The sequence below is a fragment of the Zea mays genome, chromosome 9, assembly GCF_902167145.1.
Source record: "Zea mays cultivar B73 chromosome 9, Zm-B73-REFERENCE-NAM-5.0, whole genome shotgun sequence".
Classification (NCBI taxonomy): Eukaryota; Viridiplantae; Streptophyta; class Magnoliopsida; order Poales; family Poaceae; genus Zea; species Zea mays.
Genome location: NC_050104.1, coordinates 71,244,991 through 71,389,169, shown reverse-complemented (window position 1 = coordinate 71,389,169; position 144,179 = coordinate 71,244,991). Strand labels below are relative to the sequence as shown.

The following is a 144,179-nucleotide window of genomic DNA, read 5'->3' as shown; positions in this document are numbered from 1 at the left end:
TTTGGTATTTTCATCACAACATCATTCAACACTTAGCAAGGTCGAATTGTGCAGACACAGCAGCTCTGTCCAGATTTGGACAGATTCAGATTTGCAACTTCAAAAATTTACAACTAAAGATTCCGACATCCAAACAAATTGATCCTAGACTTTCTGGAAAGGTAATGAAATTGTCTACACATCATTTATAAACATCTCAAGGTAATTCAATATTTAACTAAGGATAAAATACACTAGAAGGCTTTGCTGTCCAGAATTGGACAGATTCAGTCTTCAGACTTTAAACATCCATAACTTAATCTTCAGATCACCAAAAAGAGTGATCCAAGACTTTTTGGAAAGCTCAGCAAAAGCACTACATAATTTTTATAATCACCAAGAAGTGATTCAATGTTTAACTGAATCAAACAATTCAGTTTTCGAAATCTGTTCTGTCAGAGGATAGAACACAGCAATCAGTTTGTAAATTTCATAACTCTTAAACCGTCAGGCCTTTAGTTATGAAATTTTAACACAAGCAAGATTAGAAAAGCATCTACAACTTTCTTATAACGACCATGAACAGATTGTAACATTAAATTGAACAAACAATACAGTTTCTGAAATCTGTACAGAATTTGGACAGATTCAGTTACTGAATTTGTGAACAGCATAACTTCTAAACTGTCAGACCTATGGCTGTCAAATTTTAACACCAGCAAGATAATAAGGTTATCTACCACTTTTCTATAGCACATATCTACAGAAAACACAATTTAGTTCATCAAACATACAGCACAACTAAAGCAGCGCGTGCAGTCCAAAACAACAATGAATAAATTTCAGCTCCTATATAATTCAAGAATCGCCATGTTTTTAGAGACTTGAATTATTCTAACACTTTACCATTTGTTAGAGTTAAATTAATCAAATAAGGACTAACAAGTAGACTCACTAATTTCCATCCAAGTTATTTCGCGCGCTAGAACTAACATACACATTTAATCAACGCATTCACCACAATCATCAATTTCGGCATACATGTATATCAAAGCGCTTTTCACCCACTAGTTTGCATTTTAGTTTAGACACCACATGAGCACTACAGATTTTACCCGCGATCATAACCATGCGCAATTGGGCTACAACATCCCAAACGGGTGCGAGAACACTAGTTTCTAGTTTTAACCCCAAGATTATTCCATTAATCATTTTAACTACTTAATAGGCATCGACCGACTTAACCTTCATCTCGACGGTCCGAGCACCACAATTCACGAACGTCTACCTAGACATCTAGCATCACACAGAGAGCCTACTACTTCACCTTGCAATTCATACAGAACCACAAGGTGACAATAATAACACACATGTAATCGACCTTTCTCTACGACCTTCAGTTAGGTCACGAACACACGACATGATGACTACGAAGGCATGTCACCATTTCATCCCACTCATTCCTCGTCTATATGCGCACTAATTCGTTTCTTGCGACCATGCACTCAAAATCAATCCACACTACACAAAATACACGTATCTCTTATTTATGCGCCGACTTAACACCTTTCGGGATAAAGCGTCACTATAAACACCTTACACCTAATTTCCTTAGGAACCTATTAGTTCACTCGAAGGCATCTATTCAAGTCATAAACACAATCATACACTATATGTGAAGCACAATTTAAGGAACTCCTAACGCGTATAGACTCGACTTATAATTATAGAGGAAGTGATGACTACTTACGGTATGTCATCACCTCTCTACTTAAGCCGAGACAATTTCTACTTACAACGACCAAACATTCGTGTCGAGCACACCTTATCTTACCTTGTCTCGCATACAACCATGTTGTGGCGTGCACCCGAGACACTACCGATTAACTTAACGCACTTATCACTACAATGCACTTTGAGATAAACGTTCGACATCGCAGTGCTACGACAGACCCCACACTACCAATCTACTTGTCACTTCCAAACACACCACATGCCCACGACATCCTCATGACCAATTTTTGCACAATTATTTAGGACAACATTGATCGACTAGACCAGTGCAACACTAACCGATCATTCGCACATCTCATCTTAAAAAACACTAATCACATGTCACATAATTTATATCTTCGATCCACTCTATCCTACACCACGATGAATTCATAAACTATTTTTATCTTAGACTAACTCATTAGCCGACTATGGAAATCACTAAACATGTTTTATGCTTTAATTAATTTACTACAACTAACACACTACTTTACGACAAAGTGCTTTAGCAAACAATTTATACATCCGTGACCAATCTCTACGACGCACAAAAGGACTATCGCAGTCACACATATTCAACACCAATATACACCATATCTATATACATGCCATCAACCGAATCACATCAATAGTAAATTATAAATCCATCAACCTGTCATCTCGGATTCGAGTCGCGCATGCGTCCATGGTTTAGGTGCTTAACCGAATCATGCATCGCGCGAGACGCCGCGACAACATCTAGCTGCGATTAACATCACTCAATGGTTCAAACATTTTTATCAAGCACTTGAGATCCAAAAACAATGGGATACTAGCGAGGGGCTCACCAAAGATTTTTGACGACGGCTCGCAAGCGCTGCGCAGATCGACGGCGAGTGGCCCGACCCGACGGGCGCAGCGCAGCGGAAGGCGTCGCTGCTGCTACAATACGTCGAGCACGCCAAGAGCGCGACATAGAGGTGGTGTCGAGGCTGCTGCTGTGGACCGACGCTGGCTGCGCAGCGCAGATCGGGTCGACGCTGGCTGCAATCCATGGAAGAAGCGGCGCTGGGGAGGGAATGGGCAGAGAGCGTCGGCCAATGGGACTTCAACAGTGGAGCGCTCGACCAGGGAAGGAAGAAGGGCAGAGGGCACGCAGGGAGGTGGAGGCGCCATGGGAGGGGGCGAGCAGAGCTGCGGCTCGGACAGGGGAGGGAGCGTACGCTGGGGCCGTCGGGACCTGGGCGTCCCTGCTGGAATGGAGCTCGGCCATGGAAGCTTCTGCCCTGCGCAAGGTAAGCTAGGGAGGAGGGCGCCATGGATGGGAGAGCGCAGAGTTGTTGCTCGGCAGGAGGAGGAAGAGGGCGCAGGAAGGGTGCTGGGCGGCCATGGAGCTGAAGGTGTCTGCGCCGACCAGCCGCCATGGAGGAGCAGAGGATGTTGGCCTGGGCGTTCACTGGCCATGGGTACGGAAGAGCAGGGGAAGGTGGTCGCTGTGCAGGGCGCCGGATGGGGGAGAGAAGAGCTCCTGCTGCTGCGGCAAGGGACACAGGGAGGAAGAAGGCCGGCGTTGAGCTCCTGGCTGGCGTGCTGCGTCGAGGGGGTGAGTGGAGGGAGACGCAGGGAGTGTGTGTCGGCTGAAAGAGAAGAGGAAAATAGTTGTGGCGGCTAGGGGTAGGGAGTGGTAATTTCTTCCAACTTGCAAGGGGTGGCCTCATATTTATAGACATGTGAGGGCTAGGGTTTTTAGTGGGCCAAATGGGCTGGGTTGGGCTGGCCCAAACACTAAACCGGGCCGCGATAATTTATTTTTCGGAGTAAAAATGTTCCTGCGGATTTCGTCTCAACGGAGAACAGAGCGAAATAGAGTTCGGATGAACAGACGATTGAGCGATTAATTCGGTCGAGAGTTGGATTTGATTTCGCTCGGAAATAATTCCTCGCGCATGATTCGAAAATAAATCGTCCTAAGATTTGATCGGTTTTGGATTTTTAGTCGGAGAAATCGGATCGTGACATTTTAAAATCGCTGTCGATGTTGATTTTGAAATCGAATTGGATTCAGAGATATTAATACGAATCGGATAGAAATTAATTAGAGGACGACATACTGAGTATTTCGTTTGCAAGTACGGATCCGAATAAAATAGTCGGACATAGATCGAACATCGAGAAAATTGGATTCAGACACAGCTCGACTAGCAACTGTCGAGCGCTTGATTAAACGAGCTTTAGACAAGATTTATAAATCGAGAATGATTCCTGAGTTTGCATTCGTCGAGAATAAAAGTTTTTAACAGGCTCCAAATTGGCTTTCTTTGAGATTGAATAATTCCGAATTCGGCGAAATGTGAATGAATAATCTGGATAATCAGAGACATACGCGAGTGAGAAAGAGAAATTTTTTATTGAGCATCCGAGATTAGGATTAATCTCCTGTCATAACACGAAACTAACACCTCGGGTGTCACAAACAGCAACGTGAATTCACGGTGGAATCCGAAGCTCGCATAGTCAATAGTACTGTGCTAGAATCAAAGCACATTTATTGAGCGATATCCTACCTCTGAAATACTTTTATGTTCTATGCCATTTTGTTTTTCAATAAGGAACAAGCAATGTAAATTTAGTTTTAAATTCTTGTAATGATTTTGTTTCTATTGAGATGGAATATATCTTCTTCACAGACTTACGAAGCTCAGAAATCGCCGAAGCTCAAAAGTCGTTCTTAAGAATGCTCAACTAAAAATTGCCGAAGCTACCAAAAAGTTGTTCATAAGGGAGCGCAGCGTAAGTTTTGTCGAAGCTACAACAAAGTCGTTCCTAAGGGAGCACAGTGTAAGTTTTCTGCTCAAAAGTCGTTCCAAAAGGAATGCAGAGCCAAATACCGCCGAAATATAAGACGAAGAAGTTCAAAAGACGTTCATAAGGGGATGCAGAACTTATACCGCCGAAATAGAAGGCGAAGAAGTTCAAAAGACGTTCCTAAGGGGATGCAGAACTTACACCGAAAAATAAACGGTGAAGCCGAAAAATAAACGGCAAAGAGATTCCAATCGTTCCTAAGGGGACGCAGAGATTGTGTGTTTCAGTGTGGGCGTGTGAGTGTGGGTCTTCGGCATTAGCATCATTTTTGCATCATATCATCACATCATCCCACATAGCATCACATCATACATAATATCGCACCAATGACACCAATTGAATACGAAGTCGATCTTCTGAGAATGCTTTGAAAAAATGTAAATGTGCTAAGGCACAAAGTAAGCTGAGAAATACAATTTCATCAGCTCTGTTGTAAAAGAAGGGATCCCTTGTTTACGAAGCATGGATATCTTTACGAAGCATGGATATTTTCTTTACGAAGCATGGATCTTTTTCTTTACGAAGCATGAAAAGAAGGGAAGGTGTTTTTTCGCCGAAGGCTCAAAAACGTTATGTATATAAAAGTTTCATGCATCGCAAAGAAGTGAATTACAAATAATTTACAAATTAGATTCAAAGATATACACATCAAATATTACAGTCTTGTTACAACAAAGCTACATTGACCATCTAAAAATGTTTTTACAATAAGTACTAGTCTTCTTTCAGGATCTTCTCCGCAACTTCATTTAACAATTTGTTGACGACTTCATCAACAATAGATTCAGCCATATTAATGATCTCCAGTGCTTCCTTCGTTTCTGGATCGGGCAGGGGATCGAACGGTTCCGATGACGGAGAAATTCAGCTACAGAGGAAAAATCAATCAGTCCGAAGCCATAAAAACAAATTCCGAAGCTGAACATCAAAAGATAGTACCTTTACGTTTTTCGCTCTCTGCAGCTTCTTCAGCTCGTCTTGCTTCTGCTCGAGCGTCATGGATGTCCTTTTCACTTTTCTTCATAATTTCATGAGACATCTCTCGGCCACCATTCACCCAGACATCATTATAGAATTTTCCGCCCATCAAGGTTGCTTCAGCTGAAGGATCCTTCGTGACATCTGCGGAGAAGGCAGCTTCGGCCTGGGCCATGGTCTTGATGTGTTCGCATCCCGCATTCTCTAAGATAGCTGAAATCCCCCGCACATCGAAAATGCACAGACATCCCTGCGATCACTTAAGAATTCTTCGAAGCTCTCGGCCTCCCCACTTATCCATTCAATAACACCTTCGGGGTCGCCTCGTATGATGTTTTCTTCGGTAGGATAGGCGCCCACGTTGGTGAAGCTAGCTTTTATTTTCTCCACGCAACCCAATGATTTTTCAAAGCATCTTTCCTTGGATGCGCGAAGTTCTTCAACAGTTTTCTCTAAATGGTTTTTCCAATATTCCTTAATCTCTTGGTTAGCTTCCGCGAGTGCGCATTTTCTTTGGCTTCTGCCAACTATTTCCGAAGGATTTCAGTTTCATTCTTTTGGATTTCGGCCTGAGCATTGAAACTAGCTTCATCTTCTTTCACTTTGTTTACCAATGAAATCAAGATTTTGTCTTTTTCAAGACCTTCGTTTCTTAATTCAATTACCTCTGAACGAAGGTTGTTCAGAGCCATCGTATATCCTTCATCTTCAGTGTTTTTCTGAGCCCTAAGCGCATTGCTAAGAATTAAGCCCTGCAAAAGGAGGACATAATTAAGTATAGCAAATAAAATATTTCATTTTCAAATACAAAATTAGATTTTATACCTTTATGCTATTATAAGCTAGGCTGTCAGCAAGTTCGTTCTTCGAAAGAATCGAAAGACCGTCTTCCAGCTTCGGGAATCCAATGCTTCTACCTATCTCCCGGAAAACGGATATTTCTTTATTATCCAGGGGACAGTACAAAAAATCTTCTTCGCCACTGCCATTGAACACTAACGCCCCCTTCGGATATTTCAATTTTTGGGCATAGTGTTGCGCTTCTAATATCTCTTCTTGGGATAGTACCTTTCCCGAAGCATGACGAATAATGTAATCAATACTTTTGTCCGACGTGTCGGGACCAGGAGCTTCAGTTTTTCTAGTTGCAATCTGCTCTGTTGATTTTTATTTAGGGTCAGCACGCTCCATCTCGGTGGGCACTGAATGCCCAGCTTCGGTTTCAGCTTGAATTGTTGCAGCTTCGACTTCTGCCTGCTTCGTTTCACCTTCGGGTTGCGCCTTGGAAGCTTTGGCAATTTTTCTTGAAGGAGCAGGACTCAAGGTTTTTGCTGTTTCTAACACAACATCTAGCACATTTGCCATCCTTCTCCTCTTAGCAGTTGCGGCAAACCCTTTTGTGCCTTCGGCACTGTTACCTCTGTCGAAGGGCTCAAAATCTCTGGCATTTTTGTTATTTCTTCAATTTTTGACCCTTCAGCCTTATCCTTATCAGCCGTCATCTCAACTAGCTCAGCTAAAGGTAACTTTGGCATTATAGCCGACTCTTCAGTCCTCTGTGCAGGAGGAACAATTTCTTTTGTTTTGGCAGCCGAAGAGGCCCCTTCGCCAAATTCAGGTATCACGGCCGGTTCAATGTAACGTGGCCGGTGAGTTAGAACCTTCAACTTCTTGCCCTTCGGCTCAGCTGTGATGGCCGAAGCGGCAACCTTTCCAGAAACAGCAATCTTTCTTTTTACCCCTTGTCCTCACAGCGGGTAACAATAGTCAGGGTATACAAAACCAATAGCATCAAATACCATGTTCAATCTTTTCTTATTCCGACCCCTGAAGGCTGCGGACAAGGCATTGTCCTCGGTTTTGGAATACGCTCCAAGCAGTTCATCACTTGTAGGTTCGATACACTTCAAGCAGTCGTCATTTGGTTCATCAAACTTATCCCCAAACCTGAATGTATACTTCAGCTGGACCAAACCACCTTCGCTAGAGTTAGTGATGGTCTCCTTCGGCATTTCCCATCTTTCTACAACCGGCCATACTCTGAATGCTATATGTTCTTGAATTAAATCTATTGTGCTAATGAAGGAGCAAACAGTACTAAAGGCCTTCTGACATGCTTCGGCGGCGTCATCAATTTCGACCTTCGGCCTTCGGAGGCCAAAGCGGGACCAGATGGGGCGCATAATGATTTCTTTAATGTCTTCCCTCGCCTTTAGATCATTCTTCACATAAAACCACTCTTCCATCTAGGCCCCGGGCCATCTTTTCCGAAATGTCAGCACCGGGTGGCTTGTGTTGGGACGGGCGATAAATCCATAACAACCGAAGTTGTTGTGGTACTGTTCTTTACCCATGGCCTTCGTCTCATATAGAAGTTCGTGCATACTGGAGAAGCACTTCGCGCTTGGCTCTAGCCCTTGACTCCTTACTGCCAGACAAAAATCCCCATCCTTATTATGGCTTCAGGGGTGATCTGATGAAGGAAGATTTGGTAGGTCTTCAGCACTTCAACTATAAACTTACTCAAAGGGAACCGAAGCCCAGCCTTGAAGAAGCTTCGGTAAATCACAACTTTGTTCTCCTCAGGGGCAGGGACGTTGTTGTCTCCGCTAGCCCTCACAATAGACATATCCTAAAAGTACCTTCCTCTCATGTTCTCAAGATGACTCTATTTGATGGTCGATTTTCCAAAGATTGAATGACTTGGCCGCCAAGGCCGATCCTCAAAATCCTCATCCCCACTTTCCACATCATAGCTATTGCTGTCACCAATATCTTTAGATAAGCCTTCCAGTATCTCTTTAGTAATTTTCTCTGTGTTTGTTTTTGCCATCAACTCAACAAATCCAGCAATATAAGGATCCATAGCCTTCTTCTCCTCAAACAGCTTTGCCTCTTCAGTCAGCTTCGTCTCCGCAGCAACCTTCTTTTCCGGAGACATTTTTTCTCTAGACATGGTGAAATTGTGTCTTTTGAACCGAAGCTCAGAGAGCTTGAAAATCTAGCAATCGCTAGTGAGCAAGAGCTATAAAATTGAGAAAATAATGCAAATGACACAAACAGCGTATGAAATGCAGCTGGTGTGAGTTCCTATTTATACGCCTAGTGCGCTGCAAAATGGAGGGCCCCATCTATCATTGTTTATTGCTATTCTAGCAAAGGGAAGGTATTTTTTTGGACTTCGGCTTAAGGCCTTCATCCATGTCGAAGTCTGAATTCGTTAGCTTAACAAATTAGTACTGCGAGGGGCTACTGTTGGGGGCCTGCGTCTTCCGAAGGTCCTCAAAAACATGATTTAACAATGATTTCCAAGTGTAACACGTGAACAGGTACCTTTGAACTTGGGTCAAAACCATATACGATGTGAAAGGCGTGACCGAGACGAAGACTAATACTGCTCCGAAGCTACGTGCAAGGGAGCTTCGGCGCAACGGCGGAAAAAGGAACTGACTTAAAGAGGAAAAGGCTATCTAGTCCCCATTGGGTTGTCCATAATTCAATAGAAAATATGAAGGGCATGAATGTAAATTTACACAGGCTGCGCCCTGTGCCTATAAATAGATGAACAGTACCCCCGTACTATTCACGTTGACTTGTATTCATTTGTGCGTCACGCTTGGACTTTTACCTTCTGTCAAGCCGAAGGTACAAATGTAATTCAATATTGTTTCTGTTTATCCATGTTAATATAAAGAAGATATATTAATAATGTTATATGATTATTCATATTGTCTCTTATATTTCATATGCTTCTTCTTTCATTAACACATGCTGTGATGATGAAGGTATGCCCTTCATAATCTTTGTCTGAAGATCATTATATCCTAAGGGAATTAATGCTTCAAAGGACGAAGAACCTTTAACCATTTACATTTGTGTTGCCTTGTTCTTAATTCATAGCATTTGAGAACAAGTCCCCAACATTGCACTTCAGCAATTTGTTCTTCCATTAATTGTTTCCCCGAAGCATGGAGAACAATGTATCCAAGATCGCCAAGAGACATCTCTTCGAGTATTGGCAATGCTATTTTCTCTGGTAGGCTTTCACATTCTTGTTCTATTGGTCTAGATTCCGAAGGTCCAGCCTTAACAAAATCAGGAGCGGCAGTTTCGTCAATAGCCTTTTTCAATTCATCAACCTTGCCTTCGAAAACCTTTGTGGGAGGAGCGTCACCATTTTTGAGGTCTTAGAACAACATCTAAAATGTTGGCCATCCTTCTCCCTTTCTTAGGAGTTACTACTGGAACGGATGCTATCTTCGACAGCTCTTGCACCATCGATGAATTTTGTATTTTGTTTGTTGTTCCATCCCAGAGCTCTATGTTTTTGTTTTTGCAAGAGAATAGTGGGCACTTCGGCCACTGCAGCAGATGCCCCGGTCAACTATGCAAAAAATTCCAAACGTAACATTAGATAAAAAATGCCTCAATTCAAATCAAGGAAAAAGAGAAGTATTACCTCCAAAGCTAGGAGGGTCTCTTCAGCTGCTTCGATAGCTTCTGTCTTTGAGGTTTGTGCAGCAGGCAGTATTGCAGCCCTTTCTAAGTAGTACGACTTTGGCAAGTGAGTTAGAACTTTTGTCTTCTTTTGCTTTTAGCGAGGTGGAGGAAGTCGTCGCTGCAGATTTTCTTTTGATTCCTCTTTTACATGTAGGAAAACAGTAGCCAAGATAGACAAATCCAATAACATTAAACACTCTATTCAATCTCCTTTTCCCTGGGCACCGAAGGCAGTATTCATGGCTTTGTCCTCAGCCTTGGTGTATATCCCCAACAATTCATCTCTAGTCGCTTCAATGGCCTCTGCCAGTCATCGTTCGACTCACTGTTGGGGGTCTTCTCCACCGAAGGTCCTCAAGACAAAAACACCTTCAGCAAGATAATACAAAAGCTCGCTGAAGCTATCATCAACCTCGATTCAGTTTCTCTAGACGAAGGCCTGGTGTATAAGCAGCGTTGCGGAATGCCGAAGCTCAATAGCTTCGGCTCGGACCAAGAAAAGAAATAAAAGACTAAATAGACCATATTAGCTTTAGTTGCTTGTAAATAAACGTTCAAGGGTATGGATGTAATTTCACCCGGGCTGCGTCCCGTGCCTATAAATAGATGAACAGTAACCCCATGTTGTTCATGCTGGATTGTAATCACACTCCCATATCTTCACCTTCGAGCAAGCCGAAGGTATCACTATAATGTTAATATTGTTAATATTCATACATGTTTTATAAAATGTAAATACGTATGAACCAACGAGATACAATTGATGTTCACATTCTATTACATTCTTACCTATATGATAAATGATATAGGTATGTCCTTCTCGACCTTCGTTTGATGAGTATTATATCCATGGGTAGATAATACTTCGAAGACGAAGGTCTGTTATAATTAACAATTGTGTTGCCTTGTTCTTGACTCACAACATTTGAGAACAAGCGACCAACACTCACCAAACTCATCCCTATAGCAATACGTATATTTCAAATATACAAGTCCCCTTCGCTTGTGCTGGTATCAGTTTCCTTTGGCATTTACCACTTGTTACCAAGAAGCCATACCTTGAAGGCTATATGCTCTTGAACCAAATCCCTGAAGCTAATGTTGCTGCATATAGTGTTGAAGGCTACTAGGCAGGCTTGAGCTATTTCACTATCCACAATTGTAGGTCTTCTGATGCCGAAGCATGATTGAATGGGTCGCTGAATCACATCTTTCACATATTCCCTCTCAACTACGTCATTCTTAACATAAAACCACTGCTTCATCTAGGATCCTAGCCATTTTTCGGAATGTTGGAACAGGGTGTCTCGCATCAGAGCGATATACGAAGGAGTAACAACCAAAATTGTTATGACATTGCTCCTTCCCAACTGCCTTCGTCTAGTAGGATAACTCGTGTATATTGTAGAAGCAGTCAGCATCTAGGTCCAGCCCTTGGCTCCTCATCGCCCAAATGAAAACTCCAACTTTAATCAAAGCTTCGAGGGTAAGCTGATGAAGGTATATTTCGAATCTTTTCAGCACTTCGACTAGCATTTTATGCATGGGAAAGCGAAGCCCAGCCTTCATGAAACTTTGGAATACCACCACTTTGTCTGCCTTAGGAAGAGGAACAGTGCTCTCTCCTCCAGCTCTCACTATGAATATATCATGAAATTATTTGCCCTTCATTGCCTCAATCTGCCCTTTCTTAACAATGGATTTTTCGAAGACAACATGGCTTGGTCTCCATGGCCGATCTTCGACATCTTCTGTACCACTATTAAAATCAAAGTCATCGCTGCCCTCAGAATCTTCAGATAATCCAGCCAGAATTTTGATGGTTATCTTTTCCGTGTTAGTCCTCTCCATATCTTCATAAAACCCAGCCAGTGCGGGGTCTTTGCTTCTCTTATCTTTAGCCATTTCAACTTTGATTGAAACAAATGGCCGAAGCTCGAAAACAGTTGCGCTTATAGTGGCAGCAAACTAGGAACAAGCGAGCAAAAAGTTGATAGCACAAAAAATATTTTATCATAACCCTCATATATATATGCAAAGCACCACTGCGAAGTGGTCCCAACATCTCAGAAGATTTTTCTATTCTAGTGAAGGGAAGGTGTTTTTTCGGACCTTCAGCTTAAGGCCTTCATTTGTTTCATAGTCTGAGTTTGTTACAAAGATACAAACTAGTACTGTGAGGGGCTACTGTTGGGGGTCTTTATCCTCTGAAGGTCCTCAAAAACATGGCTGACTATTTGTTAGCATGTTGTCAAGCATTACAGGTGTGATATGCTGGCCTAAAGCTTAATAGAATTAATAGAGTATCCATACCAACAAGGTGCATCTTCTTTTTCAGAAATCTATCTCGAAAGAACCTCCAAGTAAAGCGTGCTTGGCTTGGAGCAATTTGGAATGGGTGACAGACTGGGAAGTTTTCTCGAGTGCGCATGAGTGAGGATAAAGTGCGCACAAAAGACATGTGTTGGTCTGTGGGGACAATATATGATCCTAGAGAGCAGCCAGGAGTAAGTATCGTCGGTCCAGGATTGGACGGGGTGTTACAAGTGGTATCAGAGCTGACCCTCGCAGTTTCATGGGCGTGTGTGGGTTAGGGGGTTCGGGTATATGGCGCATGGCGCATGTGGGCCCGAAGTGGTCACAGGGCATGGTATATGGCGACACTAGACACATAGACGTGGCTAAGAGGGGAGGTTCCTAGATTGGGGTTGACCGACAAGGATGTCGGTCTTGTAAGAGGGTGGATTGTGATATCCTGGCCCTTGGGATGGTGATATCCTGGCCCAAGGCTTAATAGAATTAACAGAGTATCCATACCAACAAGGTACATCTTCTTTTTTGAAAGCCTATCTCGACAGAACCTCCAAATTAAGTGTGCTTGGCTTGGAGCAATTTGGGATGGGTGACCGATTGGGAAGTTTTCTCGAGTGCGCATGAGTGAGGACAAAGTGCGCACAAAAGACCAGTGTTGGTCTATGTGGACAATATATGATCCTAGAGAGCTGCCAGGAGTAAGTATCGCCGGTCCGAGATTAGACGGGGTGTTACAACAGGAGCCTCGGAACCAGAATAGCTTCGATATGGAACAATGGAAGAGCAACAATGGTAGCTTCATCATAACAACACAAGGAGATGATGCAAGGAGAAGGTGTCATCCTACTGAGAGCAAAAGATGGTATCGTCCTTGTATTATTGGTAAACCCTGTGTGTAATCTCTGAGGGCATATATGTAATATCGTACGAAGTTGTATGACTCCCTATAAATAGATGAACATTATTCTACATAAAGAACCTTTTGGAGGGACGGATAATTGCTGCCTGTAATCTCCTCTTTGCCTCACCTTCGCTCTAAACCATTTTCTAGAGCCGAAGGTATGTTTATAAACTAATATATGAAGGAGGTAAAATATCCTATGGATATATAAGAAGAATCATCATGCTTAAACTCAATACCTTTCATATATGTTTATTTATTCAATTATAATAGTAAATCATAATTCCCTAATGAAATCATAACCTTCATCTTCAAAGAGGTTATCCCGAAGGGATCATCACTTAAAGACAAAGGCTTACCATCCCCTTTTAATACTATGTGTACAACAATCGAGAAAAAGTGACCAACAATAGGTTCCAAATTTGGCATTTCTCGAGATTGAATACTCCGAATTTGGTGAAACTTTCATGACCAAACTTGATAACCGGAGATAGACATGATCAAGAAATAGGAATTTCGACTGATGATCCATGCTTAAGATGAATCTCATGGCATAACACGAAATGAACACCTAAGGTGTCACACCTCTTAAATGTGAGCACGACTAATATACTAGTTTTGTATAACCCTCTGTAGAGGTTGCACACTTTACCCGTGAGCCATGATCCCTTTTGCCTCAAGTTGATAAAACCTTGAACACTTCTAAGGTGAGTCGGCAAGGTTTCACTACATAGCCTTTACAAAGATATAGGTATAGCTGCACATTAGGTTTCACTAGTTCCTAAGCACAATTTTTCACTCCAAGGGGGAGACTAACAGAACCAAACGAGTAAACCTCATCACCTAGCCTTAGTAGAGCGAGGACTGGGCCCTAGAGCCCATTGATAGCACGTTCACGAAGCAAACTACACATCAGGTTCCTCTAATTAATCAGTTAAAGGCATCTCATACCACCCTAATGGCTGCACTATTGTCCCAGTTTATCTATCAATGAATCAGTCCTAATCGAGAAGCACTCGAGATACCACCCAAGCCTTTTTATGGTGAAGCACTTGGTCTACCGCCCATGTCCCCAAAATCCATCAACCCATAACCATACATGTAATCATCGTATCTCAGTATGTATCTCATCATGGATTTTGGTTGGCAAATTCAAATATGAATGCACAAACAAGAAAACCCAACATGAGGTTCATATATTTTTATTTAACTATCATTATTATTATTATTATTTCTAATCTTTTATGTGAATGCTTTTAAACATACCATTCATAAGATTAATAGGAAAGGGTTTATGTTAGCACAATAATTTCTATTATGTGACTTTTATTGAAAGATAATTTACCCTGTACTTTCTAGAGAATGTCTCTCAAATATATTATTCAAATAAGTGATTTATTTCATATGGAGATATTTTCATTGTTCATTTGGTCTCTTTAATTTCTTTATTATAACACCTATGGATTTTATTTATCGTGTTGGAAGAACTTTTCCTAAATTACCCAAATTATGATTCTAGGGTGCTACAAATTCTACCCTCTTAAAAATAATCTCGTCCTCGAGATTAAAGAAAAGGATGTAGTTAATAGTGTTTCGTTTTAGTTGAAAATTTCCAAGTTTAACATCTAACATAATTCAAATCTTGTCTCAAAATTTATGCACAATCAAGAATATCAACATGATGCATAACTTGTTATGAAAACATTGGTTCAGATAGACCTTATTACTATCCCCAAATAATAAAGAACTAGCTACTACCTAAGGCCTTATTTAGGTCTTACAAATACTACACCCTAAAAGAAAATATTCTAATCTTGTTGCTCATTTCATTCTTCGCTGGGTCCTTCACCTTCAACCGGCACCTCTTCCAGGTTTTTGGGTTCTTTAGGTTCAGATTCTGCTTCTACATGGTTGACTTGTCCCCGACTGACGGATAAGTCCTAGCTCTTACCTCCTGAGACCTGACTTTGCTTCATCTGAGCTAGAGTGGTGTAGCAGCCCTATTAGGACAGTAGTTGACATAATGTCCAGTCTGCCCACACTTAAATTATGACTTGTTGGTGGATGCAATCAGAGCAGCAGGTCCTGTTGGGGTGCTTGCTTGAGGAGTAGCTTGGGTTTGTTGAGTCTGTTGCCCGGGACTACTGTTGGTCACTTGATTTCTATTGTTGTGAATCAAAAACATGGCAACACATTTGATAAACGTTAAAGACCTTCGTCCTTCGAAGCATTATTCCCCTACGGGTATAATGAATCTCGGACGAAGGTCATGAAGAACAAGTCTTCATCATTAACAAATATATAAAAACATAATTACAAATGTAATATCATGCCATTTATTCATTTCGTATTGAATATATGAATAATATCAAGACACAAATTACATTAATACCTTCAGCTCAATCCAACGTAAACAGTATGGGGGTACTGTTCACCTATTTATAGGTAATCGTACAACTTCGTACGATATTACATTCATACCCTCAAAGATTACATAAAAGATTTACAAATGTTACAGGGCCAAATTTGTCATTTGTACTGAGCAACTTGAACAACACCTTCTCCGTACGTCGCTCTTTCGTGTCAATGTAACGAAGCTTGCTTCGTCGCACTTCCATCGATCTATGCCGAAGCTGTTTTGGTAATAAAGCACCTGTAATAGTTAGTAACATACTGAAAACAACTCGTTAGCATGTTTTTGAGGACCTTAGGAAGATGAAGGCCCCCAATAGTAGCCCCTCGCAGTATTAGTGTTGGGGACTTGTTCTCAAATGCTATGAGTTAAGAACAAGGCAACACAAAATCTTAATGATTAGAGACCTGTTGGGGCAAAGGCGAAGACGCTACCCTTCGCTCCAGCCTTCGTCTATCTCGCTGCGCCAACGGAAGCAGAATAACTGGCAAGGTCCACCCTTCGCCTTCTACACTACAAGACGAAGGCCTACAACAACGTCGCCCCGTCCCGCGTCCTCACTCGACCTAGAGGCCCACGTGGGATTCAGCCCATTGTAACAGGCCCCGCACGGAGAAGTGTGTTACGGGCCCAATTTGTAATAGCTTTTCTTTAATGACAGTCTGTAACCCTCCTTTATGGTAATATTCCGGGGATAGTCCAGGTGCCTGAGGGTACATGCGTCCTTACATTGAGACGTTGGGCAGTCAGGCACCTATAAGTACCCTCGTACAGTGCCCTTGAGAGGCCAGATTAATAGAGCTATTGTCAAACCTTGTCTACGTTGCTTTCACTCCCCCGTTGGATTAGCTTTCCCAGGAGAGCAAGTTCCAACATTTGGCGCCCACCGTTCGTGCTACGAAAAAACCACCCACGATGGCACCCAAGAGAGCTAGCTCGAAGGCAGCCCCATCCGTTGACGAAGCAGCGAAGGCAGCGCTGCTGGCCGAGAAAAAGGGCAAGGCCCTTGCAGACACCACCCACCAAGAAGCCTGCGAAGAAGATGCACTCAGCAAGCGGCAGCGTAATGATCAACCAACTCCCAAAGGCACCCTCCGCACCTGCAGCTCCGGAGGACAACCGCAAGCACCCCCAGGCTTCGCTCCACTAGAGGGCGAGGACGCCACAGAGGATGGCAAAGTCATCAACGTTTCAGCAGTGGAACAGCTACAGCTGCGGGCCTTGCGCATCAAGAACCGTAACCTCCAGAAGCAGAAAGAGATCCTCGAAGCCAAGCGCCAACATGTCTCCGCGCAGGCCAAGGTGCGACAGATGATACGAGACGAGGAGCAGAGGGCTCAGGAACTCGAGCAAGAAATTGCGCTCATGCAGCGCGAAGGCCAACATGATCTGCAGCACGGTCCGCCTCTCCAACACCGCGCGCCAATCAGAGACCTATTCATTCCTCAGCGCGGACCTGTCATCCCACACGCCGCAACATTCCAAGGCGTCAACTACCTTGACGAGCGAAGTCCCCTAGCGCCGCAACTGCAAGTGTCACCATGGCCCGCCAACTTCAGGGCAGGGGCCTACCCCAAGTACAACGGCAGCACCGACCCAGCCCAGTACATTATGAGCTATCAAGTCGTTGTCGCATCATCCGGAGGGGACGACGCCACGTTGGCCAAGTCCTTCATCATTGCCCTCGAGGGTCCGGCCCTAACCTGGTACACCAGGTTGCCTCCGTTGTCCATCGACTCCTGGAGAAGTCTTCGGGACAAATTTCTGCTCAACTTCCAGGGGTACCGCCCAGATACCAACGCCTTGGCCGAATTATCACTCTGCAAGCAGTTGGAGAAAGAAACCCTGTGGGAGTACTACCGCAAGTTCCTGACCCTCAAGTCTCAACTGCCTTCGGTCGACGACCAAATTGCCATCCACTACGCCATAAGTAGCCTTCGGGCTGGCGTCCTTTACAGTCACTACATCAGGGACCCACCCAAGAACCTCCAGGAGCTCTACCAGCTATTTGAAAAATATGCCAGATCCGAGGAGCTCCACCAATGCAAGGTCGAGTCCTAGAGGAAACCCAAGGACCCTCCGCAGTCCAACCGAACATGGACAAGATCTTCGCAGTCAGACTCCGGTCGGGACAGCCGGAGTCAGTAGCAGGTGCATAACATTGCCAACCAGCACCCCGCTGGTGAGGCCCCTTGCCGTCAAGATTATCCCCCCAGGGCCGAGGAAATGGCACGCGTGGTCAGGGTCGAGGACGGGCACAACAGTCGCGCAAATTTTACTGCCAGTTTCACGGCGAAGACTGCGCGCACCCAACGAGGGACTGCCCGGAAACGAAGGCCACCAGGGACAGGATGTCCCGAGCACAACCCACCGACAACCCAAGAATTGTCGCCATACATATCAACACCGCCTCCCACAACCATACAACCATGGCCCCGCTCAGCATCCACCTAACCACACATATCAACACAACCAGGAGGTACAAATCGTACCACATCCGCTCTAGCCTCCGCACCCGCATCAGCCAAACATCCACCACCCAAATCACCCCCAAGCACCAAAGCAAGAAGACTTTGTTGATCAGCCGTATCGCGGAGTCATTCACATGATCACTGGGGGGTCCAGCGTCGACTTCGACACGAAGCGACAGAAGAGGGACCACTACCGAAGTATCAACCACGTTGCCGTCACTGGCCCAATCGTGCAAACGAAGTGGTCCCACGTGCCGCTGACCTTCGACGCCAGAGATGTCGACATGCGCAGCGCACCCCACATGGACGCCATGGTAATCAACTGTAGCGTGGCAGGCTGGGACCTGCACAAAGTCTTAGTTGACAACGGTAGCCAGGCGGACATCATTTTCCTCCACGCCTTCGACTGCATGGGCATCTGCCACAGCCTACTCAAGCCCTCGGACAACCCCTTATATGGCTTCGGCGGCAAGGGCACCTTTCATGTGGGCAAGATAGAGCTACCCCTGTCCTTCGGTGTAGCACCCAATGCACGAAGTGAGCAGGTCACTTTTGACATCGTCGACATGGTATACCCGTACAATGCCATAATGGGTCGGGGCTCCATCAACAAGTTCGAAGCAGCCATTCACAGACTTTACCTCTGCATGAAAATCTCGGGTCCGCAAGGCGTGATCACAGTCTATGGCAACCAGCAGACCGCGCGCAACATTGAAAGAGACTTCATTCCAGGGCAAAGGAACATACACTGCCTCACGACGCAGCGCGAAGTCTTCGAGGCTGCCCGCCCAACCCCCAATGAACATGTAAAGGCACAGCTGTAGAGCAACGATGGAACGAAGACGGTTCCCCTTGACCAGGCAACGACCAAGCAAACGGTCATCATAAGCCAAGACCTTACTTCGCATGACGAGGAGAGACTCATCTCTTGTCTTTCTAAAAATAAGGACGTCTTCGCCTGGTCCGCCCTCGACCTGGTCGGAGTCAGTCGCACCATCATCGAACACAGCCTAGGCATCGACCCTTCGGTGCGGCCGAAGAAGCAGAGACTGCGCAAAATGTCCGATGAAAAAACCGAAGCTGCCAAAGCCGAGGTACACCGCCTGCTTGAGGCCAATTTCATCAAACCAGTTGCCTACCCTACGTGGCTCGCAAACATAGTCATGGTGCAAAATAAGAGTGGCAAGTGGCGGATGTGCATTGATTTCACCAGTCTCAACAAGGCCTGCCCCAAGGATAATTTCCCGCTGCCTCGGATCGACAAGATCATCGATAGTGCGGCCGGATGCGAAGTCATGTCACTCCTTGACTGCTTCTCTAGCTATCACCAAATATATATGAAAGAGGAAGACAAGGCCAGTACTAGTTTGATCACACCCTTCGGCACATATTGCTTCGTCGGAATGCCAGAGGGACTAAAGAACGTTGGGTCCACCTTCTCTTGCCTCACCAAGACAGTGCTCGAGAGCCAAGTTGGCCTGAACATATTCACGTATGTGGACGACATTGTCGTCGCCAGCAAAAACAAAGAGGATCATCTGGCCAACCTCGCAGAAACATTCGCAAACATGCAGGACGCACGACTTCGCCTAAACCCCGAGAAATGTGTCTTCGGCGTTCGCCAGGGAAAGATACTGGGCTACCTAGTGTCGCACCGCGGGATCGAAGCCAACCCGACAAGATCCAGGCTATCATCAACATGACGCCTCCGCAGTCAGCAAGAGACGTCCAACGTCTGACAGGAAGATTGGCCGCCCTCAACAGATTCATTTCTAAGTCCGCAGAGCGAAGCCTACCTTTCCTCAAAACGCTACGTGGCGCAAAAGCCTTCGCATGGGGACCAGAGCAAGCGGTGGCCTTCGCATCACTAAAGCAGCACCTATCAGAGTTGGCAATCCTTACCAGACCCAACCCCTCGCTACCCTTATTGCTCTACGTCGTAGCTTCGCCACACGCAGTTAGCGCAGCGTTGGTCCAAGAGCAGGCCAGAGAGGGCACAACTCGGCAGTGTCTAGTTTATTACGTCTCCGAAGTCCTCACGACTTCCAAATGCAACATGACGGAGTTGGAAAAATTGCATACGCAGTCGTTATGGCATCGCGCAAATTGCGCCACTATTTCGAAGCATTCAAGGTACGGGTCACCTCGGACAGGGGACTCAGCGAATTATTTAGAAATCCGGACGTGTCTGTCCGGATCGCCAAATGGGCAGCCAAGCTCTCCGGCTACCATATTACCTTCGAGCCCAGGACAGCCATAAAGTCACAAGTCCTGGCAGACTTCATCGTTGACTGGACAGGGCCAATAACACAACCGGACAGGCCTGCAGAGAAGGTGTGGACCATCAATTGCGACGGCGCATGGTGCCATGCGGGGGCAGGTGCACCTGCAGTGATCACATCACCCACAGGGGTTAAACACAGATACGCGGCACGCCTCAGCTTTGCTTTGGAGTGCGACAAATGCACCAACAATGTAGCAGAGTACGAAGCTATCATCCTCAGCCTTCGCAAGCTACGGGCGCTCGGTGTCACTACATGCATAATCAAAACAGACTCCAAAGTAGTCGCCGGCTAGGTCGAAAAAGATTATGCAGCAAAGGACCCCACACTCATGCAGTATCTCACGACTGTCCGCAGTCTGGAGAGACAATTTAAGGGCTTTACCTTGCAGCATGTGGACCGAGCCAAGAACGAGGAGGCCAATGCATTGGCCAAAGCAGCAGCCAGAGGTGAGGCCTTGCCCTCCGACGTGTTGTACCATGTCATCGGCACGCCAGCCATCCGCAGCCCAGAGGGCCTACAAATAACCAACGACACCGAAGGCCACCGCATAGTCAACCTCATCATGACCGAAGACTGGCGAGCGCCAATCACCCTGTTCCTGCAGGGATATTACCATCCAAGCGACATCAACGAGGCCAAGCGCCTCAAACACCAAAGCCGAGACTTCGCACTCATTGAGGGCCAGCTTTACAAGAAGGGGGTCAGCCAACCCATGCTTAAATGCGTCACCGAGACCGAAGGCGTCCAAATCCTGCGTGAAGTCCACAGCGGAACTTGCGGCTCTCACGCGGGGCCTAGGGCCCTCGCTGCCAAGGTGATCCGTCAAGGCTTCTACTAGCCCGCTATGATCTGCGCCGCGAATCGAGTCACGAGGTCGTGCAAAGCCTGCCAGAAGTTTTCCCCTCGATCGGGCAACCTTTCGCAATTCACAAAGCTGATCGCCCACACGTGGCCCCTTCAGCGCTAGGGCCTGGACATTGTCGGGCCACTACCCACGGCTCAAGGGAACCTCAAGTTCACCTTCGTCGTCGTCGAGTATTTTACCAAGTGGATCGAGGCAAGGGCAGTATCCACAATAACATCGAAGACTGCCCAGAAATTCTTCTGGCAAAACATTGTCTGTCAATTTGGAGTCCCGTCCGAGCTCACAGTTGACAACGGCAAACAATTTGACAGCCAGGACTTCAAAGACTTCTGCTTCTCCATTGGCACCAAGCTTGCCTTCGCCTCAGTATATCACCCACAATCTAACGGTGTCGTGGAGCGCGCCAACGACAAAATTTTCACGGCCATCAAGAAAATGCTTCTCGACGACAAGAAGGGCAAATGGGCTGACCTGCTACCTGAAGCAGTCTGGGCGCTGAACACGACCGAGTGCCGGGCGACTGGGTTCACTCCCTTCCGCCTGCTATATGGATCAGAGGCCATGACCCCGCAGGAAATAAACCATGGGTCACCGCGGACAAGCACTTCAGCTGTCCCCGACGTAGACTAACCAACTTCCAAGGACCTCATCGATGGAGACCGTGTCTTCGCCCTGCAGGCCCTCAACAAGTACCAAGCTCAAACAAAAGCATGGCGCGACCACATAGTCGTCCCAAGAGAATTCAATGAAAGGGACCTCGTACTCGGCCGGACAACTCGGACAGAGTCACGGGGCAAGCTGGAGCCAAAGTGGGAGGGTCCCTTCATCGTCAAGACGAAGGCGTCCCCCAGCGCGTACAGGCTAACAACGTCATTCGGCGAAGACTTAGAGCATTCCTGGAATATTGATAATCTCCGTAAATTTTTTGTTTGAATCCTCAGGGCTAACACGCCCTTGTAATTCACCAAACCGTATTATTCCGGCCCGCACTCTTTTCCTCCGGGGGGTGAGGTTTTTAATGAGGCGGAGCCATGTAATATACATGCAAAAATCCCCTGCAAAAATTAAGACAATGTCGAAAAAGACCGCATCGACAGTCTTCGGCATTCGACCACATCGAAGTCACCGCGAGGGGCAGCGCTGGCCACCCTTGCGTGCGACACTCCGTGCAAAAGTTGCCTAAGGGTGCAGCCGGATTAGCACAATAAGTGCGCAAAATCGAAGTCTTTTCCAAAAGACTCTCCGTGCAAAAGTTGCCTAAGGGTGCAGCCGGACTAGCACAATAAGTGCACGAAACCATTCTCCGTGCAAAAAGTCGCCTAAGGGTGCAGCCGGACTAGCACAATAAGTGCGCAACATCGAAGTCTTTTCCAAAAAGACTCTCCGTGCAAAAGTCGCCTAAGGGTGCAGCCGGACTAGCACAATAAGTGCACGAAACCATTCTCCATGCAAAAAGTCGCCTGAGGGTGCAACCGGACTAGCAGAATAAGTGCGCAACATCGAAGTCTTTTCCAAAAAGACTCTCCGTGCAAAAGTCGCCTAAGGGTGCAGCCGGACTAGCACAATAAGTGCGCAACATCGAAGTCTTTTCCAAAAAGACTCTCCGCGCAAAAGTCGCCTAAGGGTGCAGCCGGAATAATAGGTAAGCAAAATCGAAGTCTTTCCCAAAAGACTCCGTACAGAAGTCACATACGGGAGCGGCCTGATCAACGAAAGCACGCAGCTTCATCACACAAAATTATGATTACGTACACACAGCGAGGGCATCACATATTACATCGGCTCAACCTTCGAGATGATACCCATCTCCCTATAGTTGACCAACATTATCCTCAGTTCGTCACCCTCAAACAAATTTCACAGCTCCCCCTCACCCACACTCACCCCAATCGGCGAGGACAACAATTCTCGCTTATCAGTCCCATCCACGTGAAGACGACCCCTCTCCACCTCGCTTTGATAACGCCTACCACTTCGCAACAATTCACTCACTCTCCGCTTCGCCACCGCCCTCCGCCGCCTATACCCAGTACTCGCGCCCGGGAGTTCCTCGGAACCCTCTGCGCGTGGCGAAGGCTCCGCTACAGCCACATCCAACGCCGCAAAATAATCCAAGTCCTCAACTAAAGACTCCTCCGTCCACGCAATCGAACTCCCAGAATCATCAGACTCAAACACTAAGACACAGAGCCAAACGAATCATCATCAGCAGCCACGGTCCAAGCCGCCACAAAAATATCATTGTCAATAGCGGTTGCGTGCGCAGGCCCAGACCCAAGAACCTGCGCAGCAACCGAGGTTCAGTATCACACAGACAAAATTTACACACTCTTCAATACCTACTCAGCCACCTGCGAAGGCCCGACCACGTCTGTGGGGTCTTCGGCTGCCGGCTCGGCCACCACCTTTGGGGCGGCTTCGCCCGTCGGCGCAGGGGCCAGTGCGGGGTCTTCGCCGACCGCAGCGAAAGCAGGGATCATCGAGGTGCCTTGACCGGGATCCAACGGCGGCACCGGATCCACCGCCACGGCCTCCGGCAGCGCGCCGTCCAGACCAACAAGGTCCTCAATGTCTTCGGCATGAGCCATCGACAGCAACAGCACACTTATTTAGCGAAACCACACATACCCACACTTACAACCACACAAAAAACAGCCTTTACCTGCTCTATCGCCCGGTCGGACCGATCCCAGACAGCCTCTCGGCCGTGCGGACCCCACATCCTATCAAAAAGTGCCCCTGCCGACTGCTTCACCATAGGGTCTTCGACCTTGAAGATTTCACGTTCAATGTTCTCGTCCGCTTGGTCGAAGACCTCGTAATGCCTGCACCCCTCGCGGGACAAAGCATTCATGGGCCCCTCGCAGGTGACGAGGGAGGCGAAGGACATGAAGCCCGTCACAATGGTCGGGAGCACCAGCAGCTCCTCCTGCAACCATTCAAGGAAGCGAAGGCCCGCTTCTTGGCCAGGCACCTCGAAGTCAGCAGTCCGTGCACCCAGCTCGCGGTACACGTCCACAAACTGCGCGTGCGTCCACTCGACCTCCGCGCATGTCGAGGACTCGGCCTTGTGCACGCGGCCGCGCAGGGCGTTGAACCTCGCCTCTAGCTCCTCGGCGCGTTGGCGGGCGAGACTGCCCTTCGCCCGCGCCACTTTAGCTTCGGCCTGCGCAGCCTGCGCATCAGCGATGGCCTTGTTCGCCACCCTCCTCTCCTCTGCCAGCTGGCGCCGGAGATCCGTCTTCTCGGCCTCCATGGCGGCCACCTTCTCCGTCAGCCTGCGGTTCTTGCGTTCCGCAGCCGACTTCTCCTGCACAGCATTCGTATGACGGAGACGCTCGAACTCGGCAGCAACGTCCGCAGTCAGGGCACCCGACGCGATGAGATCGGCGAAGTCGGCCGCCTGACAAATAAACCCATGAGACCCGAATCCTCACAAAAACAACAAACATCGAAGTCCAACACAACTTACTTGCTTCAGCTGCTGTGACAGCTGCTGCGACGCTTCCCTCAGTGGCTGGGACATGGAGCCCACCACGTCCTTAGCGGCAGCGGCCGACAGAATCTCGCCGCTTGCACAGAAAATGGACCAGGGTCCCGCGCGGCACCCTTTGCCCCCACCATCGCCGTTGGCGAAGTGGTCACTACCGGACGCGGGACAACAGCCAGTTGCCCCTCGCCCGAACCTGAACCACGACACTGGTTAAAGACTTCGTCGAGCAAAAAAAACAGAAGACGGTCTTAACTTACCAACAAGATAATCGTCGACACTGATGTCCGTGCCAAAGTCGGCAATGCATCGTGCCGGCGAAAGCGTCCTTCGCCATTTCACGACCCCGCCCGGGGGTGGCTTGCTCCCGCTAGTGGCGGCAGCCTTCGCACTCGCCGGTGCCTTGCCGTGCCCGGGGGCGGCCGGTTTCGCAGCTGGCACCGGCTTGCTATCGCCAGAGGCAGCAGCCTTCATGCTCCCCGCGCCCATTTCGCCTTGCGCATCGGATCCGCGATCCTGGCGACCGCCCAGCGTTTCTGCGCGGCGTCATGACGGTCCTTCTCCATCACTGCCGATACAACAACAACAATATTCCGCCTGTAAGGAAAAACCTTCAATTCGTGTGCCATGCAGGACGTAAAGAAGTCTTCGCCAGCCGCGTGGGGGATCGGAACATTCTTGGGCCATCGACCCCCGGTAACCTCCAGCATTCGCGTCGATGACTCCTGGAGCTCGGGCGAAGACATCCTTCCCCCGAGGGCTGCGCACGTCCCCATCAAATCCACGGCAAAACTATCAGAGACCCCCACTACAGTACCTAATTTTCTCTTCTTAGTGGCCGGGGCAGCCTCCTGCGTAGGCCCTTCCTCGGTCACACCCATCGGTTTCTTCCCGCGGCGGTCGACGGCGTCTTCCCCGGAATAACCACCGTATGGAAAGCAGTTCAATTCGAAGACCCGATTCAATCTATCATTGGACCCACGGATATCCCAGCTCTGCAGACCCTCTGTCTTCGGCACATAGCGCCCCACGATCCTCGCCGCACCGTCTTTCGCTTCACGCACGAATGCGGTGGGATATCGGCCATGCAGATCCAACGCGAAGGCCAGACTTTGCACCCGCTGCCCGCCCCGGGAGGGCATCTCACGAGGGCATACTTCGCCCAGCGCCCAGCCATGCGCCAAGGGCCATACCCCATACTCGATAAATTCCTCAACTAAATCGCGCCCGCTACTCATGCGGGCAGCGCACCGAAGGGCTCCTTCGTCTTCATCATCCTTTGCCACCTCGAATTGCGGGTACGCCACATAATAATGGGAGCACATGACGGCCATGGGGAGTCTTGGGTGGTCTTCGACTGCGCCTTCAGAAACATAAAACCAGAAATCCCACCAGTTGCCCCACTAATTGCGGGCGTAGGGAACCAATTCCATGACTTCCATCGAAGTCTTGCCGGTCCTCGGCGTAAACGTGCACGATCCAAACTATGCAATCTCATGTCCAATTTTCCTCTTTTGCCAATACAGACAGTAATGTTTGGCGAAGATCTCCACAGAAGGCTGACCACCATACGAAGTCGCCGCCCAGACATACTTCGCCAGGGCCACCACGGCATTCGGCGTCAGCTGGTGGACCTGGACCTCGAATCTCTGCAAGACCTCCACCACAAATCGATGTGCAGGCAGACGAAGGCCAGCGGTGATAAACGCCTCAAACACGACCAACTCGCCTTCTGGCTCGGGAACCTCCTCCGCCCCCGGGACACGCCCCACTCCGCTGCCAAAATATCCAAGCTACTGCATATCCTGAACGCAGACCGAGGAAATCCACGACACACCAAACTCCACTATATCACCAGGATGTAGCTCCTCCGCCGCCATGTTGCTCAAAGTATCCTCGGACGATGCGCCGGCCGGCGGTGTATTTGCAGCAGACGAGGAAGAGGACGACATGGCTACGTACCGTCGGCGGCGGTGGGCGGTCTGCTTGACGTGGGCCAGATCTCAAACGAGCAGGAGCAAGGAGGGCAGGCGAGCGGACGAACGGTTTCAAAAGAAGGCTAGGGTTTTGCGGCACGCAGAAAAAGAACCTGACCTGCGCCGCCCCACCCCCCTTTTTATACACAGGACGTGACGCTTCGGGAAACCCACAATCCAACAGTACCACGTTCATCAACGGTCACATCAAAAACCCCCGCGGAACCACTTCGAGCGAGGGCAGCGTCTCCACCATCTAGCGACGCCTTCGGCACCAGATGACTTAGTCGAACTGGTCCCTCGAAGGGCAAATGTTGGGGCGAAGGCAAAGACGCTACCCTTCGCTCCAGCCTTCGTCTATCTCGCTACGCCAATGGAATCTGAATAACCAGCGAGGTCCACCCTTCGCCTTCTACACTACAAGATGAAGGCCTACGACGACGACGCCCCGTCCCGCGTCCTCACTCGACCTGGAGGCCCACGTGGGATTCGGCCCATTGTAACAGGCCCCACACGGAGAAGTGTGTTACAGGCCCGATTTGTAATAGCTTTTCTATAATGACAGTCCAGGTGTCTAAGGTACATGCGTCCTTACACTGAGACGTTAGGCACTCAGGCACCTATAAATACTCCCGTACAGTGCCCTTGAGAGGCCAGATTAACAGAGCTATTGCCAAAGCTTGTCTACGTTGCTTTCACTCCCCTGTTGGATTAGCTTGCCCAGGAGAGCAAGTTCCAACAAGACCTTCGTCCTTCGAGGCATTATCTCCATTAGGATATAATGATCTTCAGACGAAGGTTATGAAGGATATACCTTCATCACCTCATTATATAATAAAGTAAGTAGAAACATATGAGATATAGAAAATAACAAGGACAATTACATGACATCATCAGAGTATTTTTATTATCTCATCATGGATAATTATGAACAATATTACATTTATACCTTCGGCTTGATAGAGGGTAAAAATCCAAGCGTGACGTGCGAGTGAATACAAGTCAGCTTGAACAGTACGGTGTCACTGTTCATCTATTTATAGGCACAGGACGCAGCCTGTGTATAATTCAATTCATGCCCTCGGCATTTACTATTGACTTAAAGAAATCTATCGAGGAATAGACAACCTTTTCCCCTCTAAGTTGGTTTCATTTTCCATCGTTAAGCCGAAGCTTCTTTACGGGTAGCTTCGACACTGATTCGTCCTTCTCTTGAACCGCGCTCTTCATATTATGTATAGCTTCATCCCATGCCCGAAGGTTCCTGTACATATATTATACTTGGGAAACATGTTAGTCGTGTTTTTGAGGACCTTCGGAAGACGAAGGCCCCCAACAGTAGCCCTCGCAGTATTAATTTGTTATAACAACAAATTCAGACTGCGACGTGAACGAAGGCCTTAAGACAAAGGTCCGAAAAAACACCTTCCCTTCGCTAGAATAGCGACAGTCAATGACAGACGGGGCCCGCCAAGTTGCATAGCACTAGGCATATAAATATGAACCCACAGTGGCAGCATTTGATGCGTTGTCTCTGCTATTTGCGTTATTTTCTCAAATTTCTAGCTCTTGCTCAGTAGCTCTCGCCTGATTCTCGAGTTTTTAGAGCTTCGATTTAAAGGCGTGTTTGCTCCAAATTTGAAAAGAAGAAGATGAGTGGGGAGAAGAAGATGACTGAAGAGAAGAAAATAACCGAGGAGATGAAGTTGTATGAAGAGAAAAAAGTTGCAGATCCTTTCATCGCTGGATTTTATGAGTCCATGGCAAAAACGAATACAGAGAAAATTACTAAGGAGATCATGGAGGGTTTATCCGAAGATTCTAAAGACAGTGATAGTTATGACGTGGAGAGTGGGGATGAAGATTATGAGGATCGGCCCTGGCGGCCAAGTTGTATTTTCTTCGGAAAGTCGACTATCAAACAGAGTCATATTGACACCATGAGGGGAGATATTTTCACGACATGTCTATTGTCAGAGTTAGAGGAGATAGTACTGCCTCTGCTCCGGAGGAAAACGAAGTTGTTATTTACCGAAGCTTCCTGAAGGCAGGCCTTCGGTTTCCGCTGAGTAAATTTGTGGTCGAAGTATTAAAGATATTCCAAATCTTTCTTCATCAGATTACCCCTGAAGCTATAATCAGGATGGGGATATTTGTCTAGGTTGTAAGGAGCCAGGGGCTGGAGCCGAGCGCGAAGTGCTTCTGCAACATGCACGAGCTTTTATATGAGACGAAGGCTATTGGCAAAGAACAATACCACAACAACTTTGGTTGTTACGGGTTCATTGCCCGTTCTAATGCAAGCCACCCGGTGCCAACATTCCAAAAAAGATGGCCCAGGGCCTGGATGGAGGAGTGGTTTTACGTTAAAAATGATTTAATTAAAAGAGAAGACATCAAGGAAATCATCCAACGCCCCATCTGGTCTCGCTTCGGCCTCCGAAGGCCGAAGGTGGATATTGATGGCAATGTTGAAGCATGTCAGAAGGCCTTCATTGGCACGAGGGATTTAATTCAAGAGCACATAGCCTTCAGGGTATTGCCACTTGTGGAAAGCTGGGATATGTCGAAGGAGACTACTGCCGAATCTAGTGAAGGTGGTCTAGTCCGATTGAAGTATACCTTCAGATTTAGGGAGAAGTTTGATGAGCCAGATGATGACTGGTTGAAATGTATTGAAGCTACCAGTGACGAGCTGCTTGGAACATATTCCAAGGCTGAAGATGACGCCTTGTCCGTAGCCTTCGGGGGCCGGGGGAAAAGATTGAACAGGGTATTCGATGCAATCGGCTTCGTATACCCTGATTATCACTACCCGATGTGAAGGCTAGGGAAAAAGAGAAAAGTTGTTGCTTCAGCCACCACTGATGTGTCGAAGGGCAAAAAAATGAAGGTTCTGACCCACCGGCCGCGATATATTGAACCGGCCATAGTGCCTGAATTTGGCGAAGGGGCCTCTTCAACTGCCGAAGCACGACAAGCTGCTCCGATTATGCAGAGCGTTGAAGAGCCGACTATAGTGCTGAAGGTACCTACAGTCGGGGCAGCCGAAGCTAAGTATGATAAGGCCGAAGAGCCACAGGTGGAAAAATAGAGAAAATGCATGAAATTCTGAGCCCACCAGCTGAGGCAAAAATGTCGAAGGTGCAAAAGGCTCCTGCCACAACTCCCAAGAGGAGGAGAATGGCCAGTGTGATGGACGCTGTCTTGGAGACTACGAAGGCCTTGAGCCATGGACCTACTAAGAAAAATGCTGAAGCTGCCAAAGTCCAAGACGAGGCCGAAGCTGGGCCTTCAGCGCCCGTTGGGACAAAGGCTGTAGTGCCTGAAGATAAAGCTGATCAGCAAACTGCAGATATCGGCATGGCGGCAAGGCAAGACATGGCAGAAAAAGCAAAACCTTATGTCCCTGAATCCCTAGTTGAAGATATTGATTACATTTTTCGACATGCTTCGGGGAAAAAATTATCCGAAGAAGAAATCGTGGAAGCAAGACATTATGCTCAAAAACTGAAATATCGGAAAGGAGCCTTAGTGTTTAACGGCAGTAATGAAGATGATTTCCTGTACTGTCTACCAGACAACAAAGAAATATCTGTTTGCCGAGAGATAGCTAAAAGTATGGGATTTCCGAAACTTGAAGAAGGCCTTTCGGTTTTGTCGAAGGATGATCTTGTTGATAGCCTGGCGTACAACAGTATAAAGGTATGGAAGTTAACCTTGAAGTTGGGAATGAAGTATTTTATTTGTCATGCTCAATTCTTTCTTCTTCTTTGCAGGGTTTAATTCTTAGTAATGCCTAGAGGGCACAAAGAAGCGCTGAAGACGAAGGCTGTACAATAGCCCTTAACAACCTTCGCTCAGAGGTGATTGAGCTAATAAATGAAGGTCTAGAGAAAGACAAGATTTTTATTTCATTGGTAAATAAAATAAAAGAAGACGAAGCTCAATACAAAGCTCAAGCCGAAGCCCAAAAAGCTGAGGTTGAAGACCTTCGGAGACAGCTAGCCAAGGCTTATGAGAGGTGCGCGCTCGCACAGGCTAACCAAGAGATCAGTGAATACTAGAAAAATAAGCTAGAGAAAAATGTTGAAGAACTTCGTGAATCCAAGGAAACATGCTTTGAGAAATCCTTGGATTGCGTGAAGAAATTAAAAACTAGCTTCGCCAAAGTGGGTGCCTACTCTTCTGAAGAAAATTTCATACGAGGCAACCCTGAGGGCGTTATTGAATGGATATGTGGAGAAGCTGAAGCCTTCGAGGAAATCTTGAATGATCGAGGGGATATTTGTGCGTTTTCCGGCGCACGGGGAATCTCAGCTATTCTGGAGAAGGCCGGATGTGATCACATTAAGGCTATAGCCTAGGCCAAAGCTGCCTTCTCCATAGAGGATACGAAGGATCCTTCAGCCGAAGCAACATTAATGGGCGGGAAGTTTTATAACGATGTCTGGGTGAATGGTGGCCGCGAGCTGGCCCACGAGATTATAAAAAAGAATGAAAAAGACACCCACGACGCGCGGGTAGAAGCAAAGCGAGCTGAAGAGGCTACTGAACGCGAAAGGCATATAGGTATTGTTTGTTAATTATTTTAGCTTCGGTACTTGCTTTGTGGCTTCGAACTAATCTATTTACCTACTTCAGCTTAACTATCCCCGCCACCGGAGTCGTACGATCCCCTAGCTGATCCAGAAATGAAGGAAGCACTAGATATTATAAGCATGGTGGACTCCATTATCGACGAAGTCGTCGATAAACTTTTGAACGAAGTTGCAGAGAAAGTCCTTAGAGAAGAATAGATTTTATTGTAATAATATTTTGAAATGCTTGATGTATGGAACAATTGAAGGAAGATTAAGCTTCTATTATGACAAAACTAAGTGACATTTGATGTATGTAATCATTGAATCTAATATGTAAATTGTTGTGATCTATTTTTTTGCGATGCATGAAACGTACACACATACCGCTTTTTGAGCCTTCGGCGAAAAAACACATTCCCTTCTTTTCATGATTCGTAAAGAAGGAAACCCCTTCTAGGGTAGACCTGATAGAATTGTCACCCGAAGCTTGCTTCGTGCCTTAGCACATTTTCATTCAATCGAAGTATTTCCAAGGGTTTGCTTCGTATCCAGTCTTTTCTGTTGATGCGATATGATGTATGATGCGATGGTATGCTAGATAATGCGATGATATGATGCAATATGATGATGCTTTAACACCCACACATACGCCCACACTGTGTAAACCCTAGAATCTAACTTCTAAAACCCTAGTCAATTTAGAAATAATAAAGGAGTCATTTTAATTATGTAAAGAGACACAAGTCCTTTAAATAAATGTTTTGTAGGAGAATGTATAAAAAACCTTATATGAGTAAAGTATTTATAAATACTTCCTTGAAGTATCTAAATTAACATATGTTATATATTATAAATTACTTTCATAAAAAAATATACAATTTGGTGTATACAAGTGACATGTTCAATAGCATTTTCATAAATAAAATAATAAATAGGTTAATAAAAGTATAGTCATGCACTCATGTTGAAGTTTTGACTGTGCATTTATTTGGAATTAGTAAACTGGAAACCCAAATTCAAAACTCAATTTAAACCATATCCAAACTTGGAGGAAATAGAAAACTGAAACTGAAAATAAAGAAAAGAATTCGCGAATGGGCCAGATGGGCCGAATCCCCCTGCCAGCCCCACTTTCTCACCTGGGCGGCCCAACCTCCACCTGACGCGGCACTGCCCCTCACACTGCGTTCCAGTACCGTGTGGGGTCCGCTTGTCTGGGTCTTCTTCTAGCCGAGTCAAGGAAGGCCAGCGATCCGGTAAGCGCGCAGGCCACACAACAGCTCCGTCTGCGATTTTGGCGGGTCGTGGGATTTGGCCGGCTCCTCGGCCTCACGTTCGGAATATAAAAGGAACGTCCGCCGCTCCCTGACCGCGGGACCGCCAGGTTGTAGCCATCATCGCGTGCACGTCGGATAGCAGAGAGAAAATTGAGATCGCAGTCAGTTGATTGAGGTCGCAATCGCACCTTTGCCTAAGCCAACTCAATGCTTCTGAAGATCGTAGGCGCGCGCCGCACCTGGCTGTATCCTCGTGTGGCGAAGACTGTGGCTGGGCGCTGATAACAGAGATGTCGCGCTGGGTGCTCGTCGGGGCTTGGTGACGGACCGTCGTGGTCGCCCTGGGGGTGGACCCTAGCTGCGCGTGGAGGTCGGTGCCAAACTCTCCCCCTCTGTGACTACTAGAAGGCCATCTCCTTCCGCGCCGCCGTTTTGCATACACCGATGAAGAACCTCGTGGTGTCATCGTGGGGTGGCGCGGCGACTTCTGGGAATTGCCTCGGCGAGGATTGGGGTATGTCTTCCATGCGACCTCGCCAGCTTCTACCCCCACACTCTGAATCGTTGCGCTAGGTTGTAGGCGGGTCCGGCCATGGATTGCCGCCGCGTGACTACGGGATCGGCACTGACTGTCGCCGCGGTCGGTCAGAGGTAGAAGAAATGTGGGCGCAGTCGCGTTCGACGATTGTGCTACCGTGACCGACGGTGTTAGGAAGGGGATCATCCCCGTGGCGTAGATCTTTCCATCGGCGGTCTAGTGAATAGCTAGCTCAGTGGCCTGGTGCATAGATGTGTCGGGATCGCAAATCTAGGATCCAAGGGCCAGCATCACACTTGGGATCGGGATTTAATCTGGTGCGCTGGATCGTGATCGTGCGGCCCTGGATGCTTGGCGGTTGGGATAATATGCAGAAGAGGCCCCTCTGTTTATTAATATCAACCCACAGTCCTGATCTGTTATAAGTTATTTACGCTGAAGTCCAGACTTTTACAGAATCCACCCTGAACTTCTCGGAATTAGTGTGCGCAGTCCAGGGAGCAGAGAAAATAAATATTTAATTATATAAAATGATTTTTAGTATATAAATAATTCCAGAAACTCATTTTATTCATAGAAAATCCATACTAACACCTTTTTAGTCCATTCCAGTTCTTATAATTTTGTAATATTATGGTTTATCATCTAGTACCACTGTTTTCGCATGAAAATCAAATTAAATTTTATATCCTATTTAATCTTGTACAAAACACATAAAATACTTAGAAATTCATAACTTAAAATCTATAACCTCGATTTGATCCGTTCAAGTTGCATTAGTCCCGTACAAATATTTACTATACAATAACAACATTTATTATACTATGTCTCATTATTTTATAATTAGATCTGTATTCAACTGATGTTGGTTAGTCTGGTTAAACTGCTTATCATTATAGACTACTAGAATATGATATATGGTCAATTTATCACTTAGATTAAAGTTAAGATAATTATTTTTATAATAACCTCTTATATGACTTATATTAGCCAATTTATAGTATAGTTTAATGTTTTAATCACATAAATCCTCTATAAAATCATAACTCCTTAATAGTAACTTCGATCTTAGTAGTTCTCGTTCCCGCGATCTCGTAGCGACGCGTAGATCATTATTATGCAATATGTTCTTATGTTTGGTATGATGTTAATTTTGTCTATATCATTTCTGTTTGTATTGCTACGACTAGCGCGAGGTCACGAGGATTTGAAGAATCACCCTGGTTACTGGAATCTCAAGTGCCAGGCAAGTTGTGCCCTTGATACACTTTCGTTATCCAATAATGTTATTTATTATCACTATTCAATGCATAAGTTTAATTTTGATGGGACCCAATAGGTCACCCTAGTCTGTTTATCCTGATTACCTTGTTTATCCCCGAATCATTTGGGTAGTTATGCTATTGTTGTACATGGTTTTGGGATAATATTTCATTCTATCCATGTTCCAATTATTTTGTTATGTTATTTATGTTCATGTCAAGATCATTAATGTTAATTGGAACATGGAGCTTAACTTGACAAACACGTGCCACCACAAGGGTTTAATGGGATGCCCTTGGCCAACTAACTAGGAAAGCTAGTGGAAGACTACCTTACCCGAAAGGGGCAAGGGCAGTAGGGGAGTTGCATGCAAGGAGGTTCTCGGGTTAATTTTGCTGCGATGGCGGTCAGACGAGGGATTCTTGCAAGTGCTCTTCCCATAAACTATAGCGGGTTTTCGAAAGCTAGTGGAACTTTGTAAAGGCCTCGTAGTGGATCCCTAGCCATTCACCTCGGTAGTGTCTAAGGGCCTTGCAAACCCTGGCAACATGGGATACACGACTTGTGGGTACAGGGTACAACCTCTACAGAGTGTAAAACTAGTATACTAGCCGAGCTCACGGTCATGAGCAGCTCAGGACTCTCGCATGATTAATTTATGGAACCTAAATTCAATTTGTCATATGCATTTGCATGGGTTTATTTATTAATTTTGTTCTATTATTTATTATGCTTTGGTATTTACTTACACTTAGTAACTGCTAATAAAATTTTGACCAACTTATAAAAGCAATGCTCAGCTTCAACCTTTATTTTGTTGATCAGCCTTACACTTCACATGAACTCCCACCTTTGGTGAGTTCATGCATATTATTCCCCACAACTTGTTGAGTGATGAACATGTGTGAGCTCAACCTTGCTATATCACACCCCCCCACAAGAGAAGAACAAGTGGTTCAAGAGGAGCCACACATTGAGGAGTTCGATTCAGTCTAGGTGGCGTCTCCTAGTTGACTTTCTGGCGCCAAGGATGGATTTTAGATCCTTTTATATTTAGCTTTTGTTTTGTAAGTCTGTCGCTATGTAATAAGTACTCTGATTTTATTGTGACATTTATCTCTATACACTTTGTTATTATATATGTTGTCTTCTTTGGCGCATGTATGAGATGCACCCGGCTTTGTCCCTTTAAAGCCCAGGGTGTTACACACTAGTACACAGAAGACTGCATCCCCTTAGGAATGTCTTTTGAGTCTAAGCTCCGCATCCCCTTAGGAACGACTTTTGAGCTTCTTCACCTTCTATTTCGGTGGTATAAGTTCTGCATCCCCTTAGGAACGACTTTTGAACTTCTTCGCCTTATATTTCAGCAATATAAGTTTTGCGTCCCCTTAGGAACGACTTTTGAACTTCTTCGCCTTATATTTTGACGGTATTTGGCTCTGCATTCCCTTTGGAATGACTTTTGAGCAGAAAACTTACACTATGCTCCCTTAGGAACGACTTTTTGTAGCTTCGTCAATTTTGGCTCTGCATTCCCTTAGGAATGACTTTTTGTAGCTTCGTAAATCTATGAAGAAGATGTATTTCATTCTGGTGTTTGCAGAATTATTACAAGAAGTTGAAACTGAGTTTTTCATTACTTGTTTCTCATACAAAAAGACAAAAGTACTTCAAAAAGTAGGATATTCCTCAATATATGTGCTTCGATTCTGGTATAGTACTGTTGACTGTACGAGCTTCGGACTCCTCCCTAAAGTCGCGTTGCTGTTGGGGGTGCTGGCGCCCTTCTGGCTACTAGCTTTGGGTATGAGTAGGTGGCAATGGTGGTGGCAGTGGAAGCTGGGGCCAGGAAGCTTGTGAATGGCTTTCCGAAGCAACAGACGTTGCAGGTTGATTGCCCACATATTCTGGTATGTAAGGGGAGTAGCACGGAGAAGTATGTAAAACCTGCTTCGGCTGATTCTGCCGGGCTTCTGCTTCGGCAATCTCTTTTTGCTTCTAAATGGTAATCTGGCACGTTCTTGTAGTGGGGCCCTTGTCTTCTCCACAGAATAAGAAATAGATTTTCCTGGGCTGATCCCCATATCTTCATCCGAAGCCCCTACCGCCTCTGCCCCTTGGAGCTGGTGGCCTGAAGGAGCTTTGTTGCTGCCCTAAAGACTGTGAGCTGTGTTGTGGCCTCTAGAACTGGCTTCCTTTGTCATCACTCTGATTGGAGCTGTGAATTGATCTAACATGCCTAGGGTGGATTCTTTCTCTGAAGCCCCTAGTCATCTCAAAGAACCTATAAGCTTCCTCCCTTCTTTGGCGGAAATCATCATCGGCCCGGATGTACTCATCCATTTTTGAAGCAGCTTCTCTAGAGTCTGGGGGCTTTCTGGCGAAGTATTGAGCCGTAAGTCCTAGCCGAAGACCTTTGATCATGGCCTCAATGACGATTTCATTGGGCACTATTGGCTCTTGTGCTCTTAGACGCAAGAACCTTCGGACATATGCCTGAAGGTACTCCTCATGGTCTTGTGTGCACTGAAACAAGGCCTGAGCAGTGACTGGCTTCGTCTGAAACCCTTGAAAACTGGTGACCAACATGTCCTTAAGCTTCTGCCATGACGAGATTGTCCCTGGTTGGAGAGAAGAGTACCATGTCTGGGCCACACTTCGAACTGCCATGACGAAGGATTTTGCCATGACAGCAGCATTGCCTCCATATGAGGATATTGTTGCCTCATAACTCAACAAAAATTGCTTTGGGTCCGAGTGCCCATCATACATGGGCAACTGGGGTGGCTTGTAGGATTTTGGCCATGGAATAGCCTGTAATTCTGCTGCCAGGGAAGAAGCATCATCAAAAGTAAAGTTACCATGATGAAAGTCATCGTACCATTCATCTTCGTTGAATGAGTTGTCTTGATAGAGCTCCCTGTGCTGAGGCCTTCGGTCCTGGTCATCTTGAGTGAGATGACGCATTTCTTTAGCGGCCTCATCGATCTTCTTCTGAAGATCAGTGAGACGAAGCATCTTCTCCTTTTTTTTCTCTGGACCTGTTGATGAATGGCTTCGAGGTCCTTGATCTCTCGGTCCAACTCTTCCTCCTGAGGTGTCGGACTAGTAGCCTTCCTTTTCTGAGTTCTGGCTTCACGCAGTGCGTCCTAGTTGACGTCTAGTGGCTACAGTGCAGCCCCTAGTCCTGACGAAGCTTTCTTCAGCGGCATGACGAAGGTCACGGCTTGCCGAAGGTGGTCAGATGAGTTCACCATAGGTGGGCGCCAATGTTGGGGACTTGTTCTCAAATGCTATGAGTTAAGAACAAGGCAACACAAAATGTTAATGATTAGAGACCTTCGTCCTTCGAGGCATTATCTCCCTTAAGGTATAATGATATTTAGACAAAGGTTATGAAGGATGTACCTTCATCACCTCAGTATATAATAAAGTAAGTAGAAACATATGAGAAATAGAAAATAACACGGACAATTACATGACATCTTTAGAGTATTTTTATTATCTCATCATGGATAACTATGAACAATATTACATTTATACCTTCGGCTTGATAGAAGGTAAAAATCCAAGCGTGACGTGCGAGTGAATACAAGTCAGCTTGAACAGTACGGTGTCACTGTTCATCTATTTATAGGCACAGGACGCAGCCTGTGTATAATTACATTCATGCCCTCGGCATTTACTATTGACTTAAAGAAATCTATCAAGGACTAGACAACCTTTTCCCCTCTAAGTCGGTTTCATTTTCCATAGTTAAGCCAAAGCTTCTTCACGGGTAGCTTCGGCACTGATTCGTCCTTCTCTCGAACCGCGCTCTTCATATTATGTATAGCTTCATCCCACGCCCGAAGGTTCCTATACATATATTATACTTGGGAAACATGTTAGTCGTGTTTTTAAGGACCTTCGGAAGATGAAGGCCCCCAACAATTAGTTTGTTCCTCTGTAACTAATTCAGACTGCGAAATGAACGAAGGCCTTTAGCCAAAGGTCCAAAAAAACACCATCCCTTCGCTAGAATAGTGAAACCTTTCATATCGTGGGGCCCATGGCGCAGTGGTCCTTTGCATATATATATGAGGGTTGCGATGAAAATATTTTTCATGCTATCAAGCTTTTGTGTTGGTTTTGTTGTTTAGCTCGCTGCTTCTGTAATCGTGATTGCTTCGGATTTTTGTTCCAACCAACGCTGAGATGACTGAAGATAAGAGAAGTAACGACCCCACACTAGCTAGGTTTTACGAAGCTATTGAAAGGACAAATGTTGAAAAGATTACTGATGAGATTTTACCTGGGTTGTCTGGAGATTCTAGTGACAGCGAAGATTATGATATTGAAAGTGACAACGATGATGCCGAAGATCGGCCATGGAAGCCAAGTCATGTGGTATTTGGGAAATCATCCGTGAAGAATGTCACACCCGAGTTTTAGGGACTCGGGCGTGGCACATAATCACCAGGTGTGCTGGGACCAAGTCTCACACATATGATGAATAGTGGTACAGAAACGAATGTCACTTCTTTACTATATAATAGGAGTTCTGCACAAAATAAATAAATAATTACATCATAAGGAGACAACGATCTAGCAACCCAAAGTTGACTGGGAGACGACGGTCTAGACCACTCACGAACTCGTCACAGCATCCTCCATGCGCCTCATCCTGCGGTACCTATTCTTGACCTGGGGGTGTGTGAGACAGCAAGAGTGAGCTCACATACGTTCATTGCTAAACAAGTTGTGGGGAATAATGTGCATGAACTCGCCAAAGGTGGGAGCTCACGTGAAGTGTAAGGCTTACCAAAGAGGATGCTTGAAGCTGAGCATTGCTTTTAAAGTTGGTCAAAATTTTATTAGCAGTTACTAAGTATAATTAAATACCAACCCAATTAAATAGTAGAACAAAAGTGATAACAACACCCTCAATGCAACGCATATGAAAAATTGAATTTAGTTCCATAAATTAATCATGTGACGGTCCGAGCTGCTCATGACCGTGAGCATGGCTAGTATACCAGTTTTACACTCTGTAGAGGTTGCGCATCTTTACCCACAAGTCGTGTTACACACTTGCCACGGGATTGATCGGACCCCATACACCTCTACCAAGGAAGCGAGGCAGGGTACCACTACGTGGTCTTTACAAAGTTCCACTAGCTTTAGAAAATCTGCTACAGTTTCTAGGAAGCTCTAATGCAGGGACCCCTCGCCTGATCGTGATCGCAGCAAAATCAACCCAAGGGCCTCCCTACACTAACCACTCCCCTACTGCCTTGCCCCTTTCGGATAAGGTAGTCCTCCACTAGCTTTCCTAATTAATCAGCCAAGGGCGTCCCATACCACCCTTGTGGTAGCACTGTTTTCTCGGGTGGTCGCTCCATGTTCCAATAAACATAATGATCTTATCATGAACATTTAATAACAAACTGATAATAAAAGTATGATCATGAATAATGTGTATCTCCATACCCAAAACCACATATAGCAATAGCAAGTACTACCCAAAAGTTCAGTGGTAAACAAGGCATAAAGATAGTGAAACTAGGGTAACCTATTGGGTCCCATCAAAATTAACCTATGCAGATCATTATGATTAATAAGAACATGACTGGGCAAAAAGAAGTGATCAAGGGCACAACTTGCCTAGGATTGAAGATTCCAGGTTCCAGGATGATCTTCAGATTCTCGTGACATCACTACTATTCATAGCAATACAACAAACATGGTATAGGAAGAATTAACATCACACCAAACATAAGAACAAACTGCATAATAATAATCTAAGCGTTGTTGTAACACCCCTGGTGTTACTATTACTAAAACTTGAGCATAACATCATAAGCATCAACATTTCATATGTTTGATACACCTAGAATGCATTCACTAGGCAAAATTTTCAAACAAGTTGTATTGTTATGGTATTTTGTAAATAAAACCCTAGTGTAGGGAACTTAACCCTAAATATGGTTCTGAGGGGTAAAACAACACCCAAATGGAGAAAACCCTAAAGTTTAAATAAAATAGTCATAAAATATTACTAAGAATGGATCTAAGTTACATTTACACCCCTGAGATACCAAAAACCCTAAAAAGGACCATAGAAAACCCTAAATCCAAACCCTAGGGGGTTAAGTGCAAAATTAGTCCACTTTTGGACTAAAGTGCAAAAACCATGTCAATAAGGTATCTTAAGTTGTATGGTTCACCAATGTGTGAATTTACAAGCTAAGCCTTGAATTTTTGAACTTATTTGCAAAAAGACCCCATAGGTGTTCTAGTGCTAAGTCTGAAAATCAGTATTTTGGCTCAACTTTGGAGCTTTATAACTTTCAAATTAGTGAGAATTCACCTAGGGGCACCACATCAACTTTGTAGCTCTATGAAAGGGGAACAACTTTGCTTAAGAGTGTAAGCATGGTTGTTATGAAGAAATTGGAGAAAATTACACCCAAATTTGGACTGTGAGGCTGTTTAATGTTTGAATTTCAGACTGACAGTGTAATTACAGAGACTTTGGGCACGAATTCAAGCTTGATTTAGTAGGAATTTACCCATAGCTGCTATGACAAACTTGTAGCCGAATCTTTGACCTACAACTTTGCTGCAGAACTTTAGGTATGTTGCCACAGAAAATTAAGAGAAATTTAACCCTAAACCTAGTCTGTCAGGCCAACTGAAGCAACTGCGCCATTGTACAGTACCAGAATTGGATCAGGCCGCCAGCGCAGCAATCTCACCGCCGACGACCTCTCTGCTGCGATTCGTGCCACCGGCGTCTCGATTCGTGCTCATATTGATCAGATAGTACAAGGAGTCACGCCGCCGTGGATAAGTCCGGCCAGTAAAATATTCCGGTCACCGTACAAAGCTCGCCGCGGTGGAATCCGATAAGCACGCCAGGGACCGTCGCCTTATGGCCTTGCGCCGCGTGTCTAAGCATCTCCACCGCATCGCCGTGACTTGCTTTAGCTCTCCGTTGATCGCCGGAGAGATTGCCACGGTAACCGGACACCAATCCACTGCGCTAGTAGCTCCTTGTTTCCCCGGCCGCCGCGCGTCGTCGCCCAAATAGACGGCCACCGCTCGCAGGCTCTATAAATTGATCGCGCTCTCAGCTCCGTCAAGTAATCAAGCAGCTAGCGCACCCACCTGCACCTCAACTCCTCCACCAGAGAGCTCCAATTTTGGATTCTCCCCAAATCGTTCCAGAACTCCGCTCGGTTTAGCCTCGCCGCGGCCAGCCTGTTCCAGGTTAGTTCAAGCTCCTCAATCAGTTGTCCTAGCATCCTTAAGTTCTCCTCAAGCTCCTCAATCCCTCTAATTGAACTATACCGCCATAGATCGTCGGGAACGCATTGTTCCTTTGATTCTTCGCACTGTCACCATGGACAGAGCAGGGTAGACCACCATTCATGAAATTGGGTTGGGGGAAATGCACGGGCGAGGTCCAATTCAGTGTCTGCTGCACGAGAGTCCCAACCATTGCCCGGTCCGGCCAGCCTGAGCTCATCGGAGATCGGCCGAGAGCTATCCACCGTCGGGGACCCCATCCTGCGAAGAATTAGAAGTTCGAGGGGGTTCTTGTAAAGTGTCAGCGACTGTTTTAAATAGTGTTTTGGACTCCTTCGGGTTATTCAAAACTACAGGGGCTTATTCGCAAAACTCTCAGCGCGGACGCGGGCGCGCATCGGCGCGTCCCTATTTCTGTGCAGGCTGGGCCTCCTGGGCTGGATTCGGCCCAGTACTATTCACGGATTTTCTTTTTCTTTTTCCACCAGAACTAAAACAATTTTAGAAAATGGTAGAAAAATGGTAAAAATGTCAAACCAATTTTGCTAGATTCCTAATTTTTCATAGTATTTTATAAAAATAGTTTTAGGATTTTTAGATCAAATAGGGAATTTTGGAGCATTTAAAATAGCCTAAAACATTGGTTCTGGATTTTTAGAAAAATAAATAGTAATTCCAAAAATTCCCAAACTTTTTATTTGAACTTTATACATTATTTAGAAGCCTTGGGTAGAGTTTGGTATGATTTGAACCTTGTTTGATACTTAGAACCCAAAACCCTACCCCCGCCCTTTGAATTCCTATAGTAACTCTGGAAACCCTAGGTTCTCGAAGGACCATGAAGGAAAGTTGTACTCAAGACTTTGAAAAAAATAAACTTTTATTATCTTTGCACACTCATAAGCATTGCATGGCATTCATTCTTATATATATATGGTTATATTTAGAAAACGAGGAAGAAGTTGAAGTAGAAGAAGAGAAGACTTCGCCACCACCACCTACGGAACATTAGGCAGGAAATTGTTTTTACTTTGACATCTGCGGATCCGAGCCTTACTCACCTATAAACGAAGGCAAGCCCCGGTGAATTTACCACCTCCTTGTGTTTTAAAAATCTTTTTCACTTGCTTGATCCATTAGGTGATAGGAGTTGATTGCTAAAACAATTCTTGCATTACCTTCCTTGAATTTGATTACCTTCCTTGATCACCGTTTTACAAAAGATTTTTGATGCTTAGCCTTGCTTTAGAAAAACAAAATGTTTTGTTTTCACAAAAGATGACGTGGCAAAGTGGGTGGGATGTTTTCGAAAATAAAACTTGATGATGGATCCATCAAGGCCTTGATGGGTTCAACATCGGAAAAGATGTACCTCTGCCAGGTACCAGACTTTGGGTTGAAAATAATAAAGCTGAGACCGGGCGGTTGACTTGCACGAGAAAGGAGTCTCGGTGTCGTGTCTCCGTCTGAGTCGATTAAGGACCGTCTCGATGTAGGCCTGCTGACCGATGACCCTTTAACTGGTCACATGCTTTGTCATGGGTAAGCTTTGCCTCGAGCAGACTAATACCAGAATAAGATAACACGCAATGGGCGTGGAGAGATGGCGAGAGTAGCGTGTACCCTCCGTGGCAAGAGGCTGGACGGTGGTGTATCTATGCTCTCGGTTGGCGTGAACCTGATCTGGTCTTAAGAACCCCGATGGCGGGTTGACATATGCAAGGGTTAAGTGCTACATATGTCGTGTGATTGGAGATCCTCAGCTGAGTATAATCGATTCGGATCGCCGTACCTTCACGGTTATGAAGACTTGGTCACTGACCTATACATAGAACTCCAGTAAAGATGAAGGGATTGTTAAGAAATTGGCTAGTGTAGGTCAAGTGATTGAACTAGGGTAGAAAAAACTCTAGTTATAGGTAATTTTTACTTAACTGGCCAAATAAAACTGGATTTTTAAGAATCCACTTTTAGTAAGCATTTCTGCAAAACAGAGTCTTTGATCATTGAGAAACCTTACCTTGACTCCCATATAACCAGCATACCCTTGAGAGTCTTTTATTTAGTCGAGTAAGACTTGCTGAGTAATTCCATACTCAGGGTTTTATTCCCCGTTGTTTTTAGGTGAGGAAGCAACCAACTTTTGTTGCTTCTGTTCTAAGGTGGTACCGAAGGAAGAACACCAGGAGTAAAGCTGCGGGAGGAAAGGATCCTCCATAAAAACTTTTGTTTAAAACTTATCGGGAGGGGTTTTTGCCTCCCTTGGTGTGTAATAATAATACTATGCACTCATAGGTTATATTCTGGTCTGTAAATATTCAACTCTATCTTACTTCTAAATAAAGGTAAGTTAATGTAATTGCTTCCGCATTCTCGTAACTCCGATGCTTGTAATGTCTGCGTGACGGGTGAAACGCTCTTGGGAAAGGTAAGAAAAGCAGATACCGAACTTGTCAAGTGATTCAGGGGCACCTACAGGGTTGTCTGAGGTCCGTTGGACAATGACAACTGTAGGTGGTCCTAATGACTTGGGAGGTTCCGTCACAGTTGCTATGAGATCGTAGGTTCGAGAACCACTAAAATTGGAGTTATGGTTATAAAGATATGATTTTCTGAAGTTTTAGGTGATTAAATGATAATAATATATTTTGTGCTATAAATCAAGTGAGAAACATATAAAAAATAACTGATTCAACTTTTGGCTAAGTTATAACATAATCCTGTTGTAGTAAAATTATAGATACTCCGAATTGAAATACTATATTAACATGTTAACCCAATAAACATAGGTTGAACAAATTAGTTAACTATTTTTTAGAACATGTTATATGATAAAATAATGTTACTAAAGTGTAGACAGTTTTATTATGAGGCTAGAGCAACTGGAACGGGTCAATTCGGAGTTAAAACGTGGAAGATAGCATTAAATAAGATTTAGGATCACTTAATACTAATTTTACTAGCTCTAGGGATCAATTTGTTAATTTCTAGAGCCTAAACTGAATTACTTTTACACTCCCCTAGACGGCGGGTTGATTCTGATAAAACATAGGGGCTCTTTAGCAAATTACCGAGGTCGAAGGGGTATCCATCACTAGGGGTCGTTCGATCTGTTTTTAACGCCCAAGATTAGATCCACAAAGTTGTGAACCAAAATCTAGTGTTAGCGGTCAGATACCGATCCCACGCTCGAGATTAAAGGATCCCACGATCTGATCTCGGCCAACAGATCCGAGATCAACAGCTACGATTTTCGATCACGATGGAGTATTTGAGATTCAATCGTGAGCGCTCGTCACCGGATCGACGACCAGGACCGTTTCTCCCCCGCACGATCCTGTTAATGCCGGAACGGGGCTGTGACATCCTGCCCACGGTGGCAGGCTCACCGGCAAGCGGTGGCTGCTGCGAGGCTATGAATGAGATGAGTCTTTGATTGATGGCTTGCGGTGTTATGGTGGCATGTATTTATATAGGCTAGGAGGTGGACGGTTACATGATAGATCTAATCTATTACTTATCTGTTACAACCATATCCTATATATTAGGAACTCTAACAAACTCGAAACCAAATCTGTTACATGATAGATCTAATCTCGTACTTACCTGTTACAATCCTATCTTATCTATTAGAAACTCTAACTATATCTTTTATTGCAATAATATTGTTGTTAATTTATACTAATCATATTAGACCTTAAATTTAAATAAATCTTAGAATATATTTTTATTTCATTTTTTTAATTAATAATTTTTTTGGGTGTTACACGCGAGCTGAAAGGAGTATTTTCTTAAATATCTTATTGTGATATCCTAATTTGTATTGACTTTACCTAAAGGACGTCGTTTACAAACAAAGCAGCCAACATACATCAATCTATTATATTAGCTTGTATTTCTAATTTCTGCTTTCTATGTTAAATTTAAAATTCAAGTCTAATTTAGAGCTAAGTTAAATTTTCTATTTCAAGCATAAATTGCAACAAACAAAAACTCAACATGATTTATGCAAAGCATTTTTATTAATTAATTTATCCATTTAAGAAAATGAAAATCAGTAGGAATAATTCATGTAAGTTGTTTTACAATAATAATTATTAAAGAAAATAATTCAAACACAACCATATTTTATAAGTACAATAAAATAAATTTATAATCTTCACATATTTATTTAAAAGGATATAATTTCTAATGTAAAATCTATATTAAGAGATAGTTTAACTTAATTCTTTTTTTGGTGAATAAATCTTTAACACAAAGGATAGTTCACATAAGAATATTTTAGGTAATCTATTATTTGAAAACACATTTACTTAAATCATGAAATGAGTTTTCCTAATTTATCCAGAATAGGATTTTGGAGTGTTACAAAGAAAGGTCATGTTGAAGCTACGAAAGGCAAATACATTCATGATGTGTCTGTGGTGAGGATTTGTGGTGAAAATACTGTTCCACTTCATGAAAAAGTTGAGGTAGTGGTTTTTCAAAGCTTCATGAAGGTTAGGCTATGGTTCCCCTTACACACGTTTCTAGTTGAAGTTCTGAAGAAGTTTGAGGTTTTCCTTCATCAACCCACCCCTGACACATTAATTAAGGTTGGGGTTTTCATTTGGGCAATAAGGAGCTAGGGATTGGAATCAGATGATGATTACGTTTGCAATATTCACGAGTTATCTTATCATACAAAGGCCACTGGGAAAGAGCGGTATCATAACAACTTCGGATGTTACACCTTCGTGTACCGGTCTCATGCAAGGCATCCCGTGCCAACTTTTCGGAAAAAAATGGCCGGGTTCATGGATGAAGCAATGGTTCTATGTGAAGAATGATTTGAGTCAAAGAAGCGATATTAAGGATATAATCCAGTGGCCTATTCGATCCAGCTTCGGACCAAGAAGGCCTGCTATTGTAAAAACAGAAAAGTCACAACGTTGCCTAGCAGCATTCAATGATGTATGCGGTTACATTGGTTCTAGAGACCTAGTGCAAGAACACATAGCCATCAAGGTATGGCCCCTGGCTGTAGAATGGGAAATGCCGAAGGGTGTTGAAGATGATATAGAAGTCGGAAAGGGCAGTATGGTTCGCTTGAAGTACACCTACCGATTCAGGAATCAATTTGGTGAACCAGATGATGGTTGGTTAGATGTCATCAAAGCAACGAGTGATGAATTGCTAGGGGGCTATACGAAGGCTGAGGATGAAGCTATGTATACTGTCTTCGGTACTCGAGGGAAGCGAAGACTAAATAGGGTCTTTGATGCAATCAGATTTGTTTATCCCGATTACCGCTTCCCTGCTCGGAAAAGGGAGCTAAAAAGGAAAAGTGTGTCAGAAGCTTCTTCTTTCGCACCGAAGCAGAAGAAGGTGAAGGTTTTAACCCATCGTGCAAAATTGTACTTCTAGGAGAGGGCTGTTCAACTACCTGAAACAGGTATTGTCCAAAAGATCGAAGAAGTTCCTCTGGCAACTGCAGTGGATGCTTCGGAACCTATTCGCTTGGAACTGGCAGATCAGGCGAAAGTCCAAGAGTTGCCGAAGGCGCCAGCGAAATTGCAAATTCCCACCGTTCCAACGGGGACACCTAAGAGTGTAAGAAGAATGGCTAATGTGCTTGAGGCTGTTTTGAAACCTTCGAAAGTGGCAACGCCTTCTGCTACAAAAATTTGCAAAGATAAATCTGAAGACTTCAAAAAGGCTAGAGAAAGCACTGCTCTTGACTGCGCCGAAGCTGGATATTCGGAAAGTAGGCCAACAGAGCAAGTGAGTGATAGCTTACTAGAGAAGGTATCATCACATATACCTGAAGTAGTGTTATCCAAGGATTCTGAATTCATCATCCCTCACGCTTTGGGAAAACAATTGAGACAGAAGCAAATTGCCAAAGCTCGGCATTACGCTAAGGATTTGAAGTATCCTCGAGGATCCCTAGTGTACAAAGGTGATGATTTCCTATACTGCCTTCCTGATAACAAAGAGATTAACGTCTGCCGAGAAATGATGGATAACATGGGTTACTTGAAGCATGAGCTCGGGCTGTCCTTAATGCCGAAGGGCCATCTGGCAAACTGCTTGGAGTACAATAGTTTGAAGGTTTGTGCTTTACTCGTTAATTAAAGTATTTGCTTGTGTTGGCTCTTGCTAATTGTTTTGATTAAAGTAATTACTTGTTTTATGTTGGTCACTTGTTCTCAAATGCTATGAATTTAGAACAAGGCAACACAAATGTTAACGATTAAAGGCCTTCGCCCTCCAAAACATTATCTCCCTTAGGTTATAATGATCTTCGGACGAAGGTCACGAAGGGCATACCTTCATCATTTTGATAAACAAGTATGTAAACATTCATATAACACACAGAGGGAAAAAGAATAATCATTTTGAATCATCAAACTATTCATATATTTATTTTATAAGCATAAGCAATCATCAATGATATATGAATTACATTTGTACCTTCGGCTTGATAGAAGGTAAAAGGCCGGAGTGACGCGTGAATGATTACAAGACAGTGTGAATAGTATGGTGTTACTGTTCATCTATTTATAGGCACAGGACGTAGCCTGAACGAAATTACATTCATGTCCCTGACATTTACTATTAGGCAAAAGGCAAGCTATCAAGGACTAAGTAGTCATTTCTCTTTTAGGTCGGTTTCGTTCTCCACCACTATCCTTGTGTTAAGTCGAAGCTTCTCCAGCCACAGCTTCAGAGTTGGTTCATCCTTCTTCCCGATCACGCTTTTCATACCATGCACACCTTCATCTTAAGGCGAAGCTCCCTGCGATAGTATAATATACTGGAAAACATGTTAGTCGTGTTTTTGAGGACCTTCGGAAGATGAAGGCCCCCAACAATAGCCCCTCGCAGTATTAATTTGTTCTTGTGTCTAACAATTTCAGACTGCAACGTGAACGAAGGTCTTTAGCCGAAGGTCCGAAAACACCTTCCCTTCGCTAGAATAGCGAAAGTCAATGACAAACGGGGCCTGCCAAGTTGCAATGCACTTAGGCATATAAATAGAAACCCGCAGCGATAGCATCTGCTGCACCATTCCAATCGCTTGTGCTATTTTCTCAAGTTTTAATTTTCTTGCTGTCAGATTTCACTTGTTTTGTGAGCTTCGGCATTTGCTCAATTGTCCACTAAATGACTGACGAGAAGAAGGTTGCTGATCCTGCCCTGGCTGGTTTTTACGAGGCCATGGAAAAAACAAACACAGAGAAGATTACAAACGAGATACTAGCTTACTTGTCTGAAGATTCTGACGATAGCGATAACTTTGATGTGGAAAGTGGGAATGAAGATGATGAAGATCAGCCCTGGCAGCCAAGTCATACCATCTTCGGAAAGTCGTCCATCAAACAGAGTCAGATTGATGCCATGAAGGGAAGATATTTTTGTGATATGTCTATTGTGAGAGTTGGGGGGGGGGGGGGACAGCGCCGCCCCTGCACTCGAAGAAGATGAAGTTGTTGTTTACAGAAGCTTTATGAAGGCAGGACTTCGGTTCCCATTGAACAAATTTTTGGTTGAAGTTTTGAAGACATTTGAGATCTTCCTTCATCAAATTACTCTCGAAGCTATAATCAGAATGGGTATTTTTGTTTGGGCCATGAGAAGCCAAGGGCTGGAACCGAGCGTGAAGTGCTTCTGCAACATGCACGAACTACTGTACGAGACGAAGGCCACTGGCAAAGAGCAATATCACAACAACTTCGGTTGCTATGGCGTCGTTCCTCGTTCTGATGTAAGTTACCCAGTTCCAACGTTTCGGAAAAGGTGGCCCGGGGCTTGGATGGAGGATTGGTTTTATGTTAAAAATAACCTGATTGAGAGGGAAGACATAAAAGGGATTATCCAACGCCTCATCTGGTCTCGCTTTGGCCTCAGAAGGCCGGCTACTGCGCTTTGGAATGACACCGAAGCATGCCAGAAGGCTTTCAAAAATGTTTGTGCCTTCATTGGCACAAGAGACCTAGTTTAGGATCACATAGCCTACAGGGTATGGCCACTTGTGGATAACTGGGAGATGCCGAAGGAGACTGCTGCCGGGTCCAGTCAAGGTGGTTTGGTTTATTTGAAATACACCTCAGGTACAGAGACCAGTTTGACGAACCAAATGACGACTGGATGACATGTGTTGAGGCGACTAGCGATGAGTTACTCGGAGCGTACACAAGAGCCGAAGATGATGCCTTGACCTTAGCCTTCGGAGGGCGAGGCAAGAAAAGGTTGAACAGAGTTTTTGATGTTATCGGCTTCGTGTACCCAGACTACACTTACCCCTCGCGAAAGCAGAGGAAGAAAAGAAAAACTGCAACCTCGGCCATCTCTGTTGTGCCGAAGGGCAAGAAGATCAAGATCTTGACCCACCGGCCAAGATACATTGAAACGGCCAGTGTCGAAGCTTGGTGAAGGAACATCTTCCACTGCCGAGGCAGAACAAGCTGCTCCTACCAGCCGGAGCGCCGAAGAATCGGCTACAGTGCCGAAGGTTTTTGCAACCGGATCGGCTGAAGTGCCGATACATACTGCCGAAGCTAAAGGAAAGACGGCCAAGAAGCCAGACCGAGAGGAAACGGCAGGACCACCGGAGCCAAAATTGCCGATGGTGGCAAAAACTCCTGCAATAACTCCCAAGAGGAGGAGAATGGCAAACGTGTTGGACGCTGTCATGGAGACAGCAAGGGCATTAACTCCTACCCCTGTGAAGAAGGTTGTCGAGGCTGCTACAACCTGTGCTAAAACTGAAGCTGGGCCCTCAGTGCCTACTGAGGCAGAGCCTGCTAAAACTGAGCAGAGAGCTGAGCAAGAATCTTCAGATGCTGGCATGATTCTAGAAAAGAAAGTCGTGCTCGAAAAAGCTAAATTTGCTATTCCCAAAGCACCCTCCGAAGATCATGACTTTATCATTCGACATCCTTTAGGAAAAAGGCTGTCTGAAGAAGAAATCGCGGAAGCCAAACACTATGCCCAAGAATTGAAATACCCGAAGGAGGCCTTGGTGTATAATGGCACTGACGAAGATGATTTCTTATACTGTCTCCTAGACAACAAAGAAATATCTGTTTGCCAGAAGATGGCCAAAAATATGGGATTTCCTTAGCTTGAATCTGGCCTCTCTGCCATGTCAAAGGATGACCTCGCGGCAGCCTTGCGTATAACAGTCTGAAGATACGGAAGTTATGAACTTAAAAATATATTATCTTGTCTTTTATTCTCGTGCTGATCCTTTATCTTTTTGTTGGGCTTAATTCTTAGCAACGCCTTGAGGGCGCAGAAGAATGCTGAAGATGAAAGCTGCCAGATAGGCCTCGGCAACCTTCGATCAGAAGTTATCAAGCTAAGAAATGAAGCCTTGGAGAAAGATAAAATTCTACTTTCATTGGTGGAAAAGTGAAGAAAGACGAAGCAAAATTTAACGCTCAATCCGAAGCTCATAAAGCCGAAGTTGAAGACCTTCGGAAAAAGCTTGCCGAAGCTAATGAAAATTTTGAACTTGCAAAAGTGAAGCAAGAAATAAGTGAATGGTCAAACACTAGGCTGGAGAAAAATGTTGAGGAGCTTCATGAATCCAAGGAGAGATGCTTTGAGTAATCCTTGGATTGCGTAAGGAAATTGAAAACCAGCTTTGCAAAGGTGGGTGCATATTCTTCCGAAGAGAATTTCATCCGAGGTGACCTCGAGGGTGTTATTGATTGGATAAGCGGAGAAGCTGAAGCTTTTGAAGAGATCCTCAATGATCGCAGGAACATTTGTGCCTTCACTGGCGCTCGAGGGGTTTGAGAGCACCTAGATGGGGGTGAATAGGTGATCCTGTAAAAATCAACAACTAATAGCCATGAAACTCGGTTATAGAGATGTTCTTGCAAACACACAAGTAATCACAGAAAAGCAATCACAAGAGACACGTGAGTTTATCCCGTGGTTTGGCCAAGTAACACTTGCCTACTTCCACGTTGTGGCGTCCCAATGGACGAGGGTTGCACTCAACCCCTTTCAAGTGATCCAATGATCAACTTGAATACCATGGTGTTCTTTTTTTCTTAGACTTTCTCCCGTTTGCGAGGAATCTCCACAACTTGGAGCCTCTCGCCCTTACTATTGATGATCACAAAGAAGCACGAAAGTAAGGAAGGGGAGAGCAACACACACAAGACTCAAAGCAAGAGCAGAATCACACACACAAGTCACAACTCGAGCTCAAAACACAACACAGGGAGTTCTCAACTCAAATGGAGCTCAAGTCACTATCTCAAGGAATCAAAGTACGTGAGAATGGAGTCTTGGGGTCTTAGGATCTTTCTTGTAAGCTTGGATGTCTCCTCCATGTGCCTATGGGTCCCTTTTATAGCCCCAAGGCAGCTAGGAGCCGTTGGAGACAATCTTGGAAGGCTAATCTTGCCTTATGTCGGGTGGCGCACCGGACAGTCCGGTGCCCCACCGGACAGCCACTGTTCATGTTCGGTGCGCGATCTCCTTCCAAATATGGTGCAGCCAACCGTTGCAGCGTCGTGGCAGTTGGCGCACCAAACACAGTCCGGTGCACACCGGACAGTTCGGTGCCCCTGCCAACCGTTGGCGCGGGCCATGCGTAGCCCGCGGATTGCGCGGCCGACCGTTGCGCTCACGGCCGTTGGCTCACCAGACAGTCCGGTGCACCACCGGACAGTCCGGTGAATTATAGCCGTACGCCGCCAAACATTCCCGAGAGCGGCCTGTTCACCGGAGTTCAGCCTGGCGCACCGGACACTGTCCGGTGTGCCAGACTGAGCTGAGTCTTAGCTGTACCAAGCCAAGTTTTTTGCATCTTTTTTCTTTTCTTCTTTTCTCTGTTTCTAGCACTTAGACAGATATATTAGTACACAAAAAACCAAGGTACTAAGTCTAGAAACATACCTTTGCTTTGATTATCACTTCTCTCTTTATTTAGCACATGAGAGCTTATTTAAATGTGTTGGGCACTTAATCACCAAAACATAATAGAAATTTCCCAAGGGCACATTTCCCTTTCAATCTCCCCCTTTTTTGGTGATTTATGCCAACACATCAAAAAGCAATGCAAAACATGCAACATTGATTCAAATTGACGACCAAATTGTTTTTGACTCTAATTTGGCATATTTGGATCATTTTTTGCCACCACTTGGTTTGTTTTTGCAAATCAAAATCATTTTCCTATCTCTAAGTCAAACACACTTGTTTAGGCACAAATAGAGATATTCAAATGGAAAAATTGATCAAGTGCCAAAAACTCCCCCTTTTTCCCATAATCATAAAATCTCCCCACAAGAGACCAAATTTTGCAATACGAGTATTTTGACAAATCAAAAGTTCTAACTCTACTATTTTCAAAATCTCAAGTGCTAGCTGATCCATTTGCTTTGGCCTTAATTTCTCCACCTTTGGCATTAAGCACCAAAACGGGATCATTTTTGGCCCTTTAACCCTATTGCCTCACCAAAATCGTCAATTAAGAGCAAAAGACAATAAGATCATAAGAATGAACTTGGAGGTGAGTACACTAATACCGGAGTGCAGTGGATGTCTTTGCATGGTCCAAGTTCATCTTTCCCTTTCAGTTTACTGTTGAGACTACATCAAGTAAACTCAAGCACAAATGTTAGTCTCAAAGGGTCAAGTTGTAGCACTTCTCCCCCTAAATATGTGCATCATTCACACATGGACTTGTGAGGTCCGGGGATCCCTTGCACAACTAGAGCACCATAAATAAACAACAAATCTCATAAATGCAGAAAGTAACATGATCAAAGGCATAAAATACATGTATGCTATAGATCAATCCAAGTTACGCGAATCTAAGACATTTTGCTCACTACGCAGCCTGCAAAAGGTTTTCTCATCTAATGGTTTGGTAAAGATATCGGCTAGCTTGTTCTCGGTGCTAATATAGAACACTTCGATATCTCCCTTTTGCTAGTGGTCTCTCAAAAAGTGATGCCGGATGTCTATGTGCTTAGTGCGGCTGTGTTCAACAGAATTATCCGCCATGCGGATTGCACTTTCATTGTCACATAGGAGACGGACTTTACTCAGATTGTAGCCAAAGTCCCGGAGGGTTTGCCTCATCCAAAGTAGTTGCGCGCAACACTGTCCTGCGGCAACATACTCGGCCTCAGCGGTGGATAGGGCAACGGAGGTTTGTTTCTTAGAACTCCAAGACACCAGGGACCTTCCTAGAAATTGGCACGCCCCGATGTACTCTTCCTATCAACCTTGCATCCAGCATAATCGGAGTCTGAGTATCCAATCAAGTCAAAGGTAGACCCCTTTGGATACCAGATCCCGAAGCAAGGTGTAGCAACTAAATACCTAAGAATTCGCTTAACGGCCACAAGGTGACATTCCCTTCGGTTGGATTGAAATCTAGCACACATGCATACGCTAAGCATAATATCCGGTCTACTAGCACATAAATAAAGCAAGGAACCTATCATAGACAGGTATGCCTTTTGATCAACGGACTTACCTCCTTTGTTGAGGTCGACATGTCCGTCGGTTCCCATCGACGTCTTCGCGGGCTTGGCATCCTTCATCCCAAACCTCTTGAGAAGATCTTGAGTGTAGTTTGTTTGGGAGAGGAAGGTGCCGTCCTTGAGTTGTCTCACTTGGAACCCAAGAAAGTATGTCAACTCGCCCATCATTGACATCTCAAATTTTTGTGTCATCACCCTGCTAAACTCCTCACAAGACTTTTGATTAGTAGAACCAAATATTATGTCATCGACATAAATTTGGCACACAAAAAGGTCACCGTTATAAGTCTTAGTGAAAAGAGTGGGATCGGCTTTCCCAACCTTGAAAGCATTAGCAACTAAGAAATCTCTAAGGCATTCATACCATGCTCTTGGGGCTTGCTTAAGTCTGTAGAGCGCCTTAGAGAGCTTAAAACGTGGTCGGGATACCTGTCATCCTCAAAGCCAGGGGTTGTTCCACGTACACCTCCTCCTTTATTGGCCCGTTGAGGAAAGCACTCTTCACATCCATTTGAAACAACCTGAAAGAGTGGTGAGCGGCATAGGCTAACAATATTCTAATGGACTCTAGCCTAGCCACAGGAGCAAAAGTCTCCTCAAAATCCAAACCTGCGACTTGGGCATAACCTTTTGCCACAAGTCGAGCCTTGTTTCTTGTCACCACCCCGTGCTCGTCTTGCTTGTTGTGGAACACCCATTTGGTTCCCACAATGTTTTGCTTTGGACGTGGCACCAGGCTCCAAACTTCATTCCTCTTGAAGTTGTTGAGCTCTTCCTACATGGCCAACACCCAGTCCGGATCTTGCAAGGCCTCTTCTACCCTGAAAGGCTCAATAGAAGAGACAAACGAGTAATGCTCACAAAAATTAGCTAATCTTGAGCGAGTAGTTACTCCTTTGCTTATGTCACCCAGAATCTGGTCAACGGGGTGATTCCGTTGGATCGTCGCTCGGACTTGAGTTGGAGGGGCTTGTGGTGCTTCTTCCTCCATAGCTAGTTCTTCTTGTGCTCCCCCTTGATCACACACCTCTTCTTGAGGAACCTGTCCATCGTCTTGAGTTGGGGGATACACCATTGTTGAGGAAGAAGGTTGATCTTGCTCTTATTGTTCCTGTGGTCGCACATCTCCAATCGCCATGGTTCGTATTGTGGCCGTCGAAACATCATCTTCATATATGTCATCAAGATCAACTTGCTCTCTTGGAGAGCCATTAGTCTCATCAAATACAACGTTGCTAGAGACTTCAACCAAACCTGATGATTTGTTGAAGACTCTATACGCCTTTGTATTTGAGTCATAACCTAGTAAAAATCCTTCTACAGCTTTGGGAGCAAATTTGGAATTTCTACCTTTCTTCACCAAAATGTAACATTTGCTCCCAAATACACGAAAGTATGAGACATTGGGTTTGTTACTAGTAAGAAGATCATACGAGGTCTTCTTGAGGAGGCGATGAAGGTAGAGCCGGTTTATGGCGTGGCAAGCTGTGTTCACATCTTCCAACCAAAACCGCTCAGGCGTCTTGAACTCTCCAAGCATCGTCCTTGCCATGTCGATAAGCGTCCTGTACTTCCTCTCTAACACAACATTTTGTCACCATTTTGTTGTGGTGTGTAGGGAGCGGAGAACTCGTTCTTGATGCCTTCCTTCTCAAGGAACTCCTCTACTTGCAGATTCTTGAATTCGGACCCATTGTCGCTTCTTATCTTTTTCACCTTGAGCTCAAATTTGTTTTGAGCCCGCCTTAGAAAGCGCTTAAGGGTCCCTTGGGTTTCTGATTTATCCTGCAAAAAGAACACCCAAGTGAAGCGGGAAAATCATCAACAATAACAAGACCATACTTACTTCCCCCGATGCTAAGGTAGGCAACGGGTCCGAAGAGGTCCATATGTAGTAGCTCCAGTGGTCTTGATGTTGTCATCACATTCTTGTTGTGATGAGTGCTTCCCACCTATTTTCCTGCCTGACAAGCTGCACAAGGTCTATCTTTTTCGAAACATACATTGGTTAGTCCTAACACATGCTCTCCCTTTAGAAGTTTGTGAAGGTTCTTCATCCCAAAATTTGCTAGACGGCGATGCCACAGCCAGCCCATACTAGTCTTAGCGATTAAGCATGCATCTAGATCGGCCTCATCTTTCGAAAAATCAACTAAGTAGAGTTTGCCATCTAGTACACCCTTAAATGCTAATGAACCATCACTCCTTCTAAAGACAGATACATCAACATTTGTAAACAAACAATTGTAGCCCATGTGGCACAATTGACTAACAGACAGGAGATTATAGCCTAGCGACTCTACTAAAAATACATTAGAAATAGAGTGCTCATTTGTGATGGCTATTTTGCCCAAGCCTTTGACCTTGCCTTAGTTCCCATCTCCAAAGATAATCGTATCCTGGGAATCCTTGTTCTTGACGTAGGAGGTGAACATCTTCTTCTCCCTCGTCATGTGGTTTGTGCATCCGCTGTCGATAAATCCAACTTGAGCCCCCGGATGCATAAACCTGCAAGACAATTTACGCTTGGGTTTTAGGTACCCAACTCTTGTTGGGTCCTATAAGGTTAGTTATAATAGCTTTTGGTACCCAAATGCAAGCCTTGTCTCCTTTGCATTTGGGTCCCAACTTTTTAGCAACCACTTTTTCATTTTTACATGAAAGAACAAACTTAGTGTTGCAAGCATGAAAGACAGTAGTAGGTTTATTACACATTTTCCTAGGAGCATGAGACACAAAATTTCTCCTAGGCTTGCCATTAGAACTTGAAGCGAACATAGCATGTGAATCATAAGCATCATAATCATATCTTCTATTATGACTAACAATTTTCCTATTATACATGAAAGCATGATTCTTTTGAGCGCTACTAGCCATAGGGGCCTTCCCTTTCTCCTTGTTGGAAATGGGAGCTCTTTGGCTTGTTAAATTCTTGGCTTCCTTTCGAAAGCCAAGTCCATCCTTAATTGAGGGGTGTCTACCAATAGTGTAGGCATCCCTAGCAAATTTTAGCTTATCAAAATCAACCTTGCAAGTCTTAAGTTGAGCATTAAGACTTGCCACCTCATCATTTAATTTAGCAATAGAAGCAAGATGTTCATCACAAGCATTGATATCAAAATCCTTGCATCTATTGCAAATTACAACATGTTCTACACATGAACTTGATTTCTTAGCTACCTCTAGCTTAGCACTTAAACCATCATTCAAAGTTTTTAAACTAGAGATAGATTCATTGCTAGTAGATAACTCAGAAGATAGTAATTCATCCCTCTTAATTTCTAAGGCAAGAGACTTTTGAACACTAACAAATTTGTCATGTTCCTCATACAAAATGTCCTCTTGCCTCTCTAGTAGTCTATCTTTTTCATTTAAAGCATCAATCAATTCATTGATCTTTTCTACTTTAGCTATATCTAATCCTTTAAACAAGCTAATATAATCTACTTCATCATCACTAGAATCCTCATCACTAGAAGTAGAATACTTAGGGGTTTCTCGAACGCTTACCTTTTTCTCCTTTGCCATGAGGCAAGTGTGGTGTTCGTTGGGGAAGAGAGAAGATTTGTTGAAGGCCGAGGCTGCCAGTCCTTCATCATCGGAGTCGGATGACGAGCAGTCTGAGTCCCATTCCTTGCCAAGATGCGCCTCGCCTTTAGCCTTCCTATAGCTTTTCTTCTTCTCCTTCTTCCCATGTATTTCTTCCCCCTGGTCATTTTCATTATCAGGACATTGAGCAATAAAATGACCTGTCTTACCACATTTGAAGCAGGAGCGCTTTCCCTTTGCTTTATTCTTGTTGGGGTACTCCTTGCGTCCTTTTAATGCGGTCTTGAAGCGCTTGATGATGAGAGCCATCTCATCTTCGTTTAGCCCGGCCGCCTCAACTTGTGCCACCTTGCTTGGTAGCGCCTCCCTGCCGCTTGTTGCTTTGAGAGCAACGAGTTGAGGCTCGTAGACGGGTAATGGACCATTAAGCGCGTCGTCTACATATCGGGCTTCTTTCACCATCATGCGCCTGTTCACAAACTTTCCGAGTATCTCCTCGGGCGTCATCTTTGTGTACCTGGGATTTTCATGGATGAGGTTCACAAGATGAGGGTCAATAACAGTAAAAGACCTGAGCATAAGTCGGACGACGTCGTGGTCCGTCCATCTCGTGCTCCCATAGCTCCTAATCTTGTTGACCAGGGTCTTGAGCCTGTTGTACGTCTGTGTTGGCTCCTCTCCCCTAATCATGGCGAACCTTCCTAGCTCGCCTTCCACAAACTCCATTTTGGTGATCATGGTGGTGTCGTTTCCCTCATGTGATATTTTGAGGGTGTCCCAGATTTGCTTGGCGTTGTCCAAGGCGCTCACCTTGTTGTACTCATCCCTGCACAAAGATGCTACCAAAACAGTGGTAGCTTGTGCATTTTTATGAATTTGCTCGTTAATAAACACGGGGTTATCCGTACTATCAAATTGCATTCCATGTTCAACTATCTCTCAAATACTAGGATGGAGAGAGAATAGATGACTACACATTTTGTGACTCCAAAAAGAGTAGTCCTCTCCATCAAAGTGTGGAGGTTTACCAAGAGGTATTGAAAGCAAGTGAGCATTGGAATTTAAAGGAATACGAGAATAATCAAATGAAAATTTTGAATTAACCGGTTTCTTCTTCTCGTCATCATCGTCTCTTGGGGAAGAAGAAGACTCGTCGCTATCGTAGTAGACGATCTTCTTAATGCGCCTCTTCTTCTTCCCGTACTTCTTCTTATGACTCGAGCCAAAGTCAGTGGGCTTGTCGTCCCTTGGCTCGTTGAAGATGGACTCCTTCTCCTTATCGTTGACCACCATCCCCTTTCCTTAGGATCCATCTCTTCGGGCGATTAGTCCCTTACGTGAAGAGAACGGCTCTGATACCAATTGAGAGCACCTAGAGGGGGGGGTGAATAGGTGATCCTATAAAAATCAACAACTAATAGCCACGAAACTCGGTTATAGAGATATTCTTGTGAACACACAAGTAATCACAGAAAAGCAATCACAAGAGACACGTGAGTTTATCCTGTGGTGTGGCCAAGTAACACTTGCCTACTTCCATGTTGTGGCATCCCAATGGACGAGGGTTGCACTGAACCCCTTTCAAGTGATCCAACGATCAACTTGAATACCACGGTGTTCTTTTTTTCTTAGACTTTCTCCCATTTGCGAGGAATCTCCACAACTTGGAGCATGTCGCCCTTACAATTGATGATCACAAAGAAGCACGGAAGTAAGGAAGGAGAGAGCAACACACACAAGACTCAAAGCGAGAGCATAATCACACACACAATTCACAACTCGAGCTCAAAACACAACACAAGGAGTTCTCAACTCAAATGGAGCTCAAGTCACTATCTCAAGGAATCAAAATGCGTGAGAATGGAGACTTGGGGTCTTAGGATCTTTCTTGTAAGCTTGGATGTCTCCTCCATGTTCCTAGGGGTCCCTTTTATAGCCCCAAGGCAGCTAGGAGCCGTTGGAGACAATCTTGGAAGGCTAATCTTGCCTTATGTCGGGTGGCGCACCGGACAGTCCGGTGCACCACCGAACAACCACTATTCATGTCCGGTGCGCGATCTACTTCCAAATATGGCACAGCCGACCATTGCATTGTCGTGGCAGTTGGCGCACCGGACACTGTCCAGTGCACACCGGACAGTCCGGTGCCCCCTGCCGACCGTCGGCGTGGGCCACGCGTCGCCCGCGGATTGCACGACCGACCGTTGCGCTGGCGGCCGTTGGCTCACCGGACAGTCCGATGAATTATAACCGTACACCGCCAAATATTCCGGAGAGCGGCCTATTCACCAGAGTTCAGCCTAGCGCACCAGACACTGTCCGGTGCACCACCGGACAGTCCGGTGTGCCAGACTGAGCTGAGTCTTGGCTGTACCAAGCCAAGTCTTTTGCATCTTTTTTCTTTTCTTCTTTTCTCTGGTTCTAGCACTTAGACAGATATATTAGTACACAAAAAAAACCAAGGTACTAAGTCTAGAAACATACCTTTGCTTTGATTATCACTTCTCTCTTTATTTAGCACATGAGAGCTTATTTAAATGTGTTGGGCACTTAATCACCAAAACATAATAGAAATTGCCCAAGGGCACATTTCCCTTTCAGGGTTGCAGCAATTCTGGAGAAGGCTGGTTGCGACCATGTTAAAGCTGCAGCCCAGACCGAAACCGCCTTCTCCACAGTCGACACGAGAGACCCCTCGGTCGAAGCTACTTTAGTGGGTGGAAAATTTTACTCCGATGTTTGGGTGAACGGTGGCTAAGAATTGGCCAACGAAATCATAAAGAAGAATGAAAAAGAAACCCACGACGCTCGAGAAGAAGCTAAACAAGCCGAAGAAGCTGCCGAGCGCGCAAGGCGTATAGGTTTTATTATTGAATTTTAGCTTCGGTGTTTATTTTCTGGCTTCGGACTAACGGTTTGTCTGCTACAGCTGAACTCTCACCGCTGCCCGAGCCATACGACCCCCAGGTCGATCCCGTCATGAAAGAGGCACTGGATGTAATTGTTGGGGACTTGTTCTCAAATGCTATGAGTTAAGAACAAGGCAACATAGAAAATGTTAATCGTTAAAGCCCTTCGTCCTTCGAAGCATTATTTCCTTTAGGATATAATGGTTTCTGGACGAAGGTTACGAAGGACGTATTTCCATAAATTCATCATACAGTGACGAAGGATGAAATGTAAGGAATATAAAAGACAACATAAACAATTATCTATTATTATTAGGCATAAACAGGAATATCATTGAATTACAAGTGTACCTTCAACTGGAAGGAGATGATAGTACAAGCGTGACGCAAAAAGCGAATGCCAAGTCAGCGTGAACAGTACGGGAGTACTGTTCACCTATTTATAGGCGCGGGACACAACTCATACAAAATTACATTCATGCCCTTTACAGTTGATAATAACTCTATAGTAATCTGTCGAGGTCTAAATAGCCTTTTCATCTTTAAGTCGGTTTCACTTTCTGCTGTCACGCCGAAGCTTTCCTGCTCACACCTTCGGCACTGTACCAACCTTCGTATTATTCTGGTCTACTGTGATGCCGACTTGAGTCCAAAGATACTTGTTCACACATTATACTCCAGAAATACTGTTAAATCCTGTTTTTGAGGACCTTCGGATGCCGAAGGTCCCCAACAGTAGCCCCTCGCAATATTAATTTGTTTAAAATAATAAATTTAGATTGCGACATGGACGAAGGCTTTACGCCGAAGGTCCGAAAAAACACCTTCCCTTTGCTAGAATAGCAACATTCACTGACAAGCGGGGTCTTTCAATTTTCAACGCACTTGGCGTATAAATACGGTCATACCGCAAACTCATTTGACACGCTCTCTGGCCAACTGCTCCCGCTCACTCAATTTTTAGCTCTTGTGCATTAAGATTTGATAAGCCTTTAGTTTTGAAGCTTCGGCTTTGAAAATAGTTTTTAGTGTCTCCGAAGATGTCTGAGGATAAGAAGACTGCTGCTGAGATGAAGCTGAGCCTGGACGAAGAGAAAAACTTGGGGTTTCTTATAGCGATGTCAAAGACCAATACAGAAAAAATCACCAAGGAGATTCTGGAAGGTTTGTCTGAAGATACTGGTGACAGTGACAGCTATGATGTGGACAGTGGTGGTGAAGACTCCGAAGATCGTCCCTGACGACCAAGCCATTCAGTTTATGGTAAATCAACTATCAAAGAGAATCATCTTGTCAACATGAGAGGAAGGTATTTCCGGGATTTATCCATTGTGAGGGCCGACGAAGGGGAAAAAACGTGCCCACACCCTGAAGAGAATGAAGTCGTAGTGTACCGAAGCTTTTTGAAAGCTGGACTGCGATTTCCCTTGAGCAGCTTCATCGTGGAGGTGTTGAAAATCTTCGAAGTCTATCTTCACCAACTTACCCCCGAAGCAATCATAAGGCTGAATATCTTTGTGTGGGCCGTGAGAAGCCAAGGTCTGAAGCCTGATGCAAAAAGCTTCTGCAATATACACGAATTATCATACGAAACAAAACCTTGGGGTAAGGAACAGTATCACAATAATTTTGGCTGCTACAGTTTCGTTTCTCGGTCCGGGTCAAGTTGTCCCGTGCCAACCTTTCGGAAGAAATGGCCCGGCGACTGGATGACAGAATGGTTTTATGTGAAGAATGATCTGACAGTACGAGAAGATATCAAAGGTATAATTATGCGCCCTATTTGGCAAAGCTTCGGCCTTCGGAGGCCGAAGGTTGAAATGAATGAAGCTGCCGAAGAATGCCAGAGGGCCTTCAGCGTTATCTGTTCTTTTATTGGAACGAGGGACTTAGTACAAGAGCATATCGCCTTCAGGGTATGGCCGCTCGCGGAGAAATGGGAAATGCCACAAGAAACCATAAAAGAGGCCGACGAAGGTGGACTTATCAGGTTGAAATACACTTTTAAATTTGGAGATAAATTCGTTGAGCCAGATGATGACTGGTTAAAAAGCATTGAAAATTTAAGTGATGAACTGCTTGGGGCTTATTCGAAGGCCGAAGACACTGCAATGTCAGCAGCCTTCGGAGGCCGAAAAAAGAAGAGGCTAAATCGGGTATTTGATGCAATCGGGTTTGTCTACCCTGACTATTGCTATCCCATTCGAAGGCAGAAGAGAAAAAACACAACCTCTGCAAAAGAAGAAGCTGCAACTGCTCCTAGCGAGCCAGAACCGAAAAGAAAGAAGATAAAGGTCCTCACACATCGGCCGCGCTATATTGAACCGGCTTCGGTGCCTGAGTTTACCGGAGAAACCTCTTCGGCCACCGAAGCTGAAAAACCAACCGAGCCAACCTTGCTGCCAGAAGTCACAGAAACGGCCGAAATGCCAACAAAAATAGAATTGGAACAATCAAAGACTTTGTTATCAGAAACGAAAGAGAAGGCCGAAGCGCCGTCCACAGAAAAAATGGAAGAAGTAAAAGAAGCAACGGAGGGATCAAAAACATCAGAAGTTTTGAGTCCTGCAGCAAATATTGAGGCAGTAAAAAACCAAAAGGTGCCAGCAGTGACCCCGAAAAGGAAGAGAATGGTCAACGTGCTAGATGTTCTGGAGACAATTAAATCTTCAAGCACACCTCCGAAGGAGACTGCTGTCATCCCCGAAGGAAGAACTGAAATCTCTGATACTAAGGCTCCAGAACAAGAAACTGAAGCTGAAGCTGGGTCCTCAGAACCCACGAAAATAAAATCCCTGGAATTCGAAGAAGAAAAAATTGCAGAGCCAGCTTTTGTTGAAGAAATCAGTGCTGCTGTCCCCGAAGCATCTCCCAAAGTCCTTGATTATATTATTCGCCATGCTTCGGGGAAACAACTATCAGAAAAAGAAAAACAAGAGGCCCAGCTTCACGCCCAAAAACTGAAGTATCCAAAGGGGGCATTAATATTCAATGGCAGTGGAGAAGAAGACTTTTTGTATTGTCTCCCTGACAGCAAAGAGATTTCTGTCTGTCAGGAGATGAGCAAGAGCTTCGGATTCCCAACACTGGAAGACGGGCTCTCAGTGCTGTCGAAAAATGATTTGGCCGACAGCCTGGCGTATAATAGCTTGAAGGTGCAACAAATGGAATCTTTGCATTTTTTGTTGAGACCAAAATTTTTCGTTTGTTTAAACCTATTGACACACACATATTTCTCTTTGCAGGGCCTGATACTTAGCAATGCCCTCAGGGCACAGAAAGATGCTGAAGACGAAGGGTGTACTATAGCCCTGAGCAACCTTCGTTCCGAAGTACTTGAACTGAGGAACGAAGGTCTCGAGAAAGATAAAATATTACACTCATTGATAAATAAAATAAAGGAAGACGAAGCTGCTTTTAAAGGTCAAGCTGAAGCTCATAAACGCGAACTTGAAGATCTTCGGAAACAACTGGCCAGAGCCAAGGAAGAACGTATACTTGAAGAAACAAAGCGAGAACTCAGCGACCAATGGGCAGATCACTTAGAAGGAACTGTTGAAGAGCTTCGGTCGTCCAAGAAGAGATGCTATAACAAATCTATAGAATGTGTCAAGAAGTTAGGGGCTAGCTTCGCCAAGGTCGGCGCATTCTCAAGTGAGGAAAACTTTACGAGAGGCAATCCCGAAGGTCCCATCGAATGGATCGACCACGAAGCTGAAGCCTTCGAAGAAATTTTAAATAGCCGTGGAGATATATGTGCCTTCTCGGGTGCCAGAGGAATTGCCACTATTTTAGAGAAAAAAGGCTGCGAACATGTAAAGATTCTAGCGCAATCCGAAGGTGCTTTGCCCTTCGAAGATGCAAGGGATCCATCGGCCGAAGCTAGCATGGTTGGTGGAAAATTTTTCACCGATATCTGGGATAATGGTGGCCGAGAAATGGCCCGAGAGTTTTTCAAAGAAGCGAAAAGGGCATTCACGATGCTAGAGAAGTAGCTGAGGCTGCTGAGAAGAGCGCAGAGCCCGAAGGTCAATTAGGTATTATCTAATAGTTTTTATTGTGCTGTAATTTTAGGTTTTAAGATTCGTTTGCAATTTTATCATAGCAATGTAGCTGTATCCTGTTCTACTTCAGATTCTGCTAAAGCCCCTTCGGACCCTCAGCCGAAAGGAGACGACGAAATAAAAAAGATGGCTGAAGCTATTATGGACGAAGTCGTCAATCGGCTCCTAAACGAAGCTGCAGAAGTCGTTTTGAGAGAGGATTAAGTATTATTGTAAAAACTTTTGAGATGTAATATATTGTAACATTTTGTAACCCTGAATGTAATATACCTGTTTTTTCTTGTTTAATTCTTTACGATGCATGAAACTTTACATGTACCGCTTTTGAGTCTTTGACGAAAAAACACCTTCCCTTCTTTTCATGCTTCGTGAAGAAAAATTCTTCAACAATATCCAGTGTTCTGATGAATAATATCCAGGCTTCATGAAAATATTTTCCGAAGCTACACCTCCGAAGATCAATAATGTATCTCTTTGTGACAGTATGATTTTTCCCTTTTTTCAAAACGTTCTTCTGTAGATTAATATTGTGTCCACCTCTTGTGCCATATGCAACATGATGTATGATGCTTATGCTATGCGACATGATGTGATGATGTTATGTTATGTGAGGCGATGCTTATTCCGAAGATGCACACGCATTCCTGCAATAAAACACATAATCTTTTACAAGCCTCCCTTAGGAGCTTCTTCGCCTTTTACTTCAGCGGAATCAGCGTTTATTTTTCGCTGTAAGCCTCCCTTAGGAGCTTCTTCGCCTTTTACTTTCAGCGGTATTCGCGTTGACTTTTCGCGCTTCGCCTTTTACTTAGGCGGTATCAGCGTTGACTTTTCGTTGTATGCTCTGCATTCCCTTTGGAACGACTTTGGAGCAGAAAACTTACACTTCGCTCCCTCTGGAGCGGCTTTTTGTGACTTCGGCAAACTTACTCTGCGTTCCTTAGAATGACTTTTTGTTACTCCGAAGAATTTTCAATAGTTCGAAGGTCCTTTTTGTTGTCACACGTCTTTCAACAATTTAAGCCTGTGAAGAAGATATATTTTCCTTGTGTGAATCAACGAAACTATTTACATGAAACCTGAACAATGTCCTTTATTACAGAAAATAAAACTGAATGACAAAGATTGCTATTAAGGTAGGATACTTGTCAATAGATATGCTTTGACTCTGGCACAGTGCTGTTGACTGTGCGAGCTTCGGACTGCTCTCTGAAGTCCCTTTGGTGTGGAGCATATTGGCTCCCTTCTGGCTGCTGGCCTTGTTGTAGCGGTGGTGGAGGCGGAGGTTGTTGCCAGGAAGCCTGAGGTTGACTCGCCGAAGCAACAGAAACTGCAGGGTGATTGCCTACATACTCTGGGATGTAAGGCGAATGATACGAAGCAGTGTGCATGACCTGCTTCGGCTGAACCTGTTGTGCTGTCGCTTCGGCTATTTCTTTTTGCTTCTGGATGGTAACATGGCACATCCTGGTGGTATGACCTTTGTTCTCACCACAGAATAAGCAGAAGATTCTTCTCGGTTGATCGCCAAATCTTCCTCCGAAGCCCCTGGCGCCTCTGCCTCTTGGAGCTGGTGGTCGGAAAGAGCCTTGCTGTTGCCCCGAAGCCTGTGAGGAACATTGTGGCCTTTGCTGTTGGCTCCCTCTATCATCATTTTGTGTAGAGTTATGAATTGATCTAACGTGCCTCGGGTAGAACCTCCCTCCGAAGCCCCTGGTCATTTCAGAAAACCTGAAAGCCTCCTCCCTCTTTTGGCGAAAATCATTATCGGCCCGAATGTACTCGTCCATCTTCTGGAGCAGCTTCTCCAAAGTTTGAGGGGGCTTCCTAGCGAAGTACTGAGCTGATGGTCCTGGCCGAAGCCCCTTGATCATGGCCTCAATGACAATTTTGTTGGGCACCGTTGGTGCTTGTGCCCTCAAACGCAAGAACCTTCGGACATACGCCTGAAGGTATTCTTCGTGATCCTGGGTGCACTGGAACAGAGCTTGAGCAGTGACCGGCTTCGTCTGAAACCCTTGAAAACTAGTTAACAACAAGTCCTTCAGCTTCTGCCATGAAGTGATCGTTCCTGGTCGAAGGGAGGAATACCAGGTTTGAGCAACACTCCTGACAGCCATAACGAAAGATTTGGCCATGACTGCAGCATTGCCACCATACGAAGATACTGTTGCTTCATAGCTCATCAAAAACTGCTTCGGGTCTGAGTGGCCATCAAATACGGGAAGCTGAGGCGGCTTGTAGGACGGAGGCCAAGGTGTAGCCTGCAGCTCAGCGGACAGAGGAGAAGCATCATCAAAAACAAAATTCCCATGATGGAAATTGTCATACCAGTCATCTTCATTGGGAAAACCCTCCTGATGAAGGTCTTGGTGCTGAGGCCTTCGGTGTTGTTCATCCTGAGCAAGATGACAAACTTCTTCAGAGGCTTCGTCTATCTGCCTCTGCAGTTCAGCTAGCCTGGCCATCTTTTCTTTCTTCCTCTGTACTTGTTGATGAAGCATTTCCATATCTCTGATTTCTTGATCTATCTCGTCCTCTGGTGGTGTCGGGCTGACAGCCTTCCTTTTCTGGCTTCGGGCCTCCCGAAGGGAGATTGTCTCCTGATTGTTATCCAGTGGTTGCAGAGCTGCAGCCCCAGTCGCTGAAACTTTCTTCGGCGCCATAGCGAAGGTTTATGATCGCCGAAGGTGTTCAAAAAAACTCGAAGAGTGGAAGTGGGTTCACCGGAGGTGGGCGCCAATGTTGGGGACTTGTTCTCAAATGCTATGAGTTAAGAACAAGGCAACATAGAAAATGTTAATCGTTAAAGCCCTTCGTCCTTCGAAGCATTATTTCCTTTAGGATATAATGGTTTCTGGACGAAGGTTACGAAGGACGTATTTCCATAAATTCATCATATAGTGACGAAGGATGAAATGTAAGGAATATAAAAGACAACATAAACAATTATCTATTATTATTAGGCATAAACAGGAATATCATTGAATTACAAGTGTACCTTCAACTGGAAGGAGATGATAGTACAAGCGTGACGCAAAAAGCGAATGCCAAGTCAGCGTGAACAGTACGGGAGTACTGTTCACCTATTTATAGGCGCGGGACACAACCCATACAAAATTACATTCATGCCCTTTACAGTTGATAATAACTCTATAGTAATCTGTCGAGGTCTAAATAGCCTTTTCATCTTTAAGTCGGTTTCACTTTCTGCTGTCACGCCGAAGCTTTCCTGCTCACACCTTCGGCACTGTACCAACCTTCGTATTATTCTGGTCTACTGTGATGCCGACTTGAGTCCGAAGATACCTGTTCACACATTATACTCCAGAAATACTGTTAAATCCTGTTTTTGAGGACCTTCGGATGCCGAAGGTCCCCAACAGTAATGAGTGTCGCTAATTCCATCGTCGACGAAGTCGTCGATAGGATGCTGAATGAAGCCGCCGAGAAAATTCTTAAGATTAGGCTTTTATTGCAATGATAAGATGTAACATTTTGTGTATGAAACAATTATCAGACATGTAAATTAATGTAATATATTTCATTGCGATGCGTGAAATTTACGCACATACCGTTTTTGAGCCTTCGGCGAAAAAACACCTTCCCTTCTTTTCATGCTTCGTAAAGAAAGAAGCCCCTTTTATGGCAAATCTGTTGTGCGATAAAATTGTATTGGCCGAAGGTTTGCTTCGTGCCTCACCACATTTTCATTCAACAAATTATTGCCGAAGATTTGCTTCGTACCCAATCTTTTGTTGTTGATGCGATATGATGTATGATGTAATGTTATGAGGAATGGTGCGATGATATGATGCAATATGATAGTTACGCCGAAAACACACACACGCCCACACTGGAACACCCAAGACTCTGCATCCCCTTAGAGACGTCTTTGGAGTCTTTAAGCTCTGCATCCCCTTAGGAACGACTTTGGAGCTTCTTCACCTTCTATTTCGGTGGTATCTAAACTCTGCATCCCCTTAGGAATGACTTTGGAGCTTCTTCACCTTCTATTTCGGTGGTATTTAAGCTCTGCATCCCCTTAGGAATGACTTTGGAGCTTCTTCACCTTTTATTTCGGTGGTATTTTGGCTTTGCATTCTCTTAGGAACGACTTTGGAGCCTCGGAACTTACTATGTGCTCCCTTAGGAATGACTTTTGTAGCTTCAAAACTTACTATGCGCTCCCTTGGGAATGACTTTTTGTATCTTCGGAACTTACTCCGCTCCCTTAGGAATGACTTTTTGTATCTTCGGAACTTACTCCGCTCCCTTAGCAACGGCTTTTGTAGCTTCGGAAGTCTATTAGGAAGAAGCATTTTACTCAATGATACATGCACAATTATTACATGAGACCAAAATTCAGTCCTTCGTGACTTGTTTTTCATACAAGAAAAATAAGATGACAGAAAAGATAAAGATACATTAAAGGTAGGATATTCTTTAGTAGATGTGCTTGGATTCAGGCACATTGTTGTTGACTGTGCGAGCTTCGGACTCCTCTCAAAAATCGCGCTGCCGTTGAGCGTGCTGGTGCCCTTCTGGCTGCTGGCTTTAGGTCAGAGTAGGTGGTAGTGGTGGTGGTAGTGGGAGCTGAGCCCAGGAAGCTTGAGAGTGACTTGCCAAAGCGACAGAGGCCATAGGCTGTTGATTACCTACGTACTCTAGGACATAGGGAGAGTAGCATGAGGCAGTATGTAGGACTTGCTTCGGCTGATTCTATCGTGCCTCAGCTTCGGCAATCTCCTTTTTCTTCTGAATTGTGACTTGGCATGTCCTTGTGGTGTGGCCCTTGTCTTCACCGCAGAATAAGCAATATAGTCTTCTGGGCTGATCTTCGTATCTTCCTCCGAAGCCTCTGTCCCTTCTGCCTCTTGAGGCTGGTGGCCTGAAGGAGCTTTGTTGTGGCCCTGAAGACTGGGAGCTGTGTTGCTGCCTTTGAGGTTGATTCCTCTGTCATCACTTGGGTTGGAATTATGGATCGATCTGACGTGCCTGGGGTGAATTCTTCCTCTGAAGCCCCTAGTCATCTCAGAAAACTTGTATGCTTCTTCCCTTCTTTGGCGGGAATCATTATCAGCCCGGATGTATTCATCCATCTTCTAAAGAAGCTTCTCCAGAGTTTGTTTGGGTTTCCTGGCAAAATACTAAGTCGTAGGTCCTGACCGAAGCCCCTTGATCATGGCCTCAATGACAATTTCATTGGGCACTGTAGGCACATGTGCTCTTAGACGCAGGAACCTTCGGACATACGCCTGAAGGTACTCCTCATGGTCTTGCGTGCACTGAAACAAAGCCTAAGCAGTGACTGGCTTCGTCTGAAAGCCTTGGAAGCTAGTGATTAGCATGTCCTTGAGCTTCTGCCATGATGTGATTGTCCCTGGCCGGAGAGACGAGTACCAAGTTTGTGCTACACTTTTGACTGCCATGATGAAGGATTTTTCCATGACTACGGTATTGCCCCCATATGAAGATATGGTTGCCTCGTAGCTCATTAGGAACTGCTTCGGGTCTGAGTGCCCATCGTACATAGGAATCTGAGGTGGCTTGTATGATGGGGGCCATGAGGTAGCCTGCAACTCTGCAGCCAGAGGAGAAGCATCATCAAAAGCAAAATTGCCATGATGAAAACCATCATACCATTCATCATCGTTGTATGAATTGTCTTGATGAAGCTCTTTGAGTTGAGGCCTTCGGTCTTGGTCATCCTTGGTGAGATGACACATTTCCTCAGCGGCATCATCAATCTTCCTCTGAAGATCGGCGAGACGAAGCATCTTTTCTTTCTTCTTCTGAACCTGTTGATGGATGGCTTCGAGGTCCCTGATTTCTTGGTCCAACTCCTCCTGAGGTGTTGGGCTAGTAGCCTTCCTCTTCTGGCTCTTAGCTTCACATAGTGTTTCTTGGTTAACGTCCAGTGGCTGAAGTGCAGCCCCTGGCCCTGCTGTCTTCTTCGGCGGCATGACGAAAGTCTAAGCTTGTCGAAAGTGGTCGAGTGAGTTCACCGGAGGTGGGCGCCAATGTTGGTCACTTATTCTCAAATGCTATGAATTAAGAACAAGGCAACACAAATGTTAACGATTAAAGGCCTTCGTCCTCCAAAACATTATCTCCCTTAGGTTATAATGATCTTCGGACGAAGATCACGAAGGGCATGCCTTCGTCATTTTGATAAACAAGTATGTAAACATTCATATAACACATAGAGGGAATATGAATAATCATTTTGAATCATCAGACTATTCATATATTTATTTTATAAGCATAAGCAATCATCAATGATATGTGAATTACATTTGTACCTTCGGCTTGCTAGAAGGTAAAAGGCAGGAGTGACACATGAATGATTACAAGACAGCGTGAACAGTAAAGTGTTACTGTTCATCTATTTATAGGCACAGGATGCAGCCTGAGCGAAATTACATTCATGTCCCTGACATTTACTATTAGGCAAAAGGCAAGCTATCGAAGACTAAGCAGTCTTTTCTCTTTTAGGTCGGTTTCGTTCTCCACCACTGTCCTTGTGTTAAGTCGAAGCTTCTCCAGCCATAGCTTCGGAGTTAATTCATCCTTCTTCCCGATCACGCTTTTTCATACCATGCACACCTTCATCTTAATGCTGAAGCTCCCTGCGACAGTATACTATACTGGAAAACATGTTAGTCGTGTTTTTGAGGACCTTCGGAAGATGAAGGCCCCCAACATTTTATTTTTGTCATTATTAGGGTCTTATTTTAAGCAAAGCTTTGAAAACACAAAAAGATTGTGAGGATGAGAGCACTAAGATATCCTTCAAGAATCTATGCTCGAAGGTTATAACACTTCGGAATGTGGCCCTTGAGAAAAATAAAATTATGCTTTCTTTAGTCGAAAGGTAAAGATGAGCGAAGCTAATTTGGCCAAACCCTCTGAAGTGGACCAAAAGATTCTAAATTTGAGAAAGAAAAAGAAGCAGATGCAAAACGTATAGCTGACGTGGAATATGCTTTATCTATTCAAGTGGGATTGCACAAATCTGAAGTAGCAGAATTGGAAAAGAAACTTGATGAAGTTACTGAAAACTTCAACGTTGAGCAATCAAAGCGTGAGATGTCCAACACTGAGTGGTTTAGGGTTCAAAAGAATGTTAAAGAGCTTCGTCAAGTGAAGGAGGAATGCTACTCCACTGCTATGCTATGTTCTGACAAGCTAAAGAATGCTTTTACTAGTGTTGGCGCATTCTTAGCTGAGCGAAATTTTATTTGTGGTGATCCTGAGGGTGTGATCAAATGGATTGAGGGTGAAATCGAAGCATTTGATGAAGTTATAACTGGCAGGGGGGTTTTTGCGCCTGCGTAGGCGCTCGAGGGGCTGTGTTGCTGCTTGAAAAAGCTAGCTGTGAACATGCGAAGGCTGTAATTCAACTAGAATTCTCAATTTCGTCGAATGACAATAAAGATTCTTTAGCCGAAGCTACTGCCCTTGGTGGGAAATTTTATTCTGAAGTGCGGATGAACGGCGACCGAGAGATAGCAGACGAAGCTATCAGGTAAAGCGAAGAAGAACCTCATCTAGCCTCAGAAGAAGCGAGAAAAGCTGAAGAAGCCACAGAGCGCGAAAGGCGTATATGTACGTTTGTCATGTTTTAGCTTCGTAAATACTTTAGCTTCGTATCTGACAAAAACTTATACTTTGGTGTAGTTGTACTTTCTCCTCCTCTCGAGTCGTACAACTCTGACACCGATCCAACACTAAAGGGTACCTTGGATGAAATCAAAATAGTGAATGCAGCAATAGATGAAGCTATAGAAAAACTTCTAAACGAAGCTGCTAAGAGAGTGCTGAAGGAGGATGATTAAACTGTGTGTAAAAACATTTTCAAAATTTGTACGCTGCCTTTATGTAAGACACAATTGCAAACTATATGATTCATTATGTAATAGATTTCTTTGTGTAGCGTGAAAGGGTCATATATACTGTTTTTGAGCCGAAGGCGAAAAAACACCTTCCCTTCTTTTCACGCTTCATAAAGAAAATCCCTTCTTTTTGCCGAAGTGACAGTATTAGACTCGAATGACTTGCCAGAGATCTTGTATAAGGAATACCATTGCCGAAGTGACAGTATTTGGGCCTGAAGGTCTTACCGAAGTCTTATATAAGGAATTCTATACCATTTAATAGCAACCGGTAGAGATGCAGTATCCTTTCATAATTCCTTGACAAAAACACACTTAGCTTCGTAGGTCAACCATATTTGTGGACGAAGGAGAAATTTCCCTTCTTTTCCCCATTTTTAATGATGAGAAATGATGAATGATGCGATGTTATGATGCAGAATGATGTAATGACATGATGCGAGACATGTTAATAGAAGACACTTCATAATAATAAGACTCTGCATCCCCTTAGAAATGACTTTGGAGTCTCTTCACCTTTTACTTAGGTGGCATTTAAGTTCTGCATCCCCGTAGAAATGACTTTGAAGCTTCTTCACCTTTTACTTAGGTGGTATTTTAGCTCTACATCCCCATAGGAACAACTTTGGAGCTAAGCTCTGCATCCCCTTAGGAACGACTTTGGAGCATCTTCACCTTTTACTTAGGTGGTATTTTAGCTCTGCATCTCCATAGGAATGACTTTGGAGCTCTTTTACATTTGTTGTTACACTCGATGGTGTAACCACAGATTTATTACAACATATCGAAGGTTGCACCTTCTCAAATTGTTTCTAAGGTAAAAAAACATGAAACAAGATAAACTACAATAGGTATATATGAAGTTCTTAGTCCAGCCCCTCTGTAGTTTCAGTAAATGTGCCTAGACTCTAGAACAGTACTATTAACTGTTCGAACTTTGGACTCTTCTCTTGCATCGCGTTGCTGCTGAATTTGGCGTTGTCCTTCATGCTGCTAGTTGTGGGATGAAGTTCGAGCCAGTGCCGGTGGTTGTGGTAAGGTCCACACAACTAGAGAGTGACTTGTCAAAGGCACTGAAACTGTACGTTGCGCAAATGGCTGTTGATTGCCCACATACTCTGGAATGTATGGGGAATAACATGAAGTAGTATGTAGGACTTGCTTTGGCTGATTCTGCCGTGCTTCAGCCTCAGCTATCTCCTTTTGCTTTTGTATTGTAACCTGGCAGGTTCTAGTTGTGTGTCCTTTATCCTCTCCATAGAACAATCTAAACAGCCTTCTTGGTTGTGAATTGAATCTTCCTCCAAAGCTTCGTCCTCCTCTGCCTCTTTTGGCTGGCGGTCTGAATTAGCTTTGCTGCGTCCCAGTTGACTGGGAACTATGCTGGTGCCCTTGGTTGTGACTGCCTCTGTCTTCACTTTGGCTGGGATTGTGTATTGTTCTGACATGCTTGGGTGGAGCCTTCCTCCAAAGCCCCTAGTCATCTCAGAATATTTGTAAGCTTCCTCCCTTCTTTACTGAAAATCGTTGTCAGCTCTGATGTACTCATTCATCTTCTAGAGAAGTTTCTCTAGGGTTAGTGGGAGCTTTCAGGCAAAATATTGCACTATTGGTCCTAGACTAAGTCCCTTGATCATGACTTCAATGACAATCTCATTTGGCACTGTTGGCGCCTAAGCTCTGAGACGCAGAAACCTTCGAACGTATGCCTGTAGATACTCCTCGTGGTCCTATGTGCAATGACATAGGGCTTGAGCAGTCACTGGCTTCGCCTGAAACCCGTAAAAGCTGGTGACTAACATATCCTTCAACTTTTGCCATGATGTGATTGTTCCTGGTCTAAGAGAAGAATACCAGGTTTGAGCAACACTTTTGACTGCCATGACGAAGGATTTTGCAATGACAGCAGTGTTACCACCATATGATGATATGGTTGCTTCGTAGCTTATGAGAAACTGCTTCGGGTCCGAGTGCCCATCATACATGGGGAGCTGGGGTGGTTTGTATGAAGGTGGCCATGGGGTAACCTACAATTCTGTAGCTAGGGGGGAAGCACCATCAAAAGCAATGGTATCATGATGAAAGTCGTCATACCATATGTCATCATGGCTAGGGTTTTCTTGACGAAGCTCTCTCTGTTGTGGCTTATTCCCTTATTTGTTGTCTTCTATGATGTGTCACATCTCTTGGGCTGCTTCATCAATCTTTTTCTGGAGCTCAGCCAGCCAAAGCATCTTCTCCCTTCTTCTCTCCACTTGTTGATGGATAGCTTCTAGATCCCTGATTTCTTGATCCAACCCTTCTTCTTGTGGTGTTGGGCTAATAGCTTTCCCCTTCTGGCTTCGGGCCTCCCTTAGAAGGAGCCCATCTTGATAGGTGTCCAGGGGTGCAAGGGCAGCCCCTGGCACCGCTGTCTTCTTCGGTGGCATGACGAAGGTGGTCGTTCGAGTTCTCTTGACGAAGGTGGTCATTTGAGTTTGCCGGAGGTGGGCGCCAATGTTGGTCACTTGTTTTCGATTGTTGTGAATCAAGAACAAGGCAACAAATTTGATAAACGTTAAAGACCTTCGTCCTTCAAAGCATTGTTCCCCTTCAGGTATAATGAATCTCGGGCGAAGGTCATGAAGAACAAGTCTTCATCTTTCACAAATATATAAAAACATAATTATAAATGTAATATCATGCCATTTATTCATTTCGTATTGAATATATGAATAATATCAAGACACACATTACATTGATACCTACGGTTTGCTTCAAGGTAAAGACGTGAATGCAATTACAATCTAGAGTGAACAGTACGGGGGTACTGTTCACCTATTTATAGGCAATCGTACAGTTTCGTACGATACTACATTCATCCCTCAAAGATTACATACAAGATTTACAAATGTTACAGGGACAAATTTGTCATTTGTACTCAGCAGCTTGAACAACCCTTTCTCCCTACGTCGCCCTTCCATGTCAACGTAACGAAGATTGCTTTGTCGCACTTCCATTGATCTATGCCGAAGCTCTTTTGGTAACAAAGCACCTATAATACTTAGTAACATACTGAAAATAACTGGTTAGCAGTGTTTTAGGACCTTCGGAAGACGAAGGACCCCAACAACTACCACAAGCAGGTGTGCCTTGAGGTGTAATATAACGGGGACGAGTACTTCTTCCCACCTGTCCCTGGTTAGTAGCCTTTCTTTTCTCTCATAGCTGAACTCGCTTGTGTTCCAGAGCTATAGACTTATCCAGTAGTTTATGGAAGGATATAAATGTGTGGGACATTAGTTGGTATTGAAGTGGCTCGATCAATCCCTCCAAAAAGAGTTCTTGCTTTTTCTCATCATCATCAACTTCCCCATGAGCATATCAAGATTGCTAGATGAATCTGTCTCTGTATTCACTTACACATGCCTCCCTGTTTGAGGTCTAGGAACTCCTTGATCTTCATCAGACCAGCAGGAATGTGGTAGTTCCTAAAGTTAGTAGAGAATTCTACCCAAGAAGGTGTTAGCAACAGCATGTGCTGCACAGTATGCTTCCCACCACTCCGCAGCAAGGCCGGTGAGGCGACCCGATGCATATAGTACTTTCTCATTGTCCATGCACTGGGCTATGTTGAGCATCTTTTCTACGGACTTCAACTAGTCATCAGCTTGTAGTGGGTCTGGGGAGCTAGAGAATGTGGGAGGTTTGTGGCTCATAAGTTCATGATGCTTATCACTGGGTGGTGTTGCTGGTGGTGGTGGTGGCTGTTGTCGATCCTGACGATCTTGACGGATCTGCGCTTGCATCTCCATCATGGTGTTAGCCATCTTCTGTAGTAGTCGCATTTGAGCTGCAACCACGACATCAGTCCCAGCAGGCGGGGATTCGGAGGAGGATTCATTTCCGGTTCTAGATTAGCTACTGCCCTTCTTCGTCGAATGTGTGCAGGTGATCAAAACCTCCTCCCCTCCTGGTATTAACCATATGGGTTAGAGACATATGGTAAGATAGTTTTGCAAGGGAAGTAATTTAGTAGGCAAAACAGATAGCCTAGTAGCTGGTCATATATTGAAGGATTAGAATTTTGGTTGGCGGTGTTGTGTCTAGGTTGGGATAACTATGATTATAAGACGAATCCCTAAGGATAAGAGAGAATCTAATAAGATGAGATGAATCTGTGACACTAGATACATTTTAATGGGAGATATCTAGGTGGACTAGTTATCTTATGAACACATTTTTTGCCTATATGTATATGCAGATGCAATTATGGACATTACTCCACAACTCATCACACTCAATCAAAGAACCAAATCAAATAGTTATCATAAGAACAAGCATCCAAGCATATTGATACCTACAAAAATAGTTTTGTTTTTGTTCCTAAGATTATGTCTCCTATTCCTAAGGGTAACTTTAGGTATATGATTTCAATGTGTAAAACCCACTTTTGTCTTTAGAAGAGAAAAGGTAAGAGTAATCAGAGTAAAGCAACAATAGATGAGAAAATATTAAGGGAAGTTTAGAAAGAATCAGAGTAGCAAAGGTAAGTAGTTACGTCCTACAATCAACATTCCTCTGATACCACTTCTGTCACACCCGAATTTAAGGGGCAAAACCAGGAGTGAATCAAATGTGTGCTAGGATCAAGTATCACACATATGATGACTCATGGTACAGAAACGAATGTCACATATTTATTATATAATAGGAGTTCTGTACAAAATAGCTAAATAATTACATCATATGAAGACAGCGATCCAGCAACTATAGTTGACTGGGAGACGATGGCCTAGACCTCTCACGAACTCATCGCGACATCCTTCATGCTCCTCATCTTGTGATACCTGTCCTTGGCCTGGGGGATGTTGAAAGGGAAATAGTCTCAATATTTCCTATAATCATTTTTGGTGTTTGACGACCATCACAAACCTTGTGGAGTAACCAGTTTGCCTAGTTGATCATTTCACAGGTGCATAAGTTCATCTACAACTATTCTAAATCGACTGTCCAGAATACCGTAGATCATTCCGGACAGGAGAAGCATTTTGGAAAAACAGACTAAGCGCGGACCGTCCGGGCCCTTGCGGTGGCCCTTCCGCGACACCAAAGTGAGCCTCGGACAGAACCAATGCAAAAACACAAGTCTACACTACGGACCGTCCAACGGAAAAGCAAGCACCGTCCGAGACCAAGCGCGGACCGTCCGGCCTCAGGGGTGGACCGTCCGGTCGGCGCAGAACCAAAAAACCCGAAGGTGATGCGTTCGGTAAAATTAATTTTAGCGTCCTCGCGGACCGTCCGGGGTGCACGACCGGACCGTCCGCGACTGCCTTTATCTGACATTTGACGACGCATTTAATGCATAGTAGTCGTTGATATAGCCGTTACTGCTGACCGTTTCGATTATAGTCGTTGATGTGCAGAGCGGACCGTCCGGATTAGGGGTGCGGACCATCCGCGGTTGGCAGAAATGGAGCAACGGCTAGGAAGTGGTTGGGGGCTATAAATACAACCCCAACCACCTCCATTCACTTCAACCAAGCATTCCAACCTCTCACATTCAATACAAGAGCTAGCAATCCATTCCAAGACACAATCAAAGCCTCCAATCTCTCCAAGTTCCACAATTGAGACAAGTGATCATTAGGGATTAGTGAATTGAGAGAGAGAGAGAGTGAGTGATCCATGTGTTATTTGTCGCTCTTGTCGCTTGGCTTTTGCAATCGTGATTTCTTCTTCTCCCATTCTTATTCTCAAGTGACTTGTAATCAAAGCAAGAGACACCAAGTGTGTGGTGGTCCTTGTGTGGTCTAAGTGACCCGTTTGATTAAGAAGAAAGCTCACTCGGTCTAAGTGACCGTTTGAGAGAGGGAAAGGGTTGAAAGAGACCCGTTCTTTGTGACCACCTCAACGGGGAGTAGGTTTACAAGAACCGAACCTCGGTAAAATAAATCATCGTGTCATCCGCTTCATCTGCCTGTGATTTGTTTTCGCCCTCTCTTTTGGACTCAGTTTTATTTCTAACGCTAACCCTGGCTTGTAGTTGTGCTTAAAGTTTATAAATTTCAGATTTGCCTATTCACCCCCCTCTAGGCGACTTTCAATTGGTATCAGAGCCTGGTACTTCATTAGAGTTTAACCACTCGAAGTGATGTCAGGAGAACACACCAAGAAGGAGATCGTGACCAGCGGTGACAAGTCTTCAAGCCACGGGAAGGCTCCATCGGGAGTGTCCAGCAACAAAATGAAGGGAGCCCCTTCACATACCAAGTCGCATCGGAGCGGCAACAAGAAAAAGAAGATGAAAAAGGTGGTCTACTATGAGACCGATTCCTCGTCGCCATCCACCTCCGGCTCAAGAAGTTTAGTAAGATCCCCCTACGCTATCCTCGCATTTCTAAATGCACTCCTTTACTTTCCGTCCCATTAGGCAAACCGCCAGTTTTTGACGGTGAAGATTATTGTATGTGGAGTGATAAAATGAGGCATCATCTAACCTCACTCCACTCTAGCATTTGGGACATTGTTGAGTTTGGAGCGCAGGTACCATCCGTGGGGGATGAAGGATATGATTCAGACGAGGTCGCCCAAATCCGACACTTTGATTCCCAAGCCACCACTATACTCCTCGCCTCTTTATGTCGAGAGGAGTATAACAAGGTGCAAGGACTAAAAAGTACCAACAGTGGCGGCCCTAACATTTTAGGGGCCCGGGACAATGTTTCAAATAGAGGCCTTCAAATTATTTTTAATATATAAATGTTACTAATTAAACACTTAAAATACATCTAAAAATATTTATATCAAATAATAAGTAAATAGAAGGATATATATTATAGTATTGCCTTGAAATTTTCTTCTAATATGTTTAGATATTCATTATTTTGTTGATAGGCTATTGGATCACATGACTAGAATGGGGCCCTATAAATTCGGGGGCCCGGAGCGACCGCCCCCCTGCCCCACCCTCAGGGCCACCACTGAGTACCAAGGAGATTTGGGATGTGCTAAAGACCGCGCATGAAGGGGATGAGGTGACCAAGATCACCAAGCGGGAGACGATCAAGGGGGAGCTCGGTCGATTCATCCTCAACCAAGGAGAGGAGCCACAAGCCATGTACAACCGGCTCAAGACCTTGGTCAACCAAGTGCACAACCTCGGGAGCACCAAATGGGATGACCATGAAATGGTAAAGGTTATTCTAAGATCACTTGTTTTTTGCAATCCTACTCAAGTTCAATTAATACGTGGTGATCCTAGATATAAGCTAATGTCTCCCGAGGAAGTGATAGGAAAGTTTGTGAGCTTTGAGTTGATGATCAAAGGCTCCAAACAAATTGTCAAGCAAGGCGGCAGCTCCACACCCGAGGTGCAACCTGTCGCATTTAAGGCGACAGAGGAGAAGAAAGAAGAGTCTACATCAAGTAGGCTCCCCATCGACGCCTCAAAGCTCGACAACGAGGAAATGGCGCTCATCATCAAGAGCTTCCGCCAAATCCTCAAGCAAAGGAAGGGGAGGGACTACAAACCCCGTTCCAAGAAGGTGTGCTACAAGTGTGGTAAGCCCGGTCACTTTATATCAAAATGTCATGTTTCTAGTGACAGTGACAGGGGCGACGACAAGAAAGGAAAGAGGAAGGAAAAGAAGAAATACTACAAGAAGAAGAGCGATGATGCCCACGTGTGTCGGGAATGAGATTCCAACGAAAGCACCACCGACTCCTCCTCCGACGAGGACGCCGCCAACATCGCCATCACCAAAGGCCTCCTCTTCCTAAAAAAGGCCACAAGTGCCTCATGGCAAAGGATGGCAAAAAGAAGAAGGTAAAATCTAGAGCCTCCACTAAATATGCAACATCTAGTGATGAGGATAGCTCTAGTGATGATGAAGATAATTTGCTTGCTCTTTTTGCCAACCTAAACATGCAACAAAAAGAAAAATTAAATGAATTGATAGGTGCTATTCATGAGAAGGATGAACTCTTGGATAGCCAAGAGGAATTCCTTATTAAGGAAAACAAAAAGCATGTTAAAGTAAAAAATGCCTATGCTCAGGAAGTAGAGAAATGTGAAAAATTAACTAGTGAGCTTAGCATTTGCCATGACACTATCTCTAACCTTAGAATTGAAAATGCCAAATTAATTGCTAAGGTTGAGAAATTAGATGTTTGTGATGACTCTCTTATCAACCTTAAAAATGATAATGCTAGTTTAATTCCTAAGATTGACAAGTTGAATGAATCAATTTCTAGCCTTAAGATTGAGAATGATAAACTAATTTCTAAGGCTAAAGATTTAAATGTTTGCAATGTTTCTATTTCCAATCTTAGAAATGAAAATGAAATGTTACATGCTAAGATTGATGAATTAAATGCTTGCAAATCCTCTACATCCACTATTGATCATATTTCTATTTGCATGAGACGTAGAGATATTAATGTTGATGATATTCATGATCACCTAGCTTTAATTAAACAACAAAATGATCACATAGCACAACTAACTAGTAAAATCAATGAGCATGAAATAGAAAATGAAAAATTTAAATTTGCTAGGATCATGCTTTATAATGGGAGATGCCCTGGCATTAAGGACGACATTGGCTTCCAACAGGGAGACAATGTAAAGCTTAATGCCCCTAAGAGATTGTCTAACTTTGTTAAGGGCAAGGCTCCCATGGCTCAAGATAACGAGGGTTACATTTTATATCCTGCTGGTTATCCCGAGCACAAGATTAGGAGAATTCATGCTAAGAAAACTCATTCTGTTTCCCATCATGCTTTTATGTATAAGAATGAGGCTTCTAGCTCTAGGCATTCTACCCATGTTAAAATGCCTAAAAAGAAAACTCCTATTGCATCAAATGAGCCAAATGTTTCATTTAAGACTTTTGATGCTTCTTATGTGCTTACTAACAAATCAGGCAAAGTAGTTGTCAAATATGTTGGGAGCAAACACAAGGGCTCCAAGACTTGTGTTTGGGTACCCAAGGTGCTTGTTTCTAATGTGAAAGTACCCAAGACCGTTTGGGTACCTAAGAACAAGGCCTAAACTTGTTTTGTAGGTTTATGCATCTGGGGGCTCAAGTTGGATCATTGATAGCGGGTGCACAAACCACATGACATGGGAGAAAAGAATGTTCTCCTCCTACGAGAAAAACAAAGATCCCTAAAGAGCTATCACATTCGGGGATGGAAATCAAGGTTAGGTCAAAGGACTTGGTAAAATTGCTATATCACCTGACCATTCTATTTCCAATGTTTTTTTGTAGATTCTTTAGACTACAATTTGCTTTATGTTTCTCAATTATGCAAAATGGGTTACAACTGTCTTTTTACGGATATAGGTGTTACTTTCTTTAGAAGAAGTGATGATTCAGTAGCATTTAAGGGAGTATTAGAGGGTCAGCTATACTTAGTTGATTTTAATGAAGCTGAACTCGATACTTGCTTAATTGCTAAGACTAATATGGGTTGGCTCTGGCATCACCGACTGGCCCATGTTGGGATAAAAAATCTTCACAAGCTTCTAAAGGGAGAACACATTTTGGGACTAACAAATGTTCATTTTGAGAAAGATAGGGTTTGTAGCGCATGTCAAGCAAGGAAGCAAGTTGGTACCCATCATCCACACAAGAACATCATGACGACCGATAGGCCGCTTGAGCTACTCCACATGGATCTATTCGGCCCGATAGCTTACATAAGCATCGACAGGAGTAAGTATTGTCTTATCATTGTGAATGATTTTTCTCGCTTCAATTGGGTGTTCTTTTTGCAGGAAAAATCACAAACCCAAGAGACCTTAAAGGGATTCTTGAGATGGGCTCAAAATGAGTTCGGATTAAGGATCAAGAAGATAAGAAGCGACAACGGGATGGAGTTCAAGAACTCTCAAATTGAAGGCTTTCTTGAGGAGGAGGGCATCAAACATGAGTTCTCTTCTCCCTACACACCTCAACAAAATGGTGTAGTGGAGAGGAAGAATAGAACTCTACTGGACATGGCGAGGACCATGCTTGATGAGTACAAGACTCCGGACCGATTTTGGGCTGAGGCGATTATCACCGCCTGCTACTCCATCAACCGGCTCTACCTTCACCGAATCCTCAAGAAGACATCATATGAACTCCTCACCAGTAAAACCCAATGTTTCATACTTTAGAGTCTTTGGTAGCAAATGTTTTATTCTTGTCAAAAGAGGTAGAAAATCTAAATTTGCTCCTAAGGCTGTAGAAAGCTTTTTACTTAGTTATGATTCAAACACAAGGGCATATAGAGTCTTCAACAAATCCACTGGATTAGTTGAGGTTTCTTGTGACATTGTGTTTGATGAGACTAATGGCTCTCAAATAGAGCAAGTTGATCTTCATGAGCTAGATGATGAAGAGGCTCCATGCGTTGCGCTAAGGAACATGTCCATTGGGGATGTGTGTCATAAGGAATCCGAAGAGCCTTCACAAACACAAGATCAACCATCATCTTCCATACAAGCATCTCCACCAACTCAAGATGAGGATCAGGCTCAAGACAATGAAGGAGATGATCAAGAAGATGAGCCACCTCAAGAGGAGGGCAATGATCAAGGGGGAGATGACCATGATCAAGACAAGGAAGATGATCAAGAAGAACAGTGTCAAAGACCGCCACACCCAAGAGTCCATCAGGCGATACAAAGAGATCACCCCGTGAACTCCATCCTCGGCGATATTCATAAGGGGGGTAACTACTCGATCTCGTGTCGCTCATTTTTGTGAACATTACTCTTTTGTGTCTTCTATTGAGCCATACAGGGTGGAAGATGCACTAAGAGATTCAGATTGGGTGTTGGCAATGCAAGAGGAGCTCAACAACTTCACGAGGAATGAGGTATGGCATCTTGTTCCACATCCTAACCAAATTGTTGTAGGAACCAAGTGGGTATTCCGCAACAAGCAATATGAGCATGGTGTGGTGACAAGGAACAAAGCCCGACTTGTAGCCAAAGGATATTCACAAGTCGAAGGTTTGGATTTCGGTGAAACCTATGCACCGTAGCTAGGCTTGAGTCAATTCGTATATTACTTGCCTATGCTACTTACCATGGCTTTAAGCTTTACCAAATGGACGTGAAAAGTGCCTTCCTCAATGGACCAATCAAGGAAGAGGTCTATGTTGAGCAACCTCCCGGCTTTGAAGATAGTGAGTACCCTAATCATGTTTACAAACTCTCTAAGGCACTTTATGGGCTCAAGCAAGCCCCAAGAGCATGGTATGAATGCCTAAGAGATTTCCTTATCACTAATGGCTTCAAAGTCGGAAGAGTCGATCCTACACTCTTTACTAAAACCATTGCAAATGATCTGTTTGTATGCCAAATTTATGTTGATGATATCATATTTGGGTCTACTAACAAATCTACATGTGAAGAGTTTAGTAGGATTATGATTCAAAAGTTCGAGATGTCTATGATGGGGGAGTTGAAGTATTTTCTAGGATTTCAAGTGAAGCAACTCTAAGAGGGCACCTTCATCAGCCAAACCAAGTACATTCAAGATATACTTACCAAGTTTGGAATGAAGGATGCGAAGCCCATCAAGACACCCATGGGAACCAATGGGCATCTCGACCTCGACACAGGAGGTAAATCCGTAGATCAAAAAGTATACCGGTCGATGATAGGATCTTTACACTATTTATGTGCATCTCGACCGGATATTATGCTTTTTGTATGCATGTGTGCAAGATTCCAAGCCGATCCTAAGGAAGTTCACCTTAGGGCCGTGAAAAGAATCTTGAGATATTTAGTTCATACACCTAAGTTTGGTCTTTGGTACCCTAGGGGATCCACCTTTGATTTAATAGGTTATTCATATGCTGATTGGGCAGGGTGTAAAATTGATAGGAAGAGCACATCAGGGACTTGTCAGTTTCTGGGGAGATCCCTGGTGTCTTGGGCTTCAAAGAAACAAAACTCAGTAGCTCTTTCTACCACCGAAGCCGAGTACATTGCCGCAGGCCATTGTTGCGTGCAATTGCTTTGGATGAGGCAAACTCTTAGGGACTATGGCTATAAATTGAGCAAAATCCCTCTCCTATGTGATAATGAGAGTGCTATCCGCATGGCGGATAATCCCGTTGAACACAGCTGCACTAAGCACATAGCCATCTAGTATCACCTTTTGAGGGATCACCAACAAAGGGGGGATATCGAGATTGCTTATGTTAGCACCAAAGAACAATTAGCCGATATCTTTACCAAACTACTAGATGAGAAAACCTTTACCAAACTTAGGAATGAGCTAAACATTCTTGATTCTCAGAACTTTGATTGATACTTTGCACACATAGCCCATTTATGTACCTTTGATCATATCCCTTTTATGACTACGGCTAATGTGTTTTCAAGTGATTTCTATACTAAGTCGTAGATTGAAAGGGAAATGGAGTCTTCGACGAAGACAAGGCTTCCACTCCACTCTATTGGTATCATTTACCCTTCGCCATCACTCCACTCTCCACTATGGTATAATCTTCACTCATATTTATTTGTACCAAGTGGAGAAAGTAAAAGGGTTCTCAAACGACTCCGTTTTTGGCAATTAATGCAAAAGAGGGAGAAATATAGCCCAAAGCAAAAGGACCGCACCACCACCAATTTCAAAGTTTTTAAAAAGAAGTTTTCAATTGGTATCTTATAATGAAATATTCAAAAGCAGATTTTTCATTTGGTCTCTAAATATTTTTTCAACTGGTAAAAACCCTCTTGAACACTAAGAGGAGAATTTCTCCAGGGGAAGTTTTGTTTAAGTCAAAGGAAAAGCATTTGAAACAGGGGGAGAAAATTTCAAATCTTGAAAATGCTTCTTGCGAATCTTATTCATATACCTTTGACTATTTGCAAAAAGACTTTGAAAAGATTTTCCAAAAAGAATTTGCAAAAACAAAACAAGTGGTGCAAACGTGGTCCAAAATGTTAAATATCAAATCAAACTTATACTTAGAAATGCTTTCATAACTTATGCACATCTGTTAAAATGCAAACTAGTTACATTTCTACTCTTTATATTTGCTTTGGTTTGTGTTGGAATCTGTTGGGGACTTGTCCTTAAATGCTATGAACTAAGAACAAGGCAACACAGAAATTGTTAAACGTTAAAGTCCTTCGTCCTTCGAAGCATTATTTCCCTTGGGATATAATGAATTTCGGACGAAGGTTATGAAAGACATATCTTCATCAGCACAACAAATAATAAAGAAGGATTCATATAAAGTATGAGAAATAACATAAACACTTAAATATTATTATTAACTCATTTCTATTTTATTATTATGGAAAAATAGAAATGATAACAAATTACAAATGTACATTCGGCTTGAAAGAAGGCAAAAGTACAAGTGTGACGCAAAAGCAAATGCCAAGTGAGCGTGAACAGTACGGGGGTACTGTTCATCTATTTATAGGCACAGGACGCAACCTGTGAGAAATTACATTCATGCCCTTTACATTTGCTAATAACTCTATAGTAATCCATCGGGGTCTAAATAGCCTTTTCCCCTTTAAGTCGGTTTCCTTTTCTGCTATCACGCCGAAGTTCCCCTTCTCATAGCTTCGGCTCTGCGCCATCCTTCGTATTCTTTGCGCTTCTCCACATTGTGGTTTTAATCTAAGTCCGAAGGTATCTGTTCATATATCATACTCTAGAAACATTGTTAAATCATGTTTTTGAGGACCTTCGGAAGCCGAAGGCCCCCAACAGTAGCCCCTCGTAATATTAATTTGTTAGATAAATTCAGATTGCGATATGGACGAAGGCCCTAAGCCGAAGGTCCGAAAAAAACACCTTCCCTTTGCTAGAATAGCAACAGTCAATGACAAGCGGGGCCCTCCCACTTGCAATGCACTAGGCGTATAAATAAGAGCACACCGCGAGATCATTTGGCACGCTTTTTGCCATCTGCTCTACCTGCTCAAGTTTTAGCTCTTGCCTACAAACGCTTTGCCTGGCTTTTAGATGTGGCCTTCGGGGGCCGGAAGAAGAAGAGGCTGAATAGAGTTTTCGATGCCATTGGGTTTATGTAGCCTGATTATCACTACCCGTCGTGGGGGCAGATGTGATACCCGGTTTGCAAAGAAGAGAAGTTGGGGGTTGTTCTTTTTGTTTTTTTTCCCTCATCCAGTTGTCGTTTTGGGGATTTGGAATTTTGTGAACAACATTCGCAACTAGGGCAGTATAATTTATTTGGTTTGACGTTTGCGTTGCGGTCGGGAGCTGTCGCGTGGGTTAGTTGGGCCGCAATTGGTGTTTCGGCCCATTAGCCCTCCCAAACCCTAGCCCCCCCCCCCCCAATCCCCTCCTCCCTAGGTGCTACTCCGTGCCGCTCGGATCATCGTCTTTTGGTGTGAATCTCCAATCGTTTTGGTGGAAGGAAGAAGGGAGGAAGGAAAAGGGGAGAACCCAAGGTGATTTTTCTTTTGTGTTCATCCCTTGTTCATTTGCGCTGCGATTCAATTGATTAGATGTTGCGTTTGCGATTAGATAGAGGGGGGCTGTCCAGAATTTTGCGTGGTGGATGAACAGCGGTAGTTCCAGCAGTTTTTAGTTTTTTTCGTGAAGATTTAATGGGGATCAATTTGGGAATCTTGTAGAACTTTGTTTTATCTTTCCAACGAGTATTTATGCGCTCAATTTGGAGTTATAAATTAAAAGTTATCATCGTTTGAATCCGGGTATGTGGCTGTCCAGAAAACAGATTTTTCAGAGTGATGAACAGCAGCAGTGTTAGCAGTTTCTGGGGATTTTTCGGGAGCAATTAGTGTTAATCAGTATGAGAATCTTGTAGAACTTTGTTTTATCTTTCTAACGAGTATTTATGCGCTCAATTTGGAGTTATAAATTAAAAGTTATCATCGTTTGAATCCGGGTATGTGGCTGTCCAGAAAACAGATTTTTCAGAGTGATGAACAGCAGCAGTGTTAGCAGTTTCTGGGGATGTTTCGGGAGTAATTAGTGTTAATCAGTATGAGAATCATGTAGGGCTTTTTCTTATCTTTCCAACAAGTACTTATGCGCTCAAATCGGAATTATATTTTAAAAGTTATCGCTGTTTGAATCCGCGTATGTCGCTGCTCAAATCAGAAAAAAAAACAGATTGCAGGGTTTATTTTGAGGACCGTTTAGAGGTAAGTAGATGTTAGAATTCAATCATGAGTTGTATACAAAACTTGTGGGGAATTTTATGTAGTTGTCTCTGAAGTTTTTGTTTATCATCACTGCTGTCCTAAATTTTGAGTTATGGAATTGTTAAGCAGTGCCGCTGCAGTTTGGTTAGTGAGGGGAGAATTGTTACCGCGGCGGGGTTTGAGATTGCGCGTAGGTGCGGTGTTGTCTTTGAGTTTTTTTCATGAGAATTTGGTGCACTAAGTTGGGTGTCAAAAACAGGTGGTGGACTTCCGGATCGTTCTTAGGGATTTTGCCCGAACTTCGGTAAAGGCAAGTAAAACAGTGATGGTTATTTCGTCTTTTGATTGAAGAGTCTCATACTTGATTATGTTTGTGCTATTTGTGGTCGTATCCATATTCCTAATTGGGTACCATCGTTTGAAATTATTCATGCTTTATTGATTATACATGTGGAGGGTGTGGTTTGATCATGTTACCCATGTGGTTATTGATGTGAAATGGGTGGAAGTATATGTCTAGCACATTTTATTTGGGAAGAACTCATGTTGTTGACATGCATAATGCATTCATCATCCATTGCATTGAAGTTTTCGTCGCGATCTTATGGTCCGACCGTGCCGGTACAATGAGCATCATATGTTTCCCGAGAAGGGGTATGATGCAGCTTCATATCCTTAGAGGTATGAAGGCAGAAGTCATGTTGCATCTGTAGCCATGTGCATTCATGAGTGAAGTGTGGAACCTATTTTGGTGATGTGGATAAGGTGGATCTTTACTTTGTAATTCATCTTGGCATTGAGTAATTGATTACTTGCTTACTTGCTGCAAATTAATATTTAAGGAAGAAGTTGGGAACCATGTGGTTGCTTATGCACGGTTGGCTTGCATTGTCCAACTGTTGTTTGTTTTTTTTACTTGCTGAGATGTGTCATCTCACTCTTGCATTGTCTGATGCAGGCACCTGATCTTTGCTTTGGGAAAGAAGGGATGTAGCAGCACGGCCACCACACTTTTAAATAAAGGAATAACTGATTATTAATGATGTTAAACAGGAAGGGTCAAGTCTAGGGAATTATTACATTCTAATCTTCATGGTAGTTGAACTGTTTAGTTTGGTGGGCTGAGATGTCTATCTTTTGTCTGGTCATGAATGTTCTTTTCTACCGTTGCATTTTGATTATACTATGGCAATTATCTTTCTTTTATATCCTGTATAAACTATATGCTTCCCTTGTTATGCTACTTTCAAGGGAGGTGCTGCCGGATTTTGCAATACTTTCTTTCTCTATGTGCTGCATAAGTTTTGTAGAAAGGTTTTTTTTTTGGTATCATCCATTGTGTGGGATCAGTGGGGTGTTACAGTTGGTATCAGAGGATAGGCTGTAGGTCCTAGCAAGTGGAGTAGTAATAAATTGACACACTGCACATGTAGGATGGGTTTTCGGTCTTGCTATTGATATGATTATGTTATTCTCTGTGCTAGTTTTGACATTATCTAGAGAGATGCTATGCTTATCTCATATACTTATTATTCTCATCCCTGTGGATACAGCTATGTCGCCTCGTAGAGCTCGGGGTAGTCCGCAAGCTCCTAGTGGGGACTCGATGAGTCCGGCGGCAATGTTAGCCGCGATGCAGGCCATGCAGCAGGAGTTAGCCCTTCTGAGGCAAGCCATTCCTGTCGCCCCTGCAGGTGCTGCTCAGGGAGCTGGAGGTGGAGAAGTGCCCGGGGGCGCTGTCCCTGCGGGTGCTGTTCCTGGTGGCGGGGCCGGGGTGCCTCTTCCTGTCAGTGGTCTTTCTCTGATGCAGTGGATGGGCATGAAGTTGGATTCTTTTGATGGCAGTGGTACTCCGGTCGAGGCGGCAGATTGGCTGACTTATGTGGAGGATAAGATGAATGTCTTCGAGATTGCTTATGAAGATCGGGTTCGCTTTGGCACTCAGCTGCTGAAGGGTGAGGCGCAGATTTGGTGGAGAGGCGTGCAGGCAGCGCACTCCTCCTCACCAGGAGTCCTATCATGGGATGTTTTCATCAGGCAGTTCGAAAGGAGATTCTACCCGATCACCTTTCTGGAGAAAATGAAGATTGACTTGCAGTCCTACAAGCAGGAGAAGAAGTCTGTCACAGAGTATGAGGTGGGCTTCAACAAAATGGTCCGCTTTGTCCCTCATGTGGCTTATAATGAGATGGAGAAGGCGAGCCAATTCCGTCAGGGTTTGAAGCCTTCTATCAGGCATGCTCTGGGGGCCTTTCCGTTGGTGGACTTCCGTACCACAGTGGAGCAGGCGCTGGGTGTGGAGATGCAACACCAGTACACCATGGAGTCGCAGAAGTCTTCGGGTGTTGATCAACCTCGTAGCCAGGACACGAGGAGGGGCAACACTGGAGGTCCCGCTCACAAGAGGGCCAAGTCTCAGCATCAGCGCCACCATCCTTACCGTGGCAAATCTTCTGACTCAGGTACTTCAGGAGGAAGTACTCAGAGGTTTCGGGCCGTTCCTAAGCCCGGGTTGGGGCTGGTGTGTTTCCGCTGTGGAGATGCGCATCGCCGTGCAGAGTGTCAGTGGAGTGGCAGGTGTTCTATCTGCAGTCAGGACCACAAGGATGTGGTGTGTAGGAGGAATCCCAATGGGAAGCTCAGATGGGAGCCGATAGCTTCCTCCTCTTCTCAGGCACTATCAATATGATGTCAAGTGCTGAGCAGCAGTTTTCAGTTCCTCTTCCTCCACAGCAGCTTTATGTGCCCGGGACTTCTCAGTTCGTGCCGATGCAAGGTTTTCCGCAGTATCAGGTTGTGCCTACTCCTGCGCCGTCTACCCCTGTGCTGTCTCAGTTTGGAGCTCCGTGCCAGCCTCCTCCGGTGGCTCAGTGGGGTTCTTCTGTTAATTTCACTCCGGGAGCTTCCTCTTCTGCGGGTATTTCTGGAGCTTATGTGCTACCCGGTACGGATGGCAGGGAGCAAGGAGACGTGGTGACAGGTACGATTTCAGTTGATTCATTTGCAGCCCATGCTCTTTTTGACTCTGGCGCTAGCTATTCGTTTGTTTCGGAGGATTTTGTGTCGCGGGCTGGTCTTTCGGTGCAGAGGTTGGGTCACCCAATTTTGGTCAGCTCTGCTAATGGCTCCATTAGTAGCTGTTCAGTTTGTCAGGGGTGTTCCGTCATTCTTGCTGATGAGGTTTTTTCGGCTAACCTGGTGGTGATTTCCTTGGGGGCATTCGATGTTATCTTGGGTATGGATTGGTTATCCCAGTATCGCGCGGTTATATCCTGCTTCTGGAAGACAGTGTTATTGCAGGCGCCGTCGGGTAAGGAGGTGGTATTCTTGGGAAGTTCTCCGAAGTTCACATTATCCTTGTTGGCGCAATTGCTTCCTGATCGCTGGTCAAGGAAGTCGGGGATCTTTTTCTCTATGGTGGTGGAGGGCGAGGCTGCCTTGCGGGTGCAGGACATCTGGGTGGTGTGTGACTTTGCTGACGTGTTTCCAGCAGAGCTTCCAGGCATTCCTCCGGAGCGCGATGCAGCTTTTGAGATTAAGCTGATCCCGGGTACGCAGCCTATTCATAAGGCCCCGTATCGAATGGCTCCAAAGGAGCAGATTGAATTAAAGCGGCAATTGGAGGATCTGCTGGCTAAGGGCTTCATTAGGCCTAACAGGTCTCCATGGGCTTCCCCAGTATTGTTTGTTGAGAAGAAGGATAAAAGCAAGCGGCTGTGTGTGGATTATCGCGCTTTGAATCAAGTGACAATCAAGAATAAATATCCGCTTCCCCGAATTGAGGTCCTCTTTGAGCAGTTGAGGGGTGCCCAGGTGTTCTCCAAAATTGATTTGAACTCTGGCTATCATCAATTGAGGATTCGTGAGGAGGATATTGAGAAGACGGCCTTCTGCACCAGGTATGGGCATTATGAGTTCATAGTCATGTCCTTTGGCTTAACTAATGCCCCTGCTGTGTTTATGGAAGCAATGAATAGGATGCTGCATGAATTCTTGGACGATTTTGTGGTCGTATTCCTAGATGATATTTTGATTTATTCAAAGACCGAGGCCGAGCATGATCAGCATCTCCGTCTCGTTCTGGGTGCCCTACGAAGAATCAATTCTATGGCAAGTTGAAGAAGTGTGCCTTTTGGCTATCTGAAGTGGCTTTCCTGGGGCACGTGATTAATCAGCAGGGTATTGCGGTTGACCCCAAGAATGTTGCGGCTGTAGTGGAGTGGAAGAGACCTTCTAGTGTCTCTGAAATCCGAAGTTTCTTGGGGCTTGCTGGGTATTATCGGTGTTTCGTACCAAATTTTTCCAGCATTGCTAAGCCTTTGACTAGGCTCTTGGGGAAGGGTGTTCCCTTCGTCTGGTCCGGCGATTGTGAGATCAGTTATCAGTCATTGAAGAGCAAGTTGGTGGACGCCCCTATCCTAGCTTTGCCTGAGAGCGGTAAGCGTTTCACAGTTTATACGGATGCTTCGCGTATTGGCCTTGGCTGTGTGCTGATGCAGGAAGGCAGGGTGATTGCTTATGGCTCAAGGCAGTTGAGGAAGCATGAGGGGAATTATCCAACTCATGATCTGGAATTGGCTGCGGTGGTTTTTGCTCTAAAGTCGTGGAGGCATTACCTTTATGGCGAGGCTTGTGACATTTTCACTGATCACAAAAGTCTCAAGTATATTTTTACTCAGAAGGAGCTGAATTTGAGGCAGCGTCGGTGGCTAGAATTGATTAAAGATTATGATTTGTCCATTCATTATCACCCGGGGAAGGCTAATGTGGTGGCGGATGCCCTTAGCAGGTCCGGGGTTCCAAAGGTGGCCTTGCCGTTGATCGCTGATCTGGACCGTTTGGGGATCGCTTTGTGTTATGTCGGCACCGCTAGCGAGGAGACTCAGATGCTTATTCAATCCTCTCTTATGGAGAGAGTGCGTGCGGCTCAGCAGCAGGATCGTCTTTTGCAGGAAGCCCGAAGGAGGGTTGGTGATGGTAAACCGCGGGAGTTCACCATTGATGAGAATGATTTGGTTCGTTTCAGGGGCCGTCTTTGTGTGCCTCAGAAATCAGAGGTGAAGCTGGATATCCTGCGAGAAGCTCATAAAACGCCTTACACCGTCCATCCTGGTGAAACCAAAATGTACCGAGATTTGAAGCAAAACTTCTGGTGGAAGCGGATGAAGGTTGACATTTCTAAGTATGTGGCCGCCTGTGAAGTATGTCAGCGCATGAAGGCCGAGCATAAGCGGCCTGCAGGTTTGCTGAAGTCATTGGAAATTCCAGAGTGGAAATGGGAGCATATCACCATGGATTTTGTGGTGGGTCTACCTCGTTCCCCTCGTGGCAGGGATGCTATTTGGGTGGTAGTGGATCGCTTGACTAAGTCTGCGCATTTTATTCCCATGAAGACCACGAATTCAGCTTCAGATTTGGTTCCCTTGTATATGAAGGAAGTAGTCAGGCTTCACGGGGTACCTAAGTCTATTGTTTCTGATCGAGACTCCAAATTTGTATCCAAATTCTGGGAGAGTCTCCACAGTGCATTGGGCACCAAGCTTTTGCTTAGTGTCGCTTTTCACCCTCAGACGGATGGTCAGTCAGAGCGAATAATCCAAACCTTGGAGGATATGTTGCGTGCTTGTGTTCTGTCATGGAAGGGTAGCTGGGAGGACCATCTTGCTCTGGCAGAGTTTGCGTATAACAACAGCTACCAAGCTAGCATCAAGATGGCACCATTTGAGGCTTTGTATGGCAGGCGGTGTATCTCTCCTCTGTGCTGGGAGACTTTGGGAGAGAGATCCCTGGTTGGTCCTGATTGGGTTCAGCAAACTTCTGAAAAGGTTCGGGAAATTCGTCAGAATATTTTGGCAGCTCAGAGTCGTCAGAAGAGTTATGCTGATGTGAGGAGGCGGGATCTGGAATTTGCTGTGGGTGACCAAGTCCTTCTCAGGGTATCACCCACTAAGGGAGTTGTTCGGTTCGGTGTCTCTGGGAAGCTCAGCCCAAGATACATTGGACCGTTCACTATCTTGGCCCGAGTGGGCAGCCTGGCTTATCGCTTGCTGCTGCCGGATTCCATGGCAGGGGTACACCCGGTTTTTCATGTCTCTATGTTGAGAAAGTTCTTGCGGGATCCGGACCATCAGATTGAGATGGAACCAATTGCGGTGCAGCAGGATCTGACTCTGGAGTGCCGTCCGGTGCGTATATTGGAATTCTCGGAGCGTGTGTTGAGGAAGAGATCAATTAAGTATGTCAAGGTCTTATGGTCTAATCAGTCAGAGCGCGAGGCTACGTGGGAACTTGAGGAGTTGATGCGGCAGAAGTACCCGGAACTTTTCGTTGTGGGTAAGTGTTGTTGATTCGCTAATCTTTTCTTGTGTCATTCCGATAGAAGCGTCAGAATTCGAGGTCGAATTCTTTTTAAGAGGGGTAGAATGTGATACCCGGTTTGCAAAGAAGAGAAGTTGGGGGTTGTTCTTTTTGTTTTTTTTTCCCTCATCCAGTTGTCGTTTTGGGGATTTGGAATTTTGTGAACAACATTCGCAACTAGGGCAGTATAATTTATTTGGTTTGACGTTTGCGTTGCGGTCGGGAGCTGTCGCGTGGGTTAGTTGGGCCGCAATTGGTGTTTCGGCCCATTAGCCCTCCCAAACCCTAGCCGCCCCCCCCCCCCAATCCCCTCCTCCCTAAGTGCTACTCCGTGCCGCTCGGATCATCGTCTTTTGGTGTGAATCTCCAATCGTTTTGGTGGAAGGAAGAAGGGAGGAAGGAAAAGGGGAGAACCCAAGGTGATTTTTCTTTTGTGTTCATCCCTTGTTCATTTGCGCTGCGATTCAATTGATTAGATGTTGCGTTTGCGATTAGATAGAGGGGGGCTGTCCAGAATTTTGCGTGGTGGATGAACAGCGGTAGTTCCAGCAGTTTTTAGTTTTTTTCGTGAAGATTTAATGGAGATCAATTTGGGAATCTTGTAGAACTTTGTTTTATCTTTCCAACGAGTATTTATGCGCTCAATTTGGAGTTATAAATTAAAAGTTATCATCGTTTGAATCCGGGTATGTGGCTGTCCAGAAAACAGATTTTTCAGAGTGATGAACAGCAGCAGTGTTAGCAGTTTCTGGGGATTTTTCGGGAGCAATTAGTGTTAATCAGTATGAGAATCTTGTAGAACTTTGTTTTATCTTTCCAACGAGTATTTATGCGCTCAATTTGGAGTTATAAATTAAAAGTTATCATCGTTTGAATCCGGGTATGTGGCTGTCCAGAAAACAGATTTTTCAGAGTGATGAACAGCAGCAGTGTTAGCAGTTTCTGGGGATGTTTCGGGAGTAATTAGTGTTAATCAGTATGAGAATCATGTAGGGCTTTTTCTTATCTTTCCAACAAGTACTTATGCGCTCAAATCGGAATTATATTTTAAAAGTTATCGCTGTTTGAATCCGCGTATGTCGCTGCTCAAATCAGAAAAAAAACAGATTGCAGGGTTTATTTTGAGGACCGTTTAGAGGTAAGTAGATGTTAGAATTCAATCATGAGTTGTATACAAAACTTGTGGGGAATTTTATGTAGTTGTCTCTGAAGTTTTTGTTTATCATCACTGCTGTCCTAAATTTTGAGTTATGGAATTGTTAAGCAGTGCCGCTGCAGTTTGGTTAGTGAGGGGAGAATTGTTACCGCGGCGGAGTTTGAGATTGCGCGTAGGTGCGGTGTTGTCTTTGAGTTTTTTTCATGAGAATTTGGTGCACTAAGTTGGGTGTCAAAAATAGGTGGTGGACTTCCGGATCGTTCTTAGGGATTTTGCCCGAACTTCGGTAAAGGCAAGTAAAACAGTGATGGTTATTTCGTCTTTTGATTGAAGAGTCTCATACTTGATTATGTTTGTGCTATTTGTGGTCGTATCCATATTCCTAATTGGGTACCATCGTTTGAAATTATTCATGCTTTATTGATTATACATGTGGAGGGTGTGGTTTGATCATGTTACCCATGTGGTTATTGATGTGAAATGGGTGGAAGTATATGTCTAGCACATTTTATTTGGGAAGAACTCATGTTGTTGACATGCATAATGCATTCATCATCCATTGCATTGAAGTTTTCGTCGCGATCTTATGGTCCGACCGTACCGGTACAATGAGCATCATATGTTTCCCGAGAAGGGGTATGATGCAGCTTCATATCCTTAGAGGTATGAAGGCAGAAGTCATGTTGCATCTGTAGCCATGTGCATTCATGGGTGAAGTGTGGAACCTATTTTGGTGATGTGGATAAGGTGGATCTTTACTTTGTAATTCATCTTGGCATTGAGTAATTGATTACTTGCTTACTTGCTGCAAATTAATATTTAAGGAAGAAGTTGGGAACCATGTGGTTGCTTATGCACGGTTGGCTTGCATTGTCCAACTGTTGTTTGTTTTTTTTACTTGCTGAGATGTGTCATCTCACTCTTGCATTGTCTGATGCAGGCACCTGATCTTTGCTTTGGGAAAGAAGGGATGTAGCAGCACGGCCACCACACTTTTAAATAAAGGAATAACTGATTATTAATGATGTTAAACAGGAAGGGTCAAGTCTAGGGAATTATTACATTCTAATCTTCATGGTAGTTGAACTGTTTAGTTTGGTGGGCTGAGATGTCTATCTTTTGTCTGGTCATGAATGTTCTTTTCTACCGTTGCATTTTGATTATACTATGGCAATTATCTTTCTTTTATATCCTGTATAAACTATATGCTTCCCTTGTTATGCTACTTTCAAGGGAGGTGCTGCCGGATTTTGCAATACTTTCTTTCTCTATGTGTTGCATAAGTTTTGTAGAAAGGTTTTTTTTTTGGTATCATCCATTGTGTGGGATCAGTGGGGTGTTACAGCAGAAAAGGAAGAGTGCAAACGCTCTAAGCGAGCCCGCGCCAAAGAGGAAAAAGGTGAAGGTCCTTACTCACCGACCGCGCTTCATTGAACCGGCCACAGTGCCCGAATTTGATGGTGAGACATCTTCGGCTACTGAAGCCAAAGGACCTGCTCTTACACAGAAGAATGAAGAGCCGGCTACAATGCCGAAGGCCGATAATATTGAAGAGATAGAGACCGAGAAAACAAAGATATTAGAAGTTATAAGCCCTTCGGCAGGAATGACAGTGCCGAAGGCACAAAAAGTTCTCACGGCGACTCCCAAGAGAAAAAGAATGGTCAATGTACTAGATGTGCTGGAGACAATAAAGTCTTCAAGCACCACTCCGAGGAAAACTGTCGAACCGTCAAAAACGCAAATTGAGACAAAACCATCCGAAGCCGAAGCTGCAAAGAGCCAAACCGAGGCCGAAGCTGGGCCTTCAGAGCCCGCCAAGGAGAAATCCTTGGAAACCGGAGAAGAAGAGACGAAAAAAGAGGCTACAAAGCAAATTCTGCCTGAAAAAACTGTCTCTTCAACTCCCGAAGCATCTTCTGGAGTACCTGATTATATTGTACGACATGCTTCGGGCAAAAGGCTATCTGAAGAGGAAAAGAGAGAAGCTAATATTATGCCCAGAAATTAAAATATCCAAAGGGGGCATTAATATTAAACGGCAGCGGAGAAGAAGATTTCTTGTATTGTCTCCCAGACAGCAAGGAAATTTCTGTCTGCCGGGAGATGAGCAAAAGCTTCGGATTCCCGACGCTAGAAGATGGACTTTCGGTGCTATCGAAAGATGAACTGGCTGACAGCTTAGCATATAATAGCTTAAAGGTATGAGAATGAATTTTTTTGTACTAAAAAACCAAGATTTGTTTTATTTGCTTATACTTAATATCACACCTCTTTTTGCAGGGCCTGATTCTTAGCAACGCCCTTAGGGCGCAAAAAAGTGCTGAAGACGAGGGATGCACTATAGCTTTGAACAACCTTCGTTCCGAAGTAATTGAACTAAGTAACGAAGGTCTTGAAAAAGATAAAATATTAAACTCATTGGTGAATAAAATAAAAGAAGACGAAGCTACTTCCAAAGCCCAAGCTGAAGCCCAGAAGTGCGAAATTGAAGATCTTCGGAAACAGCTGGTGAAGCGAAGTTAAAATGTGCTATCGCCGAAGCTGACCGAGACGCCAGCGACTACTGGAAAAATTACTGGGAAAAAACAGTTGTGGAGCTTCGTTCTTCAAAAGAAAGATGCTATGAAAAATCTGTAGCATGTGTACAAAAGATAAAAACCAGCTTCGCCATTATTGGCGCATATTCGAATGAAGACAACTTCGTACTGGGCGACCCCGAAGGTCCGATCGAATGGATCAACGGCGAAGCCGAAGCCTTTGAGGAAGTTTTGAGTGGCCGTGGAGATGTTTGTGCCTTCTCAGGTGCCAGGGAATTGCAGCTATTTTGGAGAAGGCAGGATGCGAACACGTGAAGATTCTGGCCCAAGCCGAAGCTGCTTTCTCTATTGATGACACGAAGGATCCCTCGGCCGAAGCAAGCTTAGTTGGCGGAAAATTCTTTACTGACATTTGGGAAAATGGTGGCCGAGGGATGGCCCACGAAATTATAAAGAAAAGTGAAAAAGATACTCACGATGCTAGAGAAGCAACAAAGGCAGCTGAAAGGACTGCAGAACTCCAAAGGCGGATAGGTATTGCCTAATTGCTTTTAACTTTATGTTTTATTTTTGTGACTTCAGACTTATTTATGTTTTATATCGCAGCCGAACTATCTCCTCCCCCGGAGCCCTTCGAGCCATTGGTCGACCCCGAAGCAGAAAAGGAAGATGAAATTACTAAGATGGCCGAAGCTGTTACTCGACTACTAAACGAAGCTGCGGAAGCAGTTTTAAAAGAAGAGTAGCTATTATTGTAAAAACATTTGGAATGTTAATGTAATATTTGCTGAACAAAATGTGTAATATTTTGTAGTTTTGAATGTAATATATAAGCTGTTTGTAATTCAATTCTTTACGTTGCATGAAACTTTATGTACATACCGTTTTTGAGCCTTTGGCGAAAAAACACCTTCCCTTGTTTTCATGCTTCGTGAAGAATATCCATATTCCGTAAAAACATTATCCTTCGTAAGCAATAGATCTCCTTCGATATTAGAGTTGATGAAGTTGTACTACTTCAAAACTTATTTTGTGGCTTGGCACAACTTCTTCGAAGCAATTTCCGAAGATCAACATTGTATCCCCTTCTTGTGCCATTGATGCAAGATGATGTATGATGCCATGTTATGCGAATGATGTGATGATGTTATGCTATGCAAAATGATATGTGTGCCGAAGATACACACACATTCCCACAATAGAACACACAATCTCTTTGCCGTTTATTTTTCGGCTTCACCGCTTATTTTTCGGTGTATCAGTGTTGACTTTTCGCTGTAAGTTCTGCATTCCCTTAGGAACGTCTTTTGAACTTCTTCGCCTTCTATTTCGGCGGTATTCGCGTTGACTTTTCGTGCTTCGCCTTATATTTCGGCGGAATCAGCGTTTATTTTTCGCTGTAAGCTCTGCATTCCCTTTGGAACGACTTTTGAGCAGAAAACTTACGCTGCGCTCCCTTAGGAACGACTTTTTGTTGTTTCGGTCAAACTTACGCTGCATTCCTTAGAACGATTTTTTGTTGCTTCGACAAAACTTACGTTGTGTTCCTTAGAACGACTTTTTGTTGCTTCGGCACAACTTGTAATATAATTGTGAACCCCATGCTCTTGAGAACGACTTTCGTGGTTCACCGACTTTTGGAACTTCGTGAGTCTATGAAGAAGGTTTATTATATCATGACAATTATGAAGCTATTACTAGAAATTGTAAACAACAAAAGAACTAGGCTTTCAATGATTGTTCCTTATTAAAAAGAAAATGATGACGAATGCAAAAACTGTTTTAGAGGTAGGATATCTCCTAGTAGATGTGCTTCGATTCTGGCACAGTACTATTGACTGTGCGAGCTTCGGACTGTTCCTTAAAGTCTCGCTGCTGGTGAGCGTGCTGACTCCCTTCTGGCTGCTGGCCTTGGGGATATGCGGGTTGCATTGGTGGTGGAGGTGGAGGCTGTTGCCAAGATGCCTGAGATTGGCTTGCTGAAGCAACAGAAGCTGCAGGATGGTTACCCACATACTCTGGTATGTACGGTGAATGATACGAAGCAGTATGCATAACTTGCTTCGGCTGGTTCTGTTGAGCTGCAGCTTCTGCTATCTCCTTCTGTTTCTGGATAGTGACATGGCACATCCTTGTAGTATGGCCCTTGTCCTCACCGCAGAATAGGCAATAAATTTTCCTTGGCTGATCCCAAACCTTCCACCGAAGCCCTTGGCGCCTCTGCCCCTTGGAGCTGGAGGCCAAGGATAGCTTTGTTGCTGCCCCGAAGCCTGGGAGGAATATTGTGGCCTCTGCTGCTGACCTCCTCTGTCGTCATTCTGAGTAGAGTGGATTGATCTGACGTGCCTTGGTGGACTCTTCCTCGGAAGCCCCTGGTCATTTCGGAGAACCTGTAAGCTTCTTCCCTTCTCTGCCGAAAGTCATTATCAGCGCGGATGTATTCATCCATCTTCTGAAGCAATTTCTCCAGGGTCTGAGGGGGCTTCCTGGCGAAGTATTGGGCCGCAGGTCCTAGCCGAAGCCCCTTGATCATGGCCTCAATGACAATTTCATTGGGCACTATTGGCGCTTGTGCCCTCAGACGCAAGAACCTTCGGACATACGCCTGGAGGTATTCTTCGTGATCTTGCGTGCACTGGAACAAAGCTTGAGCAGTAACCGGCTTCGTCTGAAACCCTTGGAAACTGGTGATCAGCATGTCCTTCAGCTTCTGCCATGATGTGATTGTTCCTGGCCGAAGAGAGGAGTACCAGGTTTGTGCAACATTCTCGACTGCCATGACGAAGGATTTCACCATGACTGCAGTATTGCCACCATATGAAGATATGGTTGCTTCGTAGCTCATCAGAACTACTTCGGATCTGAGTGTCCGTCATACATGGGGAGCTAGGGTGGCTTGTAAGACAGGGGCCAAGGTGTAGCCTACAGTTCTGCTGATAGAGGAGAAGCATTATCAAAAGCAAAATTTCCATGATGGAAATCTTCATACCATTCATCCTCGTTGTAGAAGCCCTCTTGGTGCAGCTCTCTGTGCTGGGGCCTTCGATTTTGCTCATCTTGAGCAAGATGACGTACTTATTCAGTGGCTTCGTCAATCTGCCTTTGTAGGTCAGCTAGCCGAGCCATTTTTTCCTTCTTCTTTTGCACTTGCTGATGAAGCATTTCCATATTCCTAATCTCTTGGTCCAACTCGTCCTCTTGGGGTGTTGGACTGGTGGCCTTCCTCTTCTGGCTTTGGGCCTCTCGAAGAGAAAGGGCCTCTTGGTTCGGGTCCAGCGGCTGCAGAACGGCAGCCCCTGTCGCTGAAGCTTTCTTTGGCGGCATGACGAAGGTCGATGCTTGCCGAAGGTGGTCGAAAAGGGTTCACCGGAGGTGGGCGCCAATGTTGGGGACTTGTCCTTAAATGCTATGAATTAAGAATAACGCAACACAGAAATTGTTAAATGTTAAAGTCCTTCGTCCTTCGAAGCATTATTTCCCTTAGGATATAATGAATTTCGGATGAAGGTTATGAAAGACATACCTTCATCAGCACAACAAATAATGAAGAAGGATTCATATAAAGTATGAGAAATAACATAAACACTTAAATATTATTATTAACTCATTTCTATTTTATTATTATCTAAAAATAGAAATGATAACAAATTACAAATGTACCTTTGGCTTGAAAGAAGGCAAAAGTACATGCGTGACACAAAAGCAAATGCCAAGTCAGCGTGAACAGTACGGGGGTACTGTTCATCTATTTATAGGCACAGGACGCAACCTGTGAGAAATTACATTCATGCCCTTTACATTTGCTAATAACTCTATAGTAATCCATCGGGGTCTAAATAGCCTTTTCCCCTTTAAGTCGGTTTCGTTTTCTGCTATCACGCCGAAGTTCCCCTTCTCATAGCTTCGGCTCTGCGCCATCCTTCGTATTCTTTGCGCTTCTCCACACTATGGTTTTAATCTAAGTCCGAAGGTATCTGTTCATATATCATACTCCAGAAACATTGTTAAATCATGTTTTTGAGGACCTTCGGAAGCTGAAGGCCCCCAACAGAATCAATCACCAAAAAGGGGGAGATTGAAAGGGAAATAGTCTCAATATTTCCTGTAATCGTTTTTGGTATTTGATGACCATCACAAACCTTGTGGACTAACCAGTTTGCCTAGTTAGTCATTTCACAGGTGCATAAGTTCATCTACAACTATTCTAAATCGACTGTTCGGAATACCGTAGATTATTCCAGACAGGAGAAGCTTTTTAGAAAAAGAGACTAAGCGCGGACCGTCCAGGCCCTTGCGGCGGACCGTCCGCGACACCAAAGTGAGCCTCGGACAGAACCAATGCAAAAACACAAGTCTACACTACGCACCGTCCGATGGAAAAGCAAGCACCGCCCGAGACCAAGCGCGGACCGTCCGGTCGGTGCAGAACCGAAAAACCCAAAGGTGACGGGTTCGGTAAAATTAATTTTAGCGTCCTCATGGACCGTCCGGAGTGCACGGCCGGACCGTCCGTGACTGCCTTTATCTGACATCTGACAACGTATTTAATGCATAGTAGCCATTGATATAGCCGTTACTGCTGACCGTTGCGATTGTAGCCGTTGATGTGCAGGGGCGGACCGTCCGGACCAGGGGTGCGGACCGTCCGCGGTTGGCAGAAATGGAGCAACGGCTAGGAAGTGTTTGGGGTCTATAAATACAACCCCAACCACCTCCATTCACTTCAACCAAGCATTCCAACCTCTCACATTCAATACAAGAGCTAGCAATCCATTCCAAGACACAATTAAAGCCTCCAATCTCTCCAAGTTCCAGAATTGAGACAAGTGATCATTAGTGATTAGTGAATTGAGAGGGAGAGTGATCTATGTGTTATTTGTCGCTCTTGTCGCTTGGCTTTTGCAATCGTGCTTTCTTCTTCTCCCATTCTTATTCTCAAGTGACTTGTAATCAAAGCAAGAGACACCAAGTGTGTGGTGGTCCTTGTGGGGTCTAAGTGATCCGTTTGATTAAAAAGAAAGCTCACTCGGTCTAAGTGACCGTTTGAGAGTGGGAAAGGGTTGAAAGAGACCCGGTCTTTGTGACCACCTCAACGGGGAGTAGGTTTGCAAGAACCGAACCTCGGTAAAACAAATCACCGTGTCATCCGCTTCATTTGCCTGTGATTTGTTTTTGCCCTCTATTTCGGACTCAGTTTTATTTCTATCGCTAACCCCGGCTTGTAGTTGTGCTTAAAGTTTATAAATTTCAGATTTGCCTATTCACCCCCCCTCTAGGCGACTTTCAGATGTGGTACAGTAAGGGTGAGCTCACATACGTTCATCGCTCAACAAGTTGTGGGGAATAATGTGCATGAGCTCACTTACGGTGGGGGCTCATGTGTAGTGTAAGGCTTACCAAAGAAGATGGTTAAAGCTGAGCATTGCTTTTAAAGTTGGTTAAATTTTTATTAGCATTTACTAAGTGTAAGTAGATACCAACCCAATTAAATAAGAGATCACAATTAATAATAAAACCCAGAATGCAATGCAAATGACATATTAAGTTTCATTCCATAAATTAATCATACAAGAGTCCTGAGTTGCTCTTGACCGTGAGCACGACTAATATACCAGTTTTACACTTTTGCAGAGGTTGTCCCCTTTACCCACAAGTCATGTTACCCATTTGCCAAGGGATCATGACTTCCCATTCATCTCTACCGAGGAGACGAGGCAGGGTAGCACTACAAGACCTTTACAAAGTTCCACTAGCTTCAAAAAACCTGCTATGGTTTCTTAGAAGGGCAATATAGGAATCCCACGTTCGAAAAGCCATCACAGCATGATTGACTCGAGAACCTCCCTATACCGCAGCTCGTCTACCGCCCATGCCCCTTTCGGGTAAGGTAGTCCTCCTCTAGTTTTCCTAATTAGTCAGCCAAGGGCGTCCCATACCACCCTTGTGGTGGGACTATTATCTCAAGTTAAGCTCCATGTTCCAATTAACATAATGATCTTGTCATGAGAAATAATTAAAACAACAACAAAATTGGAACATGACCATAATTCAAATATAACATTAAGCCCAAAATCAGGCAGAGTAATAGCAAGTCTACCCAATAGTTCATTTGTCTGCAAGGGGTGGGGTAAACAAAACTGGAGAAACCTATTAGGTCCCATGAAATTATCCTGAGCATGTCACCATGATTAACAGAGAACTTTATTAGGTAAATAAGATTGATCAAGGGCACAATTTTCCTTAGACTTGAGATTCCTAGGTACTTCTCCAAGTTAATCTTCAAGTTTCTAGTGACCTCATTGCTACTCGTAGCAAAACATACAAATATACAAGGAGTACATACAATAACATTACATCAAACATGAGAACAAACTGCGTAAAAATATTCTACGCGCTGCTACGAGGTCGTAGGTTCGAGAACCACTAAAATCGGAGTTACGGTTAAAAGAGTTATGATTTTCGGAAGATTTTCGTGATTAAATAAGTAAAACTAGGCCTTAGATTGATTTTATAAATCATGTGAGATATACATTAAGGATTAACTTTAATATAAGTCATATCTTACTTAAAGATCATCTTCTATTCACATTATAATTATAAACAAATTACTTTAATTAGATAGATTAATCTACCATACATAGGATAAACAAATATCTAGTTATAAAAGTATGTGATAGGACCCAATAAAGGCTACTACTGTGTAGGCAATTTTATTAGAAAGCTATCGCAACTTGAACGGATCAAATCAGAGTTAAAATGAGTAAGATATGGATTAAACAAGTTTCTAGCTATTTTATTATTAAATTTATACCTAAAAATAACTTCAAGGGTTTAGTTTGCAAAGTCCCGGTTTACTTTTATTTATTTTCATCAGTAAATGGATGGCAGGTTTATTTTTGAAATTTCTAGGGTCTCTTTTACAAGATTACCATGGCTAGAAGGGTTTCCTTGAATCTCGGTCGTTGGATCTAAAATCTGCGGCGCAGATTAGAGCGACCACCATCTAAAGCGGTACGCGACCATAACCCACTGATCTGGGATCCATGATCCCGATTTTACCATGGCCAGACATGATTGCATGCATTCAACAAAATTTGGACGACTCGGATGAAAAGAATGAAACGTTTCCTTTAAATCTAATCTAACGTGTCCATTCGTAGATCAATGGCCAGCGCGGACCCGACTTCCCCTGACATCCCACCATGGCGGCGCCGCCCGCATGTCGCGGCGGTGGATGGCCGGAGTTGACCGATCTGGCGCCCTGATGGGTCTACCCGAGCGCGGATGGGTCAAATATGTGTAGAAGGACGAGCCGAACTGGATGGGGTGCTTACCAAGGATTTCTACGGTGATAGGTTGGTCGGCCACAACATGCGATGGATTCCGTGGCGGCAAAGAACTACGGCGAGCAATTGTCGTCGCCCCCCTAGCTCCCCGAGCTTGATTATGCTTCCAAACACAACCTACTCCCCCCCCCCCCCCGACGATCTTCAGCTTCTTCCCGAGGTCAATGCTGCCGCCTTGCACGATCCCAACCGAGGTGGCCCGTGCCCTTCCTCTACGCTCCCACACCTTCCTTGCATTGGTGCTGGAGCTCAGTCGATTGGATGCGGGAGCAAGGGCCCCGGTTTTATACCGGCGAGCTACAAACTCCGCGAGTATGGCTCAACGTCCCCGAGCATCGCGGCAGCCCGGTACGATCTGCGTCCGTGGATAGGGACAATACTGACGAGGTTGGCCCGCACGTCAGTGGCGCATGGTGAGGGGCTAACGGCTTGGTCCCACAAGTCAGTGTGGGGGCACATAGTGAGGGGCTAGGTTCGACGGAGACGGAGTTGGACCGGGGAAGGAATTCATCCCAAACGGCTGAGAGGATTCACCATTTATTTTTTTTATTTTATTAACTTCCTTCTCCCAATTTTCATAATTCAAACCTGGTTTCGACTTTCTGGTTTGAAATGTACCATAAAATTCCCATATGACTAGCTATTTTAATACTATTTGTTTTTCTTTATAATGTTTATTTATGGAAGGCAATCTACTTATTCAAAGTTTTATTCCTAAGTTTTAATTTTCTAATTTCAAACTCACATATGGATTTTGGTTGGCAAATTCATATATGAATGCACAAACAAGAAAACCCAACATGAGGTTCATTTATTTTTATTTACCTATCAATTATTATTATCATTATTTCTAATCCTTTATGTGAATGCTTTTAAACATACCAATCATAAGATTAATAGGAAAGGGTTTATGTTAGGACACTAATTTCTATTATGTGACTTTTATTGAAAGATAATTTACCCTATACTTTCTAGAGAATGTCTCTCAAATATATTATTCAAATAAGTGATTTATTTCATATGGAGATCTTTTCACTGTTTATTTGGTCTCTTTAATTTCTTTATTACAACACCTATGGATTTTATCTTGGAAGAGCTTTTCCTAAATTACCCAAAATACGATTATGGGGTGTTACAAATGTCGACTATTTACTGAGTGAAGTTTGAAATAAGAGATGGGGTGAGTAGATAACCTAAATAAATATGCCAAGTGTAATAAACTTCTACAATCCATACACATACATACCTTTTTAGATAATGATATACATATATCTTTGAAATGGTATATTTTAATAAAGTCACATGGAAAATGTCAAGTTGAGTCCGTGTCACTGTCCAAAATCAGCGGGGTTATATGTAGCTTATGAAAGCGCATTGACGAGTTACCGTTTTGTATTGAAAAAATAATGGATGGAATCAGAAGCGCGCGTCAGCAGCAACAGCGGATCCATCCATGGTCAAGTCTTGGGCGTGTCCCACAAATTAAATGATAGAAAGAAAGTGCGCGCAGAAATTTTTTGCCACTTTCAACATCAACCGGCAGACTGATCTATCAGCTCAACATCAATATATATGCATGTGTGTGTGTGAGTATATATTAGCTGCCTGCCTCTGTGACCATGTAGTATCTGCAGACCTGAGGCCCACTGCCGCTTCAGCATTCAAGTCGACATGTCCAGATTATTTTTGCGGAATTGATCGATCGTAGTTAAACTATTTTCCATGTAAATAATGCTTGTCAAGATGGAGGTTTGACTTGCGGATGCCTGTCATGACGACATAAGGCTCGATGACAACTACACTATTTAAAACGAAAACATCCGTAGCCTGGTAAAATTATTTCCGTAGCGTAAAATGTTCAAACTATTTCCGTTTCAGTTTTTAAGTATTGTTTATGAGAGGAAGTGATGTCCTGTAGATCCAAAGAAGAAAACTATTTCCTCTCCTCTATCTCCAATGAGGCCTTGTTTGGATACTCTCATATTCACCTCAATTCATGTGTAAATTGGGATATATATTAAACTATTTTATATTCCAATCTATCTTAACATATATGGATTGAGTTGAATTCGCTCGAGAGTATCCAAACAAGTCCTGATAAAGATTTGGATATTATATTTGTTGATACTTAAATTAAAATAATTTTTCCGGATTAGTTGCGTACATTTCATAAAAGTTGTTGGGACGGTGGCCCATAATGTGTACGATGAAGCACCAAAACAAGGTGATAGACTACGCAAGGGGTTCCGATAAACATTTGAATAAAAAATGCAGTTAATTAGATATAATGTTGAAATGCAGTTAATTCCACTATTAAAAAATTCTTGCTACAACACGTCAACACATATGCATGACATAAGAGTACAACCTATTCTCTTGATGCAGTTGATCAGTTTAACCTAGAAATTGCGACTATTCAATTTCTTGGCACTACTTAAACTAGCCGAATCTATAATTTCTAAAACACATTTAATATACTATGTCTTCCTTTGCATGCATGATCATAAATTGTGTGGTGCAATATAAAACTCTTACAGTCTATTGCCAAATGATGCAAGTATTTTTCACATTAAAAGGATTTAGCATTACAATTCACTGTTATATATAATGATAGTCTATTTATTTTTCACATAAAAATGTGATGTGCGAATATGCAATCATTCTTATTGCATGTTGCCGATGGTTCTTTTACTAAAATAGTTTCTTCCTCTCAAATACTCCCTTTGGTTTTTATATTTGATGTTTTCTAGTGTAAATTTGCACTATCTAAAAAACAACAACAGTGAGAAGGCATAACATTTATCAATTCTTATAGCCTGCATGAAGTGGGCATTTAGTTTTGATGATAAAATAAAACCTAGAGACCAACCATGTTTTTTTTTCAGAAAGAAGCAGGTGTCAACTCTTATGCATGCTTTCACACACTCTGTTGGCAGTTTATAAGCAGCTCCTTTCCCCACAACCAAATTATAAAACCCCTGGTGGAGCCACTACTCTTTCCTCCCCAAATCTCCCACCCCCTGTAGAAAAATGTGTATGAAATGGAATATCACTGTTGAAACTAGTCAATGTAGTGGAATGCTTGCCCATTTCCCCGTCCTTATATTTTATTCCCACATCAAGCTTGCTTATTCTTCTTCCCCTCCCTAGTATTATTCTCATCACGTTCGTGTCTTCTTTCCTCCAGGTTCCTACTCCCACCACACACCTCATTCCAATCCTATGCTGGTGGTGTAGAGACAGACAGAGAGAGCCGGGAGAGAAAAGAGAAGAGGACCAAATCTGAGAGGTGGAAGCCATGGCAAAGGTGAAACAGAAGGTGGCAACGGAGGATATCCTTGAAGGAGATGATGAGAGAACATCTTCGGAGAACAACTCTGTACCACCTGTGATTCTCGACCTCAACGAGGGTTTCGGTGAGGGGAACGAGGCAGGGGAAGCCAGCGATGATGGTGACGACAACCAGGAGGAGGACGGTGACGACGGCGGCAGCACAAGTGAAGTTGCAGGCGGCAGGAATTCAAGCAACAACAGCAGCACCAACCACACTTCCATGAGCAACAAGGATTATGACATGAATAGCAGCAGTAATGGTGAGGGCCGCGAAGAGAGAGAGCTAGCGGTGAGGCAGTACAACAGATCCAAGCTTCCCCGGCTCCGGTGGACTCCGGACCTGCATATGGCATTTGTCCACGCCGTGGAGAGGCTGGGCGGGCAAGAGAGTAAGTAATCTCTCATGAATTATGTTGTTCTTTCCTTTTTGTAATTTTCTTTAAAATTAATTGATTTTCCCAATGATCGATCCATGTTGTATTTTTTTTTTTGTATCAACTTTCAACCGATGGACAGGAGCAACGCCAAAGCTGGTGCTTCAGACGATGAACGTGAGGGGGATCACCATTGCTCATGTAAAAAGTCACTTGCAGGTAAAGCATGTTACAAACAGGCCTACATCTCATGACTAGTTAGTTGCTGTGCTAACTGAGCTAGCTGGTTTCTTCACATAACAAGCGTTGGGGCCTTTGGCTTTTCAGATGTACAGGAGCAAGAAGCTGGACCAAGAGTCTGCTGGACACGAGAGAGCAGCAACCTCCTCCGGTTGTCATCTCAAATCTCTCTCCCCAATTTAACTAAATAATCTCCTCCACAGAAGCACACTGGATGACTGGACACACATGCAGAAAACGCCATGGATCAGACTGAATCTTTTCCTTAACCTCCGCTGCTCAATTTTGGCAGTTTTCTCGCCCATGGACTTCCACATGATGAGGACAGGGGACCATCATCGCTACCATGACATGTTCCTCCATCGACCTGCAGCTGGCTCGGCCATCTCTTCGCGGCTGCTCCACGGTGGGGAGTTCTTCGGGTCACGAAACGCCGCCGTCTCGCCGGAGGCCAGAAGGCTCTACGAGCTCCTCCAACGCCGGCAGCCTACCATGCAAACGTTCGACTTCAAGGGCTACAGTAGTGGTAGTGGCCTCAGGTACTTAATTAATCACCAGATCGAAATGAAGAGCAGAATGCGCACCCATCTTCTATTATCCTGTGACCACGCGAAACTCTAACTAGTCTTTCATATCTATGCATGTAGGGATCAAGAGTGGAGTTTCAGCCAGCATGCGGCGGCGGCGGCGGCAAGGGCTGGGGCCATCAATGGCCACGGCCCGACGAAAGGGCTCATCCACGATATGGGTTTGAGAAAGAACAGCAGGCCGATGTCCCATTTGTTCGACGTGCGGGATCGGGATGCTATCGCTTCCAACCGGACATCGTCCGACGCCACGGGTGCTGCCAGCCATGGCGTAACGATCACCAGAAGCGCAGATCGGAACGGCACCAGCTCATCTTGGCCCCAGCCTAGGACAATGTCGGCAGCTGCGTCCACGGCTCCTGCGTTGGGCAGTCACCACCTGCTGTCTATGGGAAGAGGCTCCGCTAACTTAACATCGTCGTCAGATCACCCCGTGGTGACAAATGAAGCCCTAGGCTCCCGGCTCCAGGTACACCATTCGAATCCCTTCTCTCTATCATTGTCGCGCCTGTTTTGTCAACTATTATTACTCGGATCGATTTTGAGTCATGACAATGCATGTATGCCTTTTGCTGTCATGAAGCTGCAGACGTTCCAGGAGCTAAACAAAGTAACCGGCGACATGTGCGCTGGGACCAGAAAGACGAAGAGGATGAAGACGCCAATGGAGGGGAACAGTGGCACGCCGGACTTGCACCTAAGCTTGAGCCCCAACGACGACGACATGGGAGGAGCTGCCGACAAGCAGATCAAGAAGATGAAGATCCAAGGTATCGGATTAAGTGAACAGCAGGAGGTGGACGGCGATAAGATGCTGCCTCTCTCGCTCTCCCTGTCACTCCGGGGTGGCGAGGATGCCAGGAGGTTAGAGGCAGCTACAGGCGGTAGCAGCGGCAACAAGGCCGCTCTGGGGCGGTGTACTTTGGATCTGACCATGTCGATCAAGGCAACTGAGTGAGGAGATAAGTTTCATGGCCGTTCTGGGGGGTGAGTACTTTGGATCTGACCATGTCGATCGATCAAGGCATTGGAGTGAGATCTTTCAAGTACTTGTCCCCAAGGCCTTCCAAAACTTGCACACTGCACCATGCGGTTATATTAAGTAATATGAGTGATAGTTTAAGTTAACCTTGCATGCGTCCAGACCAGACCACATATAAATACATATCTATATATATGTTCAATGAGATGCACTTATTGTTTTTCTATGTGTACGCATAGTTGCATCATGCTTTCATGCACCAGTTATTATTGTTTTTTTGTGTGTGGAAAATCATGGTGTTATTGCACTGCAAGATAAACCCTAAACTTATCAAGGTATGTCAAATGCAAAAGAGTTAAATGCATGAGCGGATCCTAAACTTATCAAGGTATGTCGCATAGGTCCACGAACTTTGAAATGCATTTTCTAGGTATTTGAACTTGTTAAGTCGAATGCTGCATTGGCCAGTATGGTCCAAAAATAGACCTACGATGCACCATTTTTACATAAGATGTGTGATACATATCACTCGACAAAATGATCTAAAAATATATTTTCAAAGTTCGTCAACTTAACTGGCAAATCTTCACAAGTTCAAAAGCCACCAAAGAAAAAAAAGTAAGAACACATCTATACTAGTGTGCAATAAGACTTTTGATATTTTTTAGAAAAACTATATTTGTTTTTAATAATATTGTAAAATCTATAAATGGACGACGTCAAATGTTTAATATACACTACCGGAATCAGCGCCTTTGTCGTGTGTCTCAGACACACGGCAAAGGCTATTGTACACTCGGCAAAGCCTTTGTCGAGTGTCACACTCGGCAAAGAACGCTCGGCGAACTGTACATCGGCAACAGCCTCTTTGCCGAGTACTTTTTGTCGGGCACTCGGCAAAGAAAAGTCACCGTCACGGCGCCAAGTGACGGTGACGGATCCTTTGCCGAGTGTGAGGCCCTCGGCAAAGACTGGTCCAGTGGGCCCCACCGCCAGTCCCTGTGCCGAGAGCTCTAGTAGACACTCGGCAAAGGAAGCTTCTTTGCCGAGTGTCTGGTGCACTGGCACTCGGCAAAGAACCCTCCAGTGGGCCCCTTTGCCAGTATCTTTGCCGAGTGCCTTGGCATCAGCACTCGGCAAAGATGTCTTTGCCGGTTCCCAGGTTTCCTTCTTTGCCGAGTGCCATGGTCAGCACTCGGCAAAGATGGCTTTACCGGTTCCCAGGTTACCTTCTTTGCCGAGTGCCATGGTCATGGCACTCGGCAAAGCGACCCTTTGCCGAGTGTTACACTCGGCAAAGTGACCAGAATGTCCCTTTTCTATTTGCTTTTGTTGTTCCATCCAAACAAACAAAAGATATATATCATTCACATCACATTATATATCAATCACATCACAGAATGAACACATTTATCATCAACACCATATATATCACAAAGTCTCACTAAAGTCTCACAAATATAAGTAAGGATCATCACAAAACAGATATAAGTCTGCATCATCACTAACATCACCAAGTATCTCACAAGATAAAGTCTAACTACTCATAAAGGTAAGTCTGGATCATCACAAAACAGATCATCAACGAGGTGGGCATCTGGACTGGTTCGGCGAAGGGCTGGACGAAGCATGAGGGTTGTTCGACGCCGCCGATTGACCCTGCACAGAGAAGAGATTGTATGTGTGAGAACATATGAATAAATATCATGCAGTACTAAAATTTTGATACTCACAGGAGTAGTGAACTCTGTAGGGTCAGCTGCAGGGAACAACGGAGGTGGTGGAGCATGACCCTGTGCGGCGCCAAGGCTCTGCATGTACGCGAACATCTCCGCCATCCTCTTCTCCAGCTCCTCACGTTGCCTCCTCTCATCATCTAGCTGAGTCTGTAATATTTCGCCCTAATGTTACGATAATGCAAAGAGAAGATATATAATAATCAATAAACGATGAATAGATAAGGAATAACCTGGAGTTGCTGGATACGATGTTGTGAGGTGTCCTGCCGAGGTCGTATGGCTGGGCTCGCGCTCGTGCTCCTTGCTCGCACCTGAGAGAGAGTGGGAGTGGAGGACGAGTCGATTGCCCCGTCGGCAATCCAGTACCGCCCATGCCTCTTGCCTCCTCCGACCCTCATGAGGACATCTCCGTCGATGTCCTCGGTCCTCGGATCGTAATCTGGCCCATGGACCTCCTTGGCCATGGCGATGTACTCGCTGAGTCGGCTGTGGATGGCGGGGTTGGTGTACGCCTCGGGCCCGTCATCCGGGTTGTAGGTGACGTCGGACGTCGCCTTCCCCTTGTGGGCCATGGCATATGCCGAGAACGTGGAGCAAGGCGCGCCACCATGTGCCGCCGACTGCGAGAAAACCAACGATATGGTTAGAAATCATGTCTAATCGAAAGTTATATACCTAAATAAAAAAGAGCGCGTACCCATGCTTCCGCGTATTTGCCCAGGCTGCGGCTGCCTTGATGGTGGGAGGGACCTTGCATCAGCAAACGCCGTTCCCGGCTAGCATTGTGCGCCTCGTCCCACTCAGCCGAGCACCACCTCTGCACCATCTTCTCCCAGCACTCAGGATGCGCGGCGCACCAATGAGGAATCATCTAAAAAAATATAAGTACACCGCATATCAGAAGATAAACATAAGCATATTTAGTACCAATAATAAAGTTTTGTATTTACCTGCAAATACTGGTCCGGAGTCAACGACATGGTTCGGGCGTCCTTCTTGTTCACCTTCTCCCCAAGGACGGAGCTGTTGGGGACTTGTTCTCAAATGCTAAGAATTAAGAACAAGGCAACACAAGAAATGTTAAGTGTTAAGGTCCTTCGTCCTCCATAACAATATATCCTTTCGGGATATAAAGCATTTCGGACGAAGGTTACGAAGGACATACCTTCGTAAGCATAACAACGAAGAATGAAGCGTTTGCATAAATCATAGAATATGAAATAAGCGTTTGAATATTGTCATATAATTATCTCTACTTGTATTAGTGAATATAAATGACTTCGAATTACAAATGTACCTTCGGTCCTGCGGAAGGCAAAAGCACAAGCGTGATGCGAAAGCAAATGACCAGTCAGCGTGAACAGTACGGGGGTACTGTTCACCTATTTATAGGCACGAGGTACAACCCATACAAAATTACATACATGCCCTTTACATTTGGTGATAATTCTATAGCATTCTATCGAGGTCTAAATGGCCTTTTCATCTTTAAGTCGGTTCCCCTTTCTGCGAACATGCCGAAGCTTTCCTGCTTCACAGCTTCGGCACTGTGTCAACCTTCGTATCTTTTGAGCTTCTCCCTTTCTGATTCAAGTCCGAAGATACCTGTTCACACATTATACTCCAGAAACATTGTTAAATCATGTTTTTGAGGACCTTCGGAAGCCGAAGGCCCCCAACAGTAGCCCCTCGCAATATTAATTTGTTTGAAATAATAAATTCAGATTGCGATATGGACGAAGGCCTTGAGCCGAAGGTCCGAAAAAACACCTTCCCTTTGCTAGAATAGCAACATTCACTGACAAGCGGGGCCTTTTAACTTTCAACGCCCTAGGCGTATAAATAGGAACACATCGTGAATTCATTTGGTACACACGCTTGCCTTTTGCTTCGGCCCACTAAAAATTTTTAGCTCTTGCTCATTGAGACTTGCTGGTCTTTTTGATTTCGAAGCTTCGGCCTTGGGAACAAATTTTTAGTGTTTCCGAAGATGTCTGAAGACAAGAAGATCCCTGCTGAGACGAAGCTGAGTCTCGAGGAGGAGAAGAATCTGGGGTTCCTGATAGCGATGGCAGAGACTAATACAGAGAAAATCACGAAGGAGATTCTTGAAGGTTTGTCCGAAGATACTGATGACAGCGACAGCTATGATGTGGAAAGTGATGGGGAAGAGGCCGAAGATCGACCGTGGCGACCAAGTCACTCAGTTTTTGGGAAAACAACCATCAAGCAGAGTCACATTGATAATATGAGGGGGCGATACTTCCGAGACATATCTATTGTGAGAGCTGACGCCGGGGAAAAGACTTCTCCCACCCCTGAAGAGGATGAAGTTGTGATTTTCCGAAGCCTCCTCAAGGCTGGGCTTCGATTCCCCCTGAGCAATTTTGTTATTGAGGTACTGAAAACATTCCAAATCTACCTTCATCAACTCACTCCCGAAGCTATTATAAGAATGGGGATTTTTGTCTGGGCTGCGAGAAGCCAAGGTTTGGAACCAAACGCTAAAAGCTTCTGCAACATACACGAGTTATTGTACGAGACGAAGCCCTGGGGAAAGGAGCAATACCACAACAACTTTGGGTGCTACAGCTTCGGCGCCCGCTCCGGGTCAAGCTACCCTGTGCCAACCTTTCGGAAGAGGTGGCCCGGAGCCTGGATGTCTGAATGGTTTTATGTGAAAAATGATCTAACAGCGCAAAATAATGTCAAAAGTATCATTATGTACCCAATTTGGCAACGCTTCGGGCTTCGAAGGCCGAAGGTTGAAATGGATGAAGCAGCCGAAGAATGCCAAAGAGCCTTCGGCGCAGTCTGCTCCTTCATTGGGACAAGGGACTTGGTCCAGGAACACATTGCCTTCAGGGTATGGCCACTTGCAGAAAAGTGGGAAATGCCGAAAGAAACCATCAAAGAGTCCGACGAAGGCGGACTAGTCAGATTAAAATACACATTCAAATATGCAGATAAATTTATTGAACCTGATGATGACTGGCTGAAAAGCATTGAAACATTAAGTGATGAATTACTTGGGGCATTCTCGAAGGCTGAAAATACTGCACTATCAGCAGCCTTCGGAGGCCGAAAAAAGAAGAGACTGAACCGAGTGTTTGATGCAATCGGGTTCTTCTACCCTGATTATTGTTATCCCATCCGAAGGCAAAAAAGGAAAAACATAACCTCTGAAAAAGAAGAAGCTGGAACCGCTCCTAGCGAGCCAGAACCGAAAGGAAAAAGGCTGAAGATCTTCACACACCGACCACGCCATATTGAACCGGCTTCGGTGCCTGAGTATACTGGAGGAACTCCTTCGGCCGCTGAAGGTGAACGGCCACTCTTATTGCCAGAAATTGCAGAGATGGCCGAAGCACCATCGACAGAAGAAATGGAAGGAGCGAAAAATGTGACTAAGGAAAAAACCTCAGGAATTTTAAGTCCTGCAATAAACATTGAAGCAACAAAAATCCAAAAGGCTCCAATGGTGACCCCAAAAAGGAAAAGAATGGTAAATGTACTAGATGTCTTGGAGACAATTAAGTCTTCAAGCACAACTCCAAAAAAGAGTGTTGAAATTGCTGAAGCTTCCTTTGAAGCTCCGACACAACAAACTGAAGCTGAAGCTGGGCCTTCAGAGCCCTTCAAGGAAGAAACTTTGGAAGCCGAAGCGATAAAAATACCAGAACCAATTTTAGTTGAAGAGACGGACACTGCCATCCCCGAAGCGCCTGCCAGCATGTGTGATTACATCATACGACATGCTTCGGGAAAAAAGCTATCTGAGGAAGAAACTCATGAGGCCATCCATTATGCAAAGGAGCTGAAATATCCGAAGGGGGCAGTAATATTCAATGGAACAAATGAAGATGACTTCTTATACTGCCTGCCTGATAACAAAGAGCTATCCGTCTGCCGAGAGATGGCGAGAAGCATAGGCTTTCCGAAGCTTGAAGCTGGGTTAAGTGCCATGACGAAAAAGGATCTCGCAGACAGCCTCGCGTACAATAGCCTGAAGGTACGGGAATTAAACACTTGAACTCTTTTTACGCAACCCCCTATTTTTTTACGCAACGCATTCCTTTTTCCTTATATGAATTCTTTTTGCATATAGGGCCTGGTCCTAAGCAACGCGTTAAGAGCGCAAAAGAACGCCGAAGATGAAAGTTATGAAATTGCGTTTAATAATTTACGCTCCGAAGTTATCAAACTGAGAAACGAAGCTTTGGAAAAAGATAAAATTCTACTTACACTGGTAGATAAAGTGAAAAAAGACGAAGCTGCTTCAAAGGCCCAGGCCGAAGCTCAAAAGCGCGAGATTAAAGATCTTCAGAAACAGCTGGCTAGAGCTAAAGAGGAGCGCGTGCTTGAGGAAACGAAACGAGAACTTAGTGATTTTATGGTCAACAAATTGGAATCAAAAGTTAAGGAGCTTCGCACATCTCAGGGGAAATGCTATGTCAAATCTGTAGAATGTGTGAATAAAATTAAATCCAGCTTCGCCAGCGTAGGCGCCTTTTCCAGCGAAGAGAATTTCTCTCGAGGCAATCCCGAAGGTCCGCTGGAATGGATTAGCCACGAAGCAGAGGCCTTCGAAGAAATTCTGAACAGTCGTGGCGACATATGTGCTTTTTCGGGCGCCAGAGGAATTGCTTCCGTCCTGGAGAAGAAAGGTTGCGAACATGTAAAATTTTTAGCTCAATCCGAAGCTACCTTATCTACCGAAGACATCAAGGACCCCTCGGCCGAAGCGAGCGTGGTTGGCGGCAAATTTTTTACTGATATCTGGAACGACGGCGGCCGAGGAATGGCGCGAGAGATCATTGAAAGAAGCGAAAAAGGCATTCGCGATGCTAGAAGAGTAGCAGACGCTGCCGAAAGGAGTAGGGAGCCCGAAGGACAGTTAGGTACCAAGTAGTCGTTCTTGTTGCGTTATAATTTTCATTTTAAACTTTGCTCACGATTTGTAAAAGTACTGAAGAAGTGTTTTCTTCGCTCAGAAACTGTTGGACGATCTGCCGACCCCCACACAAAAGGGGATGAAGAAATTAATCAAATGGCCGAAACTATCATGGACAAGGTTGTTGACCAACTTCTGAATGAAGCCGCCGAAGCAGTATTGAGGGAAGATTAGGTGCTATTTGGAGAAAACATTTAAAGTGTAATCTATGCAACACTTTGTACATTTGAATGTAATATACAAGTCTCTTTTCATTATTGAATTCTTTACGATGCATGAAACTTTAAATACATACCACTTTTGAGCCTTCGGCGAAAAAACACCTTCCCTTCTTTTCATGCGTCGTGAAGAAGATAGCCTTCGTCAAAATTATTCTGATGAATGACATCGATGCCTCGTGAAAACATTTTCCGAAGCTATTTTCCGAAGCTATGCAACTTTGATATTGATCTGATAAAGTTCGCCCATGTTTCATGAAAATATTCCCCGAAACTGTATTCCGAAGCTATACAATTTCAATGTCACTTTTTCGAAGCATCGCTTCGAAGGTTGAGAGTGTCCCCTTCTCTTGCCAAATGCGATATGATGTATGATGCTTATGCTATGCAAAATGATGTGATGATGTTATGTTATGCATGTGACATTTGTTCCGAAGACACACATAAAATATATTCGTAAGCTCTGCATTCCCTTAGGAACGTCTTTGGAGCTTCTTCGTCTTTTACTTAGACGGCATCAGCGTTGACTTTTCGCTGTAAGTCTCCCTTAGGAGCTTCTTCGTCTTTTACTTAGACGGTATCAGCGTTGATTTTTCGCTGTAGGCTCTGCATTCCTTTAGGAACGACTTCTGAGCAGAAAACTTACGCTGCGCTCCCCTTGGAACGACTTTTTGTGACTTTATAAACTTACTCTGCGTTCCTTAGAACGACTTTTTGTTACTCCGAAGGATTTTTAGTCCGAATGTCCTTCTTGGTAACGGAAGAAATTTTTAGGCTTCGGTAACTTAGGCCTGTGAATCAAATAAATTTTTCTCGTGGAAACAACGAAATTATTACATGGAAACTATCAATGTTTTTTGCTTCACAGAAAATAAAACTGAATAGAAAAGACTGCTATCAAAGGTAGGATATGTCAATAAATGTGCTTCGACTCAGGCACAGTGCTGTTGACTGTGCGAGCTTCGGACTGTTCTCTGAAGTCCCTCTGTTGTGGAGCGTATTGACTCCCTTCTGGCTGTTGACCTTGCTGCAATGGAGGTGGAGGCGGAAGCTGCTGCCAGGAAGCTTGAGGTTGACTTGCCGAAGCTACAGAAGCCGCAGGGTGGTTGTCTATGTATTGTGGGACATAAGGCGGATGAAACGAAGCGGTATGCATAACCTGCTTCGACTGAGCTTGTTGAGATGCAGCTTCGGCTAGTTCCTTTTGCTTCTGGATTGTAACATGGCACGTCCTAGTGGTGTGGCCCTTGCCCTCTCCACAGAATAGGCAAAACAGTCTCCTTGGCTGATCTCCGAATCTTCCGCCGAAGCCCCTGGCGCCTCTGCCTCTTGGAGCTGGTGGCCGAAAGGAAGTTTGTTGTTGCCCCGAAGCCTGTGAGGAGCACTGCGGCCTGTTTTGCTGACTCCCCTTATCATCATTCTGAGTGCTGTGAATGGAACGGACATGCCTCGGGTAGTATCTTCCTCCGAAGCCCCTGGTCATCTCAGAAAATCTGAAGGCCTCCTCCCTTCTCTGGCGAAAGTCATTGTCGGCACGAATGTACTCATCCATCTTTTGGAGCAATTTCTCCAAGGTCTGAGGAGGCTTCCGAGCAAAGTATTGAGCTGCAGGTCCAGGACGAAGCCCCTTGATCATGGCTTCGGTAACGATTTCATTGGGCACCGTTGGTGCCTGCGCCCTCAATCGTAAGAACCTTCGGACATACGCCTGAAGGTATTCTTCGTGATCCTGAATACACTGGAAGAGGGCTTGAGCTGTAACCGGCTTCGTTTGAAATCCTTGAAAGTTGGTCAGTAACATATCCTTCAGCTTCTGCCATGAAGTGATTGTTCCTGGCCGAAGGGAGGAATACCAGGTCTGAGCAACATTCCTGACGGCCATGACGAAAGACTTCGCCATGACTGCAGCGTTGCCCCCGTACGAAGACACTGTTGCTTCGTAGCTCATCAAGAATTGCTTCGGGTCGGAGTGGCCGTCAAACATGGGGAGCTGGGGTGGCTTATAGGATGGAGGCCAAGGAGTAGCCTGCAGCTCAGCAGACAGAGGAGAAGCATCATCAAAAACAAAATTTCCCTGATGGAAATTATCATACCAGTCGTCTTCGTTGACGAAGCCCTCCTGATGAAGGTCTTTCTGATGAGGCCTTCTGTTCTGCTCATCGTGAGTGAGATGACGAACTTCCTCGGAAGCTTCGTCAATTTGCCTTTGCAACTCAGCTAGGCGGGCCATCTTCTCCTTCTTCCTCTGCACTTGTTGATGTAGCATCTCCATCTCTCTGATTTCTTGGTCTAGCTCTTCTTCCTCAAGCGTCGGGCTAGCAGCTTTTCTCTTCTGGCTTCTGGCCTCCCGAAGGGAGACGGTCTCCTGGTTGTGGTCCAGCGGTTGTAGTGCTGCAGCCCCAGCCGCTGAAGCTTTCTTCGGTGCCATAGCGAAGGTCTATAGCTTCCGAAGGTGTTCACGAAGACTCGAAGTGGAAGTGAGTTCACCGGAGGTGGGCGCCAATGTTGGGGACTTGTTCTCAAATGCTAAGAATTAAGAACAAGGCAACACAAGAAATGTTAAGTGTTAAGGTCCTTCGTCCTCCATAACAATATATCCTTTCGGGATATAAAGCATTTCGGACGAAGGTTACGAAGGACATACCTTCGTAAGCATAACAACGAAGAATGAAGCGTTTGCATAAATCATAGAATATGAAATAAGCGTTTGAATATTGTCATATAATTATCTCTACTTGTATTAGTGAATATAAATGACTTCGAATTACAAATGTACCTTCGGTCCTGCGGAAGGCAAAAGCACAAGCGTGATGCGAAAGCAAATGACCAGTCAGCGTGAACAGTACGGGGGTACTGTTCACCTATTTATAGGCACGAGGTACAACCCATACAAAATTACATACATGCCCTTTACATTTGGTGATAATTCTATAGCATTCTATCGAGGTCTAAATGGCCTTTTCATCTTTAAGTCGGTTCCCCTTTCTGCGAACATGCCGAAGCTTTCCTGCTTCACAGCTTCGGCACTGTGTCAACCTTCGTATCTTTTGAGCTTCTCCCTTTCTGATTCAAGTCCGAAGATACCTGTTCACACATTATACTCCAGAAACATTGTTAAATCATGTTTTTGAGGACCTTCGGAAGCCGAAGGCCCCCAACAGGAGCCGTGGTACGTGACGATGGCCTGGATGCGCGCCTCGTAGTGCATGTCCACGACGAGCTTCTTACAGCACGTAGTAGACACCACATCTGCCCTGGCCTCGTATCCAGCATCGCATCTGAAGAAATCCTACATACAAAGACGATGTATCCATACATTATTTCAAGAATATGCAACAAATGCGACTTATTAAACAATATAGTGCGAGGAAGACTTACCCACAGCTCTTGCTTCACCCGCTCCGCCTTGTTGTTGAATTGTCTGCCGTCCCGATCTACTGCATCGGGGGCGACGGCGTAGTGGTCGAAGGTGTATGCTGGGCTCGTCACTCCGGCGTACTCGACAAGTCCAGGGAAGTGTTCCCTGCATAGAAGGCCGATGATGCCATTTGGGTTGCGGCCGTGACCCCCTGCAGTCTCCAAAATCATCCAAGACCTGTCCAAGTGATTAAGATGAAGTATTAGTTTCTATTATTAATTTGAACATATAATATGAAAAAGCAGCAAGAACATCTAAAGTTACCTACCTCTCTCCATCGAGTCGTATCAGCGGACGTCTGTCACGAAGTATGGGTCGCTTAGGGAGACTCGCTGGACCTCGCAGGTAGATACTCCTCGAACCTGAGGAGCCAGAACCTGAGACGTCCTGCTGAGCGGCGTCGTCGTCGTCGTCGTCGTCATGCTGCGCCGCATCGTCGTCGTCCTGCTGTGCCGCATCGACAGCGGCTTGCTGCTCCACCTGCTGCTGTACGGCGTCGTCCTGCTGCGCCTCCTCCTTCGTCCTACGGGTGCTCCTCCTCCCCCTCCCCCTCCCCCTCCTCGTCCTCGTCCCACCGCCCACCATCTTTGTCCAACAACCTGCAATTAAGAGTAAACAATTAAGCACAGATATAAAAAATATGTATTTAGAAACATATGCAAAATAAATGAAATATAGCATTACATCGATTAAAAATAATCTTCATATGTGTCCGGGTTAGCCGGATCATAAGTGTCATCATCACTATCAACTATTTCATAGTCAACACCATCTGAAGGCGCAATTTCGTCATTGGCATTGCCTTCAAGTATTTCTAAGTCATTCTCATTTTGCACCTCATCATCCTCGTCATCAACAATCATTTCAATATCTACTTCCATTCCGATCGCTTCGGTTAAGTCTATCTCAAATCGCCCTTCGAGCCCATCTTCTTGGAAGAACTCGCCGTCATATGTGTCCGGGTCTAAGTTATAATCTTCATCGTTTGGAACAGGTAATTTAGCGTGCGGTGATACCTTATACACAACATCCCAACCCTTAAGATGTTGTTTCGTTTGGCACGCATATGGAAGATAATACACTTGTGTGGCCTGTTGGGCCACAATATAGACATCGTCTCCTGGTAAGGTGGAATCCTGTCGAATTTCGACTAGCCCAAGATTAGAATGTGTCCGTCTTGTAACTTTAGGGTCAAACCAATGACATTTGAATATCACTGGAGTAAGAGGTTTGGAACCATAAAAATTGAGTTCATATATTTCTTCAATTCTTCCATAATACTCGACCTCGTCAAGCCCGGGCGTAAAGACTCCAGAACACGTGGTTTTTCGATTGGGCCGACTTTGGTCGTAGCTTGTTGTGCGAAAACGGTATCCATTGACGTCATACCCAGAAAATTTCTTGACCCTATAGGCAAAGCCATTGGCTACTTGTCTCAACTCGGCACTCATAGACGGCTCTCTTTGGCCCTGCAAGTTCAAACACGCTAGATTGTTATATTATTCGCATGTAAGAGCAACTTCAAATGACAAACTAAGCACATACCTTATGTTTAAACCAGGAAATGAAATCGGGCAATCCATTTCCCGCACCCTTTCGAAGAAGGGTATCATATTCCTGTGGAGTTGGGTCCCTTGATGGACGCCAGAATTCATGAAGAAATTGCTCCATGTATGGCGTCACCTCTTCAAGGTTGGTCAATACATATAGCATGATATGGCGCCACTCTTCATGTCTCAGGGTCTTGGTGGTCGAACCACTTGCGCTTCCGAGTTGCCCTCGAAAAATGCTGAGGTTCGATTCATTGTCGCCATCATTGTAACGAGGGGGTGGATTATGCACGCTAGGCAGTTTGTCACCATAGTAAGTTGTTGTGAAGTTTGACATCTCCTCCAGTATGTATGCCTCTGCAATGGAAGCCTCGATTTTGCATTTATTTCTACATTTCTTTCGAATAGTCTTTAGACATCTCTCAATTGGATAGCACCAACATCCCTGCACGGGCCCCCCCATTCGTGCCTCATACGGGAGATGAATAATCAAATGCTGCATCAGATTGAAGAAGCCGGGTGGAAAGATCTTCTCCAGCTTACACAGTAACACGGGTGCCATCCTTTCCAAGTCTGCAATCATGGTCCGAGCTAACTCTTTTGCACAAAGCTGGCGGAAGAAATAGCTCAACTCTGCAAGCGCTAGCCAGACATGCTCAGGGACATAGCCTCGAACCATCGCCGGAAGAATTCGTTCAATCCATATGTGGAAGTCATGACTCTTCATCCCTAAGACTCGCAGAGTAGATAAGTTCACCCCCCTACTAAGGTTAGCTGCATACCCATCAGGGAACATTAACATCTTGATCCACTCTAGTACTTCCTTCCTCTGGGCCCTGCTCAGGACGAAATCGGCCTTAGGCCTTCTCCATGTCTTACCACCACTAGGCGGCTTCATCTCTTGGTTTGGTCTATCACATAACTCCGCCAGATCCACTCTTGCCTTTACGTTATCCTTTGACTTATCAGGAATCTCCATAATTGTTGCCCAAAGTGCCTCGGCGACATTCTTTTCAGTGTGCATCACGTCAATGTTGTGTGGAAGGAGCAGGTCATCATAATAGAGGAGCCGAGTCAAGCCCGACTTATGTGTCCACATATGTTGCTCACCATATCCCACAAAACCACCTTCTAGGTTGGCCACGAGACCATCTATCTGTTCGCGAACTTCGACACCAGTCATCATTGCAGGTTGGTGGTCTGTCACCACGACACCTTTCGTAAAGTTCTTGATGTCTAGTCGGAATGCATGGTCAGGAGGGAGAAATTGTCGATGTTTATCGAATGATGAATATTTGCCACCCTTCTTCAACCAAATGAACCTAAGAGCTTGCTTGCAAACTGGGCATGGGAACTTACCGTGAACACACCAGGCGCAAAATAGCCCATACGCCGGAAAGTCATGCATGGAGTACTGGTACCAAACATGCATTTTGAAGTTTGTCTTCGTAGCTCGGTCGTACGTCCATACCCCTTCCTCCCAAGAACGGACCAATTCATCAATCAAAGGCTCCATGTACACGCCCATTTTATTCCCCGGGTGTCCAGGAATTATCAACGACACGAATATGTTCTGTCTTTGAAAGCATACGCCGGGGGGGAGATTGATGGGGATAACGAACACGGGCCAACATGTGTATGGGGCAGCAGTCATTCCATAGGGATTGAACCCATCTGTGGCCAGCGCAACACGAACATTACGAGCCTCTTTGGCTTTCTCATGGTGAATGGCATCAAAGTGGGTCCATGCTTCACCATCGGATGCGTGAACCATCTTGTTAGGATTGTATCGTTTGCCTTTTTTGTGCCATGTCATCTGTTTCGCGGATTCCTCTGTCATGTATATACGCTGGATCCTCGGTATGAATGGAAGGTGGCGTAGGATTGTCACGGGGATGTCGAGCTGCCTCTTCTGTCCATCACCAGAGTCTACCTCCATGAACCTAGACGATTTACACTTCGGACAGTACTTTGCCTCAGTGTGTTCTTTCCTAAATAGGACGCAGCCCTTCGGACAAGCATGTATCTGCTCATACGTCATCTTGAGTGCACGAAGAAGTTTCTGTGCCTCGTACATGCTCTTTGGCAGAACGTGATCCTCCGGAAGCAGACTGCCAATAACTGTCAACAAACCATCGAAGGCGTCTCGACTCATGCTATACTGCGACTTGAACGCCATTATACGCCCAATGACATCCAGTTGAGAAACCTTTGTCTTGCCGTGAAGGGGTTTCTGTGCCGCGTCAAACATGTCGTAGAATGACTTTGCGGTCGCCTCTGGCTCGTCCTCCGTACGTCCTTCGGCGAACTGTGCCTCGTGATAGTCGTTCAACATGTCTGCTACCCCGGCATCAGCATCGTAATCCTCGACGCGTTGTCTCACCACCTCCTCTCTCGTGCGATGCGCTTCACCATGGAAGATCCACCGAGTATAGTCCGGCGTAAATCCATTCTTCCAAATATGTTCTACCATGGTCTTCTTTGGTTTTCTTTTCCGGTTGTCACATTTGCTGCACGGACAAGGGACTAGGCTAGCTCCTTTAGCAGCTTCGCCATATGCCCGTTCCACGAAAGCATCGGTCTTCCTAATCCATTCTGGGGTGACATCATTACGTCGAACGCGGCCCGTGTACATCCACTCACGGTCCTCCATCCTCTAACATATATAACCGAGTATAGTTTAATATAGACATGTAAAGCATGTACACTACGTTCCTACCTTCTAATAGGTGAGGATAGGTCCTAAACCCACCCGCGGTTGCGTAGATGGAGTTAGTTTCCATGCTCTACTCAGATCCAAGATAGAATTTCGGCAGCACCTCCCCGCTGTTCTCCGGATACACGTCCTGGCAGGGAGAGTGTACTGTCCGGAGAACAACAGGGAGGTGACGCCGAAACTCTGTCTTGGACCGGAGTAGAGCATGGAAACTAACACCATCTACGCAACCGCGGGCTGTCCAAAAAACGTGGACAATTCGAAACTGATACATTTGTAGATATGCAAAGATATGCATATCTACACCGTATCTCTTTCGAACGGGAGACGCCTAACTGGGTTACGTGATCTATGACCATGATGCGGACATAGAGGTCATACCTAGGGTGGCGGTGGAGTCAGGCTAGCGGGGCTGTGGCGGGTTGGTGCAGTGGCGACGCGACGCGGTGCAGGCAGACCCGCAGTGGCTAGGAAGACAAGTATCTTCTCTATAAAAAATAAACAAGCATGTCAAAAAAAATCGGCAGCACTTCCCCTGTATGGGGAGGTTTTCAAAACCTGCAAATAGATCTAACAGCACGATGGATGACACGCACATATACAAACGACACGATGAATGCAAGTCACATCTAAGTGAGAGAGAGTGAGCGGGTGAGTGACTGAGAGTGAGACGACGGTGGGCGCGACGACGGCGAGCGAGCGGGTGAGTGAGTGAGAGTGAGACGACGGCGGCAACCAAACTCACTTAATATCAAACCTAACAATTTCATATAACCATGGCGGGAGATTTCAAATAACAATTTCAAACCTAACAATTTCATATAACAATTTCAAACCTAACAATTTCATATAACAATTTCATAGATCGTATAACAATTTCATATAACATTTTCAAGATCATATAACAATTTCATATAAAAATTTATCTTATACCTTAGCCGGAGTGACGGTGGTTGGCGGAGATGGCCGGAGCGGGGGGATGACGGAGATGGCCGGAGCGGGGAGGATGGCCGGGCCGGAGCGATGGCGTGGCCGGCGGCAGAGGGCGTGGCCGGCGGCGGAGGATGGCGTGGCCGGCGGCGGAGGTCGCAGGGGCGGCGCACGTGGGGGCGGCGCGTGGGACGGCGGGGCGCGCGGGCTGGCGGCGCGCGTGGCCGGCGGCGCGCGAGGGACGGCGGCGGGAGCGGCGCGGCGGGAGCGGCGCGGCGCGCGGTGATAACAGACAGAGAGAGTGTGAGGAAGAGAAGAAGAGAGGAAGACGAGCGGTTTATTATTCAACGGCTTTGCCGAGTGCCAGATCGCGGGCACTCGACAAAGATTTTTTAAAAATATTAAAATATTCTTTGCCGAGTGCCAGATCGCGGGCACTCGGCAAAGATTTTTTACAAATATTAAAATATTCTTTGCCGAGTGTCAGCTGGACGGCACTCGGCAAAGAATCTTTTACTAGTCTTTGCCGAGTGTCAAATACCTAGCACTCGGCAAAGACAGACTTTGCCGAGTGTCCTATGTAGACACTCGGCAAAGCATATTTTTATTTTTTTTATTTTGGTCACCAAACTTTTTGTGGTATGTTCCTACACTATGTAGACCTATATGTACCATTTTGGGACAATTATAACAATGTTTTCTATAGCTAGTACATTTAGTTCGTTTATTTGAATTTCTTCGAAAAATCAGATTTGAACTGCAGGTCACTCGAAACTTGGAAAACTGTGCATGCAAAAATGATATCCATGCTACTTAGCACAAGTTACGACCGATTTCAGGAGCGGACCGGAAACTTCGAGCACCATGCTCACTAAACATGGCCGTGAACTTGTCATCCACGTGTTTAAAAATTGTATAAAACAGAAAAAAAAGTCAGAAAATCATGAAACTTGTGCACGTGTCATGATATCATATGTAGAGTCTGTGATAAAAAATTTAGAATGTTTGGAGAAAGTTGTGAGACATTATGTGTAGAAACCTAAGAGAACCACACATGAAATCATAGAGTTTCAATGTGGATCTCTTAGGTTTGTACACATAGTGCGTTACACCTTTCTCGAAACTTTTTTAAATTTTTATCACAGCCTCTACAAATGATATCATGACACGTGGACAAGTTTCATGATTTGCTGACTTTTTTTCTGTTTTATACAATTTTTAAACATCTGGATGGCAAGTTTACGGTCATGTTGAGTGAGCATGGTGCTCGACGTTTCCGGTCCGCTCCTGAAATCGGTCGTAACTTGTGCTAAGTAGCATGGATATCATTTTTGCATGCACGGTTTTCCAAGTTTCGAGTGACCTGCAGTTCAAATCTGAATTTTCCGAAGAAATTCAAATACACAAACTAAATGTACTAGCTATAGAAAACATTGTTATAATTGTCCCAAAATGGTACATGTAGGTCTACATAGTGTAGGAACATACCACAAAAAGTTTGGTGACCAAAATAAAAAAAATAAAAATATGCTTTGCCGAGTGTCTACATAGGACACTCGGCAAAGACTGTCTTTGCCGAGTGCTAGATATTTGACACTCGGCAAAGACTGAGGGCCGTCAGTGGTAGACGGCCGCTAACGGCCCTTTGCCGAGAGCCATGTTTGCCGAGTGCTTGACCCTCGGCACAACAGTCTTTGCCGAGTGCTTGGCGATGCCGAGTGCCCGGCGCTCGGTAAACAATCGCTTTACCGAGCGCAGGACTCTGCCGAGGGCGGCACTCGGCAAAGTCGGCTTTGCCGAGTGCCCGATAAAAAGCACTCGGCAAAGCCGCCGGCACTCGGCAAAGGGCCGGATTCCGGTAGTGATAGTTTATCAGGAACCTTGTCAAAATTATGAAGACTTCCCTATCACGAATGATCTAGTATTCTGACCGTATTTTTTAGTACAGCAACAGAAATTCTAATCGATATCATAATTATTTTGTTACTTACAGTATAGATATTCGATCCATATATAGTGTCGTGTGAGTTACTAATGACGAACCGGTAGTACATTTTTCATGTGAAGACCCTAGAATATCTAAACTACAAACAACAATTAGTTCTTTGACATGTAATTATGCTCAGTCCTATAGATGGAACATTTTAGCAGCTTCAGTGTGGAATGTGTGCCAAGAATGAACTTCATGTGCAACTCTTATTATTGTTATTATTGAATATTCTATCATTGACTCATCGAGTAAACTGTAATTGTAAGCCATTTTATTTCTTAGGTGTACAATAACACCCAAAAGGCGTAAAATGTTAATACATTGCGTTAATCATAGCACAACCAATTTTGTTCAAACAGCAAAACAATATTAATTTAATTATGTGTACTCATTCCATAATCTATATATATACTTCAGCTCCAACATATGGTGTAAAAAAATACGTATTGAAATGTTATGCACTACACAAAATGAATGATATTATAATGGACAGCATTATTTATGCACTAAATAAATCATTAATTATATCTGCGGTGAGAATAATGTACCTTGGCATTTGTCATATATTAATCTGCTCTATTTTTGGAATCATACAGCTGTAGGTTTGATTCCATATGGATTCCTGTTGTGTAGCAAGAGGGTACAGAAAATAAGCAGCACAATATTCCATCGACTACGTACGTAAGGGATAGATATGTGTTTAGTTGTCCTTATTCACATATATTTTTGAAGATGAAAACTGATAATTTTCGAGGACGCTATATATCGTTACCATTTTTGTTCTCCGAGTTAGCTACACTACTAAGGAAAAGACTATCTCTACAAATTGGAAACACAGTCACGGAGTCACAACCAATACTTAGCGTCCAGGACTATAAACGGGTACTTCCTCCGTTTCGTTTTAGTTGTCGTTGGATAGTATAAAATTGAACTATCCAGCGACAACTAAAAAGAAACGGAGCAAGTACTAAAGATAAGACTTTAATACTGGTTTTTAAAATAAACTAAAACTAAAGGTTAAATCTTTAATACCGGTTCATGCAACCAACCGATTCTAAAGGTTCTTTTTTAATGCTCTGACACTAAAATAGCTTAGCTAGATTTTATTATACGTGTATTTACATTAAAATTAATGTGTACAATAATATATTTATATAAAGATATGTAAATGTATATACTTGTGTACATAACAATATATATATATATATATATATATATATATATATATATATATATATATATATATATATATAGTTTGTATATTACGAGCACTAGGCTTCTAATAACTAGGGAAAGCCTTGGCCTAATGCTGCCATCCGGTTCAGCCGAACCGGGTCCCGATGGATGCTCCCTGTCATCTCCACTAACGAGCTTCCGGCCGAAACGCCGCGGGTCTCGTTCCCTTCGGTACACGGTGGCGGCTGTGTCACAAACGCAGTTGTCACGGTCTCGTAAGACTCTCGCCCTCACTCAGTACAATTACAACGGCTCGCGCTAAACTAACTAGGATTCACCTAGAGTAAGCGCTAAAGCGGTCTAACTAATCTAAGCACTTCACAAAACACATACGCTAATCCCCGAGTGATTCTATTAAGCACTTGGGTGTATGAGCACTTGAGAATGTCTAATATATGTCTTGGTATGTTGCTTGGGCTCCCACACCTTTGAAATGCCCGGTTGGGTTGGTATTTATAGGCCCCAACCCCATTTCTCGACATTGGATAGAAAGCAGTAGCTTTTTGTCGACGGGCGCACTGGACAGTCTGGTGCGCACCGTACAGGGCACGGTTGACTGTCCGATGCTTGCCACGTCAGCTAACTGTTGGGGTCTGCAGCAGTCGAGCGTTGGATCCGACCGTTGTTTGACTATCCGGTGTACACCGGACAGTCCGGTGCTGCAGCCCGAGGGCGCCTATCTGCGGGCCCCTCTGTGCAGACTGTCCTGTTGTTCCACCGGACATGTACTGTGCACTGTCCGGTACCCCATTAGGCGCTAGTTGACTGTCCTTTTCTTGGATTTCTTCGCTGATTATTTTGGGCTTCTTTTGTACTTGAGTCTTGAACTTCGATGCTTCTTTTTATGTCTTATTTTGAGGTGTTGCATCCTCATCGTCTTAGTTCAATCATCTTCGCATTCTGTAAACTACAAACATAAACACTAGCAAACACATTAGTCCACAAGTTGTGTTAATCATCAAACACCAAAATCTATTGAGCCAAATGGTCCGGGGTCCATTTTCCTTACAATAACTTAATCCCTTTACTCTTATTATCGAAAATCTGGGTATTACACTCTCCTTCCACATTTTATATGTTTATGATATTTCTGTTCACATTTTATGTAAACGTTTGTTGATTTTACGTAGTGTACCGCAATGCATAAATATCGGCGACGTGTTTCATAATTAGTATCAGTATATATCATAAACTGGTTCTAACGAGCCTAGTTGCATGGCTATTGGCGAGATCCTATATTTATGGATGAAATAAAGCATTGAAAATCAGATTTTTTTTGTTTCCATGCATGTCAATTCATTTCCTTTCAACTCACATTCTTGCCATCCTAAATTTGTGCGCATTCAGCAGAAAACATATGTTTACGCAGCCTACCGTAGCGCATAAATACCTTCATCGTGTAGTATAATTAGTATCAGTATATATCATAAATCGGTTCTAAGGAGCCTAGATGCATGGTTGTTGGAGAGATATTATATTTATGGAGGAAATTAAGTGTCACTGAACCTCCCAAGATATTAGGCCCACCTACCGATGTCTTTGTCCTGAGGACCTCAGAGAGTCATGCAGGTGCGCACAATGGCTCGGCAGGTCCGGTTATCTATATCTCCATCACATCGCCCAAGACCACTTATCCCATAACGCAGATATATCACACCATCGGAGTAAGCGGAAAGGATTACAATAACACAATTTATATTCATAAGTATAATATAGAAAGAGTTGATTATTACATAACGGGTACTGAGTGCTTAAACTTATTATTACATCATAGGAAGGCAAAACACCTTCCCAGGTAGGTCTTAGTTTTCTTCCTCCTGCTTTGGAACCACCTTGGAACAGAAACAACAGAACACCACCTTTCAACAGAAACAGCAGAACTCAGCAGTTTCATCACCTACAACAACATGGGTTTGAAAACCCTGAGTACGGAGTGTACTTTCGCAAGTCTTGCCCGTCAAAGGAAAAAGACTCTCAAGGATATGCTGGCCTTTGGGAATCAAGGTAAAGCTTATCAAGATTCAGAGACTCTCTTTGCAGAAAAGCTTACTATGAGTGGATCCTTCAAAATTCATTTTACTTATCAGGTTAAGTAATTACCTGCATCTAGATTTTTTTCTATTCTAGATCAAGCACTTGGCCTATACTAGCCATATTTTATCATCCCTTCAGTTCACTTGTTGCTACGTGTAGGTCAGTGACCAAGTCTTCATATTCGAGAAGTAACGGCGATCTGAATCGATTAATACCCAGCTGGAATCTCAAACCACACGACATATGTAGCACTTAACCCTTGCATATGTCAACTTGCACCGGGTTTCTCAAGACCAGAATGGGTTCACGCCAACCAAGAGCACAGATACTCCACCGTCCAGCCTCTTGCCATGGAGGGTACATGCTACTCTCGCCATCTCTCCACTCCCATTGCATGGTGGCCTTTCTGGTATTAGTCCGACCGAGGCAAAGCTTACCTGTGACGAGGCATGTGGCTAGTTAAAAAGGTCATCGATTAGCAGGCCTACATCGGCTCGGTCCTTAAATGACTCAGACGGAGACACTAAACTCGAGACTTCCTTCTCGTGCAAGTCACCCGTCTGGTCTTATCTTTATTATTTGAACCCCAAAGTTTGGTACCTGACAGAGGTACTTCTTTTAGATGTTGAACCCATCACGGCCATGATGGATTCACCATCATAAGTCTTTTCTTTGTAAAAATTCCCATCCAGTGTGAAGCATCATCTTTTTCAAAACAAAACATTTTGTTTTCTATAGCAAGACTAAGCATTAGAAAACTTGTTTAAATAAAATAGGTACAAGGCTTGGTAACCAAATTTTCAAAGGAAGGAAATGCATCAACTATTTGTCAAACAATTCCTATCACCTAATGCATCAGATAAGGTGATAAAGATTTTAAAACAAGGAAAAGGGATAATGCAGTGGGGCTTGCCTTGTAATGCAAGAGTTTCTGTTTCCACACCGCAGATATCGAAATAAAATTTGTTCTCCACTGAAGAATTCTCGGTCTAGGAGACAACTTCTTCCTCTACAACGGATTCTTCCTATGTTCTATAAATGATAATACACGTATATGAATGCTTATGCTATGTCATGAATATGCAATTATACAATAGAAATATAGTAAGTTGCATCTTGAATAAAACTTTCCTTCACGGTACGAATCGATCACTAAGATTTCCTAGGTAGGTGTTCTTTTAGGACTAATATTAAATAATTAATCCTATGAAGCTAATTATTGGGTTTTCTGATCAAACAGTGTCTAAACCATTTAAAACTTCACTCAAGGGCTCTAATCATCATATTAAGCCTACCCAAAAAGTTTTATGATTTTTGGAATTACTAAACTATTTCTAAAATTCTAAAAGACCTTATTTAAGCACCTTTAAATGCTACATAATTCTAGGTTTGAAATGAAAATCTTGGAATTATTTTTATTAAATACTACTTGATTTTAGGAATCTAACAAAATTGGTCTAATAATCTTATCATTTTTCTACTATTTTCTACAGATTTCCCAAGCTGATCGTGAAAAGAAAAGAATAAAACATGAATAGTAACACACTCAATTGAGCCCGACCGACCCACGGACAGGCGGAACGCGCCCGCGTCCACACCCACGCTAGCGGATTTGCTTCGAGGTCCCTGGCATTTTGAACATCCAGTGAAGAGTCCGTGGCACTATTCTCATGTCTCACTGACAGTTTCACATAAGTCCTCATACTTTTATTCCTTCATGGTTCTAGGTCCCCGACGGCGCTCGGGTCGAACACTTGGCCAGAGTCGTGGGTTCCCGTCGTCGGTGACCCCCTCTTGAGGTAACAAGCACCCGAACTTTGTGCTCAAGGCTACCCGAGCATATGCCCTCACCAAATTGGACTGGTCCGATCCTAATTCATGTTTGTTCATGACCACGACGGCGCTGGAGCTCCGGTAAGCTCGTTTCGAGCAACAAAACGCGGTAGTGTTTAAATTAAAGCTAGGGCAAGTATCACTAACTTACAAGAGGTATGGTACACACGTGAATTCGAACGGAGGGAGCACAGGAGGCCCGGTCGACATGAGGGCGCTCATGGGAGTGCTCTGTGGCGGCGACGTGATGTTCTCGATGTCTAGCTGCAGTAGCGTTCAATCAGTCGAGCCTGTGAGCTTCACTATTACTAGAGGACGCTAAAACATGGCTCAGAAGGGCACGAGATAACCTGAGAAGTGCTGGCCACAACAGGGTGTCTCACGGCGGCGACGGTGACCAGTTTTGGGGAAATCCGATGAACTTGCGCTCTGGTGAATGAGAAGGGTCGGCTGAGGGTGGACTGGGTTTGTAACAGAGAGACAGAGCAAGGGGAATGCTCAATTTATAGCGATCATCCGCGTGCTTTGCGAATTTGGTACGGAAGTGCACATAGTGGTGAATAGATGAGTCACCAGAACTCATCTACCGTGGCGCTTGAAAGGGAAATAGGCTCAAACCTTTTCCTAAATGATTTTGGTGGTTGAATTGCCCAACACAAATAATTGGACTAACTAGTTTGCTCTAGATTATATGCTTTACAGGTGCCAAAGGTTCATCTACAACTATTCTAAATCGACTGTCCGGAATACCGTAGATTATTCCGGACAGGAGAAGCTTTTTGGAAAAACAGACTAAGCGCGGACCGTCCGGGCCCTTACGGCGAACCGTCCGCGATACCAGGATGATCCTCGGACAGAACCAATGCAAAAACATGTGTCTCTACTGCGGACCGTCCGATGGAAGAGCAAGCACCGTCTGAGACCACACGCGGACCGTCCGGGCCCTTGCGGCGGACCGTCCGCGACACCGAGTTGACTTCGACCAGGAACTACAAATCAGGGACAGTCCGACTAAACCGCGGACCGTCCAGCTACAACGTGCGGACCGTCCGGCTATAATTCGCGGACAGTCCGCATGTGAAGACCTGGTTCAGCCCGAAGGTGACAAGTTGAGCAAAAGGAATTATAGAGCTGGCGCGGACCGTCCGGGACCAAGGGCGGACCGTCCGCGTGGTGTCACCGAGGCAGATAGCCGTTGATCTAGCCGTTGATCTGACAGAAGTATCCGTTGAAGATGTCAGAATCGACCGTTGGAGGGTCGCGGACCGTCCGGGCCCTAGCCGCGGACCGTCCGCCAGTACAATTCCTGGCAGATGCGCCCCAACGGCTATATGGATGGTTGAGGGCTATAAATTCCACCCCAACCGGCCACTTCAAAGTGAGGGAGCCCAAGCAACATTCCAAGTCACATAGTTGACATACTCAAGCCCTCCCAACCACCTATATTCATTGATCCATCCTATACACAAGATTTAGTCCACTACAACCAACACAAGTGCCACAAAAGAGAGAGCAAGCAATTGAGAGCTACTCAATTGAGTTTAGCCCTAGCGCCTTGTGAGATTCATTGAGAGATAGTGTGTGCTACATCTTTGTGTTCATTTGCGCGTGGAGTTTTTGACTCCCATTCGAACTTCCTCCAAAGTGTTGGAGGCTTGTAAAAGCTAGCAAGAGACACCAAAGATTGTGGTGGTCCTTGTGGGATCGAGAGTGATCCTTGAGAAGAAGAAGAGCTCGCCGATCCTTGTGTGATCGGGAGAGAGGGAAAGGGTTGAAAAAGACCCGTCCTTAAGTGGACTCCTCAACGGGGACTAGGCCTTCGAGGGCCGAACCTCGGTAAAACAAATCACCCGTGTTCATTGTGCTTTTGCTTGTGATTTGTTTGCTTTCCCTTACTCTAAGTTCTCTTGCACTATTCTTTACTCATATCATTTGGTGTTGCTTCAAGTTAAACTCTCATTTAAGTGAAGCAACGCTCCGCAAGAAAGAACTTGAGTTAGTGCTCTTTTCATCTAAGCTTTCTTGCTTTATTATCATAGACTTATTAGTTGTATTGATTTATCACTTCCGCATTATTTGAAAGCTATACTCTTTACTAGCAAGAACTTAGTTTTTATACTCCGATAATTGTTCATCTTGTTCTAACCACTAATCAAGGGATCTAGTTGGGGGATAAAGTTTTAATTTTCAGGTTCCGCCTATTCACCCCCCCTCTAGGCGACTTTCAATTGGTATCGGAGCTAGGCACTTCATCTTGAGTCTAACAACTCGAAGTGATGGCTCGTAAAAGATCCCAAAAGAACAAGAAGACATCTTCCAAGGAAAACACGGAGGTAACTCTTGAAATATTACTTTCCGATTGTTCTAATTATGATTCATGGTCTACTAGAGTTATAAATGCCTTTAGAACCGTAGATCCACAATTAGAACAAATTTTAGACAAGAGTATTATCCCTCCCAACTATGATAGGGAAAATGTTTCCGATGAAGACCAAAGATGTATTCGCTTAAACTATCTAGCTTTTGACATCTTGGTTAATTCTCTTAGCAAGGAAGATTATCATGCCCTCATAATGAATCATTATGAACATATTCCCGATGCGCATGATATTTGGACTAGAATTAAAAGCAAGTCTAATAAGTCCAAAAATGATAGTTCATTTTGTGCTTCTACTTCCTTTGGTATTTGTGATACTAACCCTTGCAAGGGAGAAGAAGAAAATGAACGATGGAGACCAAACGATGAATCCACCTCTCCAAAAGGTTTGTCTTCCCATTTCGATTCCCACATGTGTTGTGTAGCTAATGAAAATGATAGCGGAAGCACAAACGAGGATGAGGAGGAAGAAAGAAGCTTTGTGCATCTCTACGCTCGCCTAAGCCAAGAAGATAAGGCGGTCGTGCTCAAACTTCTAGAAAGAGCGAGAGAACAAAGCGAAGCTCGTCAAAGGCTAGAAGATATTCTCTCCATAAAGATGCAACACTTTGACGAGTTGACTAAAGAGCATGAGGAGCTAAAGTGCTCTCATGTTGATTTGGTCCAAAGGTATGAAACTATTTCAATTGAGCAAGATAACGCTTTACATTGTATCGCTCAATTAGTAAATAGGAATACCTTGCTTAAGGACCAAATAGAAAAGCTAAAAGTTGAAAATCTAGTTTTTCAAGATAAATATGATATGCTTCTATGTTCTCATGAAAATCTTATAGATGATCATATCATATTAAACATTGCTCATGAGGTTGTGATAGAAAATTTAAAATCCCAACAACCTCACTCATGCACATGTATTCAAATTGATACTATATTACCATGTGCTAATGCTTGTTGTTCGTCGACAAGCAAATCTTCTTTTGAGCTAGAATCTACAGGAACAAATGATGATTCATATCAAAAGCTCAAAGAAGAAAATGAGAGGCTAAAGAAGAGCTTGACACAACTTAAAGGGAAATGCATTGCCCAACCTTCTCAAGATAACCGTGATCACATGGTGAAGAAGCTTGAGACAGGAACAACCGTGGCATGCACTACATCCCTTGAAGAAAATGTCAAGGATTTGAGGATTGCCATGAGGAGGAAACAAAAGATGGAATTTAACACCTCCTCCAAAAGCCTCAACCACGCCTCCACAAAAGGTAACATCCAAGGTAATGATCAAGCCACACGTCACATTAAAAGGTGTAGTGAATGCTTTAAAGAGGGGCACTTGATTAGGTCATGTCCCTACATCAAAAATGGCTTGATTATTAACAAGGATGATAGACTTTGTTTTAAATGCTCCAAGAAGGGACACTTGCTTAGATCTTGTCCCCATTTAAAACAAAAAGGCATAGGGTTAGAAAAGAAGGTTTTTACTAACCATGTAGCAGGCAACAAACAAGGAAAGAAGAAATCTTCAAAATTTGGAAAACGCCTATGCTACACATGCCGAAAGAAGGGACATCAATGCAAAGATTGTCCCATTGGTAAAAATCTCACTCCTAACTTGTCATTTGATTCATATATAACTAGGCAACCCAAGATTGCAACTTGTGCTAGAAAGGTAACAAGTTTACCAAGCGCTAGCACAAAGGACACTTGGGTTCCTAGATCTTTGTTTACTAACCTTAACGGACCCATCAAGCGATGGGTACCAAAATGTGCTTGACAAGATTTGTAGGAGAAGGAGATGGTATGAACCTTTGGGGTGCTTGAGGGAGTTAATTCAATTCTTATCAACTCAAGCTATCAATCTTCAAATGATCTACATACTCAAGATTGACCCAAGGTTACTTCAGTTTATTGTATTCAAAACTCATATCATCTCGGCAAGATATTAATGTTGTAGGAAATAAAGAATCATCATGTGCGGAATATCAAAGCCTACAACATGGAGGAAAGTCAAGGGATGGTAACATTTATATTCTTAAGTGCAATTATCTTAATTTGTCATGTGTCTTGTGTAGTCACATAGAAATAGAAAGCACTTAAGGATGTTTTAAAATTATGTCATCATTCTTTGAAGAAATTCCTCTCATATGGTAGATTGTGTATTTATCAAATTCTATATTATGACAATCTACATGCTTTAAATTATTGCAAGTTCTCATAGCATGTTTTTACATTAATTATTCTATTATTGCCATGTTCTAGATATAGAGAGATACTTCATGTTCTTAAAAGAATAAGGTGTCATGTAAGGAATTCAAATACTTAGGACACTTATAAAAGGAAAATTCTCTCTATAGCTAGAAAAGTGAGACTAATGTTTTTATCTAAGTAATTTAAGTAGTCTCACTTGTAGAGATAAATTTCTCTATGGAAATGCGTAATCCATCATGACAAGGAGAATCAATCCAATAATATATGTTGTATCTCTTATTGCTTAATTGGATATGATTCTTCTACATTTATCGCTCTCCATGTAATGAATTAGATTTATTCCCTTAAGTTTCAAGATTTTAACCATGCTTGGTTTATGAGTTTAAAACTAGGCATACTTCATGGAATAATCTAGTTCATATTATAAAGTTTCCATGCTTTAGTAATTCACCTTTTCATTTCCTATCAAAGTGATTACTAAATGGAAACTAGTGCTTGTGTTGCTAACGTATCTCTTGAGCTTACTTATAAATATGCATAGAAGGGAAAGTACACAAGCCTCATGGGTTGAACTTCACCCAAAAGAAGAAAGGTAAAAGCAAAGGTATGGGAACTCATCCTCTTAATTAAGTTTAGTTCCCATCTCAATGGGTATTTAATCTGAATTATCATATTCTACCCTTGTGAGGAATAGATTCGCTATTTGGACCAAGTGTGCATTCAAATATCATTTTCTTAGTGCTCATTAGAATCTATTTAATGCCTTTGCGATATTTATATATATGTTATCATATTGATTTGCTTCCAAGTGATGATTAACTAACTTCAATATGATAAAGTAAAATCTCCAATGATTATTAAAATGCTTAAAAGGTGCTCACTCATTTTTCTCAAATGAAATGCACTTATATTAAGGATTTTACTTCATGTCTGACTTATGGATGATAAATTGTTCATATTTATTTTCAAAAATTCATCATTCATCATATACTCCCTTGCGCTATTGACATCTCTCTTGAGTATTTTCAATAAGTTTGGAAGGAAAAAGAGACAAATATAACGGGAGGACACTCAAATGAAAAAGAAAGAACATCAAGGACAACAACACCTACTTGGACAATAAGGTCTTCGCAATAATCAATGGTGTGGTTGTAAGCATTCTAAATTCTTTTTCATTATGAGATTACAAGGCTTAAGTTGTCTGTTGCTAAATTTGTGAGCCTTGATCAAAATGTATAATGCTTCTCCCTTTATGTTCTTTAAAGTAAATGCATCGAAATCATTTCTTTAAAATTACTTGATGCATATCTTTAGGGGGAGTCCATTATTATATTTTGATTATGTTGAGGCTATTGCTTTATCTTAGTAATTTCATATAGTCTCTTGCATGAGAATAATGTTTCTCATATAGTATGCTACTACACATCAATCCAACCTGTTAAAATAAAGTCGCTTTTATCAAGGATTGTTGCTTTCATTTCTAAAGTAGCATGCTTATTGGATTCTCCTATTTTTAAGCTTGATTGAAAATTTAATGCCTTTGTTGTCTTCTTGATCTCATATTGATTGATCATTGAACAACTTCAATTATCACTTATGCTCCTTAGTGCCTTATGAAATTTGAATTTGATTTCAATTGTAATATTAACTGACATCTATCTTGATATACACTAAGGAAAAAGGAGAATTCATGATTCATTTATGCAACTTGTGATCCATTTGATATATGCTAACAATAACTTGAAAAAGATCACTAGTTGTAGAACTCTCTCTTGTGCAAAGTATTTCCATATATTGTCATTGAGTATAGGTCTTAAGCAACTAAGACTAAGGACAAAGCACAATGAAGAGAGCGTCTCTATGAGAAGGTACAAAAGGGTAAAATCACTTCCTTTCATTCAAACTTGTACCTAAATCTTCCTTTTCTATACATTTTTTGCATATCTTGTATAAAAGGAAGAGAAAGCATGTTCATGTATTATCCCTGCTTCATATCTAGTTTAACTTCTCAAAAATTCATTCATGCTTTAGTGCATCCTTGTTGAAACTAGATGAAGTGATTTAACTGTCAAAGAGCTTAAAGCTTAACCTTGTAACGAGGATAAGCTGCCTTTATTCCAAAGGTGGATGGTCCTTAAGCCTCTTTGAAATCCTTAAGGGAAAATGCTTGAAATGTTTACAACATGCTTTCATAAGTGCATCAACTGACCTGAGCATCACACTTATAATATTACACAATGCACTTCACATTCCGTATAATATAGATATGTTCTCATTAACCTAATTATGTGCAATTGGCATTTAAGGCCAAAATATATGTTCCTCTCCATGCACATATTTAGGGGGAGCAATCTACATTGTATAGAATTGATTAATCTTAATTGACATATCCTTTTTAATCATGTCTCTTTCCTTTGGTACATTTGCATATTTCTTATCTTCATTGTGTGCCAAGGCTAAGACTAATATGTTTTCATGAGTATCTCATGTATTAAGTCTTAGATTGAAAGGGAAATGGAGTATTCGGCAAAGACATCGCTTCCACTCAACTCCATTGGTATTATCCACTCTTTGCCGGTATCCCGCCGTCTCTCCGTATTTGGTATAATCTTCACTCATGTTTTATTTGCCAAAGGGGAGAAAGTAGTTATTTGAGGGCCTACATTTCACTCTGAGTATCCGTTTTTGGCGATTCATGCCAAAGGGGGAGAAAGTATTAGGCCCAAAGCAAAATGACCGCACCACCACCTCCTAATTTCAAATTGGTAAAACTAATGATTTTCAATTGGTGATTTTCAAGTATTAGGCCCAAAGCAAAATGACCGCACCACCACCTCCTAATTTCAAATTGGTAAAACTAATGATTTTCAATTGGTGATTTTCAATTGGTAAATTTCAAATTGGTATCTTATTATGTTCAAAAGGGGGAGAAAGTAGTATTTTCAAAATTGATATCTTAAAACCCTCTTGAACACTAAGAGGAGGATTTCATTGAGGGGGAGTTTTGTTTAGTCAAAGGAAAAGCATTTGAAACAGGGGGAGAAAATTTCAAAATCTTGAAAATGCTTCTCAAAATCTTATTTATTTATCCTTTGACTATTTTGCAAAACATTTTGAAAAGAATTTCCAAAAGAGTTTGCAAAAACAAAACAATTGGTGCAAGCATGGTCTAAAACATTAAATGTAAATTGGTCTAATTTCAAAGTAACCTTTGCACTTACCTTATGCAAACTAGTTCAATTCTGCACTTATTTATTTGCTTTGGTTTGTGTTGGCATCAATCACCAAAAAGGGGGAGATTGAAAGGGAAATAGGCTCAAACCTTTTCCTAAATGATTTTGGTGGTTGAATTGCCCAACACAAATAATTGGACTAACTAGTTTGCTCTAGATTATATGCTTTACAGGTGCCAAAGGTTCATCTACAACTATTCTAAATCGACTGTCCGGAATACCGTAGATTATTCCGGACAGGAGAAGCTTTTTGGAAAAACAGACTAAGCGCGGACCGTCCGGGCCCTTACGGCGAACCGTCCGCGATACCAGGATGATCCTCGGACAGAACCAATGCAAAAACATGTGTCTCTACTGCGGACCGTCCGATGGAAGAGCAAGCACCGTCTGAGACCACACGCGGACCGTCCGGGCCCTTGCGGCGGACCGTCCGCGACACCGAGTTGACTTCGACCAGGAACTACAAATCAGGGACAGTCCGACTAAACCGCGGACCGTCCAGCTACAACGTGCGGACCGTCCGGCTATAATTCGCGGACAGTCCGCATGTGAAGACCTGGTTCAGCCCGAAGGTGACAAGTTGAGCAAAAGGAATTATAGAGCTGGCGCGGACCGTCCGGGACCAAGGGCGGACCGTCCGCGTGGTGTCACCGAGGCAGATAGCCGTTGATCTAGCCGTTGATCTGACAGAAGTATCCGTTGAAGATGTCAGAATCGACCGTTGGAGGGTCGCGGACCGTCCGGGCCCTAGCCGCGGACCGTCCGCCAGTACAATTCCTGGCAGATGCGCCCCAACGGCTATATGGATGGTTGAGGGCTATAAATTCCACCCCAACCGGCCACTTCAAAGTGAGGGAGCCCAAGCAACATTCCAAGTCACATAGTTGACATACTCAAGCCCTCCCAACCACCTATATTCATTGATCCATCCTATACACAAGATTTAGTCCACTACAACCAACACAAGTGCCACAAAAGAGAGAGCAAGCAATTGAGAGCTACTCAATTGAGTTTAGCCCTAGCGCCTTGTGAGATTCATTGAGAGATAGTGTGTGCTACATCTTTGTGTTCATTTGCGCGTGGAGTTTTTGACTCCCATTCGAACTTCCTCCAAAGTGTTGGAGGCTTGTAAAAGCTAGCAAGAGACACCAAAGATTGTGGTGGTCCTTGTGGGATCGAGAGTGATCCTTGAGAAGAAGAAGAGCTCGCCGATCCTTGTGTGATCGGGAGAGAGGGAAAGGGTTGAAAAAGACCCGTCCTTAAGTGGACTCCTCAACGGGGACTAGGCCTTCGAGGGCCGAACCTCGGTAAAACAAATCACCCGTGTTCATTGTGCTTTTGCTTGTGATTTGTTTGCTTTCCCTTACTCTAAGTTCTCTTGCACTATTCTTTACTCATATCATTTGGTGTTGCTTCAAGTTAAACTCTCATTTAAGTGAAGCAACGCTCCGCAAGAAAGAACTTGAGTTAGTGCTCTTTTCATCTAAGCTTTCTTGCTTTATTATCATAGACTTATTAGTTGTATTGATTTATCACTTCCGCATTATTTGAAAGCTATACTCTTTACTAGCAAGAACTTAGTTTTTATACTCCGATAATTGTTCATCTTGTTCTAACCACTAATCAAGGGATCTAGTTGGGGGATAAAGTTTTAATTTTCAGGTTCCGCCTATTCACCCCCCCTCTAGGCGACTTTCAGCGCTCAACAGAGTAAAGTCTCAGGGTGGTAATTGGCTGTCTCTCACAACCAACTACGACATGGTAACATGTTCTATGGCGTGGCGCAACCGAGATAAACAGCGGCCACCACGGCGACGACCGCACGACCACGTCGCCGGGCAAGTGGGTACGGCGGGGCAGACTCAATCCAATCCCCCTCTGATCTTTTCATCCCCGCAGTAATATCTCACCCGAACCGAGCACGAATCTCGGCAGCCAGCTTGAATCATCGCGCGGAGATCGCTAGTGGCCAGGTTCCCTGCACCCGCGATCTTCTTCAGTTTACTGTACCATACATAGCTCATTCGGTGCGCCCAATAGAGCAACTTGAGGGGCCTTTTTCTTTGATTTCTATGTGATGAGCCACTAATCCGACTACATCAAAGTTATTCTCCTATAAACCAGCTTCAACTTTGTCATAAGGATCTTGAGCAGTTACTCACTAGATCAAGCATAATCCGGCTCCAAAATTGATGAGAAACCAAAATTGATCAAGCAACTTGAGGGCATTTTACTCCAATTTATGTATAGACCTAGGGCTCAGTCACTTAATCAAACTTGGACTACTATAGTAGCTCTACAACTTTGCTATAATGACTTATAGAAAAGCCTTCATGGATCAAGAGATACAGAAACTTAAAGCTGGCTTGTTAACACTGTTTCAGAGTTAAGAACATGGGTACTCTTGGATCTTTTGCAATTTACCCCAATTTTGACCACAAAACATGGAAATCCCCAAACATTAAAGTTGCTTAACTTTGGTTATTCTATTACTTTGATGTATATACTTTTCACTAAAAATGCATAGAACACAAAATCACCCAATACGACACTAATTAGGGTTTTAGGATTTCAAATTAGGGTTTTGAGTGTTTTAGGGTACATATGGCACTTAATCTCTCTAAGCTTAACCTTTCTTGAACATTTCTACTAACTTTTCAGATCATCCTCTAGTGCTCATCTCACAAGTCCACATGCTTCTAATCCTTGGGGAGATACTCTAACCTAGGATCAAGGGCCTCTTTGACCAAGTCAGATCATCAGACATGTTTGTTTTGAAATTTTAGCCTACTGGATGCATCCTAGGTGTATTATACATAATGAATTGTCAATGCATATGATGTCATGCCAAAGTTTTAGTTCTCGTAACACCAGGGGTGTTACATCCTTCCCCCATAAAAGAATATCGTCCAGAGATTTAAGGCTCTAGGATAAGTAATGGAAAAGGAAACGTGTCACAACTTTATTTCCTATTTTCTCTTACAGAGCAGGGGGTGGGTGTGGGGGTTTGTTCTAGCT

At 44.2% G+C, this 144,179-nt stretch overlaps 2 protein-coding genes across 4 annotated transcripts; both read left to right on the top strand.

The window, feature by feature from the left end:
- Nucleotides 1-50,356: 50,356 nt before the first annotated feature.
- Nucleotides 50,357-94,133, top strand: LOC109942542 (uncharacterized; the record flags this gene model as incomplete). Its single annotated transcript, XM_020544618.1, has 2 exons — nucleotides 50,357-50,596; nucleotides 93,675-94,133. Coding segments are annotated over exons 1-2 (699 nt in total), but the record flags the coding sequence as incomplete, so codon positions are not given.
- Nucleotides 94,134-108,206: 14,073 nt separating this feature from the next.
- LOC103638481 (Putative MYB DNA-binding domain superfamily protein) lies at nucleotides 108,207-110,954 on the top strand. 3 transcript variants are annotated; one of them, XM_020544366.2, is made up of 7 exons: nucleotides 108,207-108,282; nucleotides 108,400-108,934; nucleotides 109,062-109,138; nucleotides 109,247-109,310; nucleotides 109,452-109,698; nucleotides 109,807-110,215; nucleotides 110,330-110,948. In XM_020544366.2, exons 2-7 carry the CDS (start codon nucleotides 108,511-108,513, stop codon nucleotides 110,702-110,704), a joined length of 1,596 nt encoding a protein of 531 aa, XP_020399955.1. In that variant the 5' UTR covers nucleotides 108,207-108,282; nucleotides 108,400-108,510; the 3' UTR covers nucleotides 110,705-110,948. The 3 variants fall into 3 exon arrangements, with proteins under 3 accessions (XP_020399955.1, XP_008659607.1, XP_020399956.1); XM_008661385.2 differs by having other exon boundaries at nucleotides 108,225-108,934; nucleotides 110,330-110,954; XM_020544367.2 differs by having other exon boundaries at nucleotides 108,225-108,934; nucleotides 110,336-110,935.
- The last annotated feature ends 33,225 nt before the right edge of the window (nucleotides 110,955-144,179 follow it).

Coding starts and splice junctions, on each gene's coding strand:
- LOC103638481 (XM_008661385.2), top strand. CDS start 108,511: ATGGCAAAGGTGAAACAGAAGGTGGCAACGGAGGATATCCTTGAAGGA. Junction 108,935..109,061: donor GAGGCTGGGCGGGCAAGAGA/GTAAGTAATCTC, acceptor ACCGATGGACAG/GAGCAACGCCAAAGCTGGTG. Junction 110,216..110,329: donor CCCTAGGCTCCCGGCTCCAG/GTACACCATTCG, acceptor GCTGTCATGAAG/CTGCAGACGTTCCAGGAGCT.